Source organism: Lytechinus pictus, chromosome 19 (genome assembly GCF_037042905.1).
Source record: "Lytechinus pictus isolate F3 Inbred chromosome 19, Lp3.0, whole genome shotgun sequence".
In the NCBI taxonomy this organism is placed as follows: domain Eukaryota; kingdom Metazoa; phylum Echinodermata; class Echinoidea; order Temnopleuroida; family Toxopneustidae; genus Lytechinus; species Lytechinus pictus.
Genome location: NC_087263.1, coordinates 7,000,508 through 7,144,686, shown reverse-complemented (window position 1 = coordinate 7,144,686; position 144,179 = coordinate 7,000,508). Strand labels below are relative to the sequence as shown.

Sequence of the window (144,179 nt, the reverse complement as noted above, 5' to 3'; positions counted from 1 at the left end):
TTCACTCTTACGCATATCATACATGTACTCATTTATCCTGAACTTAAAACACTGCTGTTCTACATTTGTATATTTTTTTGATACTGTCAGTTTTTCATCAACTGCATTTTATACGTAGTATTTAAAAAAAAACATATTGTGTAATTTCAAGATGTTTTACATGTTATTGAATATTAACGATTTTTCTTGAATGCAGGAATTTTAATGAATACAAATAGTGAGCCTAGATTTTAGGTTTCGTAGACCTCATGTTTTGCAAATGCCAAAAGAAGATAAAAAATGGCAGAGTCCAAGAATCGTATTATATGCGGCAAAAGTGCTGCTTATTTTTTCACCTATAGGATGTCTTTCCTACACAATTTCTCTGTGTGTGCGCGCGCAAAAGAGCCTCAAATTTATTAGTTAAATGATAAGTCCACCCCAACAAAAAGTTGATTTGAATAAAAAGAGAAAATCCAACAAAAACAACATTAAAAATTTCATCAAAATCGGATGTAAAATAAGAAAGTTATAACATTTTAAAGTTTCACTTAATTTCACAAAATAGTTATATGCACATCCTGGTCGGTATGCAAATGAGGAGACTGATGATGTCATCCACTCACTATTTCTTTTTGTATTTTATTATATGAAATATGAAATATTCTAACTTCTTCTCATTGTCAAGAGAAGCAATGATTAATTCCTCCCTGAACATGTAGAATTAGCATTCTTTAATACTATATGGTTCAGTCAAATTGGTACTTGTTGTCAAATCTGGGAAACATGAAATATGGTATAATTCAAACAATAAAAGACAAAAGAAATAGTGAGTGTGGGACATCATCGACTGTCTCATTTGCATGTCACTGAGTTGTGCATATCACTGTTTTGTGAAAAATAAGCGAAACTTTAAAATGTCATACATTTCTTATTTTACATCCGATTTTGATGAAATTTTCAACTTTGTGCTAGTTTGATTTTTCTCTTTCTATTCAAATCAATATTTTTTTGGGTGGACTTGACCTTCAAACCTTCTCAAACCGTAAACGTGATTTTCGCGTTATTTGCAAAATATTGGTGTCTCCCTTGACTCATTGTGATATTGTTATTATTTCCTCTCTCATTTACATTCTGTAACGGTTATGCCTTCTATTACGTATTGGAATTATTATATGACTTGATTATATTGGTTGTGTTTCCATCCTTTGTGTTGTGCTGTATAATTAGTTTTAATGGGAAGTAACTCTGATTAAATCTGATCGGTTTTTTTTTCTTAAGGGAAGTTCACCGTGATAAAGAATTTATTGCAAAATAGCAGACAGGATAGTAATAAATATTACCAAAGGTTTGAGAAAAATCCATCAAAGAATAAAAACGTTATTAGAATTGTGATTATTTGATTTGTGACGTCATATGCGAGCAGCTTTCCTACATACCGAATGGTAAAAAAATCAATGAAATGTCATCTTCTCAGATAATTGAAAATGTTTTTACTGTACCTTGAGTATGTCAATTGACAATTTATTTCATACCCGTTCCTACAAAAAATACGCCATTAGGAATCGATAAAAAAAGCGTATTTTATATTGCATAACACATGGGGGAGCTGCTCGTTTATGACGTCACATCCAAAACCTAAAATTCTAATAAATTTTCTTCATCTTTAATGGATTTTCCTCACACCTTTACCAATATTGTTTTATTATTTATCTGTTTATTTTTACAATAAACTTATCTTCAAGGTGAACTTCCCTTTTAAGTATATATTTCGTATTTTTTGTTCTCTGTGTATTTGATTGCACACATTTTTTTATATAAATTAAATTTCAAGAGCAAAATCATGTAAAATGTGATCGGAATTTATATTACACTATTATACAAAATGAGTCATTATTGGTAGCGTTTTGTGCTGTCAACAATATTTCATTAAAAAACAACAACATAGAAAACATGAAGATGAAATGGGGTTGGTTGCGACACCCCCTCCACCACTCTAGATATTGTCAGTATACCTGAGCTGAATTCATTTCGGTTTAATATGAATTTATTTTCTTCCGAATTGATGTTCGAACTAGGGGAGCGCTAAAAAAGGTTTTACCGCCGAAGGCGACAAATTCGTATTTCAGAGAGAAAAAGGCAAACTCATATTTCACATGGGGCGCCAACTTCATGTTCAACCGAGTGCGTGAAATTGACCTTAAACTTAGGGGGAGGGGCGCCGGCAAATTCATGTTTGGCCAGGGGCGCAAAATTAATCGTATTGCTTGCCCCCCCTCCAGTTTCAAAAGAGATCGCATTATTTCCAAGAGGTTGTCTATTAATGAAGGATATTCACTAGCGTACATACGGGGGGCAGGGGGATGGGGCAGTCTGCCCCCCTGACGAGTCACAATCCATGCAAAGGACGTATCCCTGCCCCCCCCTGACGAGCTTGAAGACCTTTTTTGCCCCCCCCCCCCCCCATGACGAGCTTGAAGACCTTTTTTTTTTGCTCGTCAATTTTTTTCTGGTACGAAATCCTTTTATTTGTGATTGAAGACTTTTTTTTTGCTTGTCAATTTTTGGGGCAGACGGTTTTGCCCCCCCCCCCCCCTCCCCCCGCCACGTGGAAAATCATAGGTATGCTACTGAGGATATTCTAAAATGACTAGTAAAGAAATTACGGTTCCCGCTCACACAATTCTAGTAGAGACTACTCTGAGATGTTAAGCAAAATTGAAACCCAAATGCTAAAAAGAAAACAGAAAATAGCACGCGCTTCGCGCTTTTTGTATTACTTGATGGGTCATTCTCCAAAAAACGTTACAATTCACAAAAACGTGTCTCGTATATCTTATGGCCGCTAGCTTAACACCACTGAACATTTTCTAAAAAAATATTATCAAGACAATTACATTAATAGACTAGCTCCACAAAAAAATGCGACCAGTAACTAGTATGCTCTAATTTTGTTACAAAAGCCTTTTATTTTTGCATTTTGTTAGAATCGACGCTGTCTCTGGTCAGTTTTAGATTTCACTGTCATTCTCTTTTATAAGTAGTCTGTATTTCTTACATTAATTTCGGTTGAGGGAAGCTTGGTGTAATTGTCTGACATATTGCACTTATCCTGGTATTTGATGATCACTTTGTGATTATTTTCACTTTTAACTTTGTCCGAAATTCATTTTAACCTCCGTAACAAATACTGCCACAATTTTTTCTCCCTTTCAAACTGGCTGTAATTATTTGATAATGTGTCTGCAAGTAGAGTATTATTCATTAATGAAATAATAATTGAAACGGATTTATCATATGTGTTTCCTATATTCACGGAAATGAAGGACTATTCTATAAAAAAATAAAAAATAAATAAAGGACTACGGTGGAGCATAAAGATATTAACTTCCGTAACATTTTTTCTTGAACATGCTACAAATTTGTGCTTTACTGAATTATTCAGGATCATACAGGTATAAATCAGATAAAGTACCCTCGATCCTATAGTAGGTACCCATAAAAAATAATAGCTTTTCATCCTTGTCACATTATTATTGCACAACTTATTTTCAGCATCACTTTGAACGGAGGGAAAATTGCCAACGAAAACAATTTCTCGAGAACTATATACGATATTTAACGCTTTTGGAATTTTAAATAATTCATACTACAAGTGTTAAGTATTAGCATCTTATTTAGAACTTAAAATTTCTAAGATCCTTTGCTTTATAAGTTTTTTTAGTAATTGTTACGGAGTTAATACAATCCTCTGCTGTACTTTGATGAGATTGATAGTACAATTCTAGTTCTAGAGCAGGTGTCATGGCTTTGACGGCGCTTTGACTAATGCTAAAGTCGGCAGAAACGATGGAAAGAACATGGAGAAAGGGGAAGGAGGAGAAACAAAGAAGCTTCCATGGGCAAGGAAAGAAAACGCCTCTCACACAATACTGGTCTGCATACTTTCCAAGAAAGAACTAAAAGTCAAGATAAGGGAGAAGGGTTGTTTTGAAAAGAGTTAAGTATTGGCATCAAAAGCGTAAAAGCGAATAGATCGAAATTAAAACAATCACAACAAAATGAAGAAGATAAATAAACTGTGACAAAGCCTATGTAGTCGCCACTAAAACTTGATCATTTAAACATGGAGTAGTGTGTGTGTGTGTGTGTGTGTACAGGACTTTGTAACTTAAATGAATAGGCGCTATATCAAAATAATGTCTACTGGATTGGATAGGAAAATTAAATGACTGCGACGTTACGGAATTAAATACGAACTGAAACTCGTAATATACCGGCCTTTAAACAGGAAAAGGTACCCGTTTTTTACTATTTGCAATGACTCATGAGGAGGATTAATATCTCGCCAATCAAAAATGCGAGCACGAAGCGCGAGCTAAAACTTTGTATACTCTAACCTGAAACTTGACATTATATGCATTTTTTTGTAAAAATGATCAGGATGTTATCTGAATTAACTATTAATGCGAGTGCAAAGTGCGAGCTGATTTTTTTTGTATTCTGAGTGAAAGCTGAACTCTAAATACTCTTTGTACCAATTACAAGGATGGGTATCTTAATTGATGCGACTTAAGTTTTTTCATATTTTGATCTGAAAAAAAAATCTATGGACGTTTTAATTTGAGAACAAGATATAAATATATCCCAAAAAACAATTATTGCAAATGTGAAACGCGCGCTTTTTGAGATTTATACCCCCAAAACGGGACATTCTATTAAATTCTTATAATCATATAAAACGATGGATGTCTTGCTAATGAAATGATGCGAGCGCGAAGCGCGAGCTAAAAGTATGTGTCATTCAAATATGCAAACCAGACATTTTAAGCACGCTTTTAAATAAAGAGGATATAAATTGAATAAAAAAAATAATTGCAATGAAATACAAAATAACAAGTGGGGATCGTATCACCAATTAGCTCTTATAATATTCATGAAGATATGCATAGAACGGGATAAGCCCGTCAGTCATAAGGACCATAAGTCATAATACTAACTGGTCATAAGGACCGCTAGTCATAACGTGTAAAATCCTATACCCAAAAGCTCGCGAGTCATAATAGGCAAAAGGGGTCATTAGTCATAAGGTCATAATGACCATGAGTCATAAGGTCCAATTTTCATAATGCAAGATAAGGGTCGCTATTCATAATGGACCATAAGGGTAATTGATCATAAGGATCGCTAGTCATAATCAACAATAAGGGTCGGTATTCATAATACTAGATAAGGGTCGCTAGTCATAAAAAGGAAGAGGCTACATTAATCATAAGGGTCGCCAGTCATAATAGGGGATGAGGGTCGCCAGTCATAATAGTAGAAGGGGTTCGCCAGTCATAATAATACATGGGGGTCGCCAGTCATAATACTAAAAGGGGTTCGCCAGTCATGATAGTAGAAGGGGTTTGCCAGTCATAATGGTAGATGAGGGTCTGTGGAGCCGTGATATGTGCAAACGCCGGGATATGTGCAAACAACGGTATATGTGCAAAATTTCGCCGGGATTTGTGCAAAAAACGGAATTTGTGCAAACGCCACGCCGGGAAATTTGCAAATCTGTCAAAATTTATCAACGGCATCTGTGCAAACGTGACGACGGGATATGTGCAAATGAACAATTTTCACGGGAAAAGTGCAAACCTCCGGGATATGTGCAAATCACTGCATTTATCCATATAAAGGCTATTCCTCATGAAATGTTTCATAAAATTACTGTTAAATATGAGAAACATGCCTGCATAAGGGAGAAGCTACAGTGACATCGGCAATGAAACGCTTTTCAGAGAGGCAGGGGGGGGGGGGCGCACCAACCTTAAATTGAAGACCCACTATCTTTTGGAATTAAAAGGATGTAGAGTGTAGTCTTTTAATGCTCCAGACCCGGTCATTTAATAATTTGAAGATCCTTCTGAACTAAGATCCTTTACTAAAGCATATATAGGGAGCATAGCCATTTAAAAAAAAAAAAAAAAACTGCAACACCTCACCGTCTACCAAATTAAGACCTTGTAGAAATGAACATAGAATGTAGTCTTTACCCTAGATCTTGTTGTATCAATAACCAAAAAAAAAATAATAAATAAATTTAATACCTCACCGTCGAATTCCTATGGAATAAGTTGTTGTTGTTGTTGTTGTTGTTCTTTTAGCTTATACGGCGCGTGTCATTCAGAAGTGAATATTTGCGCCAAAAAAAAAAAAACACATCCACCGAGCCGGATTCGAACCAGCGACATAAGGTTAACAGTTGTCAATCATCTACAGTCCTCCGCTCTATATACCAACTGAGCTATCGGTGGTTACTGGGTTTAAAGTGTAGTCTTTACTCCAGACCGGGTGATTAAACAAATTCAAAACTATTTAAGCCCCGCCATCTTCCACTACTAAGACTATGTTATTAAGAACGTGTATATAACGTATGCTTAATTCTCCAGACCCGTTTATTTAAACAAATTTTCAAGACCCCACAGTCTCATTCCTGTGAAAAAAGATGGATATAAAGCGTTGTCTTTTCTCTAGACCTTTGATTAAAAAAACCTTCAGAATTAAGACCCAAGACTAAGACTCCGTTATAAAGCAAGGTTACATATCGTAGTCTTTACTCCAGACCGGTTTAAAAAAATTCTGTTATAATCTTCAAAAATAAGACCCTGTAAAAAAGCATGGATATAAGAGCACAGTCTTTACCCCAGACGCTGTTATTAAAAAAATTAGGAGATCTTCAATTTGACGACCCCACCGTCTCATCTCTGTGGGAAAATGGATATAGAGTGTAGTCTTTACTCCAATCCTGGTGATTAAAAAAACTTAAGTACTAAGACCCCATCATCTTCCAAACTAATAGTCTATAACAAAGCACGGGTACCTATAGCATAGCCTTTACTCCATACCCAATTTAAAAAACTGCACTGTACACTGTACACCCACTGTATAATTACGCTATATACCCATGTGCTACATTACAGGGTCTTTTTTTTTTATTATGTTTTAATTGTTTTCATAAATAATCAATTACAGAAAATCACAATATTTACATAATTAGACATGATGGTAAACAAACAAACAAAATAAAACAACAACATTGATAAAGAAAAAAGAAAAAAAGTGACAAGTAACATAATCCAGAACAAACTAAAACAATTAGAGTCTGAACACATACGTACAACCATTATATCAGGTAATGAGCCGTGGCAAAATATTAACCTGTACTTGCGGGGTATAAAAAAAAGCAACGAGTTATACAAGTGAACTTCTTCAAAGCTCAAATCTCCATTTTTTTTTAAATGTAAAGCGAGCTTGTTTCTTTTTTTGGCCATATAGTATTCAGTTTCCCTTTGAGATTTGATAAAATTCTTAAAGAATTCAACATTTGGAGTATCACCTCTAAATTTACAAATATATATGTAATATTTCACAATCAATAAAATGTAAATTACAAACTTATAAGTTATTATACCAAACAGTTTTTCAAAATTCGTAAGATTAATAACATTGCCTTTACGTTCTAACGAATTTGTAACATATTTCCAAAGTGGAGTTACTTTTTCACATTCGCAAAATAAGTGTACAATCGTTTCTTCTTCCTTTTCATAAAATACACAGTTGGGAGATTCCTTTCTATTGATTTTGATTAAAAAATCATTCAATGCTATACTTTTATGAAATATTTTTAAAATAAAAAGAGCGCAATCTAGTGTCAATAGTACAATTGAAACTGACATTATGAACCTTCTCCCAAATGGTTTCTTCAGGAACAGTAATTTGACTTTTCCAATAATAATACCTCTTCTCAGGGATCTGAGGTACATTCATTATCTTATAAGCATATTTCGGTACTTTTTTAATAGCAAGTAATGAGGAAACTAGGGAATCATGAATGTTTACACTATATACAAAAGGAACGTCTAACCAGTCCTCTGGAATGTGTTCGATCAAAAAATTATATTTTCTTCGATCTGATCTCGGAATGTCAAAGTCTAAAATCAATTCTTCAAACAAGTTATGGTTTGGTAAGGGTGGGTTCAATGGATCTGAAATGCTTGAGATGTTCTTGTTATCCCATGATTCATAATAAAAATACCTTTTGGATTTAGAGCGAATGAGTCTATTAAACCACAAAATCTGACAAGTACCAATTTCAGAGAATTTAGCGTGATATGATTCTAGAGTAGCATATTCACGATAGACATACCAAGTTCGCAATGAATCAGCTATTTGAGAGTTTTCCAGAGATTTTAAAATTGATTCTGGGGCAAATGCTTTCCATAAAATTTTGTTATCCTTATGAAATTTTCCCAAAGCCAGCACTTCAATGGACTTCCATGCTGAAACATATTTATCATTAAGTAAAAGTTTCACCCAAGACATTTTCCGAGCAAAAGAAAAAACCCAAGGATCAATCATTTTTCGGCCACATTGAATATAATCACTATACAGGGTCTTGGTAATGAAGATGACGGGATTGAAGTTTCGAAGATTCTTGATTTTTTTTCAAATGACTGGGTCTGGAGAAAATAATAACTCTATATCCATATGCTTGATTACATGGCAATGGTTTAGAAGATGGTGAGATCTTAGTTTTAAAGTTTATTTCTCTTTTTAACCACCGGGTTTTGAGTAAAGACTACGCTTAGCTAGTCCATGTATAGCGTTAATCTTGTTGTTTGGAAGAATATATGGCCAAAACTGAGTATCAAAAAGTAGACTAATAACCTTCATCTTGTAGGGTAAGGTCGCATTGGGTCTGGAAAAGGAGACTACCAGCATGGGTCGGCAGAGCAAAATTGATAGGGGCAGGGGAGGGCACAGCGAAAAAGGGCACTTCCTCTTTTGAAAAGGGCACTTGAAACAAAAAACTTTTTAAAAAACAAAATAGCATATGTACCCTAGTAGGGTAATGAGCAAAATGATGGAGGGGGGCAAACATGGCGTATGGGGCAAAATCTCTTTAAAGCTGCGAGCGAGCGAGCAAAGTTTTGAAACTTTTAATGAAAAAAAAAAACATTTGTGATAGATTTTGACATAGAGAACACTATCATATTTCACCACTTTTCTTTCCTTTTCTTCTTTTTTTTTCTTGGTCTTGAGAACTTTTAGGGTCCATGGAACGAGGTCCATCCTTAAGGGGGCAAGTGCCCCCCCCCCCTCCCTCGGCTCAGATGCCCCTGAATAAAAGAAAGGACGCTAATTGCAAATACATATACCTTGTATTAGCAAATTGGACATTTGAACAAACCAGAAGAGAAGGCGCATTTATCAGAATATTCATGTTGGGCACTTGATCAAAGGTGAAAATGTACAAACTACAGAAGAAAAATTTCACTCTGAAAAGGGGCAACTTAACCCTATCTAAGTAGGCCGGGGTATTTTTGGAGTTCATATGGCCGGGGGGGGGGGGGGGCTTTGGAGGCCCCCCCCCCCCTTGAGATCTCGGCCGTCGACCGCGCGATCGCACCGAAAATTTGCACGCATGTTGTCTGGGATATAATCTACAAAATTGTATGGTAATTTATTTCACGCAAATCGTTATTACGTAATTATGCTAATTTATGCGTAATTAGTATGCGAAATTATACTTTTTCCTCTAACTCCATAAATAAAGCTCCAAATGTTTTAATTTTTGGCATAGGCACCCTTTGTGATGTTCTTAGCAAGTGTACATGAAAAAAATTGTGATATCAGATCAATTTCTTATGTATTATATTGTTTTTTGCAATTTCTTATGTATTTTTTTTTGGACCTTTTGTTTTTCATTGTTTTTTCAATGAAATTCGTTGGGGACTCGTCTAAGATAATAAACAGCATAAAATACAAACATTTAGGCCAGAAAAACTAAAAATAATCATACATTTTTTGGTCTGACATGCACTTACATAACATTGCGTAACTTCGGAACCGCGTACCCGGGTGACGCAAAATTGGTCTCAAAAGTTGCGCAAGACTTGAAAGTAAAAAGTCAGCGAGCAGCGCGGTCAAAAAATTTTGCGCGACGAAAATATCGCGCGACTCGTTGAGGGGGAAGGGGCCTCCGAGGCCCCCCCCCCGGCCTAGACAGGGTTAAAGGGGCGAGAGGAACATTTTGATAGGATTTTTATTATTTAACTATGCACTTTTAGAAGGGATAAGAATGCGAAATAAGGAAAACGGGCAATGATAGGACAATGATAGGAAAGCAAACTTATCTGATACGATAATGGGCATTTATAAAAAGGTAAAGGGGCACACTTTAACACATAAAACGGGTCCTTCTAAGATGAAAGGGGCAAAGTTCTTGGGTTAAAAGGGAAAACTGTTTAGTGCTTCAAAAAGTGGGGGCACTGTGAACCCCCTGCCCCCCCCCCCCCGGGATCGCAGCCCCTGCATTCATATCATAATTATGGAACATTCGATGTAAAATCGAGGAGGTGTATGAATTGCAACCTAAAAATATTGCATTTAGAGAGTAAAGTGCATCGCATTTGTGGGTATATAGTTCAAAATTAATGCCTCTTGTTGGTAAAGTGCGCTAGTATGACATGATTGTGTGGGAAATATTTTTATATACGTTAGTGGGTACAGTGTTTTTACAAATGTGGCTGATATTACACAAGCTGGCGTCGGTACATCACTTTGGGTGTGTTAAAAGAGAATGTCTTGTTTGAATGTTCATAGATTCATAAAAATTAATATCGAATGCCATAGTAATCAAGACATTTTGGGTTTATAATTAAATTTAAAAGAAATTCGACAACTTCTGATGAAATCTGGAAATGAAATCAACAGATCAAGTTCAATGTGTGTATCAGTGGAAATCATGCTTGCCTCTCCCACCCCCTTTAATTAATTGCCCCATGCAGTGTTCGAAACAGTACTAAATGTCCCTTTAAGGTGACACGACATATACTCCTGCGACAATTGCAACAATTAATATCTCAGAAGGCATAAGATTAGTGATAGGATTGTGATAGAGTTTTTGGTTCAGAATATTGTCATGATTACGATTACGGTGTATTTAGTTTGGGAGGTTAGCTTTTATGTTTCGCTTAATGTTTAGATTTTCCTTCGGAGCAACTGTCGCCGGAGCAAATGTCCACTAAGCCTGGTGCCCCCCTGCCTCTCTGAATAGCGTTTCATTGCCGATGACACTAGCTGTAGCTTCTCCCTTATGCAGGCATGTTTCTCATTTTAACAGTAATGTTATGAAACATTTCATGAGAAATATCCTTAATATGGATAAAAACAGTGATTTGCACATATCCCGGAGGTTTGCACTTTTCCCGTGAAAATTGTTCATTTGCACATATCCCGTCGTCACGTTTGCACAGATGCCGTTGATAAATTTTGACAAATTTGCACATTTCCCGGCGTGGCGTTTGCACAAATTCCGTTGTTTGCACAAATCCCGGCGAAATTTTGCACATATACCGTTGTTTGCACATATCCCGGCGTTTGCACATATCACGGCTCCACAGGGTCGCTAGTCATAATAGTAGATGGGGTTCGCCAGTCATAATACTGGATGAGGGTCGCCAGTCATAATAGTAGAAGGGGTTCGCCAGTCATAATAGTTGTAGGGGTTCGCCAGTCATAATGGTAGATGAGGGTCGCTATTCATAACAGTAGAAAGGGTTCGCCAGTCATAATAATGGATGAGGGTCGCCAGTCATAATAGTGGATGAGGGTCGCTATTCATAATAGTAGAAAGGGTTCGCCAGTCATAATTGTAGAAGGGGGTTCGCCAGTTATAAAAGTAGGAGGGGGTCGGTATTCATAATAGTAGAAAGGGTTCGCCAGTCATAACAATGGATGAGGGTCGCCAGTCATAATAGTAAAAGGGGTTCGCCAGTCATAATAGTAGTAGGGGTTCGCCAGTCATAATGGTAGATGAGGGTCGCTATTCATAATAGTAGAAAGGGTTCGCCAGTCATAATAATGGATGAGGGTCGCCAGTCATAATAATGGATGAGGGTCGCCAGTCATAATAGTAGAAGGGGTTCGCCAGTCATAAGAGTAGTAAGGGTTCGCCAGTCATAATGGTACATGAGGGTCGCTAGTCATAATAGTAGATGGGGTTCGCCAGTCATAATACTGGATGAGGGTCGCCAGTCATAATAGTAGAAGGGGTTCGCCAGTCATAATAGTTGTAGGGGTTCGCCAGTCATAATGGTAGATGAGGGTCGCTAGTCATAATAGTAGATGAGGTTCGCCAGTCATAATAGTGGATAAGGGTCGCTATTCATAACAGTATAAACTAGAAAGGGTTCGCCAGTCATAATAATGGATGAGGGTCGCCAGTCATAATATTAGAAGGGGTTCGCCAGTCATAATGGTAGATGAGTCCTAGTCCGACTTTGATCATATTTGCAGTGTTTTGTTTGTCTGATTTCTTATATGTTGAGATCATATGGATGGCCTCCTTGATATAGGCCTACTGACATGAAAACATGGAAAGGGATATGTCAAACACTCACGGTTTGTTGGAATTTAGGAATGAAATACGTACAGTGCCGGCCGCGGGAAACGTCACAGTGCCCCCTAGGGCGAACGCGGTAGCCCGTAGCGGACATTTGAGGGGAGCGGACGAGGGAAGACGCCCGCGTCCGCTCCCCTAGGACATGAGTGCCCTAGGGGACTACCCCGCGTCTATCCTAGGGTGTTTCTGTAGGATTTTCGGCCGTGCATTCTTGGTCGAAAGAAGAGGACTGATTTGACATATTCAAGACTGCATGTGATTTATATCTCATATCAAGCATAAGTTTTCGAATATTTATCGTGGATAAAATCTGTTATGAAAATTACAAAGTTTTGGGTTGATAACTGGGATTTTAGGCTTTTTCACCGAATTACTTATTGTGTTCGATTACACACTGGGACCAGCATAGAGGGTCCTTTCCTATATATTAATATTCTTTCCGTGGTGTCCGTTATTTCATTCACTCACATGGTTAGTCATGATTGTAAATGAGTTTCTGACAAAGGAGCAGGTATTTGTCGATGTTGACCCTACATTCCGGAGGTCGTCCTATAACTATTTACTCCATTGTTTCCCTGCATGGTCATCCTTTTTATATACCCTGACATGCCTTTCAGGCGCGGATCTACGAGATGCAGATAAAAGGGAGAAGAAGAAAAAACCAAAAATGAAAGAAAAGGCGAATATGAAGGGATGGATTAAAGACGATAAGGAAAGACATAAGAGAAATAGAAAAAAGTGAGAGAAGGGGAAAGGGGAGAAAGAGAAAATAGGGGGGGGGGGGCGAAGAGGAGAAAGAGGGAGAGGGGGTAAAGAAAAAAATAAGGAAAAGGTGAAAATCGAGAAGAAAACAGAGGGGATAACAAAATACAAGGTGAGACAGAAAGAAAATAGGGAAAAGGAAAATAGATTGAAAATCGAAGGGGAGAAGAGTCAAAGGAAGAAAAGGAAGGACAGAATGAGAAAGAGAGAATGATAAGGAGGGGGATATTAAATGAAAGGCAGAAGGGAGACATAATAAAATTGTCCAGTTTTTCATATCAGAAAATACGTTAGTAACTCGCATCTGCCCATTTTTACGCTGATGACAAGTATTAAACATTCTTACGCTCAATCTTGTAATTATTTTCTCTCACCTTGCTCACAATTTCCTGCTCTCGATGCATCAATTAAAAACTTGTCCCGAATTAACATCCGCTCATTCAAGAAAGAAAAATATAAAAAAAGGCAAATAGGAAGGGATGGAGGGAAAATGAGAAGGAAAATAGAAAAAGTGAGAGAAGCAGAAGGGAGCGAAGAAAAGAAGGGGAAAGGGGAGAAAGAGAAAATAGAGGGGGCTTATTGTTTCATGGTAATATGGATACCATATAGTTCTGCGGTACTTAGTTATGAAACTTGTTTTACTCAGTAATGCTCACACGTGATGATTAAAAGGACTTTCGACTATATAGAGGTGAACCGGGACGGGGCTTTCATTCTTTAACTTGGCTTGACTAATTCCGTTGTTCCCCGAAAAGAATTGTTAGATTTGATAGTTAGCGTTTGCGTGAGCACCCACCAAAACTCTTAACAAAAGAATGGTTTGTATAGCTCCATTCTTGTTTTGTCGGCAAGTGATAATTAACTCGTTAAGTACCCATTCCACACACAACGTCATAGTAGCTTTCGAAAACATACTTTTACTTGGGTATGTGTTTAAACAGTGAAGCTAAATGTGCTATAATTTTTTTAAATAGTTACATTATGTAAATAGCTTTTGCTGCTTTGCTCTGGAGCGCATTGAGCATCCAATCAAGATGGAAAGTGCGCTTTGCAAATGTCATGTATTATTATTTTTAGCTACCATATAACACTGAATTCTGTATTATACCAAGTTGTGACTTGGTTTTATCATTTCCAATTCATATAACAAAATATATTTCGAAGGAAAATCTTGCTTTACTGAAATAAAATTAATAAACAATGTTTATAACTTTAATTGATGTCCGACAAATCTAACAATATAAAACCGCAGTTCGTAAATATGATAGTTTAATCTTTACTTCGACGTCAATTATTCGTGTTATTATCATCATGTAGGTGTATCAGGGATATTAATATTCGTTTTAATCCCATCTATAATTTTATATAAAATTGCGCGAAATATATGTGGTTGTTCTCACTATGAAGCTGCAACCCCTCTTCATTTTTCTCATCCTCCTCTTCCTTCTTCTCCTTTATTATTTCCACCACTTTCATCTCTTCCCAATTCGAATATCTACCAATGTAATTTAAAAACCGCAATAGAGAGCAGGTAATGTAATCAGATGTTTTAGCAAAAAGATAAATCTGATACATCTATTGCATTTAGGTAAATTTATATTTTTTATAGGGTGAGGGTTTTAGAGACCCGATTTGAACCGAAATGAAAAGAACATCCTCATTTATTGTTGTTAGCGTATCAACAAATTAATCCCCCTCCTCGTTTCTATGAACATCCTGTCATAAATTGGGAAGCGGATGTGATCAAAGGAGATCAAATGTGTGGGCGGGGAGCAAGACTCTACCAGACTGTTGACAATAACAAAAGAACCAAATAAAAAATCGATGAGCACAACCAGTTTTGCTGGTGTTTGCTTTTTGCACGTCTACTTTGTATGATCTTGGTCATACTAGTATTCGTTTTCACCTTTCATTCCCTTTATTAGGGTTGTATCAACCATGTCAACGAATTGACGATCCCAATATTGACCGCACGTTTGTTTTAACATAATGAGAATTCGCAAATGCCCTTGATATTCATAATTCTGTTTTATTTCAAGTTTGTCATTAATGTTTGTTAACATTCACTATGTTAATAACTTGTCAATTTTGATTTACAAAAAAAATCAAGTCAGCTTATTAATGCCTTTTATCTATTTTAATTTATTTTTTTGTTGATATCCCTTTCTTTCTTCTTTCCGGATTCCACCCTGTGCACCCCGTTAAACTCAGGGAAGAATGTTTCAAATGTTTTCTAGTTCTTACACTGTTCACAATAAGGAGATGTGATTAGGTGTATTGTTTACGCTGAAGGGAGAGGAATGGGTGCGTATGGAAAAAATATCCCAAAAGATAGAGAATTGATCTCCATGACATTAACTCACAATTGTGTCCTATTTTTTTAAAACAAGTTTGTATGATACACGTATGCCTCCCACGTAAGGCGTAAGGAAAAAAGTTTACCTAATGCATCAAATTAGATTGATTGATTAGATTCATTGCGGTAAATGAAATACAATAAATTCAATGTTCCAGCCAGGGTGACCAGATTTCACAAAATTAAATACGGGACAATCGACAAAGCACTATGTACCATCGGATCGACCGAGCCAGGCCAAAAAATCAACAAAAACATAATGCAATGTACGTACCCTAGGGCACCCGAGGATAAATGCGGGCACGGCCAATATTATATAGCACGCAGGAAACTGCGGGCCCGGGAAAACGCCCTCGTCTGCTCCCCTTGAATACCCTCGGTTAGACGCAAAAGCCCCCTAGGGTGTTTGCGTGCTCGGGCGTGACGTTTCCCGCGGCCGGCACTGTATCTCGCTAATCAAACATTTTGGCTATTCATCATTTTTTTAAAAATCACGAACAGGATGTGTAATTGCGTATCTCGATTAAACAAAATAATGAGAAAAAAAATCGCGACTATATCATTCAGATTCTAGTAATAATTTGTGCATATTAAATTACAAACATAAATTGTAAGCCTCTTGTTTCATTTATCTTCCTTTTGTTATCATTCATTTCCCCCACGTCCTTTTTATAAAAAAAAAATATTCTCTATCTTTTTGGCTATTCAGTTGGCAAGCAGCGGGGTTCCTCGTAATCAAGAGAACTCATCCTGGTTACGGACCTGCGATTGTTTTATTTTGTTTAGGGCCAAACTTTTAAGATGAACTAAAATTATATCACCGTGGCCTGGTTATTCGGTTTTCTCATTCCAACTATTGTTACAATATTGCAACAAATAACAATGAAAAATTATTTTTGAATTTGATTTCCTTTTCTTTTATTACAGAAAATAGATCAATCATACACTAAACAAAATAAAACCAAACATCTTACATGTCTTGAAGAGTTAGATGTGCAATCCAAAGTTATGATAGTCCTATGGCGATGATGAAGTTGATGATGAAGCACGATGAATTACATGAGTCACTGTAACGAGTTGAAATGTCTGTGAAGACGATGTTGATGATGATTAACAGTCAATTGCAGCAATCCATGGGTTGAAAAGCGTTCATTAAAACAGGTTGATGATCTCGATGAGAACTGAGAATTCCTCTCTCAAAGTAACTGCAAACAGTTCGGCGTGCAAGTAATTCCACAGAAGATAAATGTTGTTGGAAATAAATTATGCTCTGACATAACGTCCGGGCATAACGTCTGGTGTTAAACTCTGAGTTCGGATCTGATGTGATGATGTCTTGAAGAAACTGCCAGCTTGTAAATATTCACTATTCTGGAAGCTTCTAGTATTGTCTACGAAAAGAACCTTTTGCCAATTTCTAGAGCAGTCTAATTTGAGAAGATTCTTGATTGACCTCAGTGAAATTAACTATGTAAACAACATAGCTAATCCTATTGTCCATTTCCACTACCACTAGGAGTCTCTATTGTGTATCTGTGCACATTCCAGAAATAACAAAAATTACTCTCATTACTCTCATTAAATAGGGTGTAGGCATGCCTAACAAAGCTTTACTGAGACATTCTGGAATATGTTTAATCATTATATGCTATGAATATCCTTAAAGAGTAAATAACTAAATAAATGAATGTAATTGCACTTACAATTCTTCCTATATATAACACTATAGACAACAACGGCAACAAAAATACAGTTGTCAGTTTCTTGTTCTGTTTTAACCTTTTTTTTGGGGGGGGGGGTGGAAAAATTAACCAATTCGTTCCACATTTATCTTTAATTATTAAAAAAAAAGTTATACGAATAGCTAAATATGGATGTGCCTAAGCTAAGAAAATAATATTTTAAATTGTTACTTGATTTAACTTCCGTAACGAAGATTGACAAGGGTAAATGCCACTCGAGGATTTCATGGTAAAGTATCTTGTGATTCCCACCATTGGTCATGCATTGCTTAGGATCACTTTTAAGATGAATTACAATTCTGTTTCCCGGTAGTAGTTATAGGATAGTACCTCATACCAGTTTTGGTGACCTTTGACCCGGTAAAGCATGACCTTTGACCCGGTCAGCCACGACCTTTAGCCAGGTCAGCCATGACCTTTAGCCATGTCAGCCACGCCCCTTGACCCGGTCAGCAACGACCTTTAGCCCGGTCAGCCATAACCTTTGACCACGGTCAGTCATGACATTTGACCCAGACGGCCCTGCCCTTTGACCCAGACTTCGATCCGGTCAGCCATTACAGAATGACGTCACTTACACCATGAAACGGTGTTACGCCATATTTATGCAACCACCGTGACGTTGCGTCATCATCCCAGAGAATTACCCCGTCGGTTATTGCACCATATCACATCATCGGTATTGCACCACCGTTACGTAATCGGGTTCGTCATCGCCACCTATTGATGACTTTCGGTCAAGCCCTGACCTAGTTTGTTACGTATAGTCACGACCAATAGCACCGATGACACGAAGCGTAAGTTCGATCATCCTATTTGTAACTTAATCGAGTGTTTTGCTTGTTATCATGTACTATATGCATTATTCCGATTGATATTGTACTTTAAATTTGACTAGGTATTGCTACTTTTATTTTGTTGTGCTTTGTGAACGGACTCAAATGAATAAAATCTAAATCTAAGTCTAATATATATATATATATATATATATATATATATATATATATATATATATATATATATTATTAACTTTTGTATTTTGACTTGATATATTACAGTTTTCACCTTCGGATTTAATCTGGGGCAACCCTTTTTGAAAAGTGAAAAATTATCTTTCTCTGTCTACCAGTATAGGTATATGAAGTGCCGACTGGCGATCGAACGCGAGTTATTGGGCCTTGGGATATCGGATATCCAGGGCAATCATATTGGAAAGGTGCATGAAAACTGACTCTCTCTGGCTACCAGCATGTGTATATCAAGTTCCCCGGCTCGCGAGCCGTCAAAGGATCACCCCATGGCCGCGTGTAACTTGCGGTGTCTGGAATTGCGTTAGGTTTTAAGGTAAAGAAGAAATGATTACATGTGAAAGTAAATTTTCGCTCATTCTGTAAAGAGCTTTTCAATCGGCAATTTTAGACTTCCTTATCGCTACACTACGATGGCTGGTGACTATATAGTCGATGTTTTCTATCTTTTATTCTGCACTACCTCGGAAAGGGTTATAAAATAGAAATTGTTCATCAAGAGACGGGGATCGAATTTTCCTGCCAGATCGATATGTACATGGAAGGAAGAAGAGAGAAAAACCCATATCATACCGGTCGAAGTACTGAAGGAGGCATACCTGGCGGCAGCCCGGTGATCGGCCCCCTCCCCGCCAAGCCAGATGATAGGCGGAGGGTCCGGCGAATAGGAGAAGCAAGAGGTAATGCATTATCTAAATCCGGTTTATCTCAGATGCAATTCTCTTTTTTTTTTTTTTTTTTTTTGTTTGTGGGGTGTGTGTGTGTGTTTTTTTCCCTTTTTTTTTTTTTTTTTTTTTTTTTTGGGGGGGGGGGGCATATGGAAAACTAGTGCGCATGCGTCTCGACAGGCTTTGCACCTATATGAATTTTGCCTCTAAATCTAGTAGTGAGCGTAATAATTCTTTAAAAAAACAAGAAAAATGCCATATGGTTTACATCAGATCGGTCGAAATGTTATTCCTTGATAATCTTTCAAGAAAATGAGGTCAATTTTGTTACAATTATTTGTCATAAAAATACCACACTTTTGCATTTAAAGGAGAAATATATTGATTATGAATATTGCCTTGTTATATATCAGTGGAAAGGTGATGATATGGGGATTATCATTTGGTCATTCAAAAATAACAAAGGTAATACATAAGGTGGAAATCGCCAATTAAAAAGCGCTAAAATGCCTCTCCGAAATACGTCTCCCATCGGTCTCTGATGACCTAGTATATATAGAGCTAGAAACGTCATCATCATTATCTTCATCTTCAAAATCATCAATTTGAAAATCCAAAATCTAGATAAACTTCTGGGTTTTCTTTCATTTCGTGATTGAAGTATTAAGTGACAGTATGGAGACAACGCGTCCTCGCAACAGGTTTTGCATGGGAATGCATGCAAGTGGAGCTTGACGTGGGAGAGCCAATCACGTCTCTCGTACACTCATACACGTCATAAAAAAAAAAACCCAATTTCGCGAACGTACACTGTAAAAATTAAGTGCTAATTTAGCACTTACAGTGCTTGTATAGTGACTGCACTACGAGTGCTGATATACTAGTTTAAATTTGAACTAGAAAAATCAGCACTCGTAGTGCTTATACAAGCACTATAAGTGCTAAATTAGCACTTCATTTTTTACAGTGTAATTGTTCGTGTTTGAAGCATTCAGAGAGAGAACTTTAAAGTGAGTTTCATAGGTCTCCATGATAAATGATGTACACCATCGTGTTCTTCTTATTTTCCCCTTTAATTTTATATATAATTCTTAATTTTTATGATTGTCAATATATTTCTACTTTAAATTTGACTCAAATTTTGAAATGGTCACTTTCTCTAAGACAGATGAGACAACTTGGGTGGTTTCGTGCCGTTTCTCCTTCATTCAATAGCCAATAGTTCCCTCTCCTTATTCCCAAACCAAAAACTAAAATCATGAAAAAGTCATTTCATTATTATGGTTCGTTCCTCTGGAATAAGCTTCCCCTCTAGTCGTAGAAATTCAGCATCCCTTCAACTATTCAAAACTAACTTTAAATTCTTTCGGCTGAATCCTTAGTTTTATAGACCCCACTTGGATCGTTGTTGTTGTTGTTTTTTTACTTTACATGTATACGTTTCCTAATGTTATTTTCATTGTATGATTGTATCTTATTTATACGTCCATTGTAAAATATGTGTTCTTTTTTATCGTTGCAGGGCCTCTTTGTAAATCATTTCTATAATGAATGGGCTACCCTGCGTAAATAAAACTGAAATAAATAAATAAAAAATAATTGTGTCGCTCTTTATAAGGCTTCAGCGCCAAATCTCACCTCATTCTAAAGAGCATAAAATTTTCTATCCAATGATGTAAAACTTTATTGATTGGTGAAGTAATTTATGCACTTGTTCGCTCAATCACAGGTGGGTTTTCATTTTAGAGCTCAGCTGCTCGTATGCGTGCGTGCTATTGGTCAATTGTCTACAAATTAACGTCCAGACAGATTTCGCACGCTTTTCGTAAAGGCCCTGTACTTCTGGCTCTGTACTTCTGTAATCTCTGGCTGCATTTGGACGTTAAAATATATTTTTCATCCGATTGCGTGTTTTTTCTTAAGAATATAATGTTGCAAGTCGAGAGATATAGTATCCCCCTGCCTGTCATGAATTTGATAAGTAATAATCTTTAGGTCGATTGATAAAATGCCCAGAATTGTGAATTACCGTGGATGTTTTTCTGAGAGTTGTTGATCATGAGCAGGTGTTAATTCGACCCCCGGGGGGCCACTTCTATTGACGAGTGGATACAATGCGCGACCATGGGGTCTCGAAAAGCACCCTAAACACGTATTTTCCATATTCTGAAAATGCACCCCTTAACAAGTATTGGAAACAAAACGATACTCTTGGCAATTGAAATGAACCCCTAAACAAGTACAGCGATATTTTATTGTTATGTCACGGGTCCGTCGGTCGTCGGTTTTACCTTTACACACCATTTGGTTTAGTATATACGGCCCCACCTTTCACACCTCGCGCAAATCAGACTCTATAAAACACGTAGTGTTGGGGCAAAAAGGACATCTTTCCCAGGTAACAAGCCAACGTTGGCTCCACGTTGGAAACTTGAAAGTCGTTGGACGTTGGAAAAACTTGATGGATTAATGTTGAATCGACGTTGGAAACTAGTTTGATGGAAAGATGATGGACGATCAACAATGACACGACGTTGTCAACGTTGGAAACTTGTTAGTTGGAGAGTTGTTGGACAGTCGACAATGTCACAACGTTGGAAACACGTTTGATTGGATAGTTGTTGAACAGCCAGCAAAGACACAACGTTGACAACGTTGGAAACTAGTTCGCTGGAAAGTTGTTGAACAACCGACAATGGCACAACGTTGACAAAGTTGGAAACTACTTTGTTGGAGATTTGTTGGACGGTCGACAATGGCACAACGTTGGAGACTAGTAAGTTGGAGAGTTGTTGGACAGTCGACAATGTCACAACGTTGGAGACACGTTTGATTGGAAAGTTGTTGACAGCCAGCAAAGGCACAACGTTGGCAATGTTGGAAACTAGTTCGCTGGAAAGTTGATGAACAACCAACTATGGCACAACGTTGTCAAAGCTAGAAACTAGTTCGATGGAGATTTGTTGGATAGTCGACGATGGCACAACGTTGGAAACTGGTAGATTGGAGTTTAGTTAGATAGTATACAATGACACAACGTTGATAAAGCTGGAGACTAATTAGATGGAACGTTGTTGAACAACTGACACTGGCACAACGTTGGAAACTGGTAGATTGGAGATCAGTAGGATAGTCGACGATGACACAACGTTGGCAACGTTGGAAAGTTGTTGAACAACAGACAATGGCACAACATTGGAAACTAGGGTGTTGGAGATTTGTTGGACAGCCAACAACGTCACAACGTTGGAAACGCGTGTTTGATTGGATAGGTGTTGAACAGCCAACAAAGGCACAGCGTTGACTACGTCGGAAACTAGTTCGATGGAGAGTTGCTGAACAACCGACAAAGGAACAACGTTTGAAACTATTTTCTCGGAGATTTGTTGGACAGTCGACAATGGCACAACGTTGACAAAGTTGGAAACTAGTTTGATGGAGAGTTGTTGAACAACGGACAATGGCACAACGTGGACAGCGTATTTTGAATAATTTATTGGAGAGTTGTTGACAGTTAACATTGACACAATGTTGGAAACTATAGTTTGTTGGATATTTGTTTGACAGTCAACATAATATCCCGGCATAATATACGCAGTGTTGAGAACGTTAGAAACTGGTTCATTGGAGAATTGATGATGATATACAGACGACTACTCGCATAATTTCCAATGGAGCCAAGGGGGGGGGGGGGTCGATCAAGTAAGTTTGCTTGTCTATCCATGTCACCCTTGGTATCCCCCAGCAATAAGGGGAAAAGAAATCGAGAGAGAAGGAAAATAATGGGAAGGGAAAGAGGAACTAAAACTAAGTCTAAGGGGCGAAAACAAAAATAAAGATGGGGTAGAATAGAGAGGCTGCATGCATGCACCGGGGGATGCAAATGTGTCGATTAATATAGAAAATAAAGGAGAAAAACAAGAAAAAAAATGTAGTTCAAGACCAGAATTTCCAGAAACGCCCTCGTCCTTTGCGGCTGGCTAGGCCTTTCACAGTAAGTACGAGATATGTCATAGGCCTATCGTCACATAACTAGAAGAAATTGAAGAAGGAAATACAAGCATCAAATGTGCCTATTTAAAAAAACCATACTATTCTGATGCGCAGAATTAGTCGCGACGTCGGACTCCTTCTGTCATGTCTGTGTAGTCTGCTTCCTTCAATTTTGAACTTGAAGAATCTGGCAGAATTTGGACTGGATAAAGACAATTAAATTCCAGAATATCTAGTGATCTGGAACAGTACTTATAAGCTGCATATTTAGGACCTACAATCTACAGTGGAATTTTCTTTGCACTTGCAGATAATCGGTAACTGCAACCATTGATCCCCTCCGAAAGATCCAGGAGTCAGCTTCTGTGCGCGTACAGTCCGACGCTAGTATATTCGTGTAAGTAGTAGTAAAGTAGTACTTAATACCAGTCACTGCACAGTATAACATACTAACTAACCTCGTAATTAGCTTGTGTGAGTGACTAATACCATGGACCTATGAAGAGATGGACATTCATCGCTTAGATAATGAATTCACTAACAGGTGACGGTAATTGTCATCTGAATAACATTCTCTTCATACTAGTCTTCTTTGGTCCTATGATCGTCACCGTGAGAAGGGACTGAATTAGTTCGTGATTGGACATTTATATTTCACAAATTATATGCGCAGTTGATAGAAAATCAATGAAATAATGGATAATCGATGTGCAGTTTTTGTTTACCTTTGTTAATCTTAGTTCCATGTGTTTTATTTGGGGAAATGTCTGCATATTTTAATATAGAGGCAATATTGTGATTGATTGTTTACCATTTAAAATTCAATTTTACCAAGTTTCTCCATAATATTCCAGATATACATGGCACATAACATGTGTAGATCGTGTATCTTTCAATGTTATTGAGGTCCTTATGTGTGAGCGGTAGTTAGCGGATCGAATAATATCATATTTTATATCATAAAAATCGTCTGCTTCTCAAGTTTGCTGATCCATATTATATGAAGCAAATTGACTGAAAGGCACATACTGAAACAGGGGATCAGCCAACAAAAGTCAAGACCGGGAAACTGTTCCGTCTTTGAGTGATCAGATACCCTTGGTAGTCATGGTAATTGCTATTGTTACAACACCTGTATGTTCTCATTAATATGCGCATAACCAGGTGACGGTGACTATCATTGGGTCAAAGAAATGCTCGCGTTAATCGTCCATCTTTTCATAGGTCCATGCTAATACTAACCTCGCAATACGTGTGAGTGGGAACGAGTATGCGATACCACGGGCAAGGCAACAGTCATTGGGTGATTTCAATCATTTCAAGTACAGTGTTGAAATCTGGTGTTGTGACAACACCGTACTTGAATCAGGCTAGTGTTGAGATTGACCTCGGAAAATATGGTGTATTTCCGGCAGTTTGTGTTGAAGGCTGGTGTTGATTGTCATCTGCTGAACCCAACACTGCACTGTGGCTGCATGGTGTTGATGATCTACATGCAATTTCCCCATTCAGCAAAACCGACCCCCAGGGATTGGGAGAATCGTGATTTAAAGTTCAGTGTTGGCATGGGTGTCGATCAGTATTCTTGGTTGGGGGAGGGGATGATGACACAAAAGTTATTGTGGATGGGGATCTTTCAACATTACCCCCACTAAAATCACAAGTTAGGACATTTGGGAGTGATTGATATGCATGGTGTTCTTGGAAATTCCTTCATTGTTGTAGTGTACTATACTTATATAATTAAAAAAAAAAATAATTTGTGTTACAAGTAAGCCTATTCTAAACTCATACGAAAGAAAAAATGACAAAAATTATCTGGAACATGTACATAGTGATCTGTTGATTGAGCATGATGTATACACAGGGGCATCGATCCATTTTTCAGATTGGGGGGGGGGGGCAAAATCATGAATCAACGTTCCAAAGACGCTCGATCATATAAAACGAACAAACTCACCCACACACCCCCACACATAGGCCTATATTTTATATATATATATATATATATATATAAATCATGAAAAAGAGACACATATCTCAACCTCACCAACAATGCGAGCGCGAAGCGCGAGCTGAAAATTTTTAGTATGACATGAAAACAGGAAAAATGTACCTGTTTAGGTTTGCTTGTAGTAACTCATGAGGAGCATATATACATGTATCTCACTAGAGAGCAAGCTAAAATTTCTTTATATTCTGACGTGAAAGCTTGATATTCTAAGCACTTTTGGTACCAATGATTAAGATGGGTATCTAGAAGAACAATAGATGCGAGCGCAAAGGGTCAGCTGAAAATTTTAATATTTCGATCTGGACAAAAAGACAATTTAATGGAGGCTTTTAATAAAGAACAAGATATATATCCAACAAAAGATTATTGCAAATCGAAGCGGGAGTTCTTTTGAGGTATAGAACTGAAAACGGGACATTCTATTCACCTATTTAATCATGAAAAGTATGGGGTTTTGGTACAGAAATGATGCGAGCGCGAAGCGCGAGCTGAAAAATTGTATATTCCGATCTGAAAAGCAGACATTTTGAGCACGATTTTAGATCAAAATCGAGTTGGTATCTTAATCTCGCTTGCTGGTTTCAGTGTAGCATTACAATCTTATTTTATTTTTAGTTGCACATGCGGAATTATTGGGAGGGGGGCAAAACGATATGTTCCCCCCCAAATATTTTCATTGTCGGGGCTATTACTTTAATAGCTATATGGTCATTCCTTAGACGATTTATCTTGCCACCCTTTTACTCCCGTTTGTTTTTCCACCCTTTTGAATTAATTGATTTATTAAAATTAATTCATTCACCACTGGTGGGATGGAACACCCTATCAACAAAAGTTGTTTTTCGTTGGGGTCCTTTTATGTCATGTGTTAAAAAATATCATATACATAAACATTTCATTCTTTTTCATCTTGAACTTCCACCCATCTGTTTAATAGTCCTGAAAAAGAATTTTTTTTTTAAATAACAATATACAAAAATTGCGAGGGAAACAAACTGATTGATGGCATACTATAATCATCACTATAATCATCATGATCAAACTTTTCATTTTTTCATCATCATTATTATAATTTTTCTACCCTAAATTATTGGGGGGATGGTAATACAGGCCACCCCCCCCCACTTGAAATATTGGGGGGATATATCCCCCCCATCCCCCCCCCCCCGTGATCGACATCCATGAGTGTTGGTGATGATGAACTGTAGCTCACGAACAAGGGGCGAACACGACGAACCATCTCCGTAAAATTATCTTTTACATTTAAGATGAGAGCAAATCATTAGAGTTTTAATACATTTCAATGAAAAATAATATTACGCTTGGTGTTGGAGCTCAGTTCAGCAGCCCTTTTATACTCTCAACACCGTACACCGTACTTGAAATCACCCAATGACTTGCTACCTGGCATTCCTGCCTTATTTATTATACGCTGCCTTGAATTGGCCTGGTCGGTCCTGCCTGGCCTAGTCTGGACCGAGTGTTTTCCAACTGCAGTCAAACCTGTAGTTGCTATGTGAGGCATGCTACACTTGACGCTGAAATATCATTTAATAGTTATGGCACGAGCGAGACTAGGCCATGGCCATGCATATTGAGATATCAGTTGACTTCTATCTTAATCAAAAAGAGGCACTCTTTAGTTACAGTAGGCAGTAGCTACGTTACTCTGAGTGAGGCCAAGTTACGCGACCTCCTTTTTAGATTTTGTAAATACTGAGAGACTGCAATTACACATGTGAGTTTTTGTGATGATTACTGACGTTGCAATTGGCATTGCATACCGAGTCATTAAACAATTGTAGACAGAAACGGAGATTGCAACTCGCAAGAAAATGTAATACATCTTAATTCTTATTACATTTGCATATGTTTTTTTGGTATTAGTCTTGTTTGAGAAAAAGAGGATGTCAAAAAAGTTTGAATGCTACAAAGGCCTCAATAAATATCACACGTAATTCTTTTGATTCCTCTTAATTATGTGAAGAGACTTGTAACAGAAAGAATGAAAAGAAATGAATAGCTGTAATAATAGTTGTAATGTATTTTGATAGAATCATGAACAGGTTACAGATGATGATGGCACAGTGTTGAAAACTGTTTGATGGAGATGGCGCATCGTTGGATTTGTTTAAAATTAGACCAACAAAGAATCAACGTTAAAACAACATTTAACCGATATTAGACAAACATTGAATCAACGTTTACACCAACGTTGGACTAACATTGGACTAAAGTTGAATCAACTTTCCATCAACATTGGACCAACATTATACCAACGTTGGATCAACGTCACCCAACGTTGGACCAACATTGTACCAACGCTGCCATACCTGCCTCATCTGGACATAATGATTATGCACTCATGAATATTCATTACATCAGTAAATGACCAAAATTTTAGGTAATATTGCTATAATAATTAGAGTATTTATGTTTAATCAATATTTCCACCATGAAAAGTTTCAGAAAAGTATGTGGCTCCATTACCATATCATTGATAATCAAAACATATTATTCTAAGTGAAATTTTCAAGGTTAGGTGGAAAATGATATTAACTGTATTCTGCCAAGTATAGCAAAGTTGCTCTATATATAGGAGTCAATGACAGGATATAGTGGATAGATGTAGGATGATAGGAATAGGTATAGGATTAGGATGTAGGATTTTAGGATAGGATAAGACATAATTATAAAGATTAGAGTGTAGAGTTATAATGGTGGACTTCACCTTGAAACCAATTAATGTTTTGTTGATTACTGCCATACGTTGGAATAAATTTGGAGCAATGTTGGAGCAACGTTGTGACAACGTTGGAGCAATGTTGTCAGACAACGTTGGAGCATTGTTGCTGGACAGCGTTGAACCAACGTTGTAAACATAGTTGGACTAACGATGTATACACGTGCACGTCCATAGCTGCTTCAACGTTGCCCATCAACGTTGCAGCAACGCTGTTATTGATGACTCAGCCGACATTATACCAACGTTGGAGCATTGATGGTGGACAACGTTGAACTGACGCTGGAAATGTTGTTGGTCTGACGATGTATGGACGTGCACTTCTATCGATGATGCAACGTTGCTTACCAATGTTGTAGCAATGTTGTATTTGACTATTTAGCCAACATTGGATCAACGTTGCCAGACAACGTTGAAACATTGTTGCTGGACAACGTTGAACTGACGTTGGAAATGTTGTTGGTCTGACGATGTATGCGCGTGCACTTCTATCGATGATACAACGTTTGCCTGCCAACGTTGAGGCAACGTTGGGAAAAAATTTCCCAACGTTGATCCAACGTTGGTCCAATGCTGTATTGTTACCTGGGTTATAAAACATTTTAATTTTGTTTTATCATCCCCGCAAATTTGACCCTGAACACGTAGCAATCCTAGCGAAATAGATACCCCTTTTTTCAATATTTTTTGGGTTTTTGACACCCTTACGTAACGTACGTGCCCTATCTTGAAAAAGACATCCTTTTTACGTGTTTTTTTGGTCGCGCATGGTATCCACTCGTCAATATAAGTGGCCCCCGGGATTCGACCAGAACGTGCCACTCAACTCGAGGGGATATGCAGTCAGATGAAAGGACAAACAGGGTGGGTTGAGTCGGTTGAGCACATAAATACTTACCAGTTCAGTTGCAGTGGATTCAAAGTTATTTTAAGATTAGCATCATAGATCATTTAGAGAAGACGTACAATTATAAAAGTTCAGATGTGTCCCTCGCAATCCTAACTATATACACCCCTATTTTGATGTCGTGGATGGGTCCTGCAAGGATGAAGTATGCATGAGCGCTCTCAATAAACAACTCTCATAGTGTGCGGAGGTCTGTCACTGGTTGATTCTTTGCGCATTTCGGGGCAAAAGTTTTCCAGGGGGGGGGGGGGGTCAGAACTATTTACGTTCTACATCCATAATACAAGTCCATTAATATTTAAGCCTGCGACTTTTTTGTTTCCAAAATCTGGCATTACACACATGATACCGTTTCTTTCTTATTCTTCTTTTTTTCACTACGTTGTATAAAACCGGATAAACGATATTTTAAAACACACATTCTACCAGCAGATGTATCACGATTGACGAATGATTTTCTATCCAGTCCAAAGGCTTTGAGGCGTCACGAAGGCTCGTTGAACGATGAATGATGGGTTCAAGGTAAGATATGTATCTCGTTTCAACGACATCAAATTGATATTCTAGGTCTTTAGCTTTTTTACCGCCCTTTTGATATATCCAGAGGGGTTAAATAGCGGACGGGTGTTGGGGATAATTATAAGTTGTAGCCATGGGTTTAGGATCAACGTACCTTTGGAATGACGAGGTGGAAGAGGCGGCGAATTTCTTGAAGGACCCGCCCCCAACGTCCGCTGAAGCTCCTACCCAGCCAACTGTTCCCATTACTACAGTGCGTATAAAAAACGGGACGGATTTGAAAAGTTTTTAAAATTTTTGTTTCAAATTATGATGTCTATATTTTGGTGTTAATAGGTGCTCTGAAGTGTTATTTTTCAAATGCCTTCAAGAAAATAGTTTCGTTCATGCTTAAGCGAACACGGAATGTTTTTGTCTGGGGTTATAAAGGAGGCTTGCGCCAAATTGGCATAGAATGAGAAATATGATGATCGGACTTATTGCTAATCACTAGATTTCCCCTTAACCTTTTCATCATCTTTGCCATAATTTTCAAATTATGCGGTCAAAAATCTTTTTCAAATATATTTATTTGCTTGAATTGTCCTGTTGTTTCTTTTTAATGTTTTCTTTTAGCCTTGAATATTCCTTCTTCAAGCAAAAACAATTTTGTATGGGAGAGCTTTTTTTTTTTCAAATCCTTTCATTGTGTGCTACAAAGGTTATGGTGCCTTTAAAACAGTGCCATACAGATGGGCGGGGGCTCGGGGATGCTCCCTCCCCCTCAATTAAAAAAATAATGACCAAGAAAAAAAAGTGGAAAGGAAATAAAAGGAAAGATAGAAAGTAAAATATTTTATTAGTTTCGGAATATTATGTCAAAATCTATCACAAAGTTTGATATTGTAATAAAAAAGTGGGAATATTTAAGTGCTCGCTTCGCTCAAAACGTTTCAATACATTTTATCCGATCTGCCATATCTAGCTCCTTCAAAATTGACTCAATACACCATTTCCATTGAAAGACATGAATCCCTTCCTGTTTGTCCTGTCAAGCATATAATTAAACTTGGTCAAGGAATCAATAACCCCTTGAAAATGGATTCATGTCTTTTAAAGGTACCATAACATAATTTGTTTCACATAATAAAAGGATTTGAATAATTGCAAGTTTTCCCAATTAATAATGCAAATCTTCTTGCTTGGGTTTGACAGAAAGTCTTCTTTTCTTAATTATGAAGGAAAATTCAAAGGTAAAAGAAGTCTCAATGAAAAAAACAAAAAATAATTCAAGTAAATAAATAAATTTGTAAATAAAATTTGACAGCATTATTAGAAAATTATGGCACAGATAATGAAAAGTTTAAGAGGAAGTCTGCTCATTAGCAAGAAGTCTGATTATCATATTCTGCCATTCTGGCGCAAGCCCCTTTTTGAACCCCCGACATAAACGTCCTGTGTTAACTCAAGCATGAATAAAATTTATTTTCTTTTAATTGCATTTCAAAGATATGATTTCAGAGCATCTATTAACATCAAAATATAGGTATCATAATTTGAAACCAATTTTTTATAGACTTTTAAAAACTGTCCCGTTTTTTTATACGCACTGTAGTATACTCTGAATATTCTAATGCATCAATAACTGACGTAACAATTAGGCCAGGGATTGCCCGCGACTCAGAATAAATTATATATGAACGGTATCGCTTTACGGAAGAAGGTACATATGCCATTTTTTATTTTAAACATGTTTAATTGAAATGGTTAGATTGATTGATTGTCTCGACCAGAAGTTGGAGGCGGGTTTGAATTGCATACATGTATGGGAGGTAGTTATTGATACCAGAGCACATCATTTACACGTTTACATTTTTACAGAAAGATCGCATGGGCGTGACCCGTTTCACACTCTTTCAATATCCGGGGTGTAGTGTTTTGCAGGATAATTCTCGCATGAGTGGTTGGCTATTTTCATCTCATCATAACCAACCAACTTCTTGTGTTTCCTTCTTTTTTGTTGTACATTTAACAGTTAAAATTTCACCAAACCACATCTCTCTGCCTCTTTTGGTAATCCAAAATGTGCATCTAATCATGCCAATTGCCACCTTTCGCAATCCTCACGGACGCTAATATTAGGGTCCCCTAACACAAAAGTTAACGCTTAATCATACACTTGATTTTTAAGATTGATTGTACATTATAGTCAATAGAATCAAACGTAGAAAACTGCTCTACAATCAATGCTAAGCTTTGTGTTACAGGGGGGTTTACAGGCCCTACAGATCTGCTTTTCGTGTGCAAAATTCTTTCCCGCGACACCCGCACCATACGACTGATGGCTGGAGATATTCGAAATGCAGGACCTAAAATAGATCATGACAGGGATAAGAAAGTGGTTTTTCAAACGAATCGAGTACATATTGAGTGAGGAAAAAGTTACTGAATTAAGGCTTAGATATAGATCATTACAGTCCATCGAATTGATATTGCATTTAAAGTGGATTATTGGTGGATCTCTGGCAATTCATTCCATGGGACAAATCACCTCTCCAGCCACATTTCGCATGCGTTGATTATGTACACAGCATGTATACGTGCGGTGTTTTATCTTTTGTTAACTCGTACACAAACGATATGCCTCTAGCACACAATGTAATGGGCATTATGCTTTACTTTCCCCAGAAATGGGGATTAGATTCGAATTCCCGGGGGACCACTTCCATTGATGAGTGGATACCAGGCACGACCATGCAGTTTCGAAAAGCACCATAAACAAGGGAAGCAATGCTTTTCAAGATTATGAAAATGCATCTCTTAACAAGTATTTAGCTTGTGAAACCCTACAAGTATTGAAAACATATCCTCCTTTTTCAGTATTTTAAACATCGTTTTTGACACCCTTATAACGTTACATAGGCATACACGTAACGTACTTGCCCACTCTTTCCCTTTTTACGCGTGGTCGCGCGCCTGGTATCCATTCTTTAATGGAAGTGGGCCCCCCGGGCGGCCTCTCGAGCTCTGGGAGGAACCAAATGTGGCTTTGGAAAGTCGTCCTAAATCGGATATATCGCTGTTACCATAGTAGCAACCAGAATTTTGCACACGAAACGCAGATTGAATGTTTCCGTTCCAGATGCGAAACGAAAAAAAAAATCTCATGTCACACAATTTGCATTGCAGGACAGAGTTTTACGACCATGACGACGGGCCCAAAAGTCTCTTCCAAAATCAAATACCGTCGCAAATAAGCGTTCGCGTTTTCCAGCGAAAGGTCGGGAATAGTGACATCTCAAACTCTACTCATTCCAAACTTTTCACCATCAAAACTCTCTAACTTTGTCATACTGATTTGTTCATACTTCCATACTTTTCATTTTGACTCACATGACTTGCTCGGCTCTCTGACTCGCAAAAAGTGTTATACATGGAGACCAGTAGATGACACATTTAAATCAACGGACAACAGGAGATGCAGACAAAATTGAATATTCCTATACACTGAAGAAGTTACAAGTGAGGATGATTACTCCGACGAACAAGACGCTAAAGAAAATGCTCACGTGAAACGACTGTGGGCCGTCAAACGCATCTTTTTCGATCTTTACTCCAAGTTCTTGCTGCAAAACGTGTACCTCGAAGAAGCTGACATCAATCTTGAGATCGTGTCTGATCTCACGGAAAGATTAGAGAATGGCATGGAATTACGTGAGTCTTTGCCAGGCATGGTTCACAATTTGATGGTTTATTCCAGTATCAAGATGAAGGTGACGATAACGATAATGATGATGGAGAAGAAACGGAGAGGGAAGATGGAGTCTACAACTAAAGGCACAAACATCACCTTGTCAAATAATAATAATCCAAGAAAACGCCGTCAACATAAATGACAGATTGGACTTTATTGTTTTCATAGCCAATATTTTCTGAATGCCCATATACATGTGTTGCAATCTATTCAGTTAAGCGAAGATATAAGAAAATGATTACATCACTTTAATATTAACAATGAACAGTTAACAATTATTTTGTTATTACAAGATATTTTTTTAACCTAACTTAAATTATTTTAACCTTTGTATCAAAATCTGCTGTGTATACAATATCTGAACCAATATCTACATTGAAATGGAAATGATCATAAAGAATCATCCTTGACTGTATAGTGTTTCATGTTATCACCATGTATACTGCGGATGCATGAAGTTGATTTAAGGACGTTCCACAGTTAAAGTGAAATCCATGTCATTTTCACCAAACTTTGCACATAGATACTTTAGAACCTTAATATTCGAAATATGCAAAAATTAATATAGGTCCATGTGCTTGATTTTTTGCTATAGAACTTCAAAGTTCACCCAAATTGATGTTTTTAAGAATTGCGCATTCAAAAGAATTTGGCATTTTTAGACCGCCCAAGATTACTACAATGAGTTTAAACCTGTATTACTCAGTCAAAATACATGAAAAAGTCATCAAATTTCGCAAGAGAGTTAATAATTGTATCGTTAGAATGGAGAATATATTTATAGTGCTATTTGTTTGCAATTTTAAGTTTAACAGCACTGTCAGTTCGTACAAATGGCGTAAAAGATAACAAAATCCCAATCTAAAAAATGTGAAATTTCAGTAACAAACTACAAAAGTACAATAAATGCTGCACTTTATTCAAAATCCATGTCATTTTCACCAAAATTTGTAGAGTTGTAGAGGAAGGTATACCTAAGAGGAACAAACATTAAAAAATAGGGGTTCATGTGCTTGTTTTTAAACTATCAGTATTTTTATTAGAGCAAATGTGCTTTTTAAAACACCAAAAATGCGCCGAATGCTTTGTATCTATGTGAAGAAAAAATCAAAACCACTCTACCATTTATTCAAACTCGGGGTAATATTCGTGATTCTTGGCAGCACTGCAAAGTAAAGTATTTTGAAATTGTAGAGAATCTTTTTTTGAATGGTCCATGGAATAATTCAATTTTTTAGCTTCATGAAATAACGCATCGGATCTGCAGTTAAAGTGCAGAAGATGAGAAAAATCAGCACATACCCGCAGCTAATTAATCACCTGTTCATCCATTGTGACGTCAGCGCGCAGAGTGTAAACTATGCGCAGATCATAATGCGCACAAACATAACTGTGGAACGTCCTTAAATGTGTCATCTACTGGTTGCCATGTATAACACTTTTTGCGAGTCAGAGAGCCGAGCAAGTCATGTGAGTCAAAATGAAAAGTATGGAAGTATGAACAAAGCAGTATAAAAAAGTCAGAGGATTTTGATGGTGAAAAGTTTGGAATGAGTAGAGTCTGAGATGTCACTATTGTCATGATTAGATGCACATTTTGGATTACCAATAATTGTAATAAGAGGCAGAGAGATGTGGTTTGGTGAAATATTAACTGTTAAATGTACAACAACTACAACAAAAAGAAAACACAAGAATTTGGTTGGTTATGATGAGATGAAAATAGCCAACCACGCCGAGAATTAGATCCTGCAAACAGTACACTCCCCCATTCTTCGATATTGAGCCAGTGTGAAACGGGTCACGCCCATCCGATCTTTTTATAAAGTTCAACATGTAAATGATGTGCACTGGTATCAATAACTACTTCCCATACATGTATGCAATTCAAACCCGCCTCCAACTTTTGGTCGAGACAATCAATCTAACCATTTCATTAAACAAGTTAGAAATAAATATGGCATATGTACCTTCTTGAGTTAAGAGATACACGTTCATAAAGTATTTATTCCGAGTCGGGCAATCCCCTTGTTACGTCAGTTATTGATTCATTAGAATATTCATAGTATACTAGTAATAAGGAACGGTTGGATGGGTTAGAGCTTCAGCGGGCGTTGGGGGCGGGTCCTTCAAGAAATTCGCCGCCTCTTCCATCTCGTCATTCCAAAGGTACGTAGGTTCTGAACCCATGGCTACAACTAATAATCATCCCAAACCCGTCCGCTATTTAACCCCTCTGGATAGATAAAAAAGGCGGTAAAAAAGCTAAAGACCTAGAATATCAACTTGATGTCGTTGACTCATTAGAACCTGAAGTAAAATGAAACGAGATACATATCTGACCTTGAACCCATCATTCATCGTTCAACGAGCCTTCGTGACGCCTCAAAGTCTTTTCGACTGGATAAAATATAATTCGTCAATCGTGACACATCTGCTGGTAGATTGTGTGCCTTTATTTTAAACTATTGTTTATCCGGTTTTATACAACCTAGTGAAAAAAAAAAGAATAAGAAAGAAACGGTATCATGTGTGCAGACCATACAGCAGTCAAAGAAACTGCGACAGAACCTTGCAGTTGTGTGGCTTGATTTGCCAACGCATATGTCTCAGTTCCGCATGCATTGATAGAGTTTGCAATGGATTTCTTGTGGATTCCCCCTTAGGTATCCAGGTATGTGATGCGGTATTTCCAAGGTTTTAAGATGAGGTTCTCTACTCAGCAATATACCACAGACTGGCAGAGCCTGGAAGTTGGTATTCCAATTGGATGTGCGATTTCTCCCATTTTGTTTGTGCTTGTCATGGATGACCTTGTTAGATCTGCTGGAGGATTCGGATGTGGTGTGACTTTCCCTGGTGCAGAGGAACTACCTCCAATTCGTACATTTATGGATGATCTTACTATTCTCTATCCAAGTACGAAGGCTACTCAGGAAATTATGGCTAGGCTCGAGGAGTTAATGGATTGGGGAAGGATGAAATTCAAGACGAGGAAGTCGCTGAGCCTTATGTTGAAACGAGGTAGTCTAAGTAACTTTCACTTCCTGTTGTGTGGGGAGGAGATCCCATCTAACCAAGAGGAGCCGGTTAAGAGTTTAGGCCGTTGGTATACCAAAGATCTGAAAGATGTAGGATGAATTAAGGACACTGAGGAACAGATCAGGAAAGGTCTGGTCTGGAGTCAATAGATAAATGTGGCCTCCAAGGGAAACTTAAACTGTGGTGCCTTCAGTTTGGGCTGATGCCACGCATCATGTGACCATTAACAGTCTATGAGAGAGGATTATCGTATGTCAAAGCCATGGAGAGTAAGATCAATGTCTATGTTAAAAGGTGGCTCGGTGTTCCAAATTCTCTTATCAACGTTGCTCTCCATAGTAGTGAGACAAAGTTGAACATCCCCGTCAAGTCATTGGTTGAAGAAGTCAAGGTGACGAAAGCAAGATCTTTAATGATGCTTCGTGATTCTAGCTATCCTGTCATTAGAGATTACCAGCCTGATGTGAAATCGGGGGAGGTGGCATGCTGATAAGGCAGTGGAAGAGGCTGAGTCGAGACTGAAGCACAAGGAGATGATTGGTGCTGCCCAAACCGGTCGTTTGGGCCTGGGCTGGACTTTTACCAATAGGTGGTCAGCAGCTTCAGCCCGGGAGCGGCGCGACCTCATCGTGCAGGAGATCAGAGAAGTTGAAGAGGAGGAGAGATGGGCCACAGCGGTTGGAAGTGGGCGGAAGCCAGAAGGTTGACATGGTCTGGACTATGGCAGATGGAGCCACTTCGAATGTCCTTCGTTGTTCGCTCGACCTACGATCTCTTGCCTACGCCTGTTAACCTCAGCAAGTGGTATAACGAGCCTGATAATTGTAGTGCTTGTGGAGGGAGAGGTACCCTCCTGCATATACTTAGTGCATGCAAGGTTAGCCTGTGTTGTGGGATGTATACTTGGAGGCAAAACCAGGTTTTGAAGGTTGTTGAGAGGCGGTTGAAAAAATGGTGACATCTCCTAATTCTGCATGGAAGGGTGTTGCAAAAGGGGGTATGCCCCATATTAATTTTGTGAAGGAGGGGGCTAAGCCAAGAACAAGGGCAAGGTCTACGAGGCCCAGTATCTTGTCCTCAGCTCGTGATTGGCAGGTGAGAGTCGACCTGGACGGAAAAGGGAGTTTCCCACGGCATATATGTGATGATTACAAATCTCTGCCCCGATATTGTTTTGTGGACTGACTCTGCAAAGGTAATAGTTCTAGGAGAGTTGACCGTCCCTTGGGAGGATAATTTTGACTATGCCTTTGAGCGCAAGCTCACAAGATATTCTGAACTTGTGGCAGAGTGTACAGGCAAGGGCTGGAAGGTGAATTGCTTCCCCTTTGAGGTTGGTTAATTGTCGTGGGCTCATAGCAAAATCATTGCCTGAGTGGTTTCGGGAGTTGGATTTCTCAAATAAAGAGAATAAGCATGCTTGTAGGGCTGCTTCTGAGGCAGCAGAAAATGGTTCTGCTTGGATTTGGACTAAGTATGTCCAAAAGAAGAGGGTGACCAGCAATTAAACAACTTTTTCTTGTCGTTTATTTCTTCCTTCCTTTCTTTTTTTCTGTTACCAGTGGGGAAGGTGGTGCTTTGCACTGCTGGCCCACCACCAAGAGGGAGTATTGCTTCTAACGGGCCGAAACCAGTGATTGTTGGACGGCTCGCGAGCCGGGGAACTTGATACACCTGCTGGTAGCCAGAGAGAGTCGGCTTTCACGTTTTCAATAGGATTGCCCCCGGATATCCCAAGTTCAATAACTTGCGTTGGCCATGGAACGATCGCCATTCGGCAATTCATAAACCGACTGGTAGACAGAGAAAGATAATTTTTCACTTTTCAAAAAGGGTTGCCCCGGATTAAATCCAAAGGTGAAAAACTGTAATACATCAAGTCAAAATACAAAAGTTAAGAAAGTGTATTATATATATTATACAATTCGAGAAAAAATACAAAAGTTAAAATAATATATATAATATAGTACATGATAACAAGCAAAACACTCGAAGCTACAAATGGGATGATCAAACTTACGCTTCGTGTCATTGGTCGTGACTACGTAGCCAACTAATTAACAGGAAGTCATCAATACGTAGCGTTGACGAACCCGATTACGCGACGGTGGTGCAATACCGATGATGCGATATGGTGCAATAACCGACGGGGTAATTCCCTGGGATGACGACGCTACGTACATCACGGTGGTTGCATAACTATGGCATAACACCGTTTCATGGTCTAAATGACGTCATTCTGTCATGACTGATCGGAAGTCTGGGTCAAATTAGGGCAGGGCCGTCCGGGTCAAATGTCATGACTGACCGTAGTCTAGGTTATGGCTGACCGCGGGCTAAAGGTCGTTGCTGCCCGGGTCAAAGGGCGTGGTTGACCGGGTCAAAGGTCGACCATCGCTGACCAGGCTAAAGGTCGTGGCTGACCGGGTCAAAAGTCATGGTTGACCGGGTCAAAGGTCACCAAAATTCGTATAGGTCTATCCTATAACTACTTTTGCGTAAACTTATATGATTCTGCGGTTGTCTTTATTTCTGTAGTTATCTTTATTTCTAGAGTTTGCTTATATGTTTTATTGCAAGATTATCTATTTCTGAACGACGATATTCCTGCTATTTCAATAACGATATTGTTTTTCTGAATGAGTCTTATATTTCTAATATCTTTTTTGTATGATTGACAAGAATTATTTCTGAGTTGTCTTTTATTTTTCAATTACATCCATTTCTGGTTAAATACTTTTATTTCCGAATATGTACTACCCGGGGGGGCGGGGGCGCTTACACTGACGAGTGGATACCATGCGCGACCAAAAAAAAACCCGGGGGGCCACGTACTTCCATTGACGAGTGGATACCATGCGCGACCATGAGATCTCAAAATCACCTAAACACGACGGTATTTTCCATATTCTGAAAATACACCCCTTAACAAGTATTGGCGTGTGAAACCCTACCCTTAACAAGTATTGGAAACAAAACGATATATTGGCAAGTATTCCCTGAATTAAACGCTAAACAAGTAAAGCGATATTTCAACTGTTATACGCGTCCCTGACGTCGGTCGTCGGTTTAAACCTTTACCTACATCATTGTGTTTAGCAGAGGCATCGATCCTGGGGGGGGGGGGGGGGGGCGATCGTCCCACCAATGAAAATATTGGGGCAAACATATCGTTTTGCCCCCCCCCCCCCAATAATTCCGCCTGTGCACACTAAAATAAGATTGCATTGTTACAGAGAAATTAGCAAGCGAGATTGAAATACACAACTCGTATTTTATTTAAAATCGTGCTCAAAATGTCCGCTTTTCAGATTGGAATATAAAAAATTTCAGCTCGCGCTTCGCGCTCGCATAATTTCTGTAGCAAAAACTCATACTTTTCATGATTAAATAGGTGAATAGAATGTCCCGTTTTCAGTTCTAAACCTCAAAAGAACCCCCGCTTCGATTTGCAATAGTTTTTTTTTTTATATATATATCATGTTCTTTTAAATTATTAAAAACGTCCATTAAACTGTAATTTTTTTTCAGATCGAAATATCAAAATTTTCAGCTCGCGCTTCGCGCTTGCATCTATCGTTCTTTTAGATACCCATCTTAATCGTTGGTACAAGAAATGCTTAGAATATTAAGCTTTTAGGTCAGAATATAAAGAAATTCCAGCTCGCTCTCGGCACTCGCATTATCTGTGTAGTGAGATATGAATCCTCTTCATGAGTTACTACAAACAGTCATGTAAACAGGTACCTTTTTTTCTGTTTCAGGTCAGTATAGAATAAAATTTCAGCTCGCGCTTCGCGCTCGCATTAATTTGTTGGTGTGATATTTGTCTCTTTCCCATGAGTTTTATATATATATATATATATAGGCCTATGTTGTGTGTGTGTAGGTGAGTTTGTTTGTTTTGTGTGATCGAGCGCCTTTGGAACGTTGATTCATGATTTCGCCCCCCATCACAAACATGGATCGACGCCCCTGGAGTTTAGTACAGCCCCACTCGCGCAAATCGTACTCTAAACCCGTTGTGTTGACTCTTAGGGCAAAAAGTACATAAAACTACATCCTTTATAAAACATTTTAGTCTTGATTTTTTATACCCTCGCAAATTTGACCCTAAACACGCAAAACCGCGTAGCTAGGATTTAATTTTGGAGGGGGCGGTAAGTGCACGCAAATCGTGCCTAACACTTATAAAGCGCGCGAAGCGCGGTCCCTAGGGGGTGCAGGGAGGGAGGAGGTTCCCTTTTTGATATATCATCAAACACCCTGTCAAAGTCAAATCAAAAGAAAGCGTCTCTTGCGTCTCTAGTGCCCTTATCAACTAGAATTCAATTGAGTTTCTGTGATTAGAAATAAACTTGTTTTCAAAAGAAATTATGAGCTTGAAGATTTGAAATAAGATTGAAGAATTTGAAATAATTCCTCTTACCACACAAAGCGCGGAAGCTAAAACGTTTTGTAAAAATTGAGACCAGAAGTTGTATAAAATGTTTACCTTGGTTACTTTAGGTTTGATTTAAATTTCGTTAACTGAAGTTAAATCAAGTCGCAAAACAAAGAAGACGGGTATATGCAGGACGGAAATAGGCCATATTCCTTCCATCCCACGAATGGCGTTGAAACTCTGAATTTAAGAAATTTCTCTGAAACTTTAATCTGTTATAATTTTGACATTTCTTAGACTATGACTCGATTAAGAAGAAAAACGAGCTCAAAATGTGAAGGGATGATGTAAGCTAGAAGAGAGACTAAATTTTTCTTTCCTATGCTCGGGAAGCACGAAAACCTTTGTGATTTATTTTGGAAGAAACGAAATTGTGTAATTTCGCTCATATTAAAGGGATGATCCGGGCTGAAAATATTTATACCTTAATACAAAGAGTAGAATTCACTGAACAAAATGCCGAAAATTTTATCAAAATTGGATCACAAATAATGAAGTTATTGAAGTTTAAAGTTTAGCAATATTTTGTGAAAACAGTTGTCATGAATATTCATTGGGTGGGCTGATGATGTCACACTCCACTTTCCGTTTTCTTACGTTAATACCTAAAATCATAATATTTTCATTATTTCATACTTGTGTGAATAATATGTCTCCCATATAATGAAATACGTTACAGCAATAAATATCTAATACACTAAATCAGTTGTAAATCACATTTTTCTAGTTCTTAGAGGACAAAAAACCTAATTTCATATAATAAAATACAAAAGAACAAGTGGGGGTGTGACATCATCAGCCCACCTAACAGGGGCGTCGATCCATTTTTCAGATTGGGGGGGGGGGCAAAATCATGAATCAACTTTCCAAAGGCGCTCGATCACACAAAACAAACAGACTCTAACACACACACACACACATATGCCTATATGTATATATATATATATATATACACACACACACATCTCACCAACAAATTAAATTTAAACAAAAAAATTAAATAATAGATGCGAGCGCGAAGCGCGAGCTGAAAATTTTGAAATTTTGATCTTTAAAAAAAAAAGTTTAATTGACGTTTTTAATAAAGAACAAGAAATATATCCAACAAAACATTATTGCAAATCGAAGTGGGAGTTCTTTTGAGGTATAGAACTGAAAACGGGACATTCTATTCACCTATTCAATCATGAAAAGTATGGGTTTTTGCTACAGAAATGATGCGAGCGCGAAGCGCGAGCTGAAATTCTTTTATATTCTAATCTGAAAACCGGACATTTTGAGCACGATTTTAGATGAAGAACGAGTTGTGTATTTCAATCTCGCTTGCTGATTTCTGTGTAACATTACAATCTTTTTTTATTTTTTGCACATGCGGAATTATTGGGGGAGGGGGGGGGGGCAAAACGATATGTTTGCCCCCAATATTTTCATTGGTGGGGCGGTTGCCCCCCTGCCCCCCCCCCCCCCATGATCGACGCCTCTGCCACCTAATGAATATTCATGACGACTGTTTTCACAAAATATTGCTAAACTTTAAAATTCAATAACTTTGTTATTTGTCATCCGATTTGGATGAAATTCTCGGCATTTTGCTTAGTGAATTCTACTCTATTTATTAAGCTATAAAAATCTTCGTAATTTCGAAGATTCATTATTCCGAAGGTTCGTAATTCCGAAACACGTAAATTGCCTATACCTCGATGTTCGTTAATCCGAAAACGAAAACGGGTTCGTTAATCCGAACATTGTTGGCGTTATTCCGAAGATTCATTATTCTGAAGGTTCGTCAGTCCGAAAACGAAATAAGGTTCGTTATTGCGAAGGTTTGTTAATCCGAAGACGAAATAAGGTTCTTTATTCCGAAGGCTCGTTAATCCGAAAAATGAAATAATCTGTGCATGGCCAAGCCGGGAAAACCGGAAGGGTAAGCGTGGTGAAGGAGGGGGGGGGGGGGGGACACCGTTACTGTTCAATTGTTGAGGATGGGGAAGCAAAAGAAGGGAGGCGGAGCAAAGTAGAATAATTAAAATAAATAGAACAAAGCCTTTTTGAAGTGATTTCTGATCATGGTAAGATTTTGGCTTTATTTTTCGCGAAAGAGTGTAACAAGCTAGCAGTTTGGAAAAAAATTCAAAGCTGATGTTGTAAAACTCGTTTTTTTTTCAACTGCTAATTGAGCATCCTTGGAAGGTGTTGCGAGCATGAATCGCAAGCTCAAACTTTTGGACATTTCAATAAGAAGTGAAAAAAAAACATTCTGAGCAGTTTTTACAATCATTAAAAAGATGTGCATCTAACTGAATAATTAAGTGCATTGCGAGCTGAAATATACTGACCAATAAAGGAACCTGTTAATGACTGCGTTTAGTGACGAATGAATATGATACATCGAATAATGCGAGTGCGAAGCGCAAGTTAAAAAGATATTCCAGTCTGAAAACTTGACATTCTATGCCTTTTTATACCTTACTAAACAATAAATGATTACAATAAAAAAAATTGGGATTTTCTAATCTGAAATGTATACTGTAAAAGGATATTTTTCGAAAACCGGCACATTTCATTTTGGAAAAAAAAAAGGAATTTCCCATTTGGGAAAAATAGTATTTCGTTCCTACGGGGATTATTATTATTTTTTTTTTTTGGGGGGGGGTGCAAGTGCCCCCTGCCCCACCCACTTTCACCGCCCCAGTGGGAAGGGGCTGATCGATCATTACCAGGGGCGTTTACGTACGCAGAATTCTCTCAACGGGATGATCAAAGGCTTATGAGTCTAGTTCATGTTTTTCTCTCATTGTTAGACCTGCAAATTCATTTGATTGTTCATTTTATTTATCCGGTTTAAAAGCTAATAAACTGAACATGTTTACGATAAATACAACTTGAAACACAGACTTCAGAACATCAAACAAATAAAATATAAATGCATTCAACGAGAAAACTACTATTAACCTATTAACGGAAAAACAGTATAAGAGCAGATATGAGTTATCAAATCAAATATCGACAGGGGTGCGTTGATGCATATTGAAATTGTTTTGTCAAAGTTCAAATTGTATACTAAAAGATCCATTCTTGATTAAATGTTTACCACTTATAAACCTAATTTTAAAAAATCACTCAGCGGGGGGGGGGGGGGGGGTGATTGTTTGGACTTTTTTTTAATTTTTTTTTATACATATTCGGATACGAACCTTCGGATTAACGAACCTCATTTCATGTTCGGACTAACGAACCTTAGGAATTACCAACCTTATTTCGTTTTCGGACTAACGAACCTTCGGAATTACGAACCTTCGGTATGCGATTCTTTCAGCCCGGACCATGCTTCCTTTTGTTTGATTAAGAAACTTTAGTGATATTAAAAATTTTAAATCAATGGCACAAAACAAGACAGGAGATGGATGTGCAACGAAATAGAATAAAGTTTCATATCGTACATTTGCATGTAGCACGGTACGAATTTAATGCCTCCCATTTTGAGCAGATATACTTTGCCAAAAAACTACTTGCTTAAAAGCGAAACAAATATCATTTGGGGAGTCGGGAAGTGACGCTAATGTTTACCCGCTCTGAACAGAAGAGCCAAATTGTTGTGTCAATGCAATAACAAAAAATACGTTTCATAGTATACTCCTTACACCCATGTATAATTTATAATTTCTGGCAAGAATGTACGACTCCCATAGTCGGGAAGGGGGAAACGGAGTAGAAAAAAGGTGTGGGAAACAAAAGGGAAAGGCGATTTTGATATTTTTCCCGCGGAAGCAAAACTTTGTATGAAGAGAGACAAATTTTCGTTTCGGTTTTGTATTCTTTTGACAAAAAAGAAGTAAAAAACAACGAAACTTTACCTTTCTTCCCTTTTCTTTTTTCTTTTTTTTTCTATTTGGGGGAGTTTAGGGGGGGGGGGCGACCGCCCCCCTGGCTAAGCGCCATTAAAACACGTTTCCTACAAAAAAAAGAAACCCTTTTTCAATATTTTCAGTGTTTTTGACACCCTATATTATTACGTATACGCACGTAACGTGCCCTATCTTGAAAAAAAAAAATTTTTACGTGTTTTTTTTTGTCGCACATGGTATCCACTCGTCAATGTAAGTGCCCCCCGGGAAAAAAAATGTAAGAAAGGGTGTCTTTTTCAAGATATGGCAACGTACGTAACGTAATAAGGGTGTCAAAAACACTAAAATAATGAAAAAAGGGTATATATTTTCTAGGAAAGCTACGTACGTGTTTAGGGTCACTTATTTGGGAGGGTGCAAAAAAAAACAATTTTTTTTTATAAAGGGTGTACTTTTTGCCCCGGAACAGCTAGTCAACACCTTTAGAGTACGATTTGTGGGAGGTGGGGTGCCGTACTAAACCCAATGTAGGTAGGGGTAAAACCGACGACCGACGGCGATCGACGTCCGTGCATATCATACAGCAATTAAAATATCGCTAGCTGTACTTGTTTAGGGGTTCAGATCATTTGCCAAAAATATTTATTTTCAATACTTTTTAAGGGTAGGGTTTCACACGCCAATACTTGTTAAGGGGTGCCATTTTGAGAATATGGAAAATACTTGTTTAGGGTGCTTTTCGAGAGCCCATGGTCGCGCATATGGTATCCACTCGTCAATGGAAGTGCCCCCCCCCCCCGGATCATACTCGTCCGAATTAATGTATTTCTGTATGTTATATTTCCCGTATATTTCTAAGACTAAGGTATAGGCCTACTAATTTTATTTCTGAGGAAGTTAATTTATTTCTAAGAAACGGCAATTTCTTCTGAGAGACTGCATTTATTTCTAAAAGACTATGTACATGCATTTCTGGGCAGCCGTATTTCTGAGTTAGTACATTTATTTTTGAGAGTTTCTTTATTTTTGAGATTGTTAATTAATTGCTTATTGGCCCTTTTCGCTGCCCATATTTGGGGGAATCCCCGGCTTGGGTAATCCCACAGTCCGCGTCCATATTGTACCGTATACTGTTATTGCCCGTGCATTGTGAGTGGACCGAGTGCTGGTGGACAAAGCCGTCAGCTGTAAAATGTTAATGTTACGTATCGGTAATTACGGTATAGGTACAAGCTCTCGTTCCTGATCCTGAACAACGCCGCGCGGAGAATCCGGTTCCCCATCTTTCTGGACCTCAACGGGCTCCGCCTGCGCCCCATCCTAGAAGCAGGGCTAACGTTAGACTGGATTGAACACAAGATCACAACTTCCTATTTTCACAGAGCACGAACGTTCATGGACTTTGGCTTTGCGGTGTTGCTGCCTCGGCTACCCACGACGATCGCGGCTAAGCCGCCGGGTCAGCTTAGCCAGTATACCGTACGTCGATCGGTAGTGGAGCCCCGGAGTGGAGGCAGGAGGAGCTAACTGTTACTGTTAGGCGGAGTTCCCTATCTGCATCCGGCTCGGCGCGGCTGAGCCGCGTGCACTAATGACGTGAATTTTCTTTGTTGGCTTTCGGAAGGTATGATGGAAGTAGTTTAATAGACTAAACTTGTAACTTTTAATCATGAAGTTTTGTTGAAAACAAATGGGGCAAGGGTGCCATCTGCATGCATGGCCCAAACACTAACACTACAGCTCCATGACCATGCCTAGTCTTGACTTGAGGACGCAATGATGTCTTTGATGATGACTTTAATGACTAAAAAAAAAAAAATCCTGACATGTACTTCTTCATCAGTTCATGATTGACGTCTTGACACTCTTCCCATAGACGCATAAGACTACGGACCAAAACAAAGATGGATTTCCCTAGGAAAATCATCTTTTAAGACCAAAATCACATACAGTTAATGAATTTTATTGATTTTCACACCTTCCTACGCCTAATGCGTAGGAAGGTTTTAAAAAATGTTAGATAAAAATGTAAAAAAATAAAGGTTTCTTACCTAACTGATGTCGCACAGACTCCTCGATCCACATGTAAACAACGGAATTACAACAGCGTCGACCCTTGAACCGCTTATGTATGACGTACTTCCGGCTAGCAATGCCGTTTTAAGAAACAATTGATTTTAGTATTTGTGAAATAATGATTTTTATCTATAAATTATAGATAAAAATCATTATTTCACAAATACTAAAATTTATAATGTAATTATAAATAATTGTTATAATATTAATTGGAATACAAATACTATCTGGAAAGAACTTAAAGGTATGGGAATATCGGTAGTAACATGAAAAGTAATAAGGAGAGGTGAAGAATAGAGATGCATTCATATGCTCGCAGTGATTGTGTATAACACTTGACAGCCATTGTGAGTTGAAAATTAACATAGTATCATAGGAAATACATGTTTTGAAAGAATTTACTGAAACTGCATTCTTAAGTGAATCTGGCAAATTGTTCCAGACCCGTGCGGCGGAGAACATAAAAAGATTTCTTGAAGCATTCAATATTAGGTTTATTTAGTGTATTATAATTACGTGTTCTTTTAACATGTCTTTCACAAACCATTTCAATATTGCATAGATGAGATGGGGCCATTCCATGAACATGAATACATTTATACATCAAGTTTGCTAATAATAGTCCCTTCTTTGTTCAATAGATGTCCATTTCCTTAACAATCTGTTCTCCACTAGTATAATTTATAAAATCGGGCAGCTCGTTTCTGAAGTCTGTAAAGTTTTGAGAGAGCATTAGAACTAATTTTATTTCCCCAGACCGATATTGCATAGTCAAAACAGGGTTGTATATTGGATTTATATAATATATTCAATAGGTTTTCATTTACGATATGTCGTAATTTACCAAGTGAAAAATTCTTATAAATATAAGCTAAACTTTTAGACAACATAGCAATATGTGAATTCCATTTCAGATTTTCGTCTATTTCGACCCAAAGATATCTTATAGTTTTAACTTGTTCTACTGGCTTTATCATCAATGAATAAGTGAAGTTTATTGGTGGACCTATTTTTAAGCATCATGACTTTTGTCTTATCAACATTAATTGTAAGATGATTGGAGTCATACCACTTTTTGGTTTTATCTAAGTTATTTTGCATATCAATATTTATTGTTGTTGTATTTGGACCAATATTATATGACAACATCATCCGCAAATATGTTACATGTGCCACTTACACTTTCAGATGTATCATTAATCATTATTAGAAAAAACAAAATAGGGCCCAGAACACTTCCCTGTGGGATCCCAACGGTTACATTTTGGTAGGATGATAATAGACCGTGGTAATATACGGTTTGTTTTCTGTTAGGAAGGTAACATTTAAACCATTCCAAAGGGATAATAAATTCCATATTTCTTCATTTTGAAAAGAATTATGCTAAATTGTATCAGAACATTATGATATATCCAAAAAGCATGCTCCAACAACTTCATGTTCGTTAAATGCTTCATACCAGTCGTCGACGACCCTATGTAAACAAGAAACTGGAGAATGATTTGGTAAGGAAGTAAACTGATCGACGCAAAAAAGGTCATGATCAAGAAAATAATTAATGAGTTGTTTTTTAACAATCTTTTCAATTGATTTTGCAATATGACAGACAACTGTTATTGGCCGATAATTTGTCTTTTCCAATTTTGACCCTTTCCCCTTATATATAGGAGTCATGATTGCACAGTGAAAATTATGAACTCAATGCTCACAATATCTTCATAGTTTTCTGGGGCTAAATTTGGGAAGATTTTGTAGAAAAAGTGAGTACCGGTATGGTGTTGCAGGTCAATGTCGATCGACTTTAGAAAAGAGCACGTCGGCGATCCAAGAGAGGCTGAGGCTATTTTTCCATTAAAGAATATTGACGAGCATCATAATGTAGACCATAATATATTTTATCTCCAAAACTAGTAAATTTAGCTATTTTTTGTTATTTTGGGGGAATATAGTCCTTTGCAAATCAGGCTTTTGAGTTTGATCATTAATGTGTGGAGGGAGGGTGAGCGGCCGGAGAGACCAAATATAAAGTATTGTGGCAGCCCTCCGTCTTGGATCGGGTCCTGGATGCTGGGGGCCGGCCTGTCTCCTGCCTCTAGTATTGCCTTCACCAGTTGATGAATTACTAGCCATCCTTGATGCGAGCGGCTTCCTTATATTGATATAATGGCGTTATGTAGAGACCCGGGCGTGTTCTGTTTTCCCAAAATATATGGGGGTGGAGTGTTGAGAGGTAGTGTGGACAGGTGAATTATAGAATAACGGGGGATTTCTATTGGAGCTGTATATGGGTAGCCTTATACTGTGGAAGACAATTGAGATTCCATTGATTACACAAGTTGGAGACAGTAACTTAAGGTTAGTGTATGACAACGGTCATAGTTTAATTATACATCATCGTTCAGCATTTGTACATGTTATCACAATTAACACCAACAACAATTACCTGAATTAGTTCTGCAGTAGTACAGCTTATTCGTCCACAGCCAGTTGTAGAGGAGAGCAGTTAGTTCGTCATCCGACCACGACTTCTGCCAGCGCCAAAGTGACGAAATCACCGTGATCCTCTGCTATATCAAAGTCTGCGAGAGCTGCATTATGCAGTGCGTTGCGTCCGCCAAGCTCTCGCAAAACCAAAAGCGCGCCATCTGCGTTTAAAGCAAGATAACCAAAAATCCGTAGCTGACAGGTTCGCTACACAGCCCTCCTCTTCAAGGAATGTGTCCTCACATTATTAAAAAGAGGGATCAAGTTCAAACATTTTAACAAGCAACCAAAATTTACTGAATTATGCATCGCTGTATTAATCATACTGAGAGTTATGTCCTCTTTATATACACTCTTTATGGATACTAAAATCAATCTTCTACATCTTTCATAACATCTGTAAAGCTCTTATTGGTAACATAATCATCATTCTCATCATCATCATTTAACTGTATAAACTTGTTCATTCAATGGCCATTAACTCTGAGTATTACCATTACAGCGAGTGCTTCTCTGCAACATCAATTTCATAAATATTTGTGCATTTCGGACCCCAACTTGATTCTTTTTCCTCCGAAAGGTAATTGTGTGGTGTTTTACAGAACAAATAAATGGCTTACAGTATGATATAAAAATATATAGAAACATATTTATAAAGAAAACAGAAAATCTGTAACAAAACGAGGTGACTTTCCTCTGAAATATAGGTTTTAACAATAGTTTGTATGTCTTTTGTTTGTTTCTCTATCAGTCCACCTTTCACATTTAGGCTTCTTAGTAATTCTTCTCAATGTCCTTTCGTTTTTCTTCCTTGGTGATACGTGTATATACTGTACCATCTGGCAAGTGAAGGGACTCGTGATGATACGTGATCTTTACGCCTGGTGGAATGATGTGCTTGGTTTTGTGAATAGACTTGCACCCACGTTCAGCATGAAGAAGACTTCTGGCTGTATGAAAGAGCTCGTCTTCTTCTGACTGTTTGGGTTCCTCTACCTGGACGGCTTTATCACTCACGCATTTCTTGTTGGTCTGACAGGCCACATCAGCCGGATGGCCCCTCTGTCGAGTGGATCTTGATTTGGGAGATGTGCCAGAAGGGCTTGTGCGTAGAGATGAGCTATTAATAGGTAGGCGTGAACCAGAATCGGTGTATCGAGGTGATCGTGGTCTGCCTGAACTCCCTCTGGGGCTGCTTGGGGATCTGCGACTAAATTCCCGCTGTTGTCTCTGTGGGCTTCGAGATCGGCAGCGTCCCCTAGGTGAGCTTGGTGGATTGTATCGCTGATGGTGTGACTCCGGGTTCACTGGTCTTGTGGGCTTGCTAGTGGTGGGATCACGATCAACAAACCCTTTGTGTACTTGGGCTACATGTTGCTTAAGTTCCTTTAATTCTGTTCATTAGAGAATGATAGAAGCAGCTTCTCCATCTGTGATTGCATAGCTTGTTGCATCATCACGACCTGGGCATTGGCTTGCTGTTTCATCATCTGTCCTGAGCCTTGGTTTGATTTTTCATCATCTCGGCAATCTCCAACAAAGCATCGGTCTTCTGCCTCCTACTGGTAGAGAACTTGATTCCGGAATGGGTATTAACTGATTCATCCCCTGAAGTAGAATTACTGCCATCTCTTCCAGATGTCCTCTCGTTCTCCATCCCGCTTCTGACACCATTTGTGTGGCGGCCCTCCGTCTTGGATCGGGTCCTGGATGCTTGGGGGCCGGCCTGTCCCCTGCCTCTATCGCCTTCACCGGTTGATGAATTACTTGCCATCCTTGATGCGAACGGCTTCCTTATAGCAATATAATGGTGTTATGTAGAGACCCGGGCGTTCTGTTTTCACAAAAACCCAAGGGACTGCAGTGTTGAACTATTGAAATAAGATCATCTCTATTCGTAAAATTAAGTCAAGGATGTTCGGTTTGTACCCATGCCTGAACCTGGTGGGATGTGTTATATGTTGATATAAAGAGGCATCACTTACATACATGTATTCAATGAAGTGAAATTCTTCACTATTCTCGTTCTTGGAAGTCGTCCATGAATCCCAGTTAACGTCTGGATAATATTCCCCATGACTATTTTTCATCCTTGAAATACTTGCTAAGTTCTGCTTAACAATGCCATGTTATTTGCTTTTATTTTATACTTCTACTGTTCACTTCTATAAAAACAACAGAGTAAGAGCTTGTCTATACGAAATGCATTTCAATCAAAACTACTTCATCAAAGTCTTGATGCGACAATACATCAATGGCATTAGCACTCAAAGACTCATGAACATACTGTAAATTATAATAATCCCCCTACCAGAGGCATTAGTAGCATAATAGTGAATTGAATTATATAAAAGTAAAATCTTCTAGTTGAATTTCTCTGAAGTTTTTGGTTTGACTTCAGTAACAGCAATAATTTGGAGGTTTTTGTTCAAGACATAAGTCTACGTTCAGCCATTTTATTACGTAACAAATCTGTATAGCGTGTCATCATTTGACTACATTGGAGAAAGTATCAACCATTTTAATTTGTATTCAAGAGAGTGTCATTGAGTGAGAATGTATCATCAATTGATTGTGTATTTGAGAGTGTATCATGAGTTGAATTGAAAAAAAGTCATTTAACCATTATGTTGTTTTCTATTTTGTTCATGTAGGTGACTCTAAAGGATTGAGCAGCATGGAGATAATGTTCCAGTGAGTGGATGACCAGGACCTTGATGATCAGCTGATGAGGACTTCTTTCCTATTGGAAAGACCAGATCTGATCTGACAGCTAAGCTTCATGAAAGTCACATGCTGTTATATTTCAGGACCTTCAGATGGACACCTTAGTTGACTCAAATGTATTCTCTTGAATAGTCCATAGGAGTTAAGATTGGCGGTACTCAAAAGTATCTATACGAAGATTTTCAAAGATCTGGAGCAGCAAACCTGCCTAATCAAAAGAACTCTTTGATAGTAATCGAGAGTGAAGTGGACAAGCCTAGAAATCTTGAGATATTAACAAGATCAGAAGTATAATGATTGGCGTAGTGGTGGTAACAGAACCGAGGATGACCTAGAATTCCTGGTACTGTCGATGGTGAAAAGAAGTGACGGTACCATGGGTGACGATTTTTTTGTGATTTCTGATAGTGAGGATGAGGAGTATCCTTCAACCTCTTCTGGGAATGGTCACAGTAGATCAGGGGGAGTGAGGTCAAGACAGAATTTAACCCCCAACCAAAGTGAGAAGGTGGGAAACGACGAGCTAGAAAGTGATGTCATACTTTTATCCTCGGAGACTGATTCAGACTCTGACTCGGATTATTTACCGGATCCTTTCATCAGAGGCAATGATGATGGTATTGTCAAAAGAAAGAAAAAGCAAAAGAAAAGTAAAAAGAAGGTCAATGTCAAATGGCCAGAATGTCAAACTCGGCATGCCAGAGTAAAGCAAGAAGTCAACGAATCTTATGAAGATCTAGCTTTTCAAGCGGAAACAATTTGTGATAGTAATCAAGACAACTCTAGACATGTGAGAAATGGGCCCACTTCAGAGGATTCTGAGTGTGATGATCGTGAAGAGGAAGCAGCCATTGGTGCTTCTAAAGGAAACCCTCAACAGCAGGATGCTGAAGGACTTGCAAGTGATGAAGAAGGCAACATAATAACTCTTCATGATCTTGACAGTGAGACTTACAGTCAAGTTGCTCCTGTGGAGCCTTATTTTAGTCCTTTTGACCTGCATAGTCCTGTGAATCATGCGACTTCACCATTATCATCAGCCAGAACTTCATGTACTTCACCTTCAGTAACAAAGGTACCTCAGGTTTTATTGCAAAGATTGCCACCCAATGATTTACCTTCTAGTGCGGAGAGTTCATCAGGCAATCCGAGCAGTGTTTCACCATCAGCCAGTCCTGGTTCACCTTCAGTAACGAAGGAACCACAGGTTCTGCTGCATAAACTGCCACCCAATGATTTGCCTTTGAGTGTGGACAGTCCGTCAGGTTTCGACAGTTCTGATGAATGTTCAGGTGATTTGGACATCCCTAATCCGAGCTGTGTATCATCATCAGCCAGTCCTGGTTCACCTTCAGTAACGAAGTTACCTCAGGTTTTATTGCAAAGATTGCCCCCCAATTATTTGCCTTCTAGTGCGGACCGTCCGGTAGGTGTCGATAGTTCTGGTGAATCTTCAGGTGATTTGGACATCCCTAATCCGAGCAGTGCTTCACCATCAGCCAGTCCTGGTTCACCTTCAGTAACGAATGAACCACAGGTTTTGCTGCAAAAACTGCCACCCAATGATTTGCCTTTGAGTACAGACAGTCCGTCAGATGCCGACAGTCCTGGTGAAAGTTCAGGTGATTTGAACATCCCTAATCCGAGCTGTGTTTCATCATCAGCCAGTCCTGGTTCACCTTCAGTAACGAAGGAACCACAGGTTCTGCTGCAAAAACTGCCACCCAATGATTTGTGTTTAAGTGCGGACACTCCGTCAGGTGTCAACAGTCCTGGTGAATGGTCAGATGATTCTCTGTCTACAAGCGGTAGATCTACAGGTGTTCATACATGTACATCAGGTAAGAACAGTTTCATAATGCTTGTTATCTATTTAAGTTGCAAGTGTTTGGTGTATACTTGCTTCAGAAATCCTGCAAAAATATATTGATTGGCCATGCTGGTTGTGGTGTTGTAATAATGATAACAGTGTGCATGATAATGTTGATTGAAGAGACTACTGTACCAATTTACTTTTAGTTTGCTTATTTACACCGAGTACATTAAGATCAAAGGTATGACTACAATGGAATTTATGGCCAATGTCTTTTAACATGTGGAAATTTAATTTTGCATTGAAATGGCAAGAGGATTTTGGAGATAATATGTTGGGTTGTGACAATTTAACCATCAAGTTGAAAGAAGGAGACAAGAAAACGTGTCCATCACAAGTCAGCTGACATAGCGATTTTCACATTGCAACGCAGAACAAATTCTAGAACAAAATGTATTGAAAAATGCTCATCAAATGACACAACAGCAGTGAGCTCTTTATCGAAAATTTGTGAATCAGAGCATTAGTTTCATCCTAAGTTTTAGACCTGACAAAAAATTGAAAATACATTGTACCTTGTTTGTAAGAGTCCAGGATGAAACTCCTGTTTTGATGTACCAGTTTTTGACAAAGTCCTCTTGATTGTTCTTTTTCTTGAAGGGCATTTGACAACACAGAGGCTTAATACACTTTCCCTGTTCTTGAATCGTGCATATGTCGCTATGCAAAGACTCCCCATTTTCAGGATAAGAAGACTGTAAACCTACATGTATAACTTGTCAAGGCAACTTTAATAATGGGGTACTCCAGGCTCAAAATGACTGGAACGGGTAGTAAAAGAAAAATCAGACAAACAAAACACTGAAAACTTGATAAAAATCGGACAAGGTAATAACAAAGCTATGGCATTTTTTTGGCATTATTCCAGTGAAACAGGTCTAGCCATGTCTTGAAGAATATTCAATGAGCAAACTGATGATATCATATCCCCACTTGTTCTTTTGTATTTTATTATATAAAATTTGAACTTATCAAATTTTTCATGTATACCAAGAACTGAACAAATTGGATTGACAAGTGACAAAATATTGCTATTAAAGTTTAATATTCATAAACTTTGTTATTTGTTATCGGATTTTGATAAAATTTTCAGCACTTTGCTCTGTGAATTTTACTCTATTTGTTTAGATATAAATATTTTCTGTCCGGAGTACCCCTTTAAAAAGAAAAGACCGGAAAACAAACATTTATCTGTCAAGGTACAACGTTTTTGAAATCCGCTTCCTCTTTAGATAAAACTGAAAAGAAAGATCAAGGATCATGCTGAAGTTGAATTCACAAGATTCTTTAATACCTTTAATTCATTAATGGACTTGGGACCATAAATCTTATTCACATTTCAAAATTGTACAGGTGATTCTTCAATACAGCATCTACTCCTGGCCCAGGCCCTGAGATATAAAGAAAGGATGCAACTTAAAATCTTCAGAATACCACCAGGTACATGTATTGTGCACTGATTGTCATGTGTTAGTACAATTATAGGTCTTCCCTTGAGGCTGAGGGTCCATGAGGCCAATGCTTACGTTTGTCTACATCAAAATGTTTCTTTCCGTTATATTGCCTTGATTGTGTAAACCTTGCTTTGGGTTTCAAAACATGTCTCGGAATGTGCGTAGTTGACTTCTAAATGACTACAGTGTTTTCTAGAGTGTGTAATTTTCCAGAAAATGGTCAGGCTATTTTAAAGTGGAAAATGTTTTGATGTCTACAGACAAAGTATACACTTGGCCTAGGGGAGTACTGTCCAGACTCTCGGCCTTGAGGAGCCTTTCAGCTACATAATATTAATTTAAAAAAACTGCCTAATCCCAGGTTCATGTAGGCCTACAGGCTACTGCATTGTATGTGGAGAAGCATTGACTTTGTCCAAAACTCTTTAAAAATCAGAAAAGCAAAAAATTAAACTGACCTAAAATGAAGAATACAAGCATTTTAATTGATTTTTAGAGCCGTGACGTATGAACGGTCGTAGTTGAATGCAGACACACATACTTCATCCCTTCTCAAAACTTTGTTCAGCAAGGACTATAGAACCGAGGCGTTGCTACCGGGCAGATCTTGGGCAAGGGATTACCATACCCTTTGAAAAATATAGGAAGTACATTATAAGAGAAAAAAAATTTAGGAAAAAAAGAGGGTTTGGGAAAACGACAGAGAAGTATAAAAAAAGATAAATCTGGGTCGTTTTAACTGTAGGCTATTGCATTAAGATGACATCTTATGATCTTGCCCCCTCCTTTTACCCAGATGACTTCCCTGTATGAAAAAGACTGACGCTATTGTAAACAAATTGTTACCACAATTAGTATTCAAATTGTATGAATGTCATGAATTTTCCTTTGTCTTTATAGCTTACATTGAAAATGATGATCTATGCAGACCTCCTGAGGTGTCGGACGATGACACAGACTCCGATGAAACCTTCATCGAGGATGGGTATCCGGGCACGTCGTCAAGTGAAGTTGACAACTGCATATCAGAACCTCCTGGCTCAGATGAAAGTTTTGAAACCAGCGAAGTTAACCCAAATTTGGGTAAAAATACATGTCTTTCTCATTTTCAAAGAGAAGTTGATCTTTGATCGCATTTATATTGCAGTTAGGCTTTTGCATTTGGTGACCTATCTCATTCATTGTTTATCTTGGTCTATTTGACATAATGTCAAGCTCTTGACTCATGGGCCCTGTGGCTCTTTTCAGACTCATGAGAGTTGGGTCTTGTGGACTTTACCCGATCAATAGGGTTTGTTTGTTATTTATATGAACAACATCTAAATTTGGCAAATTATAAGTTTTCAAAACAAATAAAAGAATATCTTCTGCCCATTTCAGCCCCCATTCCACTGAGAACAAGACTATAAAAGACCATTAAACTTGCTTGATCTTTCAGTGGTTTTTCAATGATATTCCAATGCTCTTTATAGTCTCTATGGGCTCCAAAAACTGTTCAAAATAGATATTTCAGCAGAAAATTTCCAGAAAATTGTGTTTCATTGGTCTTGCAGTGAGTATCTCTCGATGACCTTTCAAAAATTATTTGTTATTCGATGGTAATAAGTATTTATCCTCTTTTCTCAGATTTCAGTGGAAATGACGATGGATGCAAACGACCTGTTAGAAGACGTCCTGTTGTGTCTGATGATGACACGGACTCAGATGAAACCTGCATCGATGATGATGATCAGGATACCTCAAATGAAGCTTACAGCTGGAAATCAGAATCTTCTAGCTCTGATGAAGCTAGTGTAGTTAATCCAAGTTCTGTTAAAAGTGCTTGTCCTTCTTGTGTTGAAACAAAAGATGATGGAGAAACATTTTCCGAGCCCTTTTCACCATCCGGCGGTGCCGAGCCTGATGATCAGATGGGCAATACAGATGGTTTTGATACCCAGCCTTTCCAACCTGTTCTTGATGACCAAATTGAGTATTCGTCAAGTATGCACAGAGACACTTCCTCTCCTGAACAGAATTTCGCCACAGATTGTACTGATCCGGACAGTGATGGTCCTGGAGGATCATCCGATCAAGAACAGGATGGACCCCTTGACAATTCCACAGGACAGTATTTTCCTACAGATTCTCAATTGAGTTGTAGCCTTGACAGTGAGGGCACTGAAGATAAAAAAAGCCTTTCAGCGGAAGGAACAGCATTTTGTGGTAAAGAGGCAGATTCCAGTTTGTCCAACCCTTCCAATGGCCACTTACCTGGAAGAGATTCTGACTGCCCTGAAAAGGGTGCTGGAAAAACAAATCTTCCCTGCCTAAGACATGCTTGGTCTCCCTCAGAATTGGATCCACAACAACGATTCTTGATGCTGCAAGGGGAAGAATCTGAGTGTATTTCTTTCTCGCAGAACACTCCTTCCAATAGTGTTACCCTAAGCCCTGCGCTTTCTCATTGTGAAACCCAAGACATACATGTATCTACTTTGTCACCTGACAACTCAATGACTAGTGGAAGTAAGAAACGCTCTCCCAAAAAGAAGAAAAGATTCCCAAATCTTTCAAGAGGTGAAAAATTACTGTCAACCTTGAAAGAAAATGAGAAGCATAGGGAAAAGAATGAGACAATTACTGCACAGGATAATGCTGACATTCTATCAACATGTAATCCATCCAACAAAAGTCCTGAGATATCTTCACAGACCCCTTCTACCTCTGTCAAGGACATTCCTGGCACTTCGGACAATCAACCAAGCTCAAGTTCAATGGATTCTTCCGAAACCCCTTCCACCTTTGGGAACCTTTCTGTGCAGGATCACTCTTCGCTGTCACATTCCAATGAGGTTTGCTTTGGAGAAATAATGCAAGTAGATTCAAGGACTTTTTCTAGAGACAATCCAAGTGTGTCCATTCCAACAAAGTCAATTGTAGATAACGGTCGCACCGCTTCTGCAGGCATCTCAAAAGGACTCGGTTCTGCACGAACTGGTGTGCTGTCTAATGGAGTCTGTAGAAATGTCTCTTGTGGCCATCCGAGTGTGTTCACTCCATCAGCAAGTGCATCTGTAACTAATGGTCGCAGGGCTTCTACAGGAATGTCCAATGGACCCGGTTCTGAACCAATCAGTGTACTACCAAGTGGATTCAGTAGAAGTATCTCTAGTGGCCATCCGAGTGTGTCCACTCCATCATCAAGTCCAACTGTAACTAATGGTCGCACCACCGCTACTGGCATCTCTAATAAATCCGGTTCTGCATCAACCGCTGTCCTATCAAATGGAGTCAGTAGATCTTTTAATCCAAGTGGCACTTCACACCAACAGTGTATGGAAGCCAGGATGCCTCCTAAGAAGCGATGGCATCAGCAGACATCAAGTTTTCCATCGGGAAGCCATGGGTCAGTAGTCTCCACAGTGACAGAGGTAGGTTCTTTCTTTGTTTTCCAACTTTCTGCGATTTACATTTAACCCATGCACCACTTTGTCAAATTTTCAGTTACATATAGACCATATACCCAGATTTCTTTTCATATCCACGGTTCCATGACATTTTCTCTGGCGACAATTACTCTGATGGAAAATCTGCAGCTTAAGCAAAACATAAAACCTAACCTCTAAAACTATAAAATAAACTTAAATTCATTATTCTGAAACAAAAACTCTATTAAAATCATATCTCTAACCCTATGCACTCTGAGATATTAAGATCAAAGCAAATGTCGCAGACTGAGCAAATATTGTGTCACTGGTCTAACACCACTTTGTCTACATATATATGGTTTTAAATATTTGATGAATTAATAATAAACCAAATTTCATTCAATTTTGATAAAGTTAAAAAAAAATAATAAGTACACAAAGTGTGCGTTATCCTTTGTGCATTGCCTTGTAAAGTAGTTCCTTTCTTTTGTCCTGTTTATCTAGGAAACTGGAATTAAAGAGGCCTTGTCTTGTATTCTTTCGTGGAAATGTGATTGGATATCAAGCAATGAAGGAGGTAAAGTTGTCTCTTTCTGTTGTTTAAAAAAAATAAAATTATTGCTGTAGCCTTGTTTGGTAAATCATGTTTCTGAAATTTGTATCTCTATCAAGTAGGCAAGAAATTTTGAAGTGAAAATTAGGTATGATATCTAATATTTTATGAATCGTTGAAATGCCTCATATTTTCCTCAAGGGGGAAGGGGTTGTCAAACTACAAGAATTAATTGGGAGTTCCAATGTTATTTCAAAAAGTATTTTTATGATATAATTATCATTATTTATAAGAATATTATGTGATATAAGAAAGAGCAAGATAGGACAGAATGGCACATGTCTCTTTATGGATGGCATGCTCATGGATAATTCATACATTCGCATCTCCTCAAGGTTTCAAAAGGCCTCGTGACTGAAGTCGCTCAACCTTGCCCTCACTAGGGTAACGCCAATTCTCTTTGTCTGACGCTAGTCTCTACTCAGCCACTACTTAACAAGGAATATAGCAAGTCATGAGGCCTTGTCGAAAGGCTACCTTTTGCATTGATGGATTTATGCTTTTGAATAAGTTTGTACTAGTATTTTTGGGGGGTTAGTTTACCGCTACTTAATTCTCTATTCATTCTCACAGTCCCTTCTGCGAATGTATTGCAATCGTTCTTGGGGTGTAGAGAAGTACCTCAACACCAGGACGCCTTCCAAGACGTTGGAAGCTATCAGATGTCCCTGATTTGCTTTTTACTCCTTGAAATGTGGTCGAAGGTGAGTCTGCATCTCCCCCATTACGTCAAACCCCCGTTTGAGAATTTACCGCAGTTCAGATTGCAAACTGCGGTATTTCACCCCATTTTGCATTTGAAAATCTAAAACATCATTTCCAAGCACAGGGGGCTGTTTCATAAAGCTGTTCGTAAGTTAAGAGCGACTTAAAGAGCGACTGGTGATTATCGCCAATGGTGTGTACCATTTACCGCAAGACAGGATCACCAGTCGCTCTTAACTTACGAACAGCTTTATGAAACACCCGCCTGATCAACCCTGCTTGCCCAGGTAATCCCCGCTGTCTCAATTTCACCTCCACAGGCCAGATTATGAGCGTTGAGCCAAGGACGAAATGATAAACAACAGCTGTGCTATTACGTAAAACTTCTCTGCCTGTAGTAGGACCTTTTGAATGAAATTATTGTATTTGATATTTAATCACGTTTTCAAAGGCATATTGTATTCAGAAATTCAATGTTAGTCCATTTTTAATTTCGAACGAAGAAAATCGACCTCGAAATAAGGAAAGTAAGCGAATAGAAATGACGGCTTGCTTACCGGGTCCGCACTCAGCGCTGCGCATGCATCCCATCGTGTGTGGCCCCCTGCTGTGACTGTATATGCCGGGCTGTTGTGTTATCTTCGGACTGAGGTCAAGAAACAGGTGTTTTGATACTTACATTGCACGCTTGGGGCAGTAGGGTTTGTCGTACTTGGAGAAGATAATTTATTGCAAGGGAAACTGGGGTATAGTGTTCTCAAATGGAGGTTTTTTTCATGCCCTCCCTTGTATTTTCAAGGTCAAAGGTCACAGAGCTCATTATTGGAATTTTTTAAAGATACTTTGTGGTATCTCATTGACTATGTTATTAGCTGGTCTAAACCCTAATTTACTTGAGCTATTTCAGAGCAGGTCAATTTCCCCCCCCCCCCTATCCTTCAGATCTCAGCTGCTGATTTGCGCAATCGCCACTAAAATTTGCACACGTGTAGGGTTGGATTTAAACTACAAGGCTCAATAGTAAAATTTAAAAAAATTAGTCTTTCATATTTTTTGTGAATTAAGCGCATGAAATTTGTGGTAAATATGGTTTTTTGCCGTTAACTCACTTTATTTATAGCTAATAGAATACTAATTTTTTGTGAAAATATGAATTATTATATTTATAACAAATATCTATAAAAAAAAATTGCTGAAACATAATTATTTTCCTATGTATTTTATTGTTTTTTAAATTCTTGAATATTTCTTTGTTTTTTCGAACCTTTGTTTTCGATTGTTTTATCTACTTCAGATATGCCATACTATTCCCTTAAATGCCATTTGATCGCCATGCTCATACACCGGCAAAAAACAAACTTCTCCTAGAAAAGGAGAATAGTCTGCAACGCAGACTAGAGCCCCGCACAACAAGGTGGGAAACCCAGCCTGCTATAAATACCCCTCATGCGCGGCTCACTTCCTCTTTCTTTTGCTGGCGCCAGAACCGAAAGGTCATGGCGCTAACACTCTATTAAAGTTAGAGTTTTTTACATACACCGGAATAAATTAGAGAATCCAATCTTGACAAAAAGACTGATGTTTTAGAACCCAGATCTTGGGGGTGTTTCACAAAGATTTAAGTATGACTAGAATTGCACTTACCGGTAAATGCCAACGCCTACATGATATGCAACGCGCGATCTTATTGATAGATACACATTAGTGCCGTTCTCATGACATGATCTGACCAATGCAGTCAAGCCTTTCATACCGTACGCAACTCGGTATTAAAGTGCGACTCTAAATCATGCTTAAATCTTTATGAAACACCCCTCTTGTCACATAACAAAGACAGAGGTCTATCCTCGCGGTTTTTTTCCACTTCAATAATGAGCCAAGTGGGATCAAAAGATTCTCCCTGTCAAGGCCCCAACGTTAACAACCCCCCAAACGGAGGTCCTAAGAACACCGTTGGGGGCAACAACTTGTCAGACAATGGGCAGACCTGCCAACCAGTACGTTTTTGGCGTATTTAGTACAAAATTATAATTTATTGAGAAAAATCATCTCTATACAGTATGTCTCTATTTCATAAAACTTACACAAATATGGTTATTAGATCAATGTAATTTCAGGTAACTTGTTTTTTTTTCAATCATTTTGTTAAAACCAGGGTGAGATAAACACATGTTTCAATGCAAGAGCAGTGTGCATTTTAGCTTGCATGCAGCTTGAGCGCCGCGATGAGCGAGTACGCCACACATTTTATTATGAAATACACTTTTTTGGGGAAAAACACATTTTTTTAAATCACAGAATACAATTTTTCATTCCCAGAGTTTGGCAGGTCTGAATGGGGGTCTCATTCCCGTTGAGGGCAACCCAAAAGACAGGTATAAAATCACAGGTTTTGGATAAAAGCGGAGGAAAGAAAATCCCTGTCAAAGCAAAGTCCAGAGGAGGGTTAGGATTGAAACAGACAAGACCCCCTCCAAAACTAAATCCAAGGGGAAAGCCCTAAAGAACCCCAATCAAGAGGGAGGAAGTGACCCTGTTCAGGACCCCCATGTAAAATCAAGGCGGAGCAAGGCCGCAATCAAAGCTCAGTCAAAAGCTAGTCCTACATGTACATCAGCCAATTTAGACAAGGATAAATTTCCCGGCCGGGACGTCTGTGACTTCGCTGGGAGAAATAGAGGGGGCTAAGTTTTCTAAGGGCGACCGTGTGGAGAAATACGGTACAATTTCCTTAAAGTAAATAAAGATAATCAGGGAGAAGTACAAAGAGACGAGTTGGTTTTTCATCCCTCTCAAGATTCTGATATTGCCTGGTTTCTGAAAATGTTCCAGGCGGCTCGGAAATGTATGAATCAACAACCGATTGCAGGCAACCCCAGTGCCCCTGCCATCTCAGCGGTGCATATGAAAGCCCGACCCGACAGCCAAGCTATGATGGCGTAGCAGCGGTGTGGACATGGCCAAGAAAACATGACCTGGACAGCCATACTCAGGCGAGAAGCCCGAGCTCTCAGCGATCAGAGCAGGCCTTTTATGCTCCCTCTACTCATATTGAGGATGAATCGGTCTCAGAATACAACTACCATCGCCCTGTAGCTTCCCGTAAGGGAAAGTGGGCTGATTCATTGCCGTCTCAACTCTCCACTTCGGGATCAGAGAGACACAGCTTCGTCAGCGGTCCATCCTTTGATGAGAGAGGGAATAGGGCTTCAGTGCTCAGTGAAGACTTTTCTTCCTGCACGAGCTCTCCCTGTGATAGTGTTGGAAGCAAGCCTGTGTCGGCAGCAGATTTAATTACAAAATACTGCCCCCAGCTAAAGGCAGAGATTACCGAATCAGAGGATTCTAAGCCTATTTTCTGTCTCGGCTCGTGCTCACTTCTGTTTAATAAGACCAAATGGTATATGGATTAAATGGCTATTGGACCAACTGGTTATTTCGTCTAATAACCAGTTGGTCTAATACCAACTTTCTTATCATTCATTTTGCACAATTAACACTTCTGTTTAATCAGAACAAATGGTATATGGATTAACTGGTTATGAGACAGAATGGCATTAGACTAATTGAAAGTGAAATGATAGACCAAATGGTAGTAAACGAGTTGGGAGTTGGACGAATTTGAAATAAAACTTTGCCCCCATAATACATGTTCTTGTATTAAAACCATGACTCCTACCATTTTATTTCTCAAAACCTGCTAGCACTCTTAGTATTAATACTAGTTATAATGTTTTTAAATGAAGTTGGTAAATTATTTCTTTATTCAATTCAGTGTAATCATCCGATATTTGATGATTTGGTTGTCATGTTTTCTTCAGGTTTCCAGTGCTGTACACAGAGTTTATGATGTGGTATGGAGACAGATATCATGGCCAAAAGGGATCTCAGAAGACATTGTTGAAGGTACAATTAAAGATAAATTCCAGTTGTGGTAACGATATCAAAATGAGTTTGTACAGAATCCAATGAAATGACCACCAAGTGTCTGTTTGTATAAATAAAAATAAGTGCCAAAGGATTCTGGAAGAAGTTGTGTAATTGCTGAGAAATTAGCAAATAAGCACGGGATTCGGGTCAAGCGTCAGGCCGACCTTAAAATCAATATTAATACACTGTCCCACGTGCGCTTATCTGTGCTGGTGATCTTCAGTGTGAACATTTTTCAGCGTAGATTTCAAGATTTCACAAATTCCATTTTATGTAACTGTACCAGATTTCGTTCCTTGATGATATAGTGACAATTAAAGCTTGGTTTCACACACTTTCATGTGTAATCAGTGTTTACTGCAACTACGTTCATTTACCTTTAACATCAAACCACTGGACTGTTTGTATTCATAAAGCTGTTCATAAATACCATTTGTGGTTACCAACCTCAAAATGAGTTCGATGAGAATCCAATAATATGACCACCCAAGTGTTTGTATGTATAATTAAAAAATATGTGCCAAATGGCTAGCTGGAAGAAAATGTGTAATTGCTGAGAAATGAGCAAAATAAGCATGGAATTCCATCAAATGTCAAGTATTTTTCCAAGCTACATGTATATTAATTTTTTCATCAAGTGTATATGTTATGTCTTAACAAAAAACAAGTTCTAGCAAATAATAAGTAATGCTTTAAATCAGTTGTCAATCCAATTTTTTAGTTCTCGGTAGAAAAAAATTTGAATAAACCTAATGTTATATAATAAAATACAAAAGAACAAGTGGGGGCATGACATCATTAGTTTGCTTATTGAATATTCATGAAGACATGGCTCGGACTATTTCACCGGAATAATTCAATTCTTTGAAATGCCATGGCTTTGTTATTCCTTGTCCAATTGTGATGAATTTTCACTGTTTTCTTTGTCTGATATTTTGTATCTGTTCAAAACATTTTCAGCCTGAAGTATCCCTTTAACATTTTATTCCCCTATAAATGCAGTGAACTACGAACCCATTGATAGTTCTCAGCAAGGCCTGATTGATGAGGACCTGGTCCTAGTCGACATGACGGCCATCAATGCTGCAGAGAACCAATACCAATTTGGACTGATACGTGGGGTGTCTGATGGGACCGTGACCCTTGCCCTTCCTTACAAGAACAAGGTTGTACCCAGGTCAACAAGACTAAAGGTAATGTATTACATAATGGTCAGTTCAGTTCAGTTTGGTTTGTTTTCATATCTCATAAAATATCAAATACAATGTAACGTCCATCAAAAGACAGTTAATCATTAATGATGAAATAATACAATACATCACCATTATTCATAATAAATAAGACAAATGTTATACAATTGAACGTTCAGACTGGAGACAGATATATCAATAAGATGAGAATATGAAGGGAAAACTATTAAAAAGCAGAGCTTGTAATTTATAGTATCCCTATTAATATAATTATAAGTAGTTGTCAACTTGTTTTATTATCAATATGTTACAAGAAAAAAAGAGAAAGAGAAAAAAATATTTTCTAAAAAAAAAAGAAAGAAAGAGATTAGGTAATGACAATAATAATGATAATGAGAAGGGCCTTTCTTGGTCTGTGTGACTGAAATTATGACGAAAACTCTTGACTTTAATTAGTTATAAATCTGAAAATTCTTGAGATTTAGTAATTCGAATACTATATAACATTAACATGTTAAGTCAGCCATCATTTGGAAATATTTTTTGCTGTCTCCAATATGCAAGTTCAATGTTTGAAAGTTTATTTTCATTTTGAATTTCCTTCAAAATCATCATCTCTAAAGTATTTAGATTTAGAACTAATTAAAGTCAAGATTTGTCATAATTTAGGTCACATATGTCACAGGTGACCAAGAATGACCCAAAAGTATTCCACATATCACATTTTTATTATAATGTCTTTATGCGCTTTAGAGGTCTACCTGTGGGTCAACAACTGTTTTGAGTTAGTTCACACTTCGGGTGAAAAATTCAAAATTAGAAATGTTTTAGATATGTTAAATCCTAAGTGTACGGATGAATAAGAACAGTTCTTGTTCTGTTCTGCATCGAGAAAACTAGTATCTTAGCGACGTGCTGATCTCATTTTTCTAACATTCAAGGTTTGGTTACCAATTATTGAGGCACTCTCATTTTATTGAAATTTATTGAATGTATTTAGTAGATTAGCTTTCTTATTCCTTGTCCGATTTCTCTCTTATTTTTTCCCATGCTGTTCCTCATATTTTTTTCTTTTCACACATTAATTTTGTTGCCAAGGTTGGGTACCAATTTGAATTATTGAGGCACTTTCTTTTTTAGTTTTGAGTAGATTCGCTTTTACTTCCATTTATAGTAATTATTTTGTAATTTCAGAATGAGTTGTGACTTGTGTATTTGGTTGATTTGTGGAAAAGGAATAATTTTTTTTTGTGTGTGTCTTTAATGCAGGTTGTAACATCCCTGAGTCATTACATGAACCAGATAAGAGCGTTGCTGTCGTTTGAAAGTAACCCTCTTGCAAGGCATATCGCACAGCCAGAGGACCTGTCTGTATTTGTCAAGGATGGAAAGGTTTGTATAGTATAGGGGTGACACTATTATGCTTCTGCGACATACATGTATGCTCCAGTCTCAATGTCTCAGAGGGCATAGGGTTAGAGTCAGCATTGTTATAGAGATTTTGGTTCAGAATAATGTAAAGATTATGATTAGGGTTAATCTAGTTTTGAAGGTTAGATTTTATGTTTGGGTGTTATGCAGATTTTCCACTGGAACAATTGTCACTGGAGCAAATTTCATGGAATCAGTATAGGATGCCATGTCAATACCTCCATGACACACTACACAATAGGAAATATAACAATTACTGGAAGGGAACGTCAACATCTACATATGTCAACTGTTCGTTTCCACTCAGATATGAATATTTTAGATTTCACTCTATGTGTACACGGTACATACGTACGTACACAGAAAGTATTGTGCAGCATTTACGTTATAACGCGTGATACAATATCTCTGTAAGTGCTTGATGATTTTACTCCTTGAAGGAATTCCATCTTATTGGGTACCTATTTCCTACACCTGGGAGGAGAGAGGCAAATTCTAGCTCAATATCTTGCAAAAGGATGTGAGTTGGATTTGAACCCTAGACCTTGTGGTTCAATGTCTGTACATTTATCCACTGAGCCACAACACCTCCCATTATCATCATCATCACCAAATAATATGAGTGCTGTAGTGAGATTTGAATCTGTGGAAGCGCCGTGGTGTAGTGGTTCTGACTCTCGCCTTGTAATCAGAGGGTCGTGTGCTCGAATCCCACTATGGTCTAGCGTCCTTTGGCAAGGCATCAATCCACAATTTGCCACTCTCCACCAAATGGGTACCCGGTAGGATGCGAAATACCTATGTAGTATGCCTAGCAATTGAGTCTTGGAACTCTTGTTGGAATGCTCCCCAAGGAGTGGAGAAGGTGCATACATTATATGCAGGCATGCAAGGATCCGATGACCAGGGTAATAATATATCTGTAAAGCACTTAGACTTGTCGTTCCGATGTGTAAAGCGCTATATAAATGCGGATTATTATTATTATCCGGATCTTGTGGTTCAATGTCTGTAGATTTATCCACTGAGCCACAGCACCTCCTATATTCTTCTCCTCTCCTTACTCTTCTCCTTTTCCTCCATCTTCTCATCATTATTACTATGAAATAGTGTGAGTGCTGTGTTTGGAATTGAACCCCGGACTTTGTATTTCAAAGCATGTAGACATTCTACACTTATCCCCAACACCGCCCTCTCTGTTTTATCCTCACCACAGTCCCCTGCAGAAGGCAAATTCTCTGATGATGCTGTACTGCAATCTTTGATGATGTCCATGTCAAGGTCTGCGCAGCAGCAAAAGGTGATTCGACTGATGAATGGGCCAGTGGGGACCGGAAAGACTAAGTTCTTGGGTCGCTTCATTCGACGAATTATAAACGAACACAGAGATATTCCAAAGGTAAGGTCAATTTTGCAATCAGTGGTAGCACATATGCTTTTGGTAAAGTTCATATCGAAATATTTCCTGCATGTCTTTACTCAGTGCCATCTTTTAGTATACACCTTTTTGTCTTGCAGACCTCCAAAAATCCTTACAAACTGCTCGTATGTGCACCTACTAAACAGTCACTGGATGTGCTTTTGAGGAAGATTTGGGAATACCTATTGAAGATCAAACCACTTGACGGTGAAGCTGTTTCACACCAGAGTAAGTGTACTCAGGGACCTTGTTCTCATCTACATTCCTAACTAGTTTAGTCGAAAGTGGTTTTGTGGAGGCGATCTTAAGTGGTCTTCTAAACAAGTTTTGAAAACCACCCCCCCCCTCCCCGGTTAGTTTTCAAGACCTCTATCCCTCCTTAAAGTGGTTAAAGCGCAGGTGAGGACATAATTGTTCAGGAGGCGATCTTCACATGGAAGAATAAGAGGATGTGTATTATAGGTGTGCTACTCAGTACACACTGTGGCCCAAAATTGGTTGTACCGATGGTTCATGCAGATTTCATGTATAAATTACGCTTATTTACCGCGTAGAGTATGTTGAAAAATGGGGTCAAATATTTTGCACTCAATTGCAACGGTTATCCACGCTAGTTTATTCATGAGTCCACCGTTTGAAGAGTGGACTTACTAATTCAAAATAATGGACTCATGAATAAGATAACGTGGATCACCATGGCAACAAGCGTCAATGTGGCACACTGACAAAAGCGCACATCGGCATTGGACATTTTTTTAATATACACGGTAAATAATGTAATTTAAACATGAAATCTCCATAAACCATGGGTTCAACCGATGATTAAAAAACCACCTTTGTGAATTCAGCCCTGTGTGTTTCAAATTTTGCACAAATATTTGAACCCACTGAGAACATCTGGATCGCAACAAGATCGCTATAGGTGAAGTGACTTCTACACTGGTTTAACCCTGCATGGGGGGTGGGGGCCGGGAGGAGAGGGCGTCAAAGGCCCCCCTAGATAAAATTTCACCATGGGCGCAAAACCGCTGCACCTTACACTGCACAATCTTATGAATCATTTGAAGCCTTGCACATGTTTTGACACCAAGTTTACAAAGATCGGACTGTCTGTTACGGAGTCATGTGACCTTTTGTGACCAAGGTTAACTAGAAAAGTTAGATTTTTATTAATTTTTTGTACAAAACCAATAACAAATTGATATTTTCAATTTGAGTTGTAAATCAGTTATTTCTAGATATTTTGCCTTTGTTTCTCATTTACTTTGACATAATATTGATCAAATTAAAGTGCTTTAACATGCTTCTAGGAAAAAGAAACGATTTACAAGAAGCTGGGTTTATGGAGTTATTAGAGAAAAACATGATTTATGCATATCATTTGCATAAATTATCATAACTAATTTAAAAAGGCAATCTTTTTTAGAGTCTCCCTGTATAAGAAAAACAATTTCAAATCTTAATGACACCATCGTCAGCTGCAATTTGAAACTGTTTTGGACTTCACTCAGACTGCAAAGCTTGCAGTTATGCAGAATTTAGATTTTTGTACTCCTAGCTTTATGTTGACCTTCAAATGAGATTATTTCACTTTTTGTCTCGCCCACCGGAGGTGAAGGCGAGACTTAGGGATCCAAATGTCGTCTGTCCGTCGTCTGTCCGTCACAAACCTAATGACACATAACTCCACAACCGTAAGTCGATTTCCAACCAAACTTGGATGGTAGATGGACTTGGGGGACCTGCATGTTATGCTGCAGTCGGAGGTCACATGGTAAGGTCAAAGGTCATTTTCAGGTCAACGTTAAAGTTTACATGCAAGACTCTCTTATGACACCTAACTCCGCAACCGTAAGTCGCATTTCAACCAAACTTGGATGGTAGATGGACTCAGGGACCTTATTCTCATCTACATTCCTAACTAGTTTAGTCGAAAGTGGTTTAGTGGAGGCGATCTTAAGTGGTCTTCTAAACAAGTTTTCAAAACCACCCCCCCCCTCCCCGGTTAGTTTTCAAGATCTCTATCCCTCCTTAAAGTGGTTAAAGCGCAGGTGAGGACATAATTGTTCAGGAGGCGATCTTCACATGGAAGAATAAGAGGGTGTGTATTATAGGTGTGCTACTCAGTACACACTGTGGCCCAAAATTGGTTGTACCGATGGTTCATGCAGATATCATATATAAATTACGCTTATTTACCGCGTAGAGTATGTTGAAAAATGGGGTCAAATATTTTGCACTCAATTGCCATGGTTTCACGCTAGTTTATTCATGAGTCCACCGTTTGAAGAGTGGACTTACTAATTCAAAATAATGGACTCATGAATAAGATAGCATGGATAACCATGGCAACAAGTGTCAATGTGGCACACTGACAAAGCGCACATCGGCATTGGACATTTTTTTAATATACACGGTAAATAATGTAATTTAAACATGAAATCTCCATAAACCATGGGTTCAACCGATGATTAAAAAACCACCTTTGTGAATTCAGCCCTGTGTGTTTCAAATTTTGCACAAATATTTGAACCCACTGAGAACATCTGGATCGCAACAAGATCGCTATAGGTGAAGTGACTTCTAAACTGGTTTAACCCTGCATGGGGGGTGGGGGCCGGGAGGAGAGGGCGTCAAAGGCCCCCCTAGATAAAATTTCACCATGGGCGCAAAACCGCTGCACCTTACACTGCACAATCTTATGAATCATTTGAAGCCTTGCACATGTTTTGACACCAAGTTTACAAAGATCGGACTGTCTGTTACGGAGTCATGTGACCTTTTGTGACCAAGGTTAACTAGAAAAGTTAGATTTTTATTAATTTTTTGTACAAAACCAATAACAAATTGATATTTTCAATTTAAGTTGTAAATCAGTTATTTCTAGATATTTTGCCTTTGTTTCTCATCTACTTTGACATAATATTGATCAAATTAAAGTGCTTTAACATGCTTCTAGGAAAAAGAAACGATTTACAAGAAGCTGGGTTTATGGAGTTATTAGAGAAAAACATGATTTATGCATATCATTTGCATAAATTATCATAACTAATTTAAAAAGGCAATCTTTTTAGAGTCTCCCTGTATAAGAAAAATAATTTCAAATCTTAATGACACCATCGTCAGCTGCAATTTGAAACTGTTTTGGACTTCACTCAGACTGCAAAGCTTGCAGTTATGCAGAATTTAGATTTTTGTACTCCTAGCTTTATGTTGACCTTCAAATGAGATTATTTCACTTTTTGTCTCGCCCACCGGAGGTGAAGGCGAGACTTAGGGATCCAAATGTCGTCCGTCCGTCGTCTGTCCGTCACAAACCTAATGACACATAACTCCACAACCGTAAGTCGATTTCCAACCAAACTTGGATGGTAGATGGACTTGGGGGACCTGCATGTTATGCTGCAGTCGGAGGTCACATGGTAAGGTCAAAGGTCATTTTCAGGTCAACGTTAAAGTTTACATGCAAGACTCTCTTATGACACCTAACTCCGCAACCGTAAGTCGCATTTCAACCAAACTTGGATGGTAGATGGACTTGGGGGACCTGCATGTTATGCTGCAGTCAGAGGTCACATGGTAAGGTCAAAGGTCATTTTCAGGTCAATGTTAAAGTTTACATGCAAGACTCTATTATGACACCTACATGTAACTCCGCAACCGTAAGTTGCATTTCAACCAAACTTGGATGGTAGATGGACTTTGGGGACCTGCATGTTATACTGCAGTCAGAGGTCACATGGTAAGGTCAAAGGTCATTTTCAGGTCAATGTTAAAGTTTACATGCAAGACTCTATTATGACACCTACATGTAACTCCGCAACCGTAAGTTGCATTTCAACCAAACTTGGATGGTAGATGGACTTGGGGGACCTGCATGTTGTGCTGCAGTCGGAGGTCACATGGTAAGGTCAAAGGTCATTTTCAGGTCAACGTTAAAGTTTACATGCAAGACTCTCTTATGACACCTACATGTAACTCCGCAACCGTAAATCGCATTTCATCCAAACTTGGATGGTAGATGGACTTGGGAAACCTGCATGTTATGCTGCAGTCAGAGGTCACATGGTAAAGTCAAAGGTCATTTTCAGGTCAACGTTAAAGTTTACATGCAAGACTCTCTTATGACACCTAACTCCGCAACTGTAAGTCACATTTCATCCAAACTTGGATGGTAGATGGACTTGGGCGACCTGCATGTTATGCTGCAGTCGGAGGTCTCATGGTTAGGTCAAAGGTCAGTTTGAGGTCAACGTTAAAGTTTACATGCAAGACTCTCTTATGACACCTAACTCCGCAACCGTAAGTTACTTTTCAACAAAACTTGGATGGTAGATGTACTTGGGCGACCTGCATGTTATGCTGCAGTCGGAGGTCTCATGGTTAGGTCAAAGGTCAGTTTGAGGTCAACGTTAAAGTTTACATGCAAGACTCTCTTATGACACCTAACTCCGCAACCGTAAGTTACTTTTCAACAAAACTTGGATGGTAGATGTACTTAGGCGACCTGCATGTTATGCTGCAGTCAGAGGTCACCTGGTAAGGTCAAAGGTCATTTTCAGGTCAACATTAAAGTTTACGTGCAAGGCTCTTATGACAAGTGTTATTCCATCCCAGTCATTTCACAATGAAGTTTCGATATAATTCTCTTGCGTGCCCTCGCAAATCACGATATTTCTGGTCATTTTCATAAGTGGGCGAGACACAAAATTGCTTTTGCCTTGTTTTAACTTCATATTTGATTGAACGGTAATTCCAAATCATGGAAGGGTTTTGCTGTGACCTTTCTTTCTTTTTTAATTTTATTTCAATTCTCGTGCAACTGTAGAAATCCATTTACATAAAACTCTTCAAATTTTGTTTTTGTAAATGTTGCTTCTTTCGTTCTCTAGAAAACATCATAAACGGTGTACAGATTGTGCGTGTTGGTGAAGAAGCTGATAAACGACTAGAAGAATTTCTCCTCTCGACTATTCTGGCAAGAAAGAAAGAGCAAGGTACATTCGCTGCACTGGCTCCCTATCAAAAATCGGATTATCTTTAAGATTCTGTTGCTTGCTTTTCATAGTATTCTTGGATCAGCACCACAATACAGTCTTTCATTCATTAATTACTACAGACCAAGTAGGTCTTTGTGCTCATCCACTTCTGGCTACCTGTTGTTCGAAAAGTTTCAAAAACTTGGGGGGGGGGAAGATCATTTGCTTTTGCATGCCCTACTTTGTGGAATAGCCGTCCTGAAGACATTAAAAAAAAGTACCTCTGTCGAGACCTTTCAAAAATCTTTAACTCTTAGCTCTTGAGCACTGTACAGAGTGGATTTGGCGCTTTATAAAGTCACATTTATTATTACATTTATATTGCTTGCTAGGTTTGTATTCAGTTACATGACATTTTCTTCGGCAACAATCGCTCTGATGGAAAATCTGCATGTTAAGCCAAACCTAAAACTAAATAAGGTCTGTTGCCCGTATTCTGAAGTCGGGTTTAATTCAGACCATGGTCTAACTGTGCTAAAATTATGGGTAGCCAAACGTTTCAAAATTTTGTTTACAGTGAATGCTTCTCATAAGACAACTGTCATACTTATCCTTCCCAGGCAGAATAATGTTTTGGGAGTTAAATGAGCTATAAAGTGGAATTTAGACAAAATGTGTATAGCTTAATTATAATTTATTTAAATAATAAATGGACTAAAATGCGATGAACTAGGATAAATCCATCAGTGGTGAAACCAAGCACATGACAAAGCTTACTATTAGAGATTTTTTTTTTATGCTATATAACATCAGCATGAAACAAAATTATTTTTTTCTTAAAGGTGCCAAGCTTGGTGATGCAGACCTTCGGACGAAGATTCTTCAGCAAGCTGATATAGTTGGATGTACACTTAAAGATTGTGGATCTAAGGTACAAATATTGGAATTTGAATGGTTCCACATTTAATGATAATAACGGTTATAATTCATATAGTGCTTCATACTTTGTGTTTCCAAGCGCTTAACATGCATTTATGAATACCCCGGTCGTAGGATCCATCACTGTTCCACACATAGAGTGCACCATCTCCTCTACCTGGGGAGTATCCTGGCCAGGCAACCATTTTGACTAGTGCACACATCACACATGCCAATCTAATCACATTGATATTCACATCCTACTGGGTTGGATGGAGGGTGACAAACGTATTAGCGCGAGATGGGATTTCACCTCTCGACCCTTGGTTAAAGAGTAAAGTGATTGAACCAACAACATGACATCTCCACATCTGCAAATTGAATTTCTGTTGAAATTTTGATTATGGTGGAGTCAAAGTGGGTGGTCCGCTGGTTACCTGCCGATGCTACTGGTCACCATGGCAACTTCTGTAGAAAAATTGATGGTATGGATGGATTATACAGTTGAGATTGATTGGATCAATCGTAACTCTTTGTAAGATGGGGGCCTGAACAGGATCTCTCACTTTTTGATAGAAATTATCAGCCTGTAACGTTACAATTCTGGTGTGTGGGTGCTGCTTTTTTATCCTGTTTGTGACTTTTAGTAGCTACACTCAAACAAACAGGAATTGCTTCCCAATAGGTAATATGCACAATGCTGATTAAAAACCCAACCTAATGAATAAAATGAATAATTGTTGGAATGAAATATTTCCGGGCCCCATCTTACAAAGTTTTATGATTGATCCGATCAACCTCAAGCATATGGAAATCCGTCAATGACATAATTTCTTTATTCTTTCTTTAGGAAATTTGCACAATGTCCTTTAAAAAAAAAGTAAGCATACTGAATTGTCAACCAAGCAGTGAATGTATGAATATGCGTCATATCTAGAAAATATTTTGAACAAACGTGTATTTTAGACGTTGACGTTGCTGGCTTTTCATAGTTGTGGTTGATTCGATCAATCGTATTAACTCTTTGAAAGACGGGGCTCAGCTGATTGAAAATAGCCATGTCTTTGTCAATAGTAAAGAGGTAAGGCAATCTACATGTATATGAAACATTCGCACAAATACTAGTAATCTCGTTAACAGAAAAAAATAGCCATTATGTGGAATAGTCCAGCTATGTTGATATTTATTTATTTTGTTTAATTTCTAGATTGTGAGAGAAAGTCTCGAAGGAAATGTATTTGCACTCATTGTTGATGATGTAAGTATACATGTACATGTAGTATTATCATTTATACCAATACCAATGTTTTGAATAACATGTATCTTTATCAAAAGTAGGAAAATTTGCTTCTTATGGAGTGAGCGGTAAACTGGATCTCTCCCTTTTCTTTGTGAAAATTTGAATTCATGCATTTGAACATGTTTAACCCTAAATCTCCCGGGGTATTTTGATTCTTGTCATTCCCGGGGGGGGGCCATTATGGCCCCCCTTAAGATCTCAGCCGCGGATTGCGCGATCACAACGAAAATTTGCATGATGGTAGAGAATGACGTAATCTACGCAGTTGCATTGGTAAATTTCACTGAATTCATATATTTCTATTTTATATGAATTAATTATGCTAATTTATTCATTAAATCATACTTTTCGCTCTGATTCACTAAATAAAGCTCCTAGAATGCTATTTTTTGGTGAAAATATTCTTTATATCATTCCTAACAATTGTTAATGAAATAAATTCTGGTACCAAGACCGATTTCTTATGTATTTCTTTGTTTTTTTACTTTTTGTTTTTTTATTGCTTTTTCGATGGAAATCGTTCCAGACTTAATTCTGATCATAAAAAAGGCAAAATTAATTAAGTTTAATCAGTAAAATTAGAAATAATGTTACATTTATGAATTTTGGCTAAATACACAATTTGCATTGGATTTGTACATGAAATCACGTTTATGCGCAATTTTGGGTCTGACATGCACTTACATAATGTTGCGTAATGTCGTAACCGCGTACCCGGGCGTCACAAATTTGGTCTCAAAATTTGCGCGAGACTTGAAAGTAAAAAGTCAGTGAGCGGCGAGGTCAAAAAAATTTGCGCAGCAGATATATCGCAAAAATTGTCGAGGGGGGGGGGCCATTATGCCCCCCCCCCCCCCCCGGGAGAATTAGGGTTAAAAGCCCTGGTGGTTATGCTACTTTTCTTTACAAAAACTTTGTGAAGACTAATAACTACAGTTGTTACATATCATTAGAAAAGCAACCTAAGATTATATCTCAAAATTTTAAGCCAATTCCATACTCGAGAAATGGTCTTATATCAAAACGGGGGAAAAAATTCAATTTCTGTCAGCATCTCGACCAATATACAACTAATACACATCATCTAGGGTATTAATAAGAATAAAACCCCCGAGGTACCTTCAGATTAGTTTGAACATGCCCAAGGGAAAGCCGAGGGCATTTTGACTGTTTCAAATTTTACAGATGTGGGTTATTATTCAAATTACCAAGCAAAATGAAGTGTATTATTTTATTTGTTTATACATGTAAGATAGTGATGGAGATCGTTCTAATTTGATAAATAATCCTCAGCTCAAAACCACGAGAGTCCGTTGCATAAAAATTACTATGATATTAACTTTGGCATCCAATGGTAGCTTCCAGTGAATCCTTGATTTTGATTGGCTGATGATCAGCGTTACCATGGTAGTCACCATTGGAGGGTAAAGATATTAACTTTTATGCAACAGGGCCCTGGTCAAATGTAGTCTTTATAAAATTTACGTATCTACATATATTTTTCATTATAAAACTTGTCTTATCTTTTTTATAGGCCTGCCACTGTTTAGAAACTGAACTTCTTCTCGCCCTTCAATGTAAAACTAAACGTGTCTTTTTGGTTGGTGACAGAGAGCAGGAAATTATTCACATTCGTTCAAAGGTACGTCCACACCTTGAATAGACTACTTTTAGAGCTATCTTATGGAGCGTTCCATGCAATCAACCGCAAGTCAATTTTAGGTCGCAGAATCAACCATAAGTCTTTCAATTAATTGCAAATTTTTACTCAATTACTGATCTGCTTTTTAAAGCAAGAAGTTCAAATTGATTTACTATGATTCATATTGTCCTATTGTAAAATTGCAAGGGAAACTTGCAATTTATTGCAAAAATTTGCTTGCAGCAGCAGATTAATCCCATAGGCACATAAATACACACTCAAACAAATTCATGCTGGGGATTTTTAGTGTTATTGATATTTTATGGAATGTGAAATAATCAAATCAGTTATTAGTTTCTGCACATAATTTCCTGTTTACTATGAATATAGGAGGCGAAGGAGTTGGGATTTGGTCGTTCAATGCTAGCAAGAATCGCTCAGAAATTTGCGATGGAGGATCAAAACACCTGTATACATAATTGGGATACTCAATACCGCATGGGGGCAGAAATTGCAAAGTATCCATCATCTGTGATGTACTTGCACAAACTCAAGACTGGAAAGAAGTAAGTGATTGAGATTGCATATTGTTTATTAGAATAAAAAAAGTAAAAATGTCAGTGAGCAATATGAACCTAACTTTATTTCCTCAATCTGCAGATTTTTTCCCCAAAATACTCTTTTTCAGATCGTGATTAAATTTTGGTTTGGGTGCTAAATATTGTGCAACTTCGGAACTTACAGTTTGCATGTGTTTCACAATTTTGTTTTGGAGGATTTGCAAAATGTGAAGAGGGAAAAAACCACGAAAAACCGCTTCGGCCCCCTAGTGCGTTGTGAGAATATTGCACCTCCCTTATCCTCATCTACCCATCTACATGACAATATGCCACATTTTTTGTTTGTTTATTACTCAGAAATTATTTCTTTTCTACCAGAATTACTTGGCATGATTTAAAGCACCCCCCCCCCCTGCAGCCTTATATAGCAAGTCCTCACCTCAAGCCTGGCTAGGTTCCTATTACCCATAATGCAACATTCTGGGCAGTGTAGTCTTCTAACATAGACCCATGTGAATGATGATGCAGTAATATACTAATCAACACATTGATACTACAATAATCCTTTTACTGAATAGTTGAAGAAGAATTTTCCTCTCAAACCTGCAGGTTCTGTATACAAGTAAAATGATAGGCTGATTTATTCTCTGTAGTATAATTTGATTTTTCTCAAAAGGTACATTTGAAGGCTAGCCATTCATAACACACAGTCAATGAAAGAACACACACAGAGTGTTTGTCAGTTCGCTCCCCCTTTTAAAACTTGTTGAGTTTGGGTTGTCCTTTTCAGGACCTACAATTGCCCACCTACTACACTTCTTCTTCACCATGGAAACCTTCAGAAGTTACTTCTAAAACTCGTAGATGATGGCAATTTTGTAGGATTCTGTGTGAACTCATGACCATATATACCTGGGGCCCACCTTACAAAGAGTTGCGATTGATCCGATCAATCACAACTATGGACGGCCAGCAACGCCAACATCTAAAACACATGAATGTTCAAAGTGTTTTCTAGATATGACGTAAATTACATAAATTCATTGTTTTCTTGACAATTTGGTGTGTTCGCCTTTGTTTACAAAGGAAGTTTTGAAAAATTTTGTAGAAAAAATTATGACACTGATGGATTTCCATAGAGTTACGATTGATCCAATCAATCGTAACTCTTTGTAAGACAGGGCCCAGGTGGTTGCTTCATAAAGCTGTTCGTAAAGTTACGCACAACTTTACGCACGACTGGAACATGAGAAAGGATCACCAGTCCAGCGTAAAGTAATTCGTATCTTACAAACAGCTTTATGAAACACCCACCAGTTAGTGTGACTTTTGGTTGCACTTAAATTCCCAGTTGCATGTGGTATATAAGGCATCACCGCGTTCAGATATATGAGATTACGCATTACATTACATGTTTGCTTTGACGTTCAAGCATGACTCTATTTAAAGCCGGCTCACACTAAGCGATTCGTTGCGATGCGATTCTTTAATAAGTCACATTTTGCATTGAATGTGAAAGTTCCAAGACGTGAGATTATTTCATTTCAAGTTTGGCATAATGTGAGGAATGATAAAATCATAATTTTGCTTTGCAGCAAGCCCTGTGGTCAGAGTAAAGTCCAAATCGCCTTCAAGTTGCAGTCGATGACGTCATCACGATTTGGGTTTGAATTTGTTTTTATTCCTACTGGGAGGCTCGAACTAGACTGAATTTCAATTTCTGTAGTCTTACCACACTTTTGAACTCTGATCGCTAAGATTTTATTGGTTGGAATGCTTATATCAAATGTTATTACAATTTCTTTGAAATTCGGATCCCAACGAATTGCATAGTGTGAGCCGGGCTTAAGTCACACCTAATTCTTTTTGAAACACCCCTCCCCTGGAATTTATGTTTGATATTGACAGGCAAGAGTCGTTCTTCCTCCGCCCGTACATCATCTTTGACGTGTCCGATGGAAAGGAATCTATGCAGGGAGAGTAAGTAGATCAATTTTTATTCTTCAAAATTTGCAACATCTGAATTGTCTTTTGGTGTCATGTGAAAAAAAAAAGTAAATTACTTTGTAGGACTTCTGCTTATTGTAGGATACTGGACACTTTCTCAAATCATGTACCATAAAATTGTGGGGTGTACAAAATATGAATTTTGAGTCTATGGGAAATAAGTGTTCAACTGAAGAAGGGAGATGAGCTCCATTACACATCAAATGAAACAGCAAACAGAGAGAAAAAGAGGAAGTGAACTCGAGAGACACAGGAACGGAACAGAACTGAACTCAATGAAGTCTGGTAGTGCTCTGATTTATTATTATTAGAAAGGCTGCTTTGCCTCACTAAAGCTAAGATCATATTACAGAATAATAATAATAATTGGCATTTATATAGCGCTTTATCAATCTACGACTGTTCAAAGCGCTTCACAATTATTATTACCCGGTCACTGGATTCATAGCATTTCAAGCAGCCTGTCAGGCGCAAACATGCTAAACCAACCACAATGACGGTTGTTTCCTACCGGTACCCAATTAGCACCTGGGTGAGAGTGGCAAAGTGTGGATTGACGCCTTGCCAAAGGACGCTAGACCATGGTGGGATTCGAACACACGACCCTCTGAATACAAGGCGAGAGTCAGAATTAGCATATATTCAAATTAAGAAATAACAATCAATCAAAATAAGATGAACAGTGGAACTAACTAAAAATGTAGGGCCCGTATTCTGAACCAAGGTTTAAATTAAACCCTGGTTTAAAGTTGTGGTTTAACTATGGACAGCCAATTCGGGCACAAATCCCTAACAGTACACATTCCATTTATTCACTCATATTACACCCAATTTGTTCATAATTGTCTGGGAATAATAACTGAAGTATTTTTCTTCATCATGAAAGCAAATAGAAGCAAAATAGGTGTAAGAAATATACAATATAAACAGAAGTTTTGAATTCTTGGCTCCCCATCATTAGGAAAATTCTCATCTAAACTATGACACCCCAAATTTGACTTCCTAACCAGATCACAAACCCTTCCCCCATCAGCAATCCTGTGCGAGAATGGTAATCCTTAAACAAACACACACTCGCCCAGATGTAATCCACCTTCCCCCAGGAGAAGTGACCATCTATAGGTGGTTTCAAACCGCCTCGATCACAAGAATCCCCGTTAAATTACGAGAACTTTTTTAGGCTGAAAAATACCCATTAATTATTCCTGCATTCACACCGCCCTGAAACATACCCTTCGGGATAAGTTCCTGAAGTTACGAGCATGCGCAGTATGGTCTGATAAGCAGCAAGGCGCGAAATTCAAAATCACTAGCCCAGCAGCAACCCATGCACGGCGCCGCACCCAACGACACGCTGGGCTAAAAGTTCCCGTAATTTGCTTTCAGACCGCCAAAATACCCACGACCTTAGAAAAATCCCCGCGAAAGTTCTCGTAATTTCGCCAAGTACCTACTATTTATCGGGTATTTTCTTTCGGGGATATTACGCGTAGTTTGCTTTCACACCGCCAAAATACCTGGTATTTTCTGATCAGGGTAAATTTCCCGATCAGAGAATACCTGGAACTGGCGAACTTCGAGGCGGTCTGAAACCACCTATTGCCTGGCAGTACTGGCTGGGAGAGAGGAAGAGAGACATGCAATATTCCTGAACTTCTGTTGTTTTACTTATTCTAATTTCACCAATTGTGGGTCATTTTGCATCGTTGAAAGTTCCTTTTTGATGTCCATCTAAATTTTGAATCGTTTCGGATATGCCAATATCCTAAAACAAATAGAATACAAATTAATTATTTATAGATTTCTGTCAGCCAGGAAGGTCAAGGAAGCTCTAAAAAGTTTGTTAATACTTTTACGTAAGATGGACAGCTGCAATCCAACTTCACCCGCTGTGGTCATCATTGGTTGCTGTGTGTTATCAGCTCTTATCAGCTGTCAGTCCACCCCTTCCGAGTTTAAATGAGAGAAATGAATCTCTCCCAAAAACTGAAAGTGGGGTGTCAATACCCCACTTTAGCTCCCATTTTAATAACATGCAAGGCAATGGGGTTCCTGTGTTATAAGCTGGTGGGGTATTTTTAAAACGGAGGAAACACGTCATGATAATTTGAGCACAGAGTTAGACCAAGGTCTAAGTTAAACCTGACTTCAGAATACGGGCCTAGAAATCTTATTCATAAAAATAACCAATAAGAGTACATGGAGATGTGTAACATGGTGGGATGATTATGTAATAAGAATGTTGAACAAAGAATCGGATGTGGGAATGTAATGAATTAACACATCTCAGTAGCAAAGGAAAGACTTGAGAAGCAGGTTGAAATTAAGATGGAAATGGATGACAACAGAAGCATCAAGAATGTATAATGTTGAACTGTACACCAAACCTGGAACTGTAAATAACTAAACTATAAAAGGAAACCAAATGTCAAAATAAAAGTCTCAATAAGGACTCACCTCTTTACATGTCATCAATTGCAAATTGTGTACGTGGGACAATATTCATTGCAAGTAAGGGTATACAATTCATATAAATATAAAGTAAGTGCATGACATCATTGGCTCTTATTTCCCTATCCCCATTCATATACATATACAACATCTGCAACTGTTGTGTGAAAATAAGCACAATTTTAAGATGTCATAACTTTCTCATCTTTTGATTTTGATTTAATTTCAGTCTTATGCTGTTTTTATGATTCTCTGTTTCTTAACATTCTTTGTGTGGACTTGACCTGTTAAAAGCAAATTATGTCAATTTTTCTATCAGAAAACCCCTTGACTTCTCTTTTCCCATTCACTTACAGATCAGTTGTCAACAAAGCCGAGGCTTCGTTCATTAAAGAGCTAGTATGCAGCTTCTCTGGAAAGGAAAAGTTCAGCATTGGGATAATCACCGACTCCGATGGTCAGAGGGATCTCCTGAAAGAAATGCTGGAAGGGTGAGGATGAAGCCAATTTCTAGTTGGCTCTTGATTGACTTTTGACAAATGACCTCGCCCATTTTTCATGAGGAAGAGCACTAACACTTCCAAATGAAGATGTTGTGTAAGCTTTCCTAGCAGAGCGGTCAAATTCTTAGAAAGAAAGGCCTTTCATAGACCTGGGCTCCGTAACACAAAGATTATCGATCAATCGCTAAATGAACTGACCAATCAATATCAGTGTTACACGCGCATATGGTTTAAAATACTGACCAGGAACCAATCAGTGCGGTTCTTTCATATTTTCAATTCATCGCAAACCTTTGTGCTATGGAGCCCTGGTGTGTGTTTCGTAAAGCTATTTGTGAAGTTACTCATGGCTTTATGCATGACTGGAACATGTTCTTAGGTGCAAAGACAACTGCAGAGGGATATATCATGTACTGCAAGAAAGGGTCACCATTCAAGCGTTAAGTCATTCCCGGTGACTGGGATGGTACTGGTCAGTGATCAAGTTTAGAAATTTTTGGAAATTGGAACTTTGGAAATCGCTTTTGGCTCATTGACTATAGTTTGGGCTACTGTCAAAGATTATGAACACTTTGTTACTCTTCAGCTTGGATGTGATGAAATGAATAATCATCAATCACAAATGCCTGTCAGTGAATTTGACATTTGTCTTCTTGATTTTCCCGGAAATGAACTTTTACTGCCCATTTGCAGTTATGACTGTGATAAGGCTTGTTAAAGATTGGTAAAATATAATGGAACAATAATAAAAATATTGAGTGGAGGGGTTAAAAAGCCGCCCCCTGTCTTGGGCTAGATAGGGTTAAGACTAGATTTTGAATGAAATCTGTTGCGGAATACAGGCTAGAAGCTTTATTAATCATTATCATACTTAGTATTAATTATTATTGCTGGTTTTTTTTATATCAAATTATAGGCAGGAAATTCATAAGCCACTTGTAGGAACCCCGATAGACTTCTTTGGCTTAGAGAAAGATGTCATCATTTTGTGTTGCACGAGAACTGGAGGAACACCTGATGATCATGGGTTAGTATGTACATACAAATCACTGATATGATGATGGTGATGATGATGAAGGTGGTGGTGGTGGTGATGATGATGGTATTGGTGTTGGTGGTGATGAAATAAAAAGAATAACAAACGTTTTACTCTCAGAAATAAATTATGCCTTCTTTTCTGACCTAGTTAAAAAGTAATAAAGTGTATCATTGGAATGTCGGATGATAATCTAGTATAATTAATGTTATTGACCATTTACCAAATCTTTATGTTGGCTTTAAAACCAACATTTGCTCCTTTGTCTTAAGATATAGGGTTAGAGCTGCAAAGGGGTTTTATTTTAGGTTTTGGGTTAGGTTTAGGATAGGGTATATAGTGTTTAATCCAGGGTTGAAGTTGGGGATTCCATTAGTGTATAGAATTCACAACAGCATTGTCGCCGGAGCAAATACCAGCTTACCATTTGCTATGTCCCTTTACAAGGTATCACTTGATAATCGTTTTATCATTTGAAGTCATCATTATTATCCTTATCCTTTTCCTTTTCAGATTTTTGATGAACAAACAGGTACTGAATCTTGTGTTGACCAGAGCCAAGTTTAGTCTCATCATTGTTGGCAACATGACAAGAATGAAGGAGGTATAGTGGAAAGTGAAAGAGTTAAATAAAACGTTTCAGAAAAAAAAGTATTGAAATTTGTTTATTTTCAAGTTGTCCAATTGCCAACTTGTCTACTATCATTTGGTCTACCACCAGTTTGTCCACTTACAACAAGGTCTACACGTACTTTCAATTAGTCTAATGCCATTCCGTCTAATAACCAGTTGGTCCAATAGCCATTAGTCCATATACCATTTGGTCTACTTGGACAAAGTGTTAAATCGTGCAAAATAATGAAAATGAAATGGATATTAGACCAACTGGTTATGAGACGAAATGGTCATAGACGAAATACCAAAGGTTTGTTAGACGAAATGTTGATGGACGGAATGGCCTTAGACTAAATGAAAGAAGACCATGTGAGTGGACGAGTTGGCAATTTACCATTGAAATTTGTTTGGTCTCATTGTCTTTGTCAAATGTCACTTTGTTTGTTGGGGGTAAATAATACCTCTTGTTCACTTAATAGGTTATTGCAATCTGGTCTACTATCACTTGGTCTGATATCTCTGACTAAATTCATTGTGGTTCATGATTCTTCATATCAGTATAGATTGATCTCACTATCTTTCGAGGTTTCCAAAGTCTAGGGACAAAGGCCATAGAAGCAGCTATGTAAAATGATATTTGGGATCTATAACTATTATGAAATTCTCCATAAACTTTTCTTTTTCATTTTTTTATTATTATTCATGTAATTAAATCTTGCTATAATTAAATAAGGATTAATTGTGACTGCATGCTGTGCCCGTAATGTTTTAGTATCCCCTATAATCTCCATAATGCCATAAATCTTGACAGAGTTCTTCATTGATTTGTCTGCAGTTTGCCAACTGGAAATACCTGGTGGATGATGCTACTGGTAGAAAGCTTGTCTTCAGGACTTCCAAAGCAACCTACAGGGAAGATGCACAGAACTGCAGAGAAAGACATTCCCAAGCCAGTACATTTAGGAAGCGATCAGAGTCACACACTCCAAGGTCTGAATTTCGAGGATCAGCAGCTGGACACCAGCAGAGAGTGGGACAGCCTGGACTTTCTTTGACTAAATCCGTGGGAAGAAGTTCACCGGGAGACCAAACAAGATTGGGAACCGCTGGACGTTCTCCATTGACTGGATCTAAAGTTCAGGTATTGCCGGACCAGCAGACATGGAGCTGGAACGGACTATGTCCGACAACTGAATCTGAAGCTTCGCAGAGAAGAGAACAAGCAGGACCTTCCAATGGAATGGAGCTCGTTTTTGAGAGCAGACACAACCCACCTCATGAAGGGAATCCCGCCTATGGTAATAGCCAGGGTCCAATGGAAGAAGAGGTGTTGACCCCTGCAGTGGACTTCTCTGGGCATCCTGACATGGACTCTGGAAGCCGGTCATCCGAGGCATTGTTCAATGAAGGTAGCAACTCCATGATTGAAGAACATGTGCAGCATAATCGGAAAGTAATTGTTGTGGATCAGCCTAGGGCTGTGGAAGTTCCGTGCCATGGACAGGAGGAGAAAAGACGATCAACACTTAGACAGGTTTCCGTTGATAATGACAAAGGTTACAGGGGGAAGAGGCGTGTGAGCTTTAATACAGCTACAGAAGATCATCAGAGACCAGCAAAGGTACCAAGGACGAAGGACTCTGCCCAAGAGACATCCTCTCAGATGAACTCATCCACGAGTAGCGATTATCCACAAACATCCAGAGGCTCTTTTCAACCCAGGGGCATCCTAAAGAAGCCGCGGGAAGCCATATCAGCAACAAGTCTTGGGAACGGATTGAGTACAGACCAAGACAAACCCAGCAACACCCATAGTCCTCGAAGACGGAGAGGAAATGGCTCTAGTTACATTCCAAATCACGGGAGTGATGACAGGGAGAATTTGCATGAGATCGGCGTTGGTTTGAGGAACAATGAGAGGATTTCAAGAAAGGGAAAAAGTATAGGAGGTCGCACTTTCGGTAAGTTCAGACCTCAGAGATCAAGAAGAAAAGATAATAATTTCAGGAGTAAAATGAGACCTTCTGGTGAGGATGCTGATGCAGAAATGGCCCAAAGTCATCAAGATTTACATAGTAATTCAACAGGACAATATCAGAGCCATGGAAGCAATCGGCAACAAGAGCGTGTAGATCAGTATCCTCAACCCCTGTCCCATTCACATCATTCGCTTTATGAAAGACCAGAGAATAGAAGGAGTGAAGGGAGACATTGGAGTGAGTCCACCAATGGGGGAACATTTCAAAGTCGGTTTGTTTCACATGGAAATTGGAGGGGCCGGTCTTGGAGACGGGATAATAATCAGCAGCGAGGCAGGTCGGACGAACGATCGCAACGTCAAAGCCGTCAAGAGCCACCGCCAGAAAGACATCTTGAGAGATTGGAATCTCTCGACCGACTTGCCACCGATCCTGCACAACCAGAAAGACATCTTCAGAGATTAGAATCGCTCGACCGACTTGCCACCGATCCTGCGCAACCAGAAAGACATCTTCAGAGATTAGAATCGCTCAACCGACTTGCCACCAATCCTGTGCAATTAGACCCAACGATGGAGCATCACAGATTAGTCAACCAGGCATCTGGCGGTCGCTCTACCGAGCTAACGGCACCTCTGCCAAATGTAAGAAGAAGGGTCAGGTGTAACCCTGTCAAAGATAGCCAGATGGATTATCAAGATTGAACCCTCCACAGTTCATAACCTTTCACAAAACCTTGTCATGGTCTACTGTAACAAGCTACTAAAATGAAGCGATCGATTGGCTAAGGACAACCTCATATTCCTGCCGATATGTAGATAGCTAGATTGATAGAGAGATAGGAAGATTAATAGATATATATATATATATATATATATATATATATTATATAAAAATACACACTGTTATGCAATAGTTTTAGTAAGGGTGAAAAAAAGGACATTGCTGCCAATAAAAGGTGTAAAATATGCAATACATCCTACATTATTACTTTGTATGTATTCTTGTGTACCTATACATATTTTGGGGTAAAAACATCAATTTTGGTGCCGTTTTGTCCTGGAATCTATTCATGAACTTTTCCTATTAACTGTACTATGCAATAAAATGCCTTTTACTTGTATTTTTTACTGTTTTATAGTGGAGACTGGCAAAACAATAATGTGAAATGATAAATTTATATGGGTTAATATATGTATCACAGAGATCATTGAAACAAAGTGGTTTGCATCATCGCAAGACAGTTGCTTTTTTCCACCAACTTTGGAAAGCCTTCATGTTACAGTGGGCTGAACATGGCTACTGATGATGATGATTATAATGATGTTTCTTGTATAACGCACATTACTACCTTGCTTTCACTACGTGCTGAGGAATATAGACGAGAGAAAAAGTGAAGTAAAGCTTGTTTGGAGACTGCTTAAAAGTGTCTTAATTGATATAATGTTTAAAGAAATAATTTTTTTTTTAATGTATTACACGTGGATTGTGTTCCAAATGTTTAGAGGTAGCATAACCTGTTCATGTGGCATTGTCATTGTTGCAAGCTACTGTGATGCAGTCAAGAGCTTCCCTAAGTCCAGTGTACTCCATGGAACTAGTCTGCAGGCACAGACCCTGATTGGAACTTTGATCAACAAGTGTGCCTTCACGCAAAGACAAGCACATACAGAACTTGCTGTTCCAATACAGGCATGAGTAGGCTGCACATTCAGACCCTTAACTCGAGTGAAGGGTTTGCCCAGCAAACAATATGACCAAGTGTGCGCCAACCTACAACGAGCTGCAACTGCGACCCGCTTTGTTGCAGTAGGATCGCAAACCAAATCTCAGACATTTGACATGTCGGATCTTTCTTTCCAATCAGATTTTGTCCTAGATGATGACGTCATGGCCAGTTTGCTGCGCTTCAATCTGTAGTGCAGACAACATACGAGCGAATGAAGAGGCGCCATGAGATACAACGTGGCAGAGCTGTTGCAATGTGTTCGCTGGCCTGTGATGTGATTGCACTGAGATTGGATTGGAATATGTTGCAATTAGATTTTAATTCAATCGCATTGCATAGTGTGCGCCGAGCTTCATTGTCAGATCTGTAAATATAATTCATACATACTACAAAAACCAAAGAAACATGAGGAAGTGTGACTCCATCAGCTCTCTCATTTGCATATCATCCGTGTTATGCATATATCACTCTGTTTTGTAAACATAGGGGGAAGTTTTGAAATGTCACCTTAATTCTTCAGCTTAAATATGCTTGTTAGCTTTTTGTCTATGTATTCAAATAAACTTCTTTTTCAAGGGGTGGACTTGATCTCTAAATTTTGTGGGCAAAATTCATTCACTCCCACATGAACACTGTGCAGTACGTATGTCGTTTTCTACGGATACATGTATATATCATATTGTAAAAGAACTAAGCCACAATATACTAATGACTTGTATGTATTATATCACAGTTACATGTATGGCAAAGATGGGCCCTAAAGAAAATTTCTGCTGCAGGGCGAACTTGCCCCACCCCGAGGCAAGTTTGCCTGTTCAACGGGGCGAGTTAGCCCATGAGGAAAAACAATATATATAGAGAAAGATTGAAGTTGTACCAGAACAATTTTCTTTGTTATAAATATAATGTTTTGTTTTGTAAATAACTACACTCAAACACAAAATGCCTTCTCACCAATGTAATGGTATGATTATTCTAGAAGTACTTTTTTTGTTTCTTTTCTACATTAAGATGCCAATGTTTAAAGTGTCAAAATTTACCCGATGCATTTTCGAGGGGAAATTATTAATGTAGTTGTATTAATACTTTAGATAATTCTTTTACTTCTCTATACTCATGCATAAGTGTGTAGAAGGGCTGAAATTTATCAAAATGTAATTTTGAATTCTGAGTATTATTATTGTTGTTATAAAGTACTTTGAATCAATACTGTTTTATTTTTTCTTACTTTTCTACGTTATGTGATACATGCTGTATAAAAACCGATTATGATTATCATTATTAGAAGTTCTTGTATATGTTAGGCTTTAAATTTGTATTAAAAATATTTCACAACTCACTTCAGGTGTGGAGCGGTTGGTGGTGGGGGGGGGGGGGGGGAGGCGGAAGGTGCGGGAGTGTACCCCGTAAAATTTGATATCTAATGGTGCACCAAGTAACATGCCCCAAATGGCTTGTCAAAGTTTTGGGGAGATGAAATGTCCTTTATTTTGGACCGATGACCATTGCTTTTCAAATTTTCCACACAAATTTGCACCCTGTAAAAGTCTATGAATCCGTGCCCAAAAAAGGCCATATCTTTTGAATGCTTAATACTATTGGGATGGTACAGTACTTGGGGAGTATCTCACTATCAATTGCCGATCAATTTTCTATAAAACTTTAAAGCCCTCATTCACCATGAATGATTTTAAATGATGCATGAATAGTATGACAGCTTTTAAATGGCGATTGGAAGCTAAATATTATTTCAGTTTTCTTAATCAGCTCATGGGTTTGTACAGAATCCATAAAGTTACCACTGAAAGTATTTTTATCAGGGATTAAAATTGGACAAGGGCTTGAGGTGAATTCTCCCCAAAATGATCAAGAGAGCCCTGGAAAATAAAAAAGAGCCCAGAAAATCCTCATTCACTGCAGTGTAATGTATTCAATTCCATAAAATATATACGGCTGACCCCCTCTATGTGGGACCTTCAAGAAATTTTCTGTCTTTGATTTCTGGATCTTTTGACAGTCTGTAATATTCTCAAATGACCATGACTTGGTCAGTTAATGAAGTGGGGCAAGACTTGAGAAAAATGGGGGTCGGACGTACGAAAAGGTTGATCATTTTATGGAATTGCCCTGCAGTGTAATGTATTCACTGTTGCATATAAATTTACAGGGTAGTCTGTGTAGAGTAGCCCCTGTAAATGATTTTCCCCTGGTTTGTATGCTCAGTGTAATTGAGAAATATGTGCCAAATGATTCCAGTAGAAAGTGTGGATTATTGCTGAGTAGTGGGACGAAATAAATATGGCATTCCAGCCGTGTGTTGGGTCTTTTTCACAGCAATAATAATGCTTTGTCCCACATGTGCTTAGCTGTGGAAGCTATCTACAGATTTTTTCAGTTCAAGCAAATGTTACTTCAGTACATTTTCATGGAGCGTGCTGTGTTTACTAGCAGAAAGCCATAACTCTCAATTTGCTAGAAAAGTATGTCTACTAAGTAGAAAGTGATTAAAGATCATATTTCTTAAAATTACATTTTTTGTTGTTGATGCTTTTTGCATGTCAATTTCAGGAAGTCTCTTGAAAGTACTTGGTATTGCTACTATCTGAAACTGAAATATTTTTCTTCACCTTTTTGTTTACAAAAGCATTTTTATATTGTGTATATATGTGTCATTCCCAGTATTTAGCAGGCTGACTGGTTCTAGCTTCTCCTTTCCTTCTAAATTTTTTTAATTCAAAGTGTACACCACCTGAACTGGTTTTCTTTCTTTAGAAGAGGGAACAAATGCAAAACACTATACATGTAGTTTATGATAAAAATGATATGCTTCTGAATAGATTATTTCAAAGTTTATTATATAATTATTATTATGCTCATGATTATGACTGTGAGTGACTGTGTTGTTATTAGCTTGATAATTTTTTCGCAATAGATTCCCTCCAGTTCCCTTTTTTTTATAATGTACATTTCCATTTCATACAGTACATAATACATTCTTCCAGTTACTATGAAAAGAAAATTTATGAAGGATTTTGAAGACTGCTTAAAGATAAATGCCAGTTGTGGTGACGATTTCAAAATGAGTTCGTACAGAATCCAATAAAATATGACCACCAAAGTGTCTGTTTGTATAAATAAAAAATATGTGCCAAATGATTCTGGAAGAAATTTCATAATTGCTGAGAAATTAGCAAATAAGCACGGGATTCGGGTTAAGCGTCTGGCTGACATTCAAAGCAGTAATAATACACTGTCCCACGTGCGCTTATCTGTGTTGGTGATCTTCACATTTTTCAGCGTAGATTTCACAAAGTTCAGTTTATGTAACTGTACCAGATCTAGATCCTTGATGATATAGTGACAATTAAACCTGGTTTTACTGACTTTCTCGTGAAATCAGTGTTTACTGCAACTACTTTCTTTTATCTTTAAGATTGAATGTTTTTTGTTTTGTTTTTTTAGGGGGAGAGGGGGCAAATGATATGGAGATAAAGAAAAAAATCAATTTCAAAAGGGATGAATAATTCTGTTGCTAATCGTATACATTTGAGCATATGCCTCTCCTGTGAATTGATTTTTTTTTTGCAATGACCCGGTTCATACTACATGTACATTACCCTTGTAGGGTCATTCATACATGCCAACTCAGTTCCGCCAAGTTCCGCAAAACCTAGCAAGACATTGTATGGTCAGGGTTCCCAGCTTTTCAAGAAAACAAAATTCCCTGATTTTTCTGTGATGAAGTTGAAAAATTCCCTGATAATTATTGAAACCCATTCCCAGTTTCGCAAGTTTTCAAAATTCCATGATTTTTCTCTCATTTGAGGTATTTCTATCAAATTCCCTGATTTTTCCCTGACTGGAAGAAGTAAGTAATTTTCCCCGATGGGCTGGGATGAAATTTGTTTGTTGGAAGTATTCATATGAAGTTGCAACTAGATGTTAAGAAAATCATGATATATGATTAAAAAAACAAAAAAGACTTTATTTAGTAAAAGCAGATTGAATCTCCAAGGTGTAATTTTGTTCTTAGTGATGTCAGGCATACATGTAGATAAGAGCAATGGTGATAATGGTGGTGGTGGTGGTGATGATGACGATGTTGATGATGAAATGGTGATGATGATGGTGATACTGATGACAATGGTCGTGATGACGATGATGATGGTGGTGGTTTAGGTAATACATGTTGAGGAAGGCTGAGCGAAGACTCCCTATTGATCAATGTAGAACAACAGATGAAAAGAATGTTTAAAAATCTTTCTTTTTGCAAAAAATGAAAAGGCATCTCTTTTAATCTGATGTGTACAAACATAAAATGATACATGTACAAGACAGAATGACTCAATTCCATGGCTTATATCATAGTTTTAAAGTGATAACGATCACAAAACATCAGAAATCCCGACACTAATACAAAAACCATGTTAAAAATGATGACTGTACACACCTGTATGGATACACTAATTTTACTACAAGAAAATGGCAAATACTGTATTATATAACATTTTAAACATGTACAGGACATAAACATTTAATGGGTACACTCACTTGATTTTTTCCGACTTTTTTCTCAACATAATTTTGATGGTTAAAAATCATATGTTAGCCACAGGCCTTGGAGTAATTGATTAATTCATTTATCTTATTGACAAGAACAAAGCCACGCTCCAATTCAAATTCAATTGATACAACAAATTCATAATTTGAGACACGAATATACACACTCTTCACAGGGTACACAGACTAATAAGCAGAAGTGACAAAGTACTAAAAACAAAATTGACCCATAGGCCCGTACTCTGAAGTCAGGTTTAACTTAAACCATGGTCTACATGTAAGTCTGGTCTGAAATTATGGGGAGCCAAAAATTCTGCTTATATTCTATATTTCTCATCTGTTTCCCTTTGCTTTCATAATGAAGAAAAATACTTCAATTATCTTTCCCAGACAATTTAGACGTCATCTGAGTTAATAAATTGGATGTGTACTGTTGGGGATTTGTACCCCAATCTGCTCTCCAACCTTAAACCAACCCAGGTTCAGAATACGGGCCATAGAAAACAGAAGTAGCTATATTTGTTAACAACACCATAATATGTTTGGTATTACTCTGGAATATAAAAGCTGTCTTTGGCATTTTCTCCTTTTTAACTACAATATAACCGCCAAAATTGCTCCGAACCGTTTGAGGAAGGTACATGTATCACATATAAGGGGGTAAATGTAGGCCGGCAAGTATTCTTTAGGGAATTTCCCAGGAGCAATGTCAGGTCATTGTTGAAAGCCATAGATTTAGGAGTCTAGTTCAGAAAGCAGACCTTGTACACTATTACATACACAGATACCTGAAGTAGTCTTACATGTATAGTACCAGGGGCTCTTTTCACAAAGGACTTACAATAATGATAACTTTACCATCCTCGTAACTACCATGGTAACAGGGCTCAGCAGCCAATCACAGTCAATGTTTCCATGGATGGCATTAGTTGTAAGTTATTTCTGAAAGTGTTTATGAAACCTGCCCCAGGACTGGGAAAAACAAGGCATGAATTGGACAGATACATGTATGAAAGATCACGGTTATATTTCATGAGTGAAAGAAAATGTGTTGACCCTACTACAAATACAGGTGGTTGAAAAAAAACAGCAATGCACTAATATTTTGCCATTTTTACCCTTTCAGTTAACATGTAGCTCTATGTAAAACTTTGACCAATAATATTTTTTGCCATAAATGTATGGGTGAAAAAATAAACAAGCATCTAATATTAGAAAGTCTCAAGACTGCTTTTTGACTTCTGCAACATTTTGACTGCTGTGAAATGGACTTAAAAATGCATTATAGTACTAGCAGAAACAAAAATATCATCATTTGCAATTTAATATTCAACAAATGTTTAGATGACCGCCCTGTATATACATGTGGCTTTGTTCCATTGTATGAAAAGACTCGATAATACAAATAATATGGTGTACATATATATTAATACATTTTCCTAAAAGCTATAAAACAATATGTTCATTCAAGTATCAATTAATCATCATACACAGGATCAAATCAGTTCAAAATCAGACTGTGATACAATGTACATTACACACTTCTCTATGTTACATATTCATTATCACATACTTAATGATATGAAATGTATTTCATCTCATCCTTTTGAATTATGTGACTGAAATACATGCACATGTAGTAAACAATTTCAAATTAAGAAATAGGTCAAAAATACATTACATAATTCTCTTTCATACATACCGTATGGGCACTAGTATTCAACCCGGCATAATTCAAAGATTTGGACAAATTCCCTCAAATATTTAGAAATAGGAAATTTATCTTGACCCTAATTCTCCCGGGGGGGGGGGGGGGCCATAATGGCCCCCCCCCTTGACAATTTTCGCGATATATCTGCTGCGCAATTTTTTTTGACCTCGCCGCTCACTGACTTTTTACTTTCAAGTCTCGCGCAAATTTTGAGACCAAATTTGTGACGCCCGGGTACACGGTTACGACATTACGCAACATTATGTAAGTGCATGTCAGACCCAAAATTGCTCATAAACGTGATTTCATGTACAAATCCAATGCAAATTGTGTATTTAGCCAAAATTCATAAATGTATCATTATTTCTACTTTTACTGATTAAACTGAATTAATTTTGCCTTGTTTATGATCAGAACTAAGTCTGGAATGATTTCCATTGAAAAAACAATAAAAAACAAAAAGTAAAAAAACAAAGAAATACATAAGAAATTCATAAAACAATAAAATACATAAGAAATTGATTTCCGAACCGAAGTTTTTTTAATTGCGATTGTTAAGATTGCTACAAAGAATTTTTTTACCAAAAATTAGCATTCTAGGAGCTTTATTTAGTGAATTATAGCAAAAAGTATGATTTATGCATAAATTAGCATAATTAATTCATATAAAATAAAATCTCATTATTTTGGAAAATTTTACCATACAGCCTAGTAGATTACATCGCACACTACCAGTGTGCAAATTTTTGCGTCGCTCGCGCAATCGGCGGCCGAGATCTTAAGGGGGGGCCATAATGGCCCCCCCCCGGGATTGACAAGAATCAAAATACCCCGGGAGATTGAGGGTTAATTTCATATCTTTGTTATTTCTAGGGTAATCTGTTGTCAGTATTTTCTTTATCAATCTGTCGACTGTTTGCACGGAGGATCCAATTATGCGGCGATGGCCTTTTGCACTGAATTGCACTAGTACTAGTATTCAACCTAGTGATGATAGATAGCGAATCTCAAAATGGTTTAGATTGCTAAACTAGATCTAGATCTATGTAAGTTTCTGGCTTTGACTAATTCCCTGTTTGGTCTCATCTCAAATGGTCTAGTCCATAGTCGGATGGGACAAGGGTAGATTGAGAGACAGTGCCATCTTTCATCGCTAGGTTGAATACTAGTGCCGACGGGTTGAACACTAGTGCCAAAAACCATCGCCGTATAATTTGATCGCCCGCGCACACAGTAGACGGGTTGAAGAAAAAAATAACGCAAAAAGAATAACCAGCATTTGCTCTTGGAAATAAGACAGGTCTGATATTAAGGTAAATTCCATATTTGAGGAAACTCTCCAAACGGGTTGAATACCAGTGCCCTTACGGTAATTATAATTCCAAATTCATGCTACAAAATGTACTAAATCTCATCCCTCTGGTGGACATGTACATTATTATGCATTATTGTAGAGCACTTAGAGACTGCTAAGCAAGATTAATTACTATATTTTCAATATAATTATTTTCATTATCATTATTATATAATGATGTATGATAATTAAAACTACATCTTATCATGTTTATTATTGTATTGAAATACATGGAGCAAGTAATTGCAAATTAAAAATAAGAAAATTCTGCACGACGCAAAGACGGTGAATGTGTGTGAGAGAGAAAAGGAAAGACGGAGGGAGAGAGATAAAAGGGTAAAGAGGGAGATGTAAGGTGAGGTACATGTAAAGAAATCAAATAGCTGAAAAAAGAAAGAGACAGAGGGAAAGAGAGAAAGCTAGGGGAGAGATAAAAAATGAGATGAAGTAACAAACTGAGAACAGCGGTGATTGATGGAGTGAAATGAAGGAAGAGGGGGAGAGAGAGAGAATAAGAAAAAGGACCAACTTAAACACACACAATCAATCCTCGATCATACATGCAGTGTCTTTTATAGCTAAAATGACCGATATATCAATACAAATCTCACTATCCTGTAATCTATGTGGAATGTTTTTTTTTTCTAAGCGAAACTGCATTTCACTCGTGGTGCAATGTTCTTTGATTCTCGTTGCAACAGTGACTGCGTACAAAATCCTATGTAAAATTCTAACCCATTTGGAAGCACATATCCAATTACATGGTATGAAAACTGCCAATCCACTTAAACGATCTCATAGTGTCTAATGCTAATTAGTCTCCTCAAGTTATGCTCTAATATACAAATAATAAACACCATCGAGGACATTAATAGGAATTAAACCCCCGAGGCACCTTTGGAACCGTTTTTACATGCCCGAGGCAGAGCCTAGGGTATTTAGGCTGTAAGACAACTGGTCTAATTGACACCTGTGCATTGGAACTGCTGCACGGCTGCTACGATCATGGCGCGCTGCAAACAAAATGGTTGTTCTGTAGTTGAAGCTGATATAGTAGATCTCTGGTGATTTACAACATTTCTACGTAGTTTGCTGGGAACAGTCCAGTCTTCCCCCGGCATTCACCCTTCCACCACCCCTCATCAATCTGTAGAGGAATAGAGATAAAATAACAACAATGACTATACATTAATAATGATCCATTTTTGTATAGGCACATCTGGGGAATCGAATGTTTCGTGAAGACTGACTACTATTTCAACTTTGTCATCACAGTAACCTCTACTATAATAGTAACAGAGTTTAGCAGTCAATCAAATTCAAGGTTTTCATGGTAATTAACCCCAAAAACGTTATATATAAATGCCAGCTATGTGCTCAAGATATCAAAACGGGTTGGTAGAGAGTCCAATAAAGTTATCATCAGAGCGGCTGTATGTATTAATAAAATCTCCTAGAAGCATTATTGAAGAAATTGTGTAATTACTGAGAAATCAGCAACATAAGCCTGTTATTCCAGCAAAACGTAAGGGTCTCTTTCCAGGCAATAACTATACACAGTCCCACGTGTTCTTATCTGTGTTGGCGATCTTCAGTGTGATTGCTTATTAGCTTTAGTTATTATAATACCACAAAATTCAGTTAATGTAACTGGACTATATCTATATCTAGAATAGACCAATTTGGAGTTACATCATTGGAAATTTTGATCAAATAACCTTTCATTTCTTTCATCATGATAGGCAGATTTTAAAGCAAAACATTATTTAAAGGGATGGTCCGGGCTGTAAATATTTATGGCTTAATAAATACAGTAGAATTCACTGAGCAAAATGCCGAAAATTTCATCAAAATCGGATAACAAATAACAAAGTTATTGAATCTTAAAGTTAAGCAATATTTTTTTTTAACAGTCGTCATGAATATTCATTAGGTGGGCTGATGATTTCACATCCCCACTTGTTCTTTTGTACTTTTTAAAAGAAATTAGGGTTATTCAAATTTTTCCTCCAAGAACTAGAAAAATTGGATTGACAACTGATTTAGTGCATTAGATATTTATTGCTGAAACTTATTTAATTATAAGGGAGACATATTATTCACACAAGTATGAAATAATGAAAAAATTATGATTTTATGTAATAACATAAGAAAACAAAAAGTGGAGATGTGACATCATTAGCCCACCTAATGAATATTCATGACAAATGTTTTCACAAAATATTGCTAAACTTTAAACTTCAATAACATTATTATTTGTTATCCGATTTTGATGAAATTTTCAGCATTTTGTTCAGTGAATTCTACTCTATGTATTAAGAAATAAATATTTTCAGCCCGGACCATCCCTTTAAGCATGCCTAACATAGCAGGATGCAGAAATTGCATAGACCAGGTGACTAGAATAGCACAACAATGGACACTATGAAGGTTTTGTTGCATTTCTACTTCGAATGCATTAGCATGTTCTTATAACAATGTACTTGGCCAACTGTGAAATAATATAATAATTGGCATTTACCGGTATATAGCGCTTTTTAATATCAATCTATGACTGCTCAAAGTGCTTCACAATTATTAAAAGTAAATTAATGATTTTATTTTTCAAACATTAGGCCGAACTTCAAATAAGATAATTTTACATCTTGATACTTTCATATTTAATGCAAACTGTGATTCATCAAAAACTTGTGTCGCACTGGATCACATAGTGTGTGCTGGGCTTAAGAATCTTATCACCATTTTCAAATGTGGAACTACCATTCTGCCTCAGAAATTATACAGGTCTACAAATGTACTTACCTTCTCTATTTGTGTAATTATTTCATTGGGGTCAAAGGTCAATTCGTCTTCATCGGCTGTTAAGAAAGACAATGGATAACAAGAATTGTTATTGAAAGGTCAACAAGAAGACTGAGCTGTCAGCTTTAAAACTCACAATTCAGACAGATTTCACAAGTAATAAAAGTGTCTTTTCTGTAAAACAAAAACAAAATTGTCTCATTGTCTGTCATTTACATAGACACCAATTGTGTATAAGCATGATGCTTAGCAAGCCATATGTCATGAGGAAGAAGGCAATATGCAAAAAATTAATGAATTAAAAACTAAATTTTGGTCAGTATATCACTCACTCCCCTATGTCAAAGTAAGGAATAATTCTTTAATATGGCCGGTTTACTCAATAAGAGGTTTCAATTGTACCACAGTACAACATTTCTTGATGTATTATCACACTTTCTCTGAAATGCCCTTTGCCAAAAGTGTGCATCTTTTCAAAGTGTTTGCTATGAAATAAAATAACTGTACAAAAATCTGCATAGTCCATGGTTTTGTACCAAGGAACAACAATTGAAACCTCGTGAAAATGCGGGCCTTCAAAACTCAATTTTGGTCAGCATACCACTTGTTCCCTTTTGTTTGAAATAAGGAAGAACTCCATATCCAAGCTATGTGGGAAGTTACAGATTGATGCAGAGGATCGAGCCCTGGTCACTTCTTTCGGATGGTGGCATTAAAGGTTGGTCCCAGACATAGATAATCATGTCTGATTGATACACAGCTGTAAAAACTCAATTATAAACACACACACAACTGCTTATAGACCAAGGGAATATGTATTAACCCATTCCCTACTAGTTTCTATGATTCCCATAGGTTTAACACAGGCACCAACACGTTCCCGCAGGCAACGGATTAACTTACTAGCTTGGTAGTCGTAGAGAGCCTTCGCTCTGAGTCCATCTTGTCCCTCAGGTACAGATTCATAGGTAGTATCTTCAACAGGCTCACCCTGCGGTGGAAGGTCTTCGTAGGTGGAGTCATCGGCAACAGGTGCGTGGTCTGTGGGTGAGAGAAGGTACACTTTGTGAGATATACTAATGATGATGATGATAATGATGGTGGTAATGACGATGATAGCAATTATGATGATGGTGATGATGATGAGGACAATCATCATCATCATCATGCTGATGATGATCATGATGATGATGGTGATCATGATTTTGATGGTGATGATGCTGATGTTAATGATGATGATGATGACAATGAAGATGATCATCATCATGATGTTAATGATGATGTTGATAATGATCATGATGTTGATGATGTTGATGATGTTGGTGATGATGGTGATGATGATGGTGATGTTGATGGTGATGATGATGTTGATAATGGTAATGATGACAGTGATGTTGATGATGATGATGATGACAGTGATGTTGATGATCATGCCAGTGATGTTGATGTAGATGATGATAGTAAATGTTCCCTAGATTGGAGCACTCACCAACTTCTTCATAAGTTTGTTGACCCATATCATCTGGAGGTTGATCGTACGTCGCCGTTGCATCCGCATCTGCGTAAGTGTCCTCTGGCTCGTTGAAATTCGCCCCCACGTCTCCCGCGTCCTCATAAACGTTTGGTTCGTCTGGCGTGGCAGGGAGCGGTTGGGCCTGTCGCCCTGGTAACGTTGGAAGCTGCCTGGGTGGGGGAAGCTCTGGGGGTTGTTCTTGTTCCTCTTGCGTCTCCCATTCATCCTCTGCTGGAGGTGCTTCGTGACGCGGTGATGTGGCTGGTTCCGGCTCTGGCTCATCTGGAAGCGCTCTATGCTGCTCTGCTAACGCTCTCTGTCTCTCCTTTATATCAAACAATCAATCAAGTCATCAGTAAATCTACTTTATTAATTTCCATATGTTTTATCATCCTCCTGTCTTAATCTTACTTGTGCAACCCGTTTTGCCATTGAAATTGATGCGCAAATAGTAGTGCGCAGCGCGATGCATGAATACATATATAAATTATACATGAATAGGTATATATAAGTTTTTCTCGCAAACAAATCAACCAATCAGATTACAGAATTGATGAGAAATATGGCCCAAGAGATAAAGAGCAACATGACCAAATCAGTTTGTGTGGGGGCAAATGTTCTCTTACATATAAATGAAATAATTCTAAAACCAGCAAGCAAGTATAATATCGAAGAACAGTTATGTTTTACAAACCTCTTCCTTTCTCTTATTCTCCTCTCGCTCTTTCTGTTCCCTAGCTTGTCTCCTCATCCTCTCCTCCTCCGCTTTCCTTTTGCTCTCCTGTAAAGAGAAAGAGAAATACGGAACAAAAGTAACAATAGTAAATACATCAAAAATTATAGAAATATTGAGTGACATATGTGAACTTTACCTGCCCCCAAAAGGTTAATGTACTAAAGTTGCACCCTTATTGTGACTTCACACATAATCGTTAATCCTGAGATATTAATTGACCACAGTTTAATCCAACCCATGCTTGAAGCACAGTATTTCTCTTTCAAAGTGATAACAAACCTCATTTCCACACTAGTTTTCATTGGATCTCTACAGTTCTCATTCTACCCTGCAATTCGGTGGATTCACAATATGATGCGCAATCTATCCGTTGCAGCGGAAAGGCCGAAATTTGCAATGCCTCATGGGAAAAAGTCAACATCTGTTGCCCGCGCTTGTACTCTAGTGCATGAGGTTATTCAGCGCTGGCCGACGCGGCTCGACAGGATATGCTGTTAACTAGGGTCCAGGAGGTGGGAGAGACATTTGCCTGCATATTTCATGGAAAAATTTAGACCGTTTTGGGTGAATTCTTGCTATATGGTTTTCATTTTTGAAGCATCACTTTCACATTACAGTCACACTAGCTAGCGTGCGATGTCAACCCTGAAGTTTGAAATTTGGCCTGTTCGCTGCAACCGATAGATGGCACACCATATTGTGAATTCATCGAATTGAGATCCATTGTCCAGTTAAATATTTCTTTCAATTTTACACTTCTTACTTCTGGCCCCTTCTATCTTGTATGTCTCAGGAAAAAGTGGTACAACCACACACCTCTCATAATAACAGATCGTGATGACACCAGTATAATGAAACATATGATTCATCTGTCCTCCCCACCCCTCCTCCACCCCCCCCCCCCAAAAAAAAAAGGTGTTCAACTCATTTTGTTTTATTTATCTGCCCTTCACTATAAATAGAGATTACTTACCTCTTCACCTGCTTGGGCCATCTGTTCAAACTTATTCCTCAGACTTCCAGCGCCTCCTTTAGCTGTAATCAAATCAAATTCAATCAAAAGTTTTTCTTGAAATCAATCTTAAAATTGATTAAATATTTTAAAACCCAATAGTAAATGTCTTTGCATCGGTATTGCCATTCTAGAATCAATTAACAATTTCCCTTAATAATATAAATTGATTTACAAGCTTTAAATTAAATGTTGGTCAGCAATAGAGGAGAGGTGGGGTGGGGGCATGAAAAATAGAGGGGGTGGGGGCACTAATTAAAAAAAATGCAATGGATTTTACTGCAATTCTTGAAGGATTATAATTTCATGAACATCTGAATTCATTCACTGCATTCATGTTTTACATCACAACAAAAAATACCTCTTTAATTCTTCAAATGTAAACACATAACACAGAAAAAATGGGATCAAATTACTTTGAGGAAGATACTCTTTCGGGAAATAATGTAAGAGTTTTGTGTTTCGGCCGTCCTATACAATGTACATGCATCTAACCTGGTGGCTGGGGTCTTGTTCTTGTATACGATGATGAAACGCCCTGCATGTCGTCAAAACCGCCTGCCGATGCGTCCTGCGCATTTTTATCAACACCAAACTTTCCTCCGAATCCTTTGCTCATGTCCGTTTGAGATGCGTGTTTCTCTGTCTTGCCTTCGTAGTCAAAACCGAGCGCTGATGAATCTTGGCGGTCCTTCTGCACGCCATATTTCCCGCCAAACCCGCTGGCGTAATCTGTAAACAAAATACAGCCATACATACATACACATCATTAAAAGTATGTATTTATTTTATTAAAAATCTTAAGATTACCAGTTTCTGAAGTTTAAATTAATTGAAATAAAATAAGTTGATTATACACATATAAAAAACCCAAGTGGTGTGAAAGAAGTAAACTAATACCTGTACCTGTATACAATACACTGTACATGTATAAATGGGTAAAATTTACAATCTAACTACCTAAAAAGTGCTTCAAGCCCAAAATGTTTTGCACCAATAATTTTTTTCTTTTTGGTATAACCACAGGCCTGTTAAAACAAGAGTGTCGCTAAGGCAAGCACATAATACACCCGCCTGTAACGCGGAAAAAATGGAGTTCAAGCAAGAAAAGTGGAAGGTGGCGACTTCACCTTTGACCTTCTGACCTCAAAGTCAATAGGCTTCCTGGGATCCATGCTAGTGTCATGCACACCAAATTATTTGTGCCTAGGTTAAGTTAAACTGAAGTTATCGCATTTACAAGGACTGTAGAAAGGTAAGATGAAAACATGTCACTGTGACCTTGACATTTGACCTCAAAATCAATAAGCTTCCTGGGATCCATGCTAGTATCATACACACCAAATTATATGAGCCTAGGTTAAGTCAAACTGAAGTTTTCGCATTACAAGGAAAAGTTAATGGATGGACAGACACCGAGCATGATACCATAATACGTCCCGTCTAGGACGGGCGTATAAAAAGGCACATGTGGGGCAGTGTATTAAAGTTGCGTGGAAAAATGCCTGACATTTTATGAAATTCAGTGCTTATTTTGGTAATTTCTCAGCAATCAAAAGGGAAGTTCACCCTGAAGAAAACTTTGTTGTAAAAATAGCAAAAAATAATAAAAAATATTGGTGAGGGTTTGAGGAAAATCTGTTAAAGATTAAGAAAGTTATTAGAGTTCAAAGTTTTGTATTTGTGATGTCATAAACGAGCAGCTGCCCCATATGTTATGTAATATAAAATGCATGAATTTCAAATTTTGTATGGTTCCTGATAACTTAATTTTGTGTTCTATTCATGATCAGGTGTGAAATGATTTGTCTATTGATATACAAAAGGTACAGTGAAAACCATTAATTTTCTGAGAAAATGACATTTCATTGATTTTTTACCATTCGCTATGTAGGAATGCGGCTCGCATATATGACGTCACAAATCAAGTAATTGAAATTCTAATAACTTTTTGATTCTTTGATGATCTTTTTCTCAAACCTTCAGCAGTATTATTTATCATTTTTTCTACTATTTTTACAATAAACTTCTTGTCAGGGTGATCTTCCCCTTTAAACATTTTCATCCAGAGTCATTTGGCACACATTTTTTTTATCATACATACAAACACTTTTCGAACTCATTTTGAGATCATTACCTCAACGGGTAGGCCTATCTATTTGTAAACACAAGATCTGTGTTTCCACAGATCCAAAACAAATTTCCCCAAACTGAATCCCAAATTTCCAGAAATTCATCGACATTTCCTGGAATTTTCAACTTCGATTTTTAACAAAAATCAGGCAATAATTCAGCAAGCCTAAATTTGGTTTAGTGACCAAAACCAAGGAAATTAACATGTTTTTGTTCACGCCCTCTTTAAAAATAGGAACAAAATTACGAGATGCGAGTGCGGAGCGCAAGCAGAACATTTTGAGCCACGTATCGAGGTAAACAATTCTTTAAATATAACATGAATATTAAAAGTTGCAAATGTTTAATTGTTGTTTTATTGTAATTTTTGGATTACCCGGAATTACCTGGAATTTTGTTGATTACCCGAAAATTACCTGAAAATGATCCAGATTACACAGAATTCTGGTAATTTCTTTCAAATTGTAAACAATAGGCTATGGTTATAACACCACTTCATTCTAACCCAAGAAAAGAATAGTGACTACAGGAAATATACATTGTACTTTGTATACATGTACCAGCTTTCTGTTCTATCCCGATACCAAGAACAAAGCCATCCAATATATCATTATTGAATCTTCCCAAAACTATATTCAATCAACCCAATACCATACCACCACTCACTTTGGGGGGGGGGGGGGGGGGTTCTTCACTTTTTTTCCTTTCTGAATACCTTTGCAAGGTTGAATGGAGTTCAACCTTTACCTTGTAGTGACCTGCTGTTTTATATTGGATGAGCCTTTGCTGTTTTATAACTATTTTTGATGAGCCTTCGGGTGAAAAAGACTGTCTAGTTAAATCAATGAGCAACTCTTCCAGCCTTTTAAACTTTGTACTGCATGGGCTCCTACATAGCTATCAGGAGCTTTGATAAGGCACCTTGAAAAAAAGTCCATGCTACGTCTTTCAGCACGAATGCCATGATAAAGGTGCGTGTCTTTTGCACAGATACCATGATTAAGGTGCACATCTTTCGGCACAGATACCGTGATAAAGGCGCGCGTCTTTCGACACAGAAGCCGTAATAAAGGCGCGTGTCTATCGGCACAGATGCCGTGAGGAGTGAAGCATCTCTCGCAGCAGATATCCCCGCATTCCCATGTGTAACAATGCATGCCATTCTACATTCAACAAACCTTTCTGTGAGGCATGTTTCTCCGTCTTTCCTTCATAGTCAAACCCAACAGCTGAAGCGTCCTGACGATCCTTCTGGACACCGTGCTTGCCACCGAAACCCGTCGCATAATCTGTAATCATCATGCAAAAATAACAGATGCAAAATGATAATGGATGCAATCATGCAAGGGTGCTACCCTATCATTCAATCTAAAAACTAATATCTGACGAGTCATATTGTATCTGACAGTTACCATAGTAACAGTGCTTCCCAGCCAATCAAAATCTAAAAAATTTGTCAGATCCGACAACTTGTCAGACAAAAGTGTTGATGAAATGCCCCCTTAGAGTTTCATGTTTGATGTTGGACCTGGTGTTCTAAGCACAATAAAGATTTGGGTAAATTCGGTTTGGTGTTGATTCTGGCACTGGTGTTGAAGCACGGTTCAGATTGCCTAACACCTAATGTGAATTTACACAAATAATCCAAATCACATCATTGATAGCCCAAAGCATGATCTGCCTGATGTTGTTCGTGGAACAAGATTTCAAGCTTGGTGTTAAAGGTGATGTAAAAATCGGCTCAGTACCAACACCAAACTTGGTGTCAGTATTGGTGTTGGAGACACAATTTCGATTGCCTTCTATAGCTCTGACACCCTATCTAACATGGTCCAAATCACACGATTGATAACTGTTATTTTTAATCTAGAACTGTATCTATTTCATATTTCGCCCAAATACCAAAAGGTCGACTCCGTACTTGTAATCACTAAATGTATCTATGCAGTTGTTGCAAGAAACCGGTGTGCATTTGATTGCAAATTTCAATCACAAGTTTTAATATTAATTAAAGTGATCCAACTGGTACAAATCTATAAAGGAAGAAGACGAAGTGGTTGTAGACCCAATTTACCAACAGCCCATGCCAAGATTTCATCTATAATCTAAATATAGCTCTTTCAGGTATGCATATATGGGGTGTGTTTCATGAAGCTTCCTGTCAGAGATTTACACTTAAACAAATTTGCTCTGAGCCAATCAGATGCAAGGATTTCAGTAGCTTTTAACAGCTGTCAGTGAAAATCACCAAGTATCTGCTTCATGAAATGCTCCCATGGTTGGTAGTGTGAACATACCTTTTTGTGAGTTGTGCTGTGCTAAACTTGCTTGGTAATCCCATCCAACAGCACTCTGAGAAGAGAGAGAATAAGGTCTTAAAGATAGAAAAAGGCCTGCTCGGTTCTTTTTTAGATTAAGCCCCAATGCACTTCAGATATAGGAAAAATTATGTGTATGAAGTCAGAATATAAGAGCTTAGAATATACAAGACAAAGGTGAAATACACGGTTCTTACATTTTCTTAGCAAAGATAAAAATAAAGAAATGAAAAAATAAAAGACTGCCTGGAATATCTGGGGCTGTAAATATTATAGTAGTTCATATACATTTACTTTGTGTCGAGGTACATGTACAGCCAAGCAAGATCTCTGTGCTGACATACACTGTAAGCCTACATTGTACATCCCTTCCATGACTTCCCAGTTTTAATTCCTCTTTTAAAAGTGTATCGCCCACTGAAAGTGGACTATTGTCATGCTAGTCCCCCTAGATATGTCAGTAAGTTGGATCAATTACCTTATCCATGCTTTTCTGTACTCCAAACTTTCCTCCGAAACCTGTCGCATAATCTGTCATGTAACAAGATAAAGAAAACAAATATATTAATTAATGACAAAGTAATACAATCAACTCATAAGAAACTGTTTAATTTAATAGAAGTAGCTAGTCTAGTTCTAAACTTTACTGAACTGTTTAAACCCCTTAAACAGAAAGCAAGACCTCAGAAAGACTGCTGTAAGACCATGAAACTTGCTTGATCTTTCAACGAACTTTCAAAGATCTCTGAGGTCTTTCACGATTCCCGATGGATCTTTCAGTGGTCTTCGTGGACTCCATGATCTCCAAAACTTTTTGAAACGGCTCAAGCAGAGTCAGTGTACAAACCCAAGAGAACATGTACTCCACAAGAACTTGTACTCTGATATTTCTTGGTGTACAGGTTCTCGAGGTCGCACGCTCACTTGGCTTGAGGCATGATCGGGCAATAAAGAGTTCAGTAAATACCGTCTAAACTAGACTAAGAAATGACAAGTTTTGTATCTGGAGCCGAGTATTACACACCAGAACTGCCAACCTGAACAAGAATATTTCAGTGGCCTTAAAGGCTGAAAATCAGTATTTACATGTATGGGAGGAAATTTGCAAGTACAGTGTAAGCTACAGTACCTAGCCAAAGAATTATTATTATTTATTGTTTATTTAATTTTTTATTTATTTATCTTAATTTTATTCATTTATTTGTCTATTCATTCATTTATCTATTTATTTATTTATTCATTTCATCTCTTTATCTTTTCATTTATTTATTTTATTTTATATCGTTTTATTTATTTACTTTTTCAGGGGGGATACTTTTCGCAACGTAATGCCTAAATCTGCAACATTAGATAAGTTTTCTTTTTTTTTCTTTTCGTTTCCAGGGCTCTTTTGAGCATTTTTTTTTTTTTTTTTTTTTGGGGGGGGGGCTCAATTGCCCCTTGATCCCATGTAAATTTTTTTCCCCTGAAGCAACCGTTAGTTTCAATGACATGCTATAAAAAAAACATGTGAAACTCAAAGAAGATGGCATTGAAATCAAACGATGGATGATAAGGTACATGTACTTCAGCCATTCACTTTATTTCACATTACTTGTACATGTACTTCCTCTTTAATGTGGGCAGACTGAAGCAATATGAAACTACTACTTTAACTGTAAGTAATTCAATCCATACAAATACAGGTACAGTCTATATTTAGGCAACTTTTCAAGACAAAAAAATAAAATGGGGGGGGGGGGAAGGGGCATTTACCCTCCATAATGTGAAAAAGAGCCCTGGAATTAAACAAAAGGTTCTGAAAATCCCCAACCATTACAATGTTAAAGCTTATCGAACAGTAAGTTGTAAATATGTGTGACATATGAAATTTAAAAAATGTGTGAAAATCACCTTTTTTGCTGTTCATCAAACCTTTTTTTAATTTGCACTGGTTAATTACGTTAAAAAATGGAGCAGAACATGCAAAAATTTGCATATCAATGATAGTCATATGATGCTAATTACACATAATCATTAAAAAAATCCTTCAAAATAGAAGAATGAACATTTTCGATTTACATTTCTTTGAAAATAATCTAATGATGTCCTTCTTCAATTTGATAAAAGGTACAGTAGTAATAAAATAATTCATGCAAATGGCATTTTTGAAGGTCAACATTAATAAATGAATATTCATGTTGTTGTTGCTGCTATTTTGAATAGGCAAACTAGTCAGTTTTGACTATTGTTGCCTTGTTTATTTGCTTTCCTTTTTTTATACAAAACAGAATTTCTTTGTTGAAACTGTGAGTCAACTAGCAGTTATCTTTCAAAATTTAAAACCCGTATTTCATGTTATCTGTAATAGCTTTATTTTGGAGTCAAAATATTTGCTTAAATTTTCAGGGTTTATCCCTTAATTTATTCTCTATCAGTACCTGTAAATTCATTCATAAGTGTCGACTATTTTTAAAGATTTTTTATCAAGAAATGTTGTTAATTCTATATTTTTTTCCTTTTTAAAAATAATCACAAAAACTACATAATAAAAAAATACATATTATACAATGATGATTTTGGTATCAAATTAAAGTAATTCTTTCTTTGATCTTACTTTACTATTTAAAGAGTTTATTTCTCCTTTAATAAAAAAAAATTGTGTTTCCAAACATTTGCAAGGGAAACTCAATGGCCCAAATTCACAAGGTGGTTTTGAAAACCCTCAGTTGAATACATGGTTTATGCAGATTTCCTGTATAAATTACGCTCAATTTAATGCGTATCGGGCGCAGGTATAAAAGATGTCCAATGCCGATGCGCTTTTTTTTCAGTGCGGCAAATTGACATCTGTTACCATGGTTAGATACGCTATTTTATTCATGAGTCCACTGTTTGAAGACTATGACAAAAGCGCGCATCAGCATTTGACATTTTTTGATATACGCGGTAAAATAAGCGTATTTATACAGGAAATCTGCGTAAACCATGGACTCAACCGTGCGTTTTCAAAACCACCTTTGTGAATTCGGGCCTATATGTGTAACTAGTTCAGTGTAGTACATAGTCACTTGGCTGAGCATTGATAATGAATGTAAACAAACCTAACTTCCTCATTAGACCTTTATCACAGTACACAATGTATGTTTTATGTGAACATTCCTGCTTCCTGGTTTCATTGACCATAATGCCATCTTATAATACAAATGTACCACAGTGAACACTTGTTCTCAAACCCCGACTAAAGCTTTAAGTGAAGGCCAGTAATGTGAATTAACCCATCATCTTACATTTCAATATGACTTCATAAGTATAGTAATGACTAAATGTTTTTTTCTGCCTGAAATTGGAAATTGGTGGTGAATACCCCTCAATAATTTTTGAGGAAAATGGGAAATATTTGGAAATGAGGGAAATACTACAAAATGTACTTCTTCAATATTTATATGATATTGAATGGCTCTGAATGGCATACCATTCAAAATAAAGAAATATCTGAAAGTAAATTTTAAAATACCTTTTTGTGAAGCATGTTTATCTGTCTTTCCCTCATAGTCGAACCCGACAGCTGATTTATCCACTCTCTCTTTCTGCACTCCATACTTTCCTCCAAACCCCTTGGCATAGTCGGCCTGGGATGCGTGCTTCTGGAGCGATTCCTGATGGTCATGACCAAGGGCAGACTGCAAAAATAATTTGTAGATATGAAATGATAACAGGAAGAATAATTGGAGATGTGGAAAAGCACACACCCTGGACCCTGGAGATAACAATGATGGTGGTAATATTGATAATGATGGTGATGATGATGGTGCTGGTGGTGGTATTGATAATGATGATGGTAATGATGATGTTGATGGTGGCATTGATAATGATGATGGTGGTGGTGGTGATAATGATGATGATGTTATTGATGATGATGGTGATGATGATGGTGGTGGTATTGATAATGATAGTGGTGATGGTGATGGTGATGTTGAAGGTAGTGATGATGAAAATGGTGGTGATGATGATGGTGATAATGATGATGATGTTATTGATGATGGTGATGATGATGGTGGTGGTATTGATAATGATAGTGGTGATGGTGATGATGTTGAAAGTAGTGATGATGAAAATGGTGGTGATGATGATGATGATAAAGTTGATGATGGTGGTATTAATGATAATAATGATGATGATGGTAGTATTTATAATGATGGTGACGATGATGATGTTGATGGTGGTATTGATGATAATGGTGATGATGTTGACGATGCTGTTGACAGTGGTATCAAGGAAATGATGGTGATGACAATGGTGGTGGTATTGATGATGGTGGTGATGATGCTGCTGACAGTGGTATCAATGAAAATGATGGTGATGACGATGGTGGTGGTATTGATGATAATGATGGTGATGATGCTGTTGACAGTGGTATTGATTATGATGATGATGACAATGATGATGGCGGCAGCGATGGTGGCGTTTACTTACTACAATGGAGATCGTTTTACATAAAAGAAATATTGTAGATATAATTTTTTTTTATATAATCAATCATAAATATAAAGATTAATTGCACATATGTAATAGCCAGTGTGATGTCAGAAATAACAAGTATAGAATTGCTATGCTATTCAAGAAGAAAATAGAATTCCAGATGATTCAATTAAGTTGTTACGGGGCAGTTGAATGCTTTACAGTATGATGAAATTAGAAAAAATAAAATAAAATTTAATTTAATCAATTGAAAATAATTCTTGTGAAGTTTGGTATACATTCACTACATCTGCACTACATTTTCATGCATGACTGCACAATGAAGTACAAGAATATAAGTCCAAAGACGTTTCTTGAATTTTAACAAATTGTTATAATTTTTTTTTATTATCTCATCCTAATGTGGCAAATTATAATCAATGTACAACAAATAATAAACATCTGCATATATATTTAAATTATGGATAAAAATTATTAGAAATGACCAACGTGGCCGGCCATATTTCAGTCCATGGCCCTGGGAATTAAGCGGGGGTGCTGCGCATGTTACGTACAGCACGCTCTGGAAATCCAGTTTGTATTCTAAGAAGTAGAAATTCAATCAAAATCCCCTCCATTTTTAGTGAAAAAATTTTTTATAAATTTTTGCTTGGCAATTTTTTCTGACCAAGTTTTTTTGAGCCACAACTTTTTTTTTCTTCTTTTTTTTTGCTTGTCATTTTTTTTTTTCCCAACCAGCACCCCCTCTTCACAAATCGTTCCCAGGGCCTCAGTCTTTCGAGAAGATTGCATAATTTTATAACCAGCTTTATGCATTCCCTAAGGTTTATATATCATAGCAAATTTAACCCTTAGTCCCATACCTTATCCATCCTGTCCTGCTGAACGCCAAACTTCCCTCCATATCCGTACGAAGCTTTGGGAGCAGTGGCCTGTTCCTTTTCCTTTGTCTTGGCATCGTCTTGCTTCACATTCTCTCTCAGCTCATTGATACTGATGTAAAATTTTAATTTGAAAGTATTCAATTATAGATAAAAGATGAATATATTATATTGCAAGCATTCATGTTTTTTTTCTAAATTTCAGCAAGCTGATACAGGAAAACATGGAGAAAATATTTTTTAGAAGAGTGAGAGTTACAAAAAAATTAGATGATGAAATTAAAGTTGGAGAGAGAAGAGGAGGACAAAGAGAAAGAGGAGAGAAGACAACAAAAAAGAGGCAAGGAAAATGATACAGAGAAGAAGAAATTTATAGAGAAAGAGAGAAGATCAAAACAAAAATGAAAAGAAAAAAAAGATGAAGTAGAAGATGAAGAAAACAGAAAAGAAGAGGAACAAAGGAAACCTTACTTACTTGAGAGACCCTTGCCTTCCTGATCCTTCAACAGATTTGGACCCCCATCTCTGTTCTTTTTCACTCACATCGTTCTACAAAAAATATAAATTAAATACAAGTACAATGTATATATATGATTTATATTGATATAATAATCATTATTATCATTATCATCATACTAATAATTATTAAATCAACTATAAACATTACTTTATAATTATTATCAATATGCCTACTATAATCATTTTTCATCTGCATCATCATTCCAAACTATCATTACAATCACTACCGGTATTATTGCTTTTATTATTATAATCTTTATCATTTTTCTAAATAATTTCAAGTACTACAATATTTTTTCATCATTTTACACCAGAAGTATTATTACTCTAGTAACATCATGGTAGTTCATCCTGAAGATTATTAAAGAAATATGTTAGAGAAGGTTTGATGAAAATCCATGGAAGAAGAAGAGTAATATTTTTTTTAAGTTTTACATTTGTGACATCATATACAAGCAGCTTCTCCATATGTCTGGAATACAAATTCCATAAATTCCAATTTTGGAATTGAACATGATGAATACAAATTACTTTCCTCATACATTAGAATGGATGTGAAATATTCACCTGCACAGGTAACAATACATTTTTTTGAAAATGGCATTTGGGGAATTTATCACACAACATATATGGAGGAGCTGCTCGTCTGTGACATTACAAAATAAAAACTTTAATAAAAACTTCATAACTCCTTGACATATTTCCATCAAACCTTAAACAATAAATACTATATTGTTTTCTGATTTCTCTGCCTTCAGTAACATCAATCTATTATCAGTGTGAAGTTCCCTTTCAATATGGGAACCAGACTCATTGATTCAACTTTTGCAGTGATACCTGCTGATCTCAGAACAGCGGAGGAACTGAAACGAGAGAGAGAGAGGTGGTGGTAGTGATTGTTTTTACTTGCACGCTGTAAGCAGTTTTTTATTGAATAATGTACATACACTTGCACGCTGCACTTCACCAGTACGACAATACACCAGACGGTGGACTGTACCGTTTCCAGAAGAAGAAGAAGAAGAAGATTAAGAAGGAAACAATTCAGTAGTCAACAGATAAGGCTTATTACTCACCACGAAATCTGGATCAGTTTCCCAATCGTCATCCTCTTCCTGTGCGACATTCACATTGTTTCCTACTTGGGACCTCCACATCTTGGGTCAGTTCCAAATTTTCTCTATTTTACCTTTTCTTTTAAAAGAGCAAGGAAGAAAAAAAAAGATGATGAAGAAGTAATCAATGATGAAATAAAAGTGGAAAATGAGAAAAATAATCTATGTAAATGCATAGAATCTACAGAATAATAGCAAAACAAAAAGAAAAGAATGTGATCATTCAGTTTTTAAGAGTTCCTTTTGGATCTGGATGTATACGATGCAGGGCCCTCCTGGGCATAAACGTATCGGGTACTTGACCTGGATTTTGCCGGGACCGGCAGGTGCAATACACCGGGTGAACACCCTACTCTTTGATGAATAGTGTATTGGTTTTAACGTGCATAGCCATAGGTTGTACCTCTCCTAGGCTATAGATAGTATACACGGGACCAACATTTGCGTCCTTTCCGATGGACGGAGTGTTTTTCCATCTGTATTCAAAGTTTCAAACCTGCACTGAATACAGTGGTGAGGCACGCTAACACACAACGCTATAGCATCAGACTTGTTTTTGTTAGACGCGTTTCGGCACGAGCGGGACTCGAACCCCTCACCTTGAGATCTACGATCTTAAAATTCTTATCCGAAATATGCGCTCTAATAACCGACTGAGCTACGCTGCCTCCATAGATTATTTTGCGACAGCCAGCCCAACCCTAGGGAAATCCATCTTTGTTTACAAACTTTGACACACAGCTTTTTATTATAATATTCCACGTATCTCTAACTTAGTCTAACATTACTTAGCCTTCGTGATAAAAAGACTAATATTAATCATCAGACAAGACAGATCACTATCGACTTTATCGTTGTAGGCTAGTCTAGATCTACTGAAAATTCGTATGTTTACAGGCGAACAACATGATGAACCGGTCTACTACCACCAAAATAACTAAATATAACACGTAAATCTACATTTAGACCTGCAACAAAAATGTTACTAAATAAATTGATCTATTTCATAGCAGACTCTATATTGCAGTCCCACGTACTATTTTTGGTGTAATGAGGAAGTACGTACCTGCACATCTAATATCATTCTACTCGTTCAAAACACACACAGTGAACAATATTTCATCTTAAATAACTGCAAAATATAACAGGATATCGTATCGAATATTTATAAGGCAACTTAATAACAAAGAAATAACATTTTACCTTGTAAACGGTGTAGCTTTCAACGCCCACTGAAGTTGCGTCGATACGGTAGTGAGCAGATTACTTCCGCAATTTAGACTGTGCTACAGAAATGATTGTCCGCGCCGCAGCTACGTGCCTTGCGTGGTAATGTTATACAGAAGGCCATAATTTGTAAAAAAAAAATGTTCATTTTATTGATTTGACCTCCGACTTTTGTTGGTGCCCCCCCCCCCCCCACCTGATGACATCAATATAAATTATCGTTAATTTAGGTAGAGATATGTCAATAATATTACATAGGTTATGTTGGGGACAAACAATGAACATTAATTTGTGCACCAAACCGTTATTTATCATTGCATCTTTATGGTCTGATACACATTGTCCTGTCTTCCACTGTGACGTCACTCTTACCGAAAGCTCGATTCAAACATTTTTACAATTTCTTTCCGAAAATAAATGTTTGGCCATTCTATCAGTTAATTTTAGCACCCCCTCTCGGTGATGTTTTATTTTCTACACATTCATTTAGTGCAACGTTTCATGAAAGAACTTGTCGAGTGTTTTGTATGATTAACTAACAGTGACCACTATAGAGCCAGCTAGGCAAGTTGTACGAAGGGGCGGGTCCAGGATTTTCCAAAGGGGGGGGGGGGGGGGCACATTTTCCCGATAAAAACTTGATAAGCAAAAAAAAAGTCCTCACTTTCAAAGGGGGGCACACTTGGGTAAAAACGGCATATTTATATTACAAAATATTGATTATGGCTCTCAAAATGGGGGGGGGGGGGGGGGGGGCACGAGCCAGATGTGCCCTCCCCCTGGATCCCCCAATGATTGTACCTCAATCAAAATAAAAAAAAGTTGTCAGATCCGACTTGTAGGATGACGATATCATGATTATTGAGGAGTGATGTAAATACCGAAATGGGGATAAAAAAAATTAAAAACAATTGATAAATAAAATAAATACCCATTTTATCGGGATTTGAAATAATTATCTTTTTCTGGTCAGTGATTTGCTATTAAAGTTTGATTGTAGAAATGAATGAAGTGAATTGAAATCACGAGGTTTGTTTCATAAAGTTGGATGTCACATTGAAACGCACGATTTTTTTATATTGGGCCGCGAAAAATCATGAAAACGAATAAAATTTTGTAAAAAAAGACCCTTTAATTCGCATTTTCGATGACGATAAAACTCCCCTTTGTGTATCTAGACGCCCGAAGGTTTGCATCAAAAATTGGAAAGAAACATCTGAAATTAAGTATTTGTCAGTCTTGTGAACAAGTTAAACACTAACCCCGATCTCGACAGGATCTGCCCCAAGGGCCCTTCAATCTACCCCATCCACAGGAATTCCACTTTGAATGCCTTGGACTTCACAGAATAGAAAGCGTATCTAGAGGGAACGACGGGGGGGGGGGGGGTGTTTTAAGGGGTGATGACCAACCTACAAAATGAAACATGAACATAACAAATGACCATATAAAAAAGTTTTAATATATTGAACACATGTACATTTCATTCATAAACATAGATCTTTACATAAAAAAAAAACACACAGCATGATTATGTACAATAACTTTAAAATGGAATCTGAGACACATCCCCGGGGGGGGGGCACTCAGTATATAATGCATAGTGGGTATGTGCCGCGGAGGGGACCCCCATTTTTACACTCAAATTTCCGTTCCGAGGCATAGCATTTGTGTCTTATTGAGAAAAAGAACAAAGAAAGCCGCTCCAAAGCATAGCATTTTCTTCTTCACGAGAAAAAAAGAAGAAAAAAATCCGCTCCAGGGCTTCGCATATTTTCCGTTACGCCGTTCCGGTTGCAATTTTGCGGCCGCAGCTCGCTGTCTGACCATCGCCTCTGCGCTAGCGCGCCCGTCAGTAGTGCCGAAGCCCAGCTGCATGCACGTTCCATAGGGATGCATACGCACTCGCACGCAGGCGACCCGTTCCAAGGACCCCCGTTTTCACAAACATTTGTAGTTCCGAAGCCCGTTCCGAGGACCCTCCTTTTTACAATAAGCCCGCTCCAAGGCCCCCGTTTTTTGTCTCGCCCGCGGCACACCCCCACCACTTTTTTGGTCGAGTGCCCCCCCCCCCGGGGACACATCAATATGTCACAATCACACTACTTGATCTATACATTTAAAAACACAATATATGTATAATAACTTTGAAAAAATAATCTAAGGCCCATCAATGTCATACTCACACCACATGTACATTTTTCTTCATAAACATTAAAAAAAAACAGCATAATTATGTACAATAACTTTGAAATGGAATCTGAGGCACATCAATGTCACAGTCAGTCACATCACTTGATCTATACATTTAAAAACACAGCATATGTATAATAACTTTGAAATAGAATCTGAGGCACATCAATTTCACAGTCAAACCACATGTACATTTTTCTTCATAAACATGGATCTATACATTAAAAAAAACACACAGCATGATTATGTACAATAACTCTGAAATGGAATCTAAGGCACATCAATGAAACAGTCACACCACATGTACATTTTTCTTCATAAACATTTGAAAAAACACACACAGCATAAATGTATGTACTTTGAAATGGAATCTGAGACACATCAATGTCCGTCACATCACTTGATCCATACATTTTAAAAACACAGCATATGTATAACTTTGAAAAAGAATCTAAGGCCCATCAATGTCATATAGTCACACTACATGTACATTTTTCTTCATAAACATAGATGCATACATTAAAAAAAAACAGCATAATTATGTATAGCAACTTTGAAATAGAATCTGAGGCTCATCAACGTAACAGTCAAACCAAATGTACACTTTCCTTCATAAACATAGATCCATACATTAAAAAAAACACACAGCATCGTGTTCAATAACTCTGAAATGGAATCTGAGACACATCAATGTGACAGTCACACCGTCACACCACTTGATCTATACATTTTAAAAACACAGCATACATGTATGTATAATAACTTTGAAATAAAATCTGAGACACATCAATGTTACAGTCAAACCACATATACATTTTTCTTCATAAACACAGATCTATACATAAAAAAAAACATACATAGCATGATTATGTACAATAACTATGAAATTGAATCTGAGACACATCCATGTGACAGTCACACAGTGATACCGACTCAAGACTAACACAATCTATTTAGACCACCGCACGTCCACGGTCCCATTTTGGAACAAATCGCATTTTGCTCATTTTATATTTTTATTTGAGGTTCAGATTAACTGTGAGAACATTAATATAACAAATTTGTATGATTGAAAGCCTTTATTTTTGAGTAAAATGAGTAAAGTCCAAATTAGTTTCAAATCGTGCAATTGCTATGATGTCATTACAATATATTAAATCCGCTTTTATTCTATAATAGGGATGATAGCATAGTCACATATTTGAACATAGGTATTCGTACGATGATTTAGAACATTTAATCACAGTACGATCATATTCTATGTCTCAATATAAGCATCAAATTCTACTACGTTTTGTTCCAAAATCGGGTCGCGGACCAATCGTCAGGTGTGGCCTGTACATCGATTACAATAACATAAAATCGGTCCGTTTGGAGTCGGTTTCGTTGGTGTGATGGTAGCTGTACACATGAAATAAAAACCACATGTTCTTTAATACACTCATACATGTGTTTGTATACAATGTGAATCTGAAATCACTTTGGTTGAAACAGCGAAGAGGGGGAAAAATCAACACCCCAACTGTTTCATTTCTTGAATCGTTCTCAAATGATTAAACAGGACTGAACGTGTTTCAGACAGAAAGTGTTATCTTTTATCCATATTATTTAAAAGCACGTCCAAAAACACCTGAAAATCAGGAGCTGTGGAATAGGGGGGGGGGGCGCTGGGCTGGGTGGGATTAAGCCCCCCTCCCTCCCCCACTTTTTTTCTAAAACCGTTGACAAAAACGTAAAAATGATCATCTGATTGTGTTGTTTTGCATGGTCAGCTCCCCCAACTTTCAAACTTGTTCCGCAACCCCTGAAAATGTATGTATATATATATATATATATATATACAGGCGTAACATAAATCGATGTCAGATCAATAGATGCATAATTTCTTCACTAAGAAATACAGTTAAACTACGCGTTACATATAAAAAAAAGTATTGAACTGCAGCTGCAGCTTTAAAAGCACGTCGAATAAAATAAAAAAGACGATTTCTAAATTTAAACAGTTATAATATCTGTACGTGTTTTATACAGAAAGAAAATGTATGCATCTACATAAATCAAACTCTATTGTACATTAAAAATCACGCCAAATGGAAGGCGTAACATAAATCGATGTCAGATCGATAGATGCATAATTTCTTCACTAAGAAATACAGTTAAACTACGCGTTACATATTAAAAAAAGTATTGAACTGCAGCTGCAGCTTTAAAAGCACGTCGAATAAAATAAAAAAGACGATTTCTAAATTTAAACAGTTATAATATCTGTACGTGTTTTATACAGAAAGAAAATGTATGCATCTACATAAATCAAACTCTATTGTACATTAAAAATCACGCCAAATGGAAGGCGTAACATAAATCGATGTCAGATCAATAGATGCATAATTTCTTCACTAGATAAAGAAATAAAGTTAAACTATGCGTTACATAAAAAAAATCATTGAATTACAGCTGCAGCTTTAAAAGCACGTCGAATAAAATAAAAAAGACGATTTCTAAATTTAAACAGTTAAAATATCTGTACGTGTTTTATACAGAAAGAAAATTTATGCATCTATATAAATCAAACTCTATAGTACATTGAAAATCACGCCAAATGGAATTAAAATGAATGAAACAAAACAAAAATCATGTCGATTGAAAAACTGCACACATTTCAAACAGATATCACTGGAATGGATTTGTATTTGGAACAACAAACTAACAAACTTTTGATATAGCATGTCAAATGCTAAACACAATAAAATAAGAAAAAAAAACATGTCATTTCTTCATGAAGATTACTGCATATGTTTTATACAGAAAATACTAAATACAAAAGAACAATAAACATTTGAAAGCAATGAAACGAAATGCACAGGGCATACTGATTCCCTCTGATTTCGCTTTAATTTTGATATTGTTCATTCCTATAGTTGTACAATAAAAATCTTGAATATATTTTCCTGAAAAAATATGAGAATTCTGCATGTCTAACAAACGATTCGGTGAGCAAAAAAGCGAAAAAGGTTCAATAAAGAATTTAGTTGGTCTGTAATACATGCCAATCTTACACTACTAGTGAGAAAATCAAATTCATCTTAATTTTGTAGGATCCCGACTTTCAATAACATTCTGAATTTTACCCATAATTATACTATACTTAATTGATAATTTCTACAAATCTAAAATAAACCAATATCCATACAAATTGACATATTAGCTTCAAGACGTACATGCATAATACACGCACCGTAATATCAGAAATCGAAAATCTATATGAGAAACAGATGTACATTAGATATCTAAGGGCAACCGCACACCTTCCGATTGGTCTGCATGTGACCCGGTTTTGAAATAAAACCTAGTAGAATTCGCTGCTAGTATTGAGACATGGAATAATACTGTGTAATGTTCTAAATCATTGTACAAATATATAAATATGTTCAAATCTGTGACTATATGCTATCAGCATTATTAGAATCAAAGCGAACGTAATATCTACTCGTAATGACGTCATACCAATCATACGATTGGCTGCGAACTAATTTAGCCTTTACTCCAAAATTGTTCATCAAATATTGTCATATTAGTATCCTTTCAATTAATTTGAACCTCAAAAAAAGAATACGGTACTTTTCATTCAAATCTTATTTTAAAGAGCAAATTGCAATTAGTTCAGAAATCGTATCGTGAGCCAGTCGTAATAAGGAGTGCGGTTGCCTTTAAATGGAATACAACGCTCAATATGACGGACCCCGGCCCTTTAAGCACTTAAACATGGACACATCGACATCATTCATAGGCTAAGTTCGCTTTATACTAAACAGTATTCTTATCGGAAAACAAGTGGAACGCCTCTGGCAGTCTCGCCTGCATTACGCGATTTAATATAGCAGCAGTGCTAACTTTGAAAACTACTATTAAATAATCATTCACAAAAACACCATTCATATAATGACATAATACCACGTCTATTGACCATAAATGACATTTGAACGGTGACTTAAGACTTGTCAATTACACCCATGTCCACATTTCATTCACTCTATCCATAAACTTTCAAAGTTATGATGGCAATTCAACAATTACCCCAACATGGCCTAAGTTTATTGACCTTAACTGACCTTTGACCTTGGTTTTGTGACCTAAAAACTCACAGGGGATGTCCAGTGATACTTGATTACTCTTATATCCCAAGTTGTATGAACTAGATCCATAAACTTTCAGTTAGGATGGTAATTCAACAAATACCCCTAACACGGCCAAAGTTCATTGACCTTTAATGACCTTTGACCATGGTCATGTGACCTGAAACTCGTACAGGATGCTCAGTGATACTTGATTACTCTTATGTCCAAGTTTTATGAAGTATATCCATAAACTTTCAGAGTTAGGATGGTAATTTAACAAATATCCCCAACACGGCCAAAGTTCATTGACCTTAAATGACCATTGACCATGGTCATGTGACCTGAAACTCGCACAGGATATTCAGTGGTACTTGATTAACCTAATGTCTAAGTTTCATGAACTAGATCCATAAATTTTTAAAGTTATGATGGTAATTCAACAAATACCCCCAACTTGGCCAAAGTTCATTGACCCTAAATGACCTTTGACCTTGGTCATGTGATGTAAAACTCAAGCAGGATGTTCACTAATACTTGATTAACCTTATGTCCAAGTTTCATGAAATAGATCCATAAATGTTCAAAGTTATGATAGTAATTCAACAAATACCCCCAACTTGACCAAAGTTCATTGACCCTAAATGACCTTTGACCTTGGTCACGTGACCTGAAACTCGAACAGGATGTTTACTAATACTTGATTAACCTTATGTCCAAGTTTCATGAACTAGGTCCATATACTTTCTAAGTTATGATGTCATTTCAAAAACTTAACCTTCGGTTAAGATTTTGAAAATAATTCTCCCAACATGGTCTAAGTTCATTGACCCTAAATGACCTATGATCTTGGTCATGTGACCTGAAACTCAGGCAGGATATTTAGTAATACTTGATTAAGCTTATGTCCAAGTTTCATGAACTAGGTCTATATACTTTCTAAATTATGATGTAATTTCAAAAACTTAACCTTAGGTTAAGATTTGATGTTGACGCCGCCGCCGTCGCCGTCGGAAAAGCGGCGCCTATAGTTTCGCTCTGCTATGCAGGCGAGACAAAAACTACAATTTTTCATAAATTAAAATCCATCTGCGGGTCCTTGACGGCGTTCGAACGTCTCCTCTTTCGAATCCTCATCTGAGGTTTTGTGAGCTGTGTGCTATGGCTACCAAATTGTTTCTCAACGGCCTTCTTGTGCTCAATTAGACTGTCCGAGCGACAAGGGTTTGTTGCCAGAGTGTGAAGCAGTTTGTTCCGACGGATCTGACCTTCTGGTGGAGGTGGTTGGGTATGAGGGTGCTTTCTTCGTCTTCGGCGCCGCTTCTTCTGTTGATGACCTTGACGATGTGACGGTACTAGGTCGGAAGAACGGACATCCTCATCTCTCTGGTGACTGCACGGTATTTTACCAGACCTACTCGTCTTCTTGCGCGACGCAACTGTCACCGGCGGGACGTCATTCGCAGACTCGCTGCTGTCCTTCCGTCTTCTTTTGGGCTTGCCCTTTCCTAGTCGTCGTCCTGCAATCTTGACACCTTTCTTCATTTTTGGAAGCCTTTCGTTGTTCCTCATTCCCTTGGCAATAGAATCTAGCTGATGTCCATCCAGAAGATCGCAAACAGATTGTCTTGGCTTCGTGTTTCCAGGATTACCAGGTGCTGGTGGAAGAATGGCACCATGGCTTACCTTTGTGCGTGAAGACGTTTCATCTGAGACTGCAGCTTTTGTCGGAGCTACCGGTACGTTGTGATTAAGATCTTTAGTACCTCCAGCAAACTTCTGACCAGGAACTCTTTTCTTGGCACCGGAATGAGCAAAATTCAGCATATCGTATTGAAGAGCCGTATCTATCAGACTGCATGAATCGAAGTAAAATATATCAACTACTAGTATGGACCGTTCCGGTTGCAGTTTATATGCTGATGGTACCAAAACCAGACCCCTCAGATAAAGGAGAGTTCAAGGGGGTGAAGGCTCGTGGTTATACGAAGTACAGAGCCTCTCTATCAGTAAAGAAGTACATGTAGGCCCACCTCTGTATTCAACTTATCTGAAAATAAATAAATGAATAATAATAAGGAAAATAATACATCAACAATATGCAATATCTATTAGCGCTTAATACAACGTTTTTCTGTACTGCAAACTATTACGGCTACCCTGAACGGAAGCTCGAGCATTCAATGATTTTCTTCTTACTTGGTACCCATTTACAAAATATAACATTTAAATCATTTTTTATAATATAATAATACCATGAAATCGAAAGGGAAGGAGACCAACTAAAAAGCAGAGCTTGTAGGATGAAGGCCCCCTTTTATAAGTAAATTTTATGAATAAAAAAATAAGATAAAATAAAGAAATAAACAATATATATATATATATATATATATATATATAATGAATAAAAAATAAAAAAATAAAAATAAAATAAATAAATAATAACAAAAATAAATGATTCAGTATACACTGTATACAGAAATCATAAAACGATTAAACATATATACAAAGAGAAATTAATAAACATATTTACATATTAAGTTCTGAATTACATTACTTCGGGAAAAAACTATAATCAAATATGAATTCAGAAGATATTTTTTAACTTTTCTTTTGAAATTTTGTATTGAATTACATTGTATAATATCCTTTGAAAAAGAATTCCATAATTTTGGACCAGTAAAAACAAATATCTTCTGTGCAAACGAGGTTCTATTCACAGGTAAATGAAAGGAACTCGCCTGGCGAGTGAAGTACTTATGAATTGTATCATTTTTTACAAACATATTATTGAAAGGTTACGGTAATTGTTTATTGATAAACTTGTACATTAACTGTCCGAGTTGAAAAGAATAATCTTTAACCTTCAAGACTTTATTTCTCAAAAACAGAATATTTGTATGTGCCCTGAATTCTGCATGACTAATAATACGAATCACTCTTTTTTGTAAAATAAAAAGTCTATTAATTTGAGAATTCGCTGCATTACCCCACGCAACAACTCCGTAATTCAAGTAAGGTAAAATTAACGTTGAATACAATGATAACAAGATATAATGGGGTAAGAAGTAACTTAATTTTCTAATGACACCAATGTTGCGAGCAACGATTTTACAAATATTATCAATATGTGCTTTCCAAGAAAGTTTTTCGTCAATGATCAGTCCCAAAAAGTTAGTAGATTGCACTCTTTGAATGACAGTATCATTTAAAATTACATATTTTGTTACAATCGTAATCTTGTTGCTAAATAGCATGTAGCTAGTATTTTCTAGGTTAAGAGAGAGTTTGTTAGCTGTTATCCAATTAGAAACATTTTTTAGTTCGTCATTGAATATTTGCGTCAATTGCTCTGGGTCGGGGTGCGACAGAAATATATTAGAGTCATCAGCGAAAAGTATAAATTGAAGCAATCTAGATGACATATCAATATCATTTATACTGTATAAGTAATGAACAAAAGTGGGCCAAGAATGCTGCCCTGTGGAACTCCACAAAGGACAGGTTTACGTTCAGAAATATTACAATCAAGTGAAACGAACTGTGAACGCCCGGTTAGATAATTCTTGAACCACTTTAGTGGTTCCCCTCTTATTCCATAATGAGAAAGTTTATAAAGGAGAATGTTATGATCAACTGTATCGAATGCTTTTGAAAAAACTAAAAACAAACCAATCGTATTCGAAGACTTGTCATAAGCTTTGGCAACTGTTTGAACTAAAGAAAGTATTGCATGGGAAGCGCTACTCTTTTCCCGGAAACCAAATTGAGTATCGGATAGGATGTTGTGCTTTAAAAAAAAACATATGGTTCGTATGTGAACCAATTTTTCAAGAATTTTAGATAAGTTTGTAAGCAATGAAATCGGTCTGTAGTTACTTGCTAAAGAACTATCACCTTTTTTGAAGACTGGTATTATCTTAGAAATTTTCATTGATTTTGGAATATTTCCCGATGATAATGACAAATTGAATATATATAAATAAGAGGGTCAATTATATAATTCATAGTTTTCTGTAAAAGGTTGTTATCAATGTTATCAAATCCTGCACTTTTATTTGATTTTAGGCTAGATATAATTTTAATTATCTCCTGTGCGTTCGTAGGAGAGAAAAACATAGAACTTTGATTTCTATCCCCCAGATATTGATGAAATGAATGGGAGTTTGTTGGTATACTTCTAGAGAGCTTAATTCCAACTTGTGAAAAGTAATTGTTGAAAATATTTGCCATCTGAACTTTATCTTCAATAATAGAATAATTAGTACTTTTAAACCATTATTTGTAGAGTTAGAAGGTAATTATACCTAAATTTCCCATTTGTATAGCTTATTCAGCCCAAAAGTAGGTTTTATCGTCCTGGGGTTCTTGGATATTAGAAGGTACGAGGTCAACAATAGCAAGCAGCTTCATAGAGCTATATTGCTTTTATTTCTCTACTTTGGGTTTTACGGATATTTGTGAAATATTTCTTATTAAATAAAAAATGTCAATTATCCATAGGGGCTGTACAGTATACAATGTACTGTACATACTGCACTGCATTAATGCATTGGCCACCATGACAAGGACTGTATAAACTATAGTGTCAGAGAAATGAGCTCTTAGGTTTAGAATTAGATGCCTCAGAAATTGAAGATATGTTTTGTCTCAGAAATTGAGGACATGTTTTGTCAAATATGCTAATTCAGGGCGCGGAGAAAAGTGATTAACCCCACATCATGGCATTTACACTGTAGCTATTCTGGGCCCCGTTGCATAAAAATTTACCATTATGTTAACTTAACTTAATGGTAACTTGCATGGAATCCTTGATTCTGATTGGCTGTTGATCAGCGTTACCGTGATAGTTACCTGACCGCATAAACAAAGGCCAGTTAGACACCACAACCAGGTAAAAAAAGCCTCCAAACGAAGAAGATACGGCTAAAAATATGATGTACATATATATGATATATTTGTGATATTTATGTGCAATTCACGTTGCTGGTTTCATCATGTACATCAGCTGACAAGCAATCAAATTCACAATTCACAATCTAATTTTAAACCTTCGGAGCTCATTTCTATGACACTATAGTTTATATACAGTCCTTGTCATATGTCATGGTGGTCAATGCATGGATATACGCAGTGTAGTATGTACAGTGCATTGTATACCGTCTAGCCCCTATGGATAAATGACATTTTCTTTTATTTGATAAGATATATTTCGCAAATATCCATAAACCCCAATTTAGAGTGAATAAAAGCAATATAGCTATATATATATATATAACACGAAGAACTAATAAATTAATGCTAAGAGCCCCGAAATTCAAAACGCAATATTACAAAAACACATTTATACCGGTAGGCATAAGTGAATGGAACTGTTTATCTCAAGACACTCGATCTGCTCAATCATTAGTAATATTCAAACGACTTCTGGATTCTTAAAAATATTCCTACACCATTTGTATCTTAATTGTATCTTAATTGTAAAATTTGTTTTCGCTTATGTTAATATGTAATCATAATGTTAAATTAATTATTTTATGTCACAAGTAAGTAACGAGTCTGTAGAGTGTGATAGGGTGTGTGTGTTTGGGTGCTTCTGTGTGTTTGTGTGTTTCTGATGAATCTGATGACGGCACAGAGGGTTAAATTGGGATTTTTAAAGATTTATTTCTTGTATATTTTGCATATCATGTACTTTATAATTTGTATGTATCTTGGTTAACAGGGCCCGATTGCAAACCAGCTTTTTATCTTTGTTAATGTTTTTTTATCGTGTATAGCTGAATTGGTTACCCTGTATAAAGATGTGAAATAAATAAATAAATAAATAAATAAATAAAGTATATAAGCTGCCTGCTACTGTTCAACTGGTATCATATAATATCCAAGAACCAAAAGATGACGAAACCTCCTTTTTGGCTGAAAAAGGGCTTTAAAAATTTGTAAATTTAAGTAAAATCACCTTATAACTCTACAAATAATGATTTAAAAGTACTAATTTTAGGGAAAACCAATAACTTGCCCCCCAAAACATATGAATAGACACCAAAACCAGAGAAAAAGACCGTCAAATAAAAAAGTTGTGGCCAAAATAGTGATTTTGGGGGGTTTTTTGGCAGCCATTTTGGATTTTGGCCCGGCACACTTTTTTCTCGGACCCGGGACAAAAAAATATTGTCATTTCATGTTGAGATAAGGTAAAAGGAACACAAAAAAACTGTTGCCACAGTAAAACCAAAAATCACCCATTTATAGCCCACTCCTAATGTAAAATAAGAAAACTATGACATATTTAAGATTGATTCGCTTAATAAAAAAAAAAAACAGTGATATGCAAGTGAGGGGACTGATGGCATCACTCACTCACTACGTCTTTTGTATTTTATTATGAAATATTCTCATTTTATCCTCATTGTCCAGTGAAACAAAGTTTTATTCCTTCATACATGTGGTGTTACCATTGCATAAATGGTTCGCTTCGGTTGGTCCTTAAGGTGAAATTGGTAAAAATCGAAATATGGTATATTTCAAACTATATATAAAAAGATAGTGAGTCATGGAAAGTCTGTAGGTACAGACACTGATTGAAACTTTGACCAACAATTGTGTCTCCATGCAAAGACTAGCACATACAAAACTTGCTGTTTCAATTCAGGGCGAGAGGGCCTTCAGGTACACAAGGCATGAGTAGGCTGCAATTCAGACCCGTAACTCGAGTGAAGGGTTTGCACGGCAGGACTTCATCAACATACTCATCTGCACGTCACTGAGTTGTGCATATAACTGTTTTGTGAAAAAATAAGCAAGCCAATTTGTCAATACTTTGACACTTTTAACATCCGATTTTCGTTTTATTTTCAGCATTATGCTTGTTTGATTTGTCTATATTGATTCAAATCTACATTTTTCTGGGGTGGACCTGCACCTTCAATACGCAACTTTCACACAACTCGTATTAAAAACCTCACCAATATTGGTGCCTAGTCTGCAAGCACGGATTCACATTTGACACTTTAACCAATACTATGTCTAGAGTGAAGACTAGAAGCCAAGGCAGTTTCACTATTTCAGACTGTGCAATTGCATGGTTACTATGATACAAGTTCTGAGCTTTTCTGTCTGAGAAATGGTGGTATTAAAACACGTGGTCATTCCTTAAAGCTAGATAAAAGATATTCACGTCTTGATGTGCGTAAGTTTTTCTTTGCTAACCGAGTGATAGATGTGTGGAACAGTCTCCCAGTGATTGCATTTAAGAATAGACTGGATAAGCATTGGGAGAAGATTGCCTATGATTTTGAGTGATTTTCGATTATCGTGTGTTTTCATGGATTTTTTTGCTGTCTACGATACCCCTGGCACCCCACCCTGCCCAACATAAGTAGCGCATCTAATTTTGTCTGAAGGAGAGCAGCAATAGACATTCTACTTTGAGTTTGATCGATGAACAGACTTAGTCCTACAACATCGTTGGAGTAAACTAAACTAATCATGTGCAAAATGCGAAATCAAGGGTCTGTGACTACAGACTAGTTGATGCCGATGACCTCCGATCGTAGCGGAGGATCGGGAAGAGCATGACAAGAGGGAACTGTTTAATAATAGCAATCTTGACCGGAAATATTTGAACGACTTAAAGTAGAATCTAAAATCCTCTAGACCTAGGCTAGAGTCTACTAAATCTCGTCACCACCAGGCACCACCACCATCATCATCATCATAATCACAATCACCACCACAACAAGCATCATTAATCAGCATCAAGAGAATATTCATCATCATCCTCCTCACATTTCCAAAAATTCCATCTTCATTTTACATGTGTTCTTTCCCCCACTCTAACTTAAATCTACCGGTAACTGAAAAAAAATTAGTTCCGTACCCATTTAAGTTAATAATTTAATAGACCTATCTGGACCCTACGCGTAACTTAAATAGACATCTACTTTCTAGCCTAAATTTAGATCTATATCTACATCTATAGTCTAGATATAGATCTAGATCTATAGAACCTATTTGGATGTTGTAGACTATATATCTCTAACTGTTAGACCTATGGGCATGAGGACCGTTCATATAGTCTGGTCTGTTAGCGAAATTATGTGGACACGGTGGACAAAAGCATGATTTTTTCTCCAGACCTTTGTTTATGTATAAGCATTAAAAATGGGGTATGCTCCAAAAAATCTGGCTGCAGGAACAGTGAAAAAATTGGTGAAAATGTCAGAATTTATGAGTTTAGATTGGTCAGATATATATATAGACTAGCGCTAGTGCAAAACTCAATAGCAGTGCATTATTTTGCATTGGTTTAGTTCTTGAATTCAGACCCGTTTTGAACAGATGTTCTGTTTGTCCTCACATCTCAATGCACTAAATATCTGAATGCAGATGCTTAACAAGCTGAAGGGTGGCGGTGGAGGAGGTGGAATGTTGGTGTGTATGTACATATTTTGCTCTTGGGGTAAAGATGTGCAAGACACATTTTTTGCATGTGTTGGAAATTGTGTTGCCATGGTAACAGTGTATTATGGCAAAAATAAGGTAAAAATCTTGCAGTTAGAACTACTTCCTCTGTTTTCATCTGATTCTCATGAAATTTGGCACACACATTGGTCTTGAGGTGAAGATGTCTAAGACACATTTTTGTGATTTTTGTGTGTCTTTCAGAAATCTTGTTGCCATGGTAACAACATATAGTTTGGTGAAAATTGGAAAAAAAATTACAATTCAAACTGCTTCATCAGTTTTCAATCAATTCTCATGAAATTTGGCACACACATTGGTATTAAAGTAAAGTGGTGTCTTTTTGTGTGTTTCAGAAATTGTGTTACCATGGTAACAACATATTATACGTCAAAACTTAGGTTAAAACCTTGCAATTTGAACTACTTCATCAGTTTAGAACCAATTCTCATGAAATTTGGCTCACATATTTGCCTTGAGGTAAAGATGTGCAAGAACCATTGTTTTTGTGTGCATTTGTCACCCGGGGGGCCACTTACATTAAAGAGTGGATACAATGCGCGACCAAAAAAACACGTAAAGGGATGTCTTTTTCAAGATAGGGCACGTTACGTACGTATCGTGATAAGGGTGTCAAAAACACAAAAATAATGAAAAAATTGTATCTATTTCGCTAGGAAAGCTACGTGTTTAGGGTCAAATTTGCGGGGATAAAACAAAATTAAAATGTTTTATAAAGGATGTCCTTTTTGCTCCAACACTACATGTTTAGAGTCCGATTTGCGCGAGGTGTGAAAGCTGGGGCCGTTACGGTACTAAAATCAAATGGTGTGTAAAGGTAAATCCGACGACCGACGGACCCGTGACATGACAATAAAATATATGTACTTGTTTAGGGGTTCATTTCAGGGAATACTTGCCAAGAGTATATCGTTTTGTTTCCAATATTTTTTAGGGGTAGGGTTTCAGACGCCAATACTTGTTAAGGGGTGCATTTTCAGAATATGGAAAATACGTGTTAAGGGTGCTTTTCGAGACCCCATGGTCGCGCATGTTATCCACTCGTCAATGGAAGTGCCCCCCCCCCCGATTTGTCAGAGAGTATATTGCCATGGTAACCACATATGGTAGCCAGAAATGCAGGAAAACTCATTGTGGATCAAACTACTTCCCCTGTTTTTAGTCAGTGCTCATAAAGGTTGGAAGAAATATTCATCTTGGGGTAAAGATTCATATTAAATTCTAAACTGCATTAGAATGTTCACGCCAGAGTGTGGGGGTATTAATCACTTTCATTAATCTTTCTAGGTTTTGGGGGAGGGGCGGGATTGGTCCTTAAAATCTGACATCAAAATAAAGCAGTTTAAAGGCGGTGGCCATTAGGAACATAAACGTGATAAACACACTTAAAATAAGCATCCCCTCAAGGGCATAGGCTGGGGGTACACTGGGTGAATGTGAAACCTTCCGCTGTGGCAGAGGAGTTCCAACACTGGCAAGCAAAACGAAATGTGTACCCCTTCTACTTTTAACAGCTGATTTTCCAAACCTTAGTTCCACCTCCCCAAGATGTGCACCCCTCCCCATACCACTGTTAGTTATACCTCCCCATGCTCAAACCAGTCTACGCCTTTGCCCCTCAGGGGTCTTTGCATTTTTAAAGCGAGACATTACTCCCTTTTTTTGGGGGGGGGGTCTTTAGAAAATGACCTCATAAAAGTAAAAGTTAAAGGATAATGACTAGGAACTTAACCCCCCCCCCCGAAAAAATAGGGGGCTGATATATTTTTTGAGCAGAAAAATGCCCCCCCCCCCCCACTAAAAGGTAAGTCCTTTGCACTTCAGAGTTCAGACCATTCATTTGAAGTTTAATGCCTTCTGCTTTGATAAAAAATTGTTTACGGTACCCAATTAATCATTGTTTATTTATATTCTCCTACTCAGTCTTTTATTCGTATTACGTTCCTACTCTTTCTTTTGAACTTTATCACATCACTCTTGATTTTGAGCTTCACCATACCATCTTCTGTTTCCTCTCTCCTTTTTTTACTCCCTCTCTCCAAGTATATTTTTTCTGACATATTATAAAGTGTACCCTTAATCATGCAACTAATTATAGAATTATATATATATACAAAAATCTCTGCACTTGTTTTAGAAATTTACTTGCAAATCCATGACTCAATAACATACCATATCAAAAATATCCATATGTGCACAATAAATTTTAGCCTTCTATTTTCTTTCATTTAATTTTTTCAGTATATTTCTGTGACAGTCCCTGCTTTATACATCCTACATCTCCCATTGTAAAAAAATGAATATTACGTTTCAGTAGCAAAATTGTTGGATGCTAACTCTGACTGTCATAAAAAATGCAAATAATTTTCCATTGGAGTAAAGACAAACTTATTCACTGTTCATTGAGCAAATGATGACTTTTATTTCTCTACATATAATTATATTCTAGTAATATCCCTGTTAAAATGGTGGTAACTGCAGGAATGGGGAAACTCAGTGATAAAACTAAAATTTTCACAGAGGATTTTCGGAAACAACTAAATCCATTTTTGTCAAGCAACAGTTATTCCATTCTTAATGCTGCAACCTTGTTAATAAGAATTTGATGCACCTTTACCAAAATATAATATCATGACAGTCATTTCTTCAATAAAGTAGACATTAGATATTGCTAATAGTATTATTCAGGACGTACAGAGTGTAGCCAAAATGGAGTTTAAAAGATTATGAAGAAAAAAATAAATATCATGGTATTATATTTCGGTGTACGTGTAAGCATTCAAAATGGAATAATTGTTGCTAGATAATAATGAATTAAAATAGCAAAGAAAAATGTACTTAGAGAGGGAGACAAAGGGGGGGGGGAGAGGGGAAACAAAACAAGAAGGTATGGTAAAGCTCAAAAGTGCAAAAAAATGATGTAAGAAAGTCAGAGTAGGAACTGAAATGAACATACACTGAGTAGAAGATAAATAAAACATTGATTGATTGGGCATCGGAAATAATCTTTTATCAAAGCAGAATGTTTTAGGCTTTAAATTAATACGCTGAAGTGTAAAGGATTTTTCTTCCCCCCCCCTTTTTTTTTGGGGGGGGGGGTTAAGTTCCTAATTGTAATAATTTCCTTTTACTCTTTATGTGGCAATTTTCTAAAGCCCCCCTCCAAAAAAAAAATGGAAGGGGTGCTTTCTTTAAGAGTGTTTAAGTTCCTAATGGTCATGGCCTTTAACCTTCTATATTATTATGATGTCAGTTTTTAAGGACCTCCTCCGCCCCCCCCCCAAAAAAAAAGAACCTATAAATATTATTGAAGGTGATTAATACCCTGCGCTATTATATATGACGTTAAAGGGGAATCCAACCCAAATAAACACTTGTTTTTAGAGGAAAAGAAAAAATCAGACAAGTTTATTGGTCAAAGTTTGAACAATATCGGACAAACCATAAGAAAGTTGTGAATATATAAAAGTTGTAAACATTGGTGATCACTTTACCCATGAAGACTTCAAATTGGCCGCTTATGTGATGTCATAGTGATGTAAGGCAAGGACCACTCTTCCATGTACTGGAATAATTAATTGACTAAAATGTCTTTTTCAAAAGTTTTACTTCAAATTATATCTTTCTTTCATGAGGACATAAAACATTATACTACCGGGTTTATTTTACGGCCCCAATGGAATAGGGATTTAGGAGAAAACCGAAAAATCCTGATAATTAAGTACAATAAGGCCAATGGGAAAGTTGTCCTTGCGGCCTCGCCCCTTGTCATAATTTACTTACCCAGTTGCCAATTTGAAATCTACGTACTAGTAGCCTTAGGGATCTTAATTTTAAAGCAGCCATAACTTTATTTTGCTTGTCCGATTTCTTTCACCATTCTTATTTTTCTCCTTTTCCACACAACATTTTATGACCAAGGCTGGATTCCCCTTTAACACTGAATATGAATCTTTACCCAAAATGAATATTTGTGTCAACTTTTATGAGCACAGGCTGAAAACTGAGAAGTAGATTGATCCACAATGAGTTTTCCCGGCATTTCTGGCTATATGTGGCTACCAAGGCAATGCACTCTCTGACAAATGCAAAAAAAAGTTCTTGCACATCTTTACGTCAAGGCCAATGTGTGAGCCATATTTCATGAGAATTGGTTTGAAACTGATGAAGCAGTTTGAATTGTAAGTTTTTTCCCAATTTTCACCAAATGATATGTTGTTACCATGGCAACAAGATTTCTGAAAGACACACAAAAATGTGTCTTAGACATCTTTACCCCAAGACCAAAATATGTACATACACACCAACATTCAACCCCCTCCACCGCCACCCTTCGGCTTGTTAAGCATCTGCATTCAGATATTTAGTGCATTGAGATGCGAGGACAAACAGAACATCTGTTCAAAACGGGTCTGAATTCAAGAACTAAACCAATGCAAAATAATGCACTGCTATTGAGTTTTGCACTAGCGCTAGTCTATACATCAGACCAATCTAAACTCATAAATTCTGACATTTTCACCCATTTATTCACTGTTCCTGCAGCCAGAATTTTTGGAGCATACCCCATTTTTAATTCTTATACATAAACAAAGGTCTGGAGAAAAAATCATGCTTTTGTCCACCGTGTCCACATGTAGGGTGTTTTTTACGCTTAACAGACCGGACTAATAAAAGTAATAAAACAATAGTGAATAGGCCTATATAGTATAGGTCCACACTTATCTTCAAGGACTAGAACTAGAAGCTACGCCTACAGTTAGATCTAATCTAGATCTACCGTAATCCTTTTTTTTTTGCAACTGAAATCATTTGCATCAATTTCAAATCAATCCTGGCTTTGCTCCCCTGATCAAAGTTTCAGCTTCACATAATCACAACACATGCTCAAGAAACACATTATCTAACGTTGTCGTTTAGATCTAACGTTAATCTGGATCACCTACCGGTACGTACGTGACATTAATAACCTTGAATTTGGATTTGCTCACCTCTAGCTCTGACTCTGAGTCTGACTTCGTCTTTGGCTGCAGTTCAATTTCGATTTTGTTTCGAGTTGATTCAGTGAATGAATTTAGATCTCGGTCTGAAGCCCGGGTCTGAAGTCTTTGACTCGATTTGGCTATGCTATGGATATGCCCTTTCACAATGATACAAATGTAGCATAACTCTCGGCTTGCATAGTAAGTAAAAATCTGAAAATGATAGTGATATCGAAGTTAATAATATTAATAGGCTTGAAATATTGAAATAGCGTGGTCACGGTCGGTCGTCCAGCTACAGAGATCTACTAGTCTTGCTCAAGGTGGGAAATTAATTATGCTGACGGAGTAATTACAATTCCTCTTTTTGGTCTATATTCATTTCCTTTCAGCAAAATTGTACAAAATATTGCTAATCTCCAAAGTAGCGCATTAGCGAAAAGTGGATTATGATATATAAAAGAAGTTATAGACCTAGTATAGGTCTAGAGATCAAAACTTTTAAAAGAATTTCAGTCTAGAATACAAAAGTCTAGAATACAGAATACAAAAATAACGCCTACTTTCAACAAAAGAAGCTAAATAATGGATGCGTTCAACTGCTGACGGGGAATCCCAGTCTAAAATCCCCAGGTCCAATGACAAGTTTTCTCCAAGTAAAAAATCACACATCTGTCATTGTACGTTCTCGCTACCACGCGTCACGGTTGGCGGGCGCCGACAACCCTGAAAATTTTCAGGGCAAATCCGCCAACCGTGAACTTCCCCGACAACCGTGGCCGACAACTGTAAAACAGGCCTAGATCCACACAAAAAACTGAATAATATATTTAAAATAAAAACAATCTGCTTTTCAGATCCTAAAATAAACTTGTCGATTATTTCTTCCCGGGATTTCTTTGCTTCGCTACTATGCTGTATACGATACGACCTCGACTCGAGGCCCAATTTAACTCTCTCTCTCTTATGTGGGAAGTGCGAAGATGTTTACCTCGCATTTGCGTATCGCATTGCTCTCATTATTTACGTCTTTAAAATGGTAGTAAAATACGCTCAAAAATAAAGTAAGAGAGGGGTACCGTGGGTTACTGGGTTGGGCAATGTAATTTAGATGTTACGAATTTCAGTTGATATTGTCATTTATTTTGTCAAAAGTAAAGTGTGTCAAAAAATAATATAAAAATTCGATCGAAATTTAGTTTCATCTCGTCCCAGGCCCCAGCCTTATTATAGCTACATCGATCTACATGAATTCATTGAATGCATTTCTGATGACACTGCCGTAGAACGAATTGAGAAAATTATTAAAAGATCACGTTAATAATGACAAAGCCACAGCCACATGAATGGATTGATATAATGTCCAACTCATTTACTCACAGCAAAATGATTATTCACATTTAAATTCCAATTCTACTCCATAATTTCCAAAGTCTTGATCTCTACATCGATCTTTTGAAAGTGTTGATTAATTTCGCGACGGTGTGTCTACCAAGTTCTGTGTCACTGCTCTAGCGCTCGCCATGGCCACATACATAATAGAAATCGCACATGGCATCAAAATCTATCCGAGTCTTCCAAAATTAGATGGGATCCAAAACCGATTTGAATGTTTTTTTTTTCTTCAGATATTCATTGAATCTGTTATAATTTTCATAAGTAATAATCTTTATTAATTTTATTCACGCTTTTTATCATATTACGACTCATTTTTTAATGTGAGTTATACGTACAGTGTATTTTCATTTGTATTGTTCTTTATTACTCTTTGCCTACCAATTAGTCATTACAGTGAATGCTTCATGAATTTGTTGTACAATTGCTTAACAACTCCCGGTAACAACTACGATTTAAAATAAAATATTATTTGAAATTAATTTGTGTAAAGGAGAAAGAGAATAATGGGAGGTGGTCGTGGGCAATGTAAATGAAAATGATGGGATGTTTGTGACTTTGTGGGGGAGGGGATTGGCGAAAAGAAGTCAATGTTCGGAGCGAATTAAATTAATATTCTTTTATGGATGTGTCTACTGTGATTGTGGCTGCATAATCTTTATGGCGAGTGGAAAATCAACCCTTGGACTTGGTCGGGAGGGGTACGTGATTCAATAGATTTCAATAAAAGTACACATTCAACAAAGTGGAATTGACAATTCATTCACAGATATTCATTTCAGGGCCGCGGAAACAGGGGGGGGGGGGCTGGGTGGGCTTCAGCTCCCCCACTTTTTTTTCCAAAACCATGTACAAAAACAGGACCACCTGATTGCGTTTTTTGCATGGTGGTCAGCCCCCCCCCCCCCCCACTTTCAAGACCTTTCCGCGGCCCCTGCATTTCAAGTACGAATTATTGAAGTTGATATGTGTGAACGTTTTAGAGGATATGTATTTCGTTTGCCCACGCCCACATGAGTCGCTAGTATAATTTGAATATCGCTGGATGAATTTTTCAATTTCACTTATGTCGTTATATATGTTTTATATCGGAATTGTGTTTTATATATAGAGTTATCTTTACAACGTCGTTAGCCTAATTACTGCGAGTGGATTATATTTATGAAATGAGTTGGAATGTGAACGAGACGCCCCAAAGCCGATGGCACGTGATCTAATTAGTATTCACTTTCTGGGTTGAGCCAATCATTGTGCTTGAAAACGGGTTTCCCCGAATTCCCGCCCTTGGAATGACTGTGTACCATGTGCGTGACCTGTTAACCTGTTGTATGAATGCGAATCAGCTGGTTTCGTGACCTCAAATATTCTTCATGTTGTTTACGCTGGATGGGGGCTATAAAAAGATCTTTCTGACTCTTTTTTTTTTCAATTTTAATAATCTGTTCGTGAATTTCTGTAACTTGAAAACTGATGCAATTTATTGAATCACGTACCTCGATCTTCCCACTCATGGTGCAAGAAAATATTAAAAAAATTTAAAATCGCCAAAATATACATGTAAAGAAAGATTATTCAGCCGTCATCATCAGTAGTAGTATAGACATGTCTATAAATATGCATTCGCTTCGAATATTGACTTCTTCACCAATCCCACACACACGTACGATCTCAACATCCCCTTGTCATTGTCCACGCCACGACCCCTCCCCTTTCGCGCTCCCCCTTCGACCATCCTAGCTACAACCCAGGACCAAAATCCAGTTAAAACCAATTAGGGCAAAACCAATTGAAACCAGTTGGCCAACTGGTTTCAATAGGGAAATTGGAACAACTGGTTCCAATTGAAAACCAGTTGCCAATTGGTTCCAGTTAAAAACCAATTGAAAACCAGTTGCCAATTGGTTCCAGTTAAAACCAATTGGGCAACTGGAACCAGTTGGCAATTGTTGTCAATTGGTTCCAGTTGTTCCAATTTCCCTATTAAAACCAATTGAATCCAATTGGAGGCAACTGGTTTCAATTGGTTCCAGTTGAAACCAATTGGAGGCAACTGGTTTCAACTGGAACCAGTTGAAACCAATTGGTTTCCAACTGGATCCAATTGGAACTTCCAGTTGGAATGAACTTAATTAGTTACAAATTAATTAGCATTTGCAGTAACTATTTATCATGCCAACACAGAAGCAGTGTTATATGTCTATTAATACCAATGTAAAGGGCATTGATAAAATACAGACTTTCATGTATATATATTTATATGGAAGATCTTCAAATATATGTACTTTTATTTGATGTAATTTGGTAACAGTTAGTGGTGTACTAATTATCCTTTAATCTGTTTTAATTATAATCTATAATATTTATGAACATGGTTTTCACTGCTAAGTATTCTAAATACTAATCTTTAAAAAGTGTGGTACTTGAAATTGTAAAGAATTAAATAGATACATTATTAATGATGATTAATCTCATAAAACATTAATCTGTGCACACTGGCAAATAATATGCAAATTAACTGGTTTCAATTGGATCCAGTTGGGTAACTGGAAAATTTCCAATTGGAACCCAATTGGAAATAATTTCCAGTTACCCAACTGGTTCCAATTAGAATTCATTTCCAGTTACCCATCTTTCCAGTTAGAAGTCATCTCAGTTACCCAATTGGTACCAGTTAGGATTTCCAGTTACACAACTGAATGGTTCAAGTTAGGATTTCCAGTTACCCAACTGGTTCCAGTTAGAAATCATTTCCAGTTGGAAGTCATTTCCAGTTACCCAACTGGTTCCAGTTAGGATTTCCAGTTGCCCAACTGGTTCCAGTTAGAAATCATTTCCAATTGGAAGTCATTTCCAGTTACCCAACTGGTTCCAGTTAGGATTTCCAGTTGCCCAACTGGTTCCAGTTGGGATTTCCAGTTACTCAACTGGTTCCAGTAAGAAATCATTTCCAATTGGAAGTCATTTCCAGTTACCCAACTGGTTCCAGTTAGGATTTCCAGTTGCCCAACTGGTTCCAGTTGGGATTTCCAGTTACTCAACTGGTTCCAGTTAGAAATCATTTCCAGTTGGAAGTCATTTCCAGTTACCCAACTGGTTCCAGTTAGGATTTCCAGTTGCCCAACTGGTTCCAGTTAGAAATCATTTCCAATTGGAAGTCATTTCCAGTTACCCAACTGGTTCCAGTTAGGATTTCCAGTTGCCCAACTGGTTCCAGTTGGGATTTCCAGTTACTCAACTGGTTCCAGTAAGAAATCATTTCCAATTGGAAGTCATTTCCAGTTACCCAACTGGTTCCAGTTAGGATTTCCAGTTGCCCAACTGGTTCCAGTTGGGATTTCCAGTTACTCAACTGGTTCCAGTTAGAAATCATTTCCAGTTGGAAGTCATTTCCAGTTACCCAACTGGTTCCAGTTAGGATTTCCAGTTGCCCAACTGGTTCCAGTTAGAAATCATTTCCAATTGGAAGTCATTTCCAGTTACCCAACTGGTTCCAGTTAGGATTTCCAGTTGCCCAACTGGTTCCAGTTGGGATTTCCAGTTACTCAACTGGTTCCAGTAAGAAATCATTTCCAATTGGAAGTCATTTCCAGTTACCCAACTGGTTCCAGTTAGGATTTCCAGTTGCCCAACTGGTTCCAGTTGGGATTTCCAGTTACTCAACTGGTTCCAGTTAGAAATCATTTCCAGTTGGAAGTCATTTCCAGTTACCCAACTGGTTCCAGTTAGGATTTCCAGTTGCCCAACTGGTTCCAGTTAGAAATCATTTCCAATTGGAAGTCATTTCCAGTTACCCAACTGGTTCCAGTTAGGATTTCCAGTTGCCCAACTGGTTCCAGTTGGGATTTCCAGTTACTCAACTGGTTCCAGTAAGAAATCATTTCCAATTGGAAGTCATTTCCAGTTACCCAACTGGTTCCAGTTAGGATTTCCAGTTGCCCAACTGGTTCCAGTTGGGATTTCCAGTTACTCAACTGGTTCCAGTTAGAAATCATTTCCAGTTGGAAGTCATTTCCAGTTACCCAACTGGTTCCAGTTAGGATTTCCAGTTGCCCAACTGGTTCCAGTTAGAAATCATTTCCAATTGGAAGTCATTTCCAGTTACCCAACTGGTTCCAGTTAGGATTTCCAGTTGCCCAACTGGTTCCAGTTGGGATTTCCAGTTACTCAACTGGTTCCAGTAAGAAATCATTTCCAATTGGAAGTCATTTCCAGTTACCCAACTGGTTCCAGTTAGGATTTCCAGTTGCCCAACTGGTTCCAGTTGGGATTTCCAGTTACTCAACTGGTTCCAGTTAGAAATCATTTCCAGTTGGAAGTCATTTCCAGTTACCCAACTGGTTCCAGTTAGGATTTCCAGTTGCCCAACTGGTTCCAGTTAGAAATCATTTCCAATTGGAAGTCATTTCCAGTTACCCAACTGGTTCCAGTTAGGATTTCCAGTTGCCCAACTGGTTCCAGTTGGGATTTCCAGTTACTCAACTGGTTCCAGTAAGAAATCATTTCCAATTGGAAGTCATTTCCAGTTACCCAACTGGTTCCAGTTAGGATTTCCAGTTGCCCAACTGGTTCCAGTTAGGATTTCCAGTTGCCCAACTGGTTCCAGTTGGGATTTCCAGTTACTCAACTGGTTCCAGTAAGAAATCATTTCCAATTGGAAGTCATTTCCAGTTACCCAACTGGTTCCAGTTAGGATTTCCAGTTGCCCAACTGGTTTCAATTGGTTTCAACTGGAAATTGTTAAATTCCAGTTAAAACCAATTGAAACCAGTTGAAACCAATTGAAACCAGTTGGAAATCCAACTGGTTTCAATTGGATTTTGGTCCTGGGAACCCTCCCCCCCCCCCCCCCCCTCTTCCTCTCTTTCACACACGCTGTATTTGTAGGCCTACATAGTGCATTATTTAAAAATACAAATCTGCTTTCCTGTCAATTAAGCTTTACTTTCAAAACATTTTAAATCGCAATTAATTATAATAAGAACAAAATCGTAATATTAAAGTATGATGAATGACTAAAAATATTTCTCCCGCTCGTGATGGACACATTCATTATTTTATAGGCGAGTATAGAACAATACAAATGAACATATGGGAATAATTGACAGTGAGTATAAATCTACTTTCCTGTCAATTAAGCTTTAATTTTTAAACATTTTAAATCGCAATTAATTATAATAAGAACAAAATCGTAATATTAAAGTATGATGAATGACTAAAAATATTTCTCCCGCTCGTGATGGACACATTCATTATTTTATAGGCGAGTATAGAACAATACAAATGAACATAGCAATAATTGACAGTGATAAACGAATCTTGATTGGATATTATTAGTATAAACATCAGCAGCAGAAGTCTTAATTATGAGAGTCATAGTTTCAGTGAGTTTCTGAAAACAAAACAAACATGCAAATTATATCGTCTCATGAATACCGATGCCCATTATTTGGAAGCCTCGGAAGTTTTCTTCCGAGGCTTCCAAACAAAGTCGGAACAATCTTTGGATTGAGTAAGGGCGTGGCGCGGCGCGCATGCGGTCCGTAGATGTAGTCGGTCATTGACACGCATTCACAAAATGAATCACATTTTCTAAGGACGTAGCGATCTAGACATTGGAAAGTATGGAGTACATTATCGATGTCATTGATGTGAATAAATCTATAAACTGTAAGTATAAAATGAGATTGAATTTAAATCTTTTCTTTTGACCTTTTTCATCAGTACTTGCCTTTCTGCTTCAATCGATCGCAATTCGCGCAACCGTTACGGCTGTGTGGCCGGAGAAGCATTAAATAGACATAAAATGTGGTGCATTTAGCAGCAATCTAAGCTCGTCGATATTGATATTTTCGATAGCTACCGCGCTCCGCGCGGGAGGGGGGACACCCCCCTCCCGCGACCCTCCCCCCGTGCGTGCTTCGCACGCACCAAGGCCGCTGCGCGGCTTGCGTATCATCGCTTCGCGCCGCCAAGCGTCAGAATGAACCTGGCGAGAACGTTGCGACATACGTATGCAGAGGTGCTAGGTTTAACATTATTTAGGAGGGTGCAACAATGGCGCCTGCAGTACTCGTATATAGCACTTTTTAGGGAGGGGGTGGGACAATATGAGCGGAATTAAGGCCCGGTTGGCTTATAAACAGCGTTAGGGCTCAGAAAGATCATCTCCGTGACCGTGGGTTATACGGGAGGTTATACTATTTTATCGACCTTTCTCCGCCCCAAAATAAAGGTTTACTGAGAAAACGGAGAATTAAAATATTGTAGAACTCGCCTTTCATCCTCTAATTAATAAATTTTTTTGTTGTGTAGGTCTACCTTGCCCTAATTACGAGTACCAATAACTCTGGGGGAGCACATTTTAGTGATAATTATTATTTTAAAAGTAAAACTGGCCTATGGCAGTTCAATTCACGGGTCATGGAACGGTTTTGAAAGTGGGTGGGGGCGCCGGGAGTGAGACGAAAGTGGGGAAGAGGGGGGGGGGAGAAGAGGGGCGGCAAAACATTTCTTAACACTCCTTCTCGTTTCGGAGGTTATGCAGCTGCGAGCATTTTTACATTCATCTTTTTACACTTTCCTGTACCATTCAAAATTGAAAGGGAGTTCAATATCCTCGTCCGAGATCTAAGAAGAAGGGAACATTTCCTTAGGTTGGTTAACCAATAAAAATATCACAATTAGATATAATAACCCCTAGCCCCCCCCCCCCCCCCCCCGGTTCAGCGGCCGATGCAACCTGCCAACAACCAATCAAAGACGCCAGGCCTTTGCGTCAGGCATTGGATGGAAGGGGCGCAGTTTGCTTGGTCTGTTCTCCTACGCCGATTTTCTTTTCTTTTTTTAACAATGGCGGACGCAACAGAGACTGGAAACTTTCATAGACTGAAACAGGGCTGTTGAGAAACTAAGGGATTTAATTCTCGACAGAGTAATTGTAGAAAGACTCGTCATATCAAAATGGGTAATGGTTTTAACCATGTTTTAACCTTGTGTTTTGTTAACATCAGCACCACAATCACCCCAAAACTTATCAAGATTTGATTGGGGAAGGGGAGGGCTTAATTCATTTTTCATTGAAACACAGCGGTAATAGACCTATAAATTTGCACAGTAATTATTCATTTCTAAGGCTCTTCTTCCCTCTATTCTTTCTTTTCCTTCCTTTTTACTACTTGAAAATCATGGGAGAGGGGCGGGGTGTGACCATCCTGGTGCCCCCTTATCTTGGTAATGAATCGTCATCATCACCATTCATCGTCACCACCACCACGATCATTATCATCAATCAGCAGAAGTATTCATCATCATTATCATAGTCATCATTGCCAAAAATGTCACCTTCAAGTTACATGTGTTCTCCTCCCCCCTCCCCAACAGTTGTAGGCCTATTGGCCCTATAACATTCTGCTCTTCCTAATATTTTTGCAGTATCGTACTTATCCCCCCCCCCTATTTCTGTAACCCCCATCGTTTTCCTTATTTCTCTCTCGCATGTTCTTTCTCCCCCTCTCGTCCACTTCTTCTTCCTCATTCTCCCTCTTATTCTTCTCCTCCTTCATCATTCTCGTCTTCTTCCTCCTCATCTTCTCCTTTTTTTCTTTTCCTTCTCCCTCTTCTTCTCCTCCTCCTTCTTCTGACTTCTTCTTTTACTACTGTTTCATATTCTCTATCGTTTTCCCCCTTTAAATTACCTTCACTAGCATATTTTCACCGTTTCTCCCTTAATGCAGGTTATCAAAAAATATGGAAAAATAATCAAGGCATTTACGAAATAAAAATGATTATATATTTTATAATGAAGTATATAATTGAAGAGATAAATCACAACAGTGCAGCTTACAACAAATTTTCCAGAATTCTACAGCGCATATAGTCATTATTACTATCAATTATTTGATTTTTAATCAAACATCATACAGTATACCTAATAAATCATAATCGATTATCATTTATGGTCTATTTGAGAACGACGAAAGTGCATCACTGAACCAACCCGAACCAAAACCAAATTCATGGGTCATTTTGGCAGAAAGAACATCCATTCCTTATACGGCACATATCCCCCTATAACACACCCCGTATTATTTATTCATAAGGCGGTTGACTATGTAAATATATTGTGATCTGTTCACGATTTTAAAACTATCATGTACGTAATAACAAAAAAAAAATTTACATGTATTCAATAGAGACAAATGTAATGCTCATCGTATTTTTTTACCCTATAAAGACTTGGGATACGTTGATGCCTAGGAAGACTGGGAGGGGGGGGGGCTGATTAAGCCCCCCTTTATCAGTTTATATCAGCCGTCAACCGCGCGATCGCGACGAAAATCGCGCGCATTATATACCCATGGCATAATTGACAAAACTGTAAGGTCAAACTCTTAAAATAAACATAAAAAACTACGAATTAATTATGCTAATATATGCGCAAAATAAAAAAATTGCTCTTATCAAATAAATAAGGCCAGCACACCTGCCATTTTTTGCAATCACAGACTCTTTGTAGGATATAATCAAATTCAATTTGAGAGAAAAAAATCGTTATCACCATTTTTTTTTCTATTGTATTTTTATTTTCAAAATTCTTATGTATTTCTTTGGGTCTTTTCAGACGCTGGGTTTTTTTCGATGGAAATCACCAGGGACTTTATTCTGGCCATGAACAAAAAGTTGATTAATTAAGTTTAATCAGTAACAAGTAGAACGCCTCTGGCAGTCTCGCCTGCATTACGCGATTTAATATAGCAGCAGTGCTGACTTTGAAAGCGCGACTACTGAACAATTATTCCCAAAAGAACATTCATATGATAATTAAATACTATGTTCATTGACCCAAAATGACCTTTGACCTTGGCCATGTAACCTAAAACTTAAAGTGCAAAACAACCATTCATACTCGATTACCCTATGCTCAGTTCCATGAACTAGATCCATGGACTTTCAAATTACGATGCCAAATCAACATTTACTCCAACACGTTCATAGACCTAAAATGACCTTTGACCTTGTACATGTGACCTAAATCTCAGGCAGGATGTCATTACTTTTGTCCAAGTTTCATGAACTTGGTCCACATTCTTTCTATGTTATGATACTATTCAGTGACGTACCTAGGATTTTCCACAGGGGGGGGGGGGGGGCAAACCGTCCGCCAAAAAATTTGACAAGCAAAAAAAAATAAAAAAGGTCTTCAATCTCGTCAGGGGGGGGGGGCAATCAAGGTCTTCAAGCTCGTAAGGGGGGGGGCAAAAAGGTCTTTCAAGTTCGTCAGGGGGGCAGGGATACGTCCTTTGCATGGGTTGTGGCTCGTCAGGGGGGGGGGCAGAGTGCCCCCCTGCCCCCCCCCCCTCCCCCGTAGGTACGCTAGTGATACTATTTCAAAAAATTATCCTTTGTTA

At 37.6% G+C, this 144,179-nt stretch overlaps 3 protein-coding genes across 4 annotated transcripts; 1 reads left to right on the top strand and 2 right to left on the bottom strand.

Annotated features, from left to right (window-relative positions):
* Window positions 1–45,346: 45,346 nt before the first annotated feature.
* LOC129282427 (uncharacterized) lies at window positions 45,347–86,327 on the top strand. The gene is made up of 22 exons (XM_054918326.2): window positions 45,347–45,853; window positions 51,444–53,357; window positions 54,743–54,829; window positions 55,744–55,926; window positions 56,470–58,256; window positions 58,758–58,830; window positions 59,440–59,570; window positions 63,393–63,477; window positions 64,504–64,694; window positions 65,961–66,083; window positions 67,339–67,521; window positions 67,641–67,770; window positions 72,435–72,539; window positions 73,364–73,452; window positions 74,647–74,697; window positions 76,274–76,381; window positions 76,772–76,947; window positions 78,850–78,921; window positions 81,756–81,890; window positions 82,819–82,929; window positions 83,452–83,542; window positions 84,389–86,327. The coding sequence occupies exons 2-22, from the start codon at window positions 51,869–51,871 to the stop codon at window positions 86,234–86,236; spliced, it is 7,248 nt and encodes a 2,415-aa protein (XP_054774301.2). The 5' UTR covers window positions 45,347–45,853; window positions 51,444–51,868; the 3' UTR covers window positions 86,237–86,327.
* A 5,194-nt stretch (window positions 86,328–91,521) lies between these two features.
* Window positions 91,522–113,669, bottom strand: LOC129283143 (src substrate cortactin-like). Of its 2 annotated transcripts, none has more exons than XM_064113920.1 (15): window positions 113,580–113,669; window positions 112,338–112,450; window positions 111,218–111,291; window positions 110,725–110,854; window positions 108,897–109,062; window positions 105,879–105,931; window positions 105,380–105,434; window positions 104,261–104,371; window positions 101,445–101,681; window positions 100,911–100,972; window positions 99,896–99,982; window positions 99,178–99,526; window positions 98,592–98,729; window positions 97,689–97,744; window positions 91,522–96,033 (listed from the first exon to the last, which is right to left on the bottom strand). In XM_064113920.1, the coding sequence occupies exons 2-15, from the start codon at window positions 112,416–112,418 to the stop codon at window positions 95,956–95,958; spliced, it is 1,677 nt and encodes a 558-aa protein (XP_063969990.1). In that variant the 5' UTR covers window positions 112,419–112,450; window positions 113,580–113,669; the 3' UTR covers window positions 91,522–95,955. The 2 variants fall into 2 exon arrangements, with proteins under 2 accessions (XP_063969990.1, XP_063969989.1); XM_064113919.1 differs by having other exon boundaries at window positions 112,338–112,455; window positions 113,580–113,668.
* Window positions 113,670–118,212: 4,543 nt separating this feature from the next.
* On the bottom strand, window positions 118,213–121,954 carry LOC135157634 (uncharacterized). The gene has a single exon (XM_064113982.1). It carries the CDS (start codon window positions 121,733–121,735, stop codon window positions 120,980–120,982), a length of 756 nt encoding a protein of 251 aa, XP_063970052.1. The 5' UTR covers window positions 121,736–121,954; the 3' UTR covers window positions 118,213–120,979.
* Window positions 121,955–144,179: the final 22,225 nt, after the last annotated feature.

Bases quoted from the DNA above. Each gene is read 5' to 3' on its own strand.
- LOC129282427 (XM_054918326.2), top strand. From the start codon at position 51,869: ATGGTGAAAAGAAGTGACGGTACCATGGGTGACGATTTTTTTGTGATT. The intron at 59,571-63,392 runs GTGAGTCTGCAT...TGTTTTCTTCAG, and splicing joins TCCTTGAAATGTGGTCGAAG to GTTTCCAGTGCTGTACACAG. The intron at 81,891-82,818 runs GTGAGGATGAAG...ATCAAATTATAG, and splicing joins CTGAAAGAAATGCTGGAAGG to GCAGGAAATTCATAAGCCAC.
- LOC129283143 (XM_064113920.1), bottom strand. From the start codon at position 112,418: ATGTGGAGGTCCCAAGTAGGAAACAATGTGAATGTCGCACAGGAAGAG. The intron at 110,855-111,217 runs GTAAGTAAGGTT...ATTTTACATCAG, and splicing joins GGAAGGCAAGGGTCTCTCAA to TATCAATGAGCTGAGAGAGA. The intron at 105,435-105,878 runs GTAATTGATCCA...CTCTCTTCTCAG, and splicing joins TACAGAAAAGCATGGATAAG to AGTGCTGTTGGATGGGATTA.
- LOC135157634 (XM_064113982.1), bottom strand. From the start codon at position 121,735: ATGCTGAATTTTGCTCATTCCGGTGCCAAGAAAAGAGTTCCTGGTCAG.